We start from the raw sequence: 144,179 nt of genomic DNA on the forward strand, positions 1-144,179 counted from the left end.
GGCCTCTAAATCCTCACAGGTAAAATCAGCATAATAATTGCATCTACTACCTGGATTGTTGTCATGATTAAAAAGTTAACATATGTAAAATCTTTAAAAAGTGTTTGTGTCACAGTGACTACTTAGTACATTTAACTTTTATCATTATTTCCAGGCCCTGAATTACTGTGCCATATGCTTGTCCCCCAACAAAGCACATACAGATAATTGTTTATTTGCTTGACTGTGTTTCTTGCTAGATTGTAAACACCATAAGATTAGGTACCATACTGTACTTATCATACCTGCAATACTTGCACAATTTCAGATCTGCTATAGCCATGTCATAGTTATGGAGTAGGGGAGAGGAGAAGGAGGAAGGAAAGAAACAAAGAAAGCAACAAGAAAAAGAATGAAAATGGTTTCTCCCCTTAAGAAACTCATATTTTATTAGGAGAACAGATGTGCATGCGGCTGATTAAAGTACACTTGCAATGTTTTGTTGAGGAGTAAGTAACAGATGAAGACTAGGGATAGCTATCTAAAGATGGGGAGACTCGTAGCGGTTTGGGGGACTATGGATGGGAGGGTATTCCGGTTAGAGGAAGCAACATAAACATAGAAATGGAGGCGTTAAAAGACATAGAATCTGCAGGGGAAAATGAGTTCACTTTGGCTTCAATATTATGTTCATAGGGAAAATTGAATACCATACAAAGCTGTGGTGGTAAATTAGATCCAGACTTCACAGGACTCGGTATGTCATAACCTTTGTTTACATGAGATGAACTCAGTTTTGTTTTTGTTTTTGGATTTCTTTTTTTGTTCAAACACTTATTTATTTTACATTTCATGTGCCTTGTAGTTACTTTGAAAAAAATAAAAAAATTGAAGTATTTTCTTTAATTCTGCTAGCTTTTGGTACATTTGTATGGTAACTATTTTTGTTAAAAGTAAGTATATGTAACATGTTTTATCACTCTGTCATTGGAAATTTGAGCCAGTCGCTGTGCTACGAGGCCCTCTAAATAATTAAGACATAACTAGAGGGCTGTGATTCAGTAAATCATGGTGCTAGCCCAGGGATTGGAAAGGGCCTCGGGTTTCTAACCCCCAGCCCGCTAATGAATCCCCTCTACAACATCGCCACCAAGTGGCCATAGAACCCCTACGGGAGGCGCTGGACTGGGTTAGAGAATGCTTTGCTCTGCAAGTAAAACCATAGTGAGTTAGACTTTAAAGGTAATCAACAAAAAGTAGTGTGTTTAATTTAAAACGCGTGTCAGTATTTATCATTAAGGTCCCCAATTCTTAGGGAAAATCCATTTCTTTTTTTAACAGAACTTGAGGAATAGAATTGAAACAGATATTTCCTAACCTTAACAATATTCATTTTTAAATGTTTCTTTCCACACATAGTCTTCTGGACAGAGGATAAGTAAAAGAAGCCAAGGGTTCATGAATATGAACAGAGATACAGCAAAAAGAAAGCAGGAAAAAAGAGAAAAGAAATGGACAACACACTAAAAATGGCTTAGTGGGCTGCTATTTGCCTTAGGTTTTTATTTTTATTTAAAGGATGAACACAACATTACTTTAAAAACATTTATTAGTATTACAGGTAGTGTTAGATCAGCTAGTGTTTCCATCAACCCATGCAGTAAACACTTGGAAGTATAAACATATAACACCTGGCAACATATAAGCAGAATTTGAAATGAGTGGAAAGGAATGATGACAAATAACGAGGTATGGGCCGCTTGTTCCTAAATATACAGAGTTGGCTTATTTTGCCAACTCAATGTTCGGGACGTAATTTTATTAAGTTGATGCTACAGATACTTATCGTTCTCATAAAGCAACTACAATAACAAAAACAAAAGTAAATAAAATAGCCAACACTGAGCCAAAACCAAACTTTCTTTTTGTGAAGAAGAAAATATAAATTATTTACCCTATGAGAACAACAGGTAACAGTATTTATTCCCCATCTCAGTAAGGACAGAATTATTTGTGGGTAAAAAAATAATGTTACCTCTGGAAATTTGCAGCTATAGATATGTATTTTCTAAATTAGTTTCACTGTTACAGGGCAAATCATCAAACCATCAGCAGTATAAAATGTGGCACCAAGATATTTCATGTCCAGACACTATTGCCAAAATTCTACTCTTTCATCCCTCTTAATATATTTGTTCCTTTATATATTTTTTATACTGTGCTTTGTTCCAGAGTGACACACACACAAATACACACATGTATACATACATAATACACACACTTAAAAAATTGAGTGTATAGTTGAGTGACTTAGGTTGAAGAGAAAATAAAAAAAAGAAAATTATAAAACCAGGCCCAATAAGCCATACCAGGTGGTCCAGTGAAGTCGCTAAAAGTGATGACCATTAGATGAGACTAAAAATAGGCTCTAAAACCTTTCTTCTCAGACTCACAGGACCATAATTATCATCATTTCAAAACTGTTCATCACACTGACTGTGTTTCCACTCTTTGTGACCACCATTCGATGTCATTAGAGTCTTTGTTTGTCAAGATGATTGGATGTTGCTCTTGGGTGTCCCTGCTGATGAGGAATGTCAGTATAGCTTTTAGGACTGGGTGTAGGAGGGTGGCCTAAAATGATTGACTCATTTTACTCTTTGGTACTATGTAAAGAACGCATATCCTGAAATTGGCTTCCCTCCTAGAACCCACACTTTATGTGTCTGAAGGTATTGCAAACAGAGTAATTGCACAAAATTCAGCTCAGAACCCCAAGCTTTTACCAATGGGCCTGAAAACATTTCTTCTTCCTTTGCTGGAGATGGGATCTTTGTTTTTATATCTGTTAGGCTTTACTCCTTTTTTTTTTTTTTTTTAGACGAAGTCTCGCTCTTGTCCCCCAGGCTCTTGTCTCGAGTGCAATGGTGCAATCTTGGCTCACTGCAACCTCCACCTCCCAGGTTCAAGCCTTTATTCTTAATATTGCTACATAACTAAAAAGAGGTTTTTTTCTTTTTTTTTTTTTTTCCTTTTTTGGAGAAGGAGTAGGGAAAATGCTCTAACAATAGAACCAATGTCTCAACAATTTCAGGAATAAATTCTTAATATGCAATTTCAACTCATTTGACTAAATGGAAAGATATTTTCAATGTACCTTGTGATCAAATACAACTGAAAATTTGATAAAAATTTAACTAAAAACAAAACTGTAACTTCATCCATGTGGCTTTGATCACAGCACCTCATCCAAATATACACCCTACAAAAAAATCCATTTCTGTCTATTAAATAGTAACAGCCAACTATACAATATTCACAACCATATAGCACATAATGTTATGGCAGCCACTGTTCCAAGAGTTTACAGAAAGTAATCTATTTACCTTTGCAAAAATCCTAGGTAGGAACTACCTATGGTAGGAATTATCACTGTGTGACAAATAAGGAAACTGAGCCACTGAGAGATTAAATAACTTGCCTAGAATCACACAGCTAGTGAGCGGCAGAGCCAGGATTCACCCTGCATTCTGAGTCCAGAGCCCATGATCTCATCCATTAGATATTCTGCGTCTCAGAGAGGTGTAAAGTTTTTATGTTAACATATCTTTCAGTACCATATTAGGTTACGTATTTTATCCTCAGTTTTTGATCTGACTAGGCAATTACAAACTTCTTTGGATATTAGTTAATCTGAAACTTTAGGTGTGTAAATATAGTTACTTAAATTCTCAAGCATCTTTGATATGCTTAGGTAGGCTGATCAAACAATAAACCAGAATTAATTCTAGGTGTGACATGGGAAGCCATTTTAACACTCTGTGGCTAGGTTTCTTCATTTGTAAAATTTGGGTTTTCATATAATATGCTTCCCAACCATAAATGGAAACTAAGCATGAATGTGATTACATAAGCCAAGATAATTAAACTCCTTTAAGAAACACTGTTATATAAAGTAGTATTTGAATTGTAGACCATCTCCCTAAGGATTCTGCCTCACTTATAACCCAACTGTACGAGTACATGGACCATGGGCATAGGAACCTCTGGGATGCTTACAAAACATATGGTTATGGAATCTCTACTTTGCCCTACTCTATCAAAATCTTTGGAAGTTTGGCAACAGTATATGTGTTTTATGAATTCCTAGGTGATTCTTACATTCTAGAATTTAGTTATCACTGCTCCTGAACAAGTCTTTGCTTCTCCAAACTACTAACACATTCAAATAACCTGGGAGCTTCAAAGAAGTTGAACCAAATGAATCCAAATCTTGGGTGGGCATGGAGCCTGAGAATATGATATTGTTAAAGCTCATCAGCTGCCTCATGCCACCTATGCACTCAGACCTACAAACCACTGCCTGCCTTTGAGTTCATAGAAAGCCATAGAAGGGAAGTACATTCTTTCTGATTTCAATAATCTAGAAATGATATTGCATTGTTAATGATAAAAATGGTTATCTTTGCCAGGCTATTCTTTTCAACTTGTGAAAATATTAATGTTGAAATACATGTTCTGCCTCGACTGTCACAAAAGTAACTGTCCAGGAAGCTCCTGTGTTGATTTCCTTTTTAGCATTATAATGGAATACTCATGGTCTAACAAGATCATGTAATGGTAGGCTTGATTACATGACTTTAGGGGTTGTTTATATTTGCGTTTGTGGAGTTTCCTGGCCTGACAACATATGAACATACTCGGTAATGAAATGCTTGTATAAACCCTAATCTTCAGGTCCCAGGTATGCTCTTGAGGCTTAAATACTATTCATGAGTGATGCTATACAGCCCGTTAAATCTCCTCACTCTTTCCATATGGAAACACTTTGCTTAAAACTGTTCTCTAGGGACAGAGAAAAAAGAGAGGAAATTATTTATCAAATATGTTGGGATTTTTACAAGGACATGCTATATACTGTATACTCAAGTGACGATTCTGAATGGACTGTGATGACCAAAGACTTTAATTTTGTGATTTAGACTGACATTAACATCTTAACTTCCCGATTCAACAAATGGTAGTTTAGCAGTGCAATAAGGCTAGACGTCACACTTAATGGTACTCTCAGAATATATTTTAGAGAAATGTATTTAGACCCTTTTATCCCTGAAAAATACTACTTTCTGCTCTTAACTTTGAAAATAAAAACAGTATGTCATAAGATAAATACAGAAATGCACAATGTAAATGAGTGAAGCTGAAGAACCAGTGGAACAGAGATGTCTCTGAGTCATTCTGGTTAGCAAAAGCAATGGATGCTTGAAAATAAAAACTGATGATTGATACAGAATAGTAAATATGGCATCACATGGAGAAATACTACTGCAGTTTCGGATAATTATCTTAGCTATAAAACTTTAAGAAACATGTCAGATCTCAAAATAATCCGAGGGAGGAAGGCTTTGCACACACTGAGGACAAATTAAATTTTCTTAGCCAACAGAAACTGGTCTGCTTTGGAGAAATCTGTGAAAGATGGATTCAGTGAGGAATGCTTTCATGAAGTTAGTATATCCTTTTAAATAGGAAAATCCTTGTAAATGATGGTGATGCTTCAAAAGCCAGACTGGAACCGAAGGGAGAGAATCCCATGAATTTGAAAGGTCCTGCTGATGGTGCTCACAAATAATGCTGTGGAGATGGTGACAGATAACAGTTTTATAGGTGAGGTGAAAATCCAGTGGTTGAGATTCTAACAGCGTATGTTTTATGTAACAACAGTAAAAACTAACTTTACAAACTGTATTGCACATTATATTTACTATTTATGCAAAATATGCAATATAGTAAACAAGAGAAAACAGATACATGCACGTTTAGGCAATAGCGTGTTGCCAAACACTTGATGTTCATTTTTCTCCATTTTAATTACATCACATTGCTCCATGCCAGAGGATATTTGGTACTTGCCCTTTGAACTAATAAATCAGTGATTCTTGTGATGATCAGGAATCTTATCTGCCTACCCCATTCTCAACTACCAAAATCTTTCCATAGTGATTATATTGGACTCATATTCCAATAGGACTACATTAGACACATAAACGTAACATCAATTTGGTCATTATATTTTAAAACTGTACAACTCAAAAAGTGCTGGTCCATGATGAAATAAGGAGCTTGCCCTAGAAAATAAATTAATGTGCTGTTTTCTTCATCAAAAAAAGTCTTTCCAAAAGAATGTCAGCTGAATCTAATAGTGTACTTTGTAATGAAATTGATTTACATTCTGAGGCAAGTTCCTTATTTCATCATGGATCAGTAACAAACAGTTCATGAATTTGGCAGCCATCTGAGAATTAAATTTTGAGTAGCACTGCTAAATGTGTTCATTTACATACATGAATGAATCTTTATATATGGGTTCAATAACGGCCCCCAAAAAGTTATGTTCCCATCCTAACCCTCAACCTGCAAATGTGACTTTATTAGGGGAAAAAATTTTTACAGGTGTAATTAAAATATCATTCAGGACATAGGCGTAGGCAAAGACTTCATGACTAAAACACCAAAAGCAATTGCAACAAAAGCCAAAATTGACAAATGGGATCTAATTAAACTAAAGAGCTTCTGCACAGCAAAATAAACTATCATCAGAGTGAACACACAACCTACAGAATGGGAGAAAAGTTTTGTAATCTATCCACCTGACAAAGGTCTAATATCCAGAATCTACAAGAAACTGAAACAAATTTACAAGAAAAACAACAACACCACCATCAAAAAGTGGGGAAAGGATATGAACAGACACTTCTCAAAAGAAGACATTTATGCAGCCAACAAACATATGAAAAAAAAGCTCATCATCACTGGTCATTAGGGTCATTAGAGAAATGCAAATCAAAGCCACAATGAGATACCATCTCACAGAAGTTAAAATGGCAATCATTAAAAAGTCTGGAAACAACAGATGGTGGAGAGGATGCGGAGAAATAGGAATGCTTTTACACTGTTGATGGGAGTGTAAATTAGTTCAACCATTGTGGAAGACAGTGTGGTGATTCCTTAAGGATCTAGAACCAGAAATACCATTTGACCCAGCAATCCCATTACTGGGTATATACCCAAAGGATTATAAATCATTCTACTATAAAGACACATGCACACATATGTTTATTGCAGCACTATTCACAATAGCAAAGACTTGGAACCAACCCAAATGCCCATCAATGATAGACTGGATAAAGAAAATGTAGTACATATACACCATGGAATACTATGCAGCCATAAAAAAGAATGAGTTCATATCCTTTGCAGGGACATGGATGAAGCTGGAAACCATCATCCTCAGCAAACTAACACAGGCATAGAAAACCAAACACCGCATGTTCTCACTCATAAGTGGGAATTGAACAATGAGAACACATGGAATCAGGGAGAGAACATCACACACCAGGGGGTGGGAGGAAGGGGAGGGAGAGCATTAGAACAAATACCTAATGCATGTGGGGCTTAAAACCTAGATGACGAGTTAATGGGTGCAACAAATCACCATGGCACATGTATATCTATGTAACAAACCTGCACGTTCAGCACATGTATCCCAGAACTTAAAGTAAAATTTAAAAAAAGAATTTAAAAATATGTATATTGAGATGACATCACTCTGGATTATCTGGATGGACCCAGAATCCAATGTCAAGTATTTTTATATGAGACAGAACAGGTGACACAGGGAGAAATTGGAGAATACCTTGTGAGGACAGAGGCAGATATTGGAGTTATGCGACCATAAGTCAAGGAACTCCTAGAGCCAGTAGAAGCTAGAAAAGGCAAGAAAGGATTCTCCTCTAGAGCCAGTCTCTAGTACTATACAAACATAAATGTCTATTGTTTAAACCACCCAGTTTGTGGTAAATTTTCACAGCAGCCTTGGGAAACTAATACAATATCCTAGGTTTTTATAGCTATAATAACTTCTAAAAATTAGCACACGCCTTTTCTGGAAATGTATATTTGGAGAATATTACATACATATACCTATTTCAAGGACAGTGATTCAGTAAGAATTGGAAAGTAATGGTTGCAATTCATATTTTAATCAAAAATAAGCAAGGGATTATCTCCCACTTGGCTCAAGCACATTTAATTGTCTTGAAAACACTAAAAATTAAATTAGCCTTTTATCACAGATATCTCTACCATATTTTTGTAAGTGGAAACAACTTTTTCTCTTTTTCAGAAATTTCCTGCCGTTAATTATAATAGTAAGGAATTGAGTAAGGAATTTGTGATATGTGTCCTGTATTTCAGAGTGTCACCCTTTTATTCTGATCTTTGCATACACATATACATACATTTAAATACATAGAAACACAATTTCAAATCCTGATATCACTAGGGGTAAAAGTTGAGAGTAAATTAATGTGTGAGCTAATAATTTATGTGTAAGAAATTCCCTCACTATCCTATCTCCAAGAGCAAATTAATTTGGAAAATAATTGAGAGAATACACTGTAATTAGCCCAAGCATTTTGTTTTGTTCTTTCTCTATAAAAGGAAACAAATAGTTTGAATTGCATCACAGTGAATCACAGTCTACAGCTCTGGATTTCTAATCCATCAGGAATAAAACCCTTTGGGGGTCTCTCACCAATATCACTTTCCCTTTCTCAAAGCATTTCTCCTACAATTCACTACATACAGTTGCACCTGCATGGTATATTCACATTCACTGTTGGAACTGCCAAAAAGTGACTTGCAGTTACCATGTTTCTGTTAAAATTAGCTGGACTCTTTCTGTCTGTGAAACATCTGCTTTGAGTGATACTGTAGCAGCTGTGATGATCTAATAGTAAACTAAGCACTTCAGTATTCAATTGTACAAAAGGGGCTTTGAGGAGAATGATAAATGACCTAAATTAGATGATGATTTTTAAGTACCTAATTTTAACCTTGCCCATAATGAATGCTTTTTTTTTCTCAAGCTTCTTTGCACCTGTCGCTCTTGGAAAGCGAGTAAAATGTGGCTGCTTGTTTGGTTCAAGTTGCTTTCTCAACAGATTGTTAAGCAGTGCCTGAAATGGTGGGACTGACCAGCATGCTATGCTTTTTCAGACCTCTCTTTTCTTTTGTTTCTTTCAATTTCCTATAGTCTTAAAGAGCAGAAACTTTCTCCAGAGATGCACATGTTCCACGGAAATAAATATTATATAAAACTATATATCCTAAAAAACTTTTTTCATATTTTAACATATTTTATTTTTAGACATCAGTATTTTCTTTACTCTGCAGGACTTTACCTACAGAAAAGATAGTATTTTGATTTCACTTTTTATTTACATGTCTATGTGGCTAGATAAATATGTGCACTACACAACATGGTTGTTGAGAAGGTATTTATGCAACCCTTTAAAATTATAACGGTAATTGATTTCTAGTCTCTTCAAAAGCAACTCCTTCCACCTCACCCATACTTTCCCTTTTGTATAGTCTAATTGGAAATAAAATATGAAATCATTTTTACCTTCTTGTAAATATTGTAATAAGATTATCCAGCTTAAAATCTAATTTCAAAACAATGTAGCATTTCCTTTGTTCCTCACAGTAGGTTCACTAAAGTACCCTTCTCCCATGACAGGTAAAGGAAACAAAATTCGGATAGTTTAACTGCATGAACAAGATAAAGTCTAAACTGATGCAAAGGTTTGGTTTGCTTTTTATTCATTTTGTTATATGTTGTTTCTACTGCATACAACTGAAACAGGAAAGGGAGTTCTTTCATCATAGTTTCAACCATTGATCATCATGCTGTTCCTTCTATGTGTGAAAAATGTAGGAGAGGCAAAACTTTATCCTCTTAGAGTCTCTGGTTAGGCCTGAGAATTAAATTGACACGAGAGAATAACAGGAAAAAAGCATACAAAATTTTAAATGTATATCAGAGCCCCATAAAAAAATGAAAGCCCAAAGAAGTGGCAAAATTTAAATTCTTATGTAGTAGATTGAACAAAGAGTGGCAATTATGGAAGACTAACTAAAATGTATGAAGAGGATAAAGGAAGATAAGAGTTACGTTAACAAGATCTATTTGTATGGATTCTTCTCAGCTGTGACTCCCCATCTGGTGATAAGAATGTTTCTTCTCTCCTGGTACAGGGAAGATAAAGTGTCCCTTTCATATCTGCTATTTTCCAAGAGTCTTTAGCTCAAAGTAATCCTCATGCCAGGTTAGCATATTTGGGGTGCATATTCTACCACCCTTCAAAAGGCATAAAGATATACCACCCTTTTATTTTTTAAATTAAATTACTTTTCCAAAATTACCAAAAATAATACTTCCACCTAAGAACTAGTAAACTAATGCAAAAGTATATGACGAAAGTTAATATATGCTCTCCCCAAACCTTTATCATTGCAATCTCTCTCCCTAATAGATCATTAATATGGTCTTTTCCCTACTCTAAAAGTATACATGTATATATACATATATATGTCCTTTTAGGAAAATGTATTAATACAATAGACATTACTTGTTAACTTGATTTTCTCTCTTAGCAATATATCATTGGCACAACTCAGGTGATACCTAAATAACTCAACCTAAAACATGCTCTGTTTAGATAACAGCCTGCATTTATAACAATGGTGAAGGACATCCTCTGGTCTTCTGGTCCCTTGACCCCTTCACTCTGAATGTATTCTTGTGCTTCATTCTATGTTATCAACCCAGGTCAGGACACCTAGAAGTCCCAGATATCTTCCAGGGAAAGAAACTTCTACAAATTACTTTACTTTTTCATATTTTCTTGCTTTTCATGATTACCCAGTCAAAAGTATATACAGATGCTCCTTAACTTATGATGGGGTTGTGTTCCAATAAACCCATTATAAGTTAAAAATATCATGAGTCAAAAATGTGTTTAATATGCCTAACATACTGAACATCAAAGCTTAGCCTAGCCTACCTTAAATATGCTCAGAACATTTACATTAACCTACTGTGGGTCAAAACCTTCTAATACACAGCCTATTTTATAATAAAATGTTGAATATCTCATATAATGTATTGAATACTGTACTAAAAGTGAAAAACAGAATGGTTGTATGAGTACTTCAAGTATGATTTCCCATTGCTTTTACACCATTGTGAAGTTGAAAATAAGTTGGAGATTGTACTTCTGCTTTACCTTGACTTCTGGCATTTAGAGGACACCTTGTCTTACAGGTTGACTCAGTTCTGAGTACTTGTCTCCTGCTTTCCTCTTCCCCTTCACAGGCTTTCTTTCCTCAGAGTCTATCTAGTGTGTTCGAAGTGTCTGTGCCCATGATGGAGCTGAAAGTTACCTTAGAGCATGGAGGGGCATGTTTTCAGGGCAGCCTTGTCTCAAGAGGGTAGTGTGATATAGACAGATGTGTAGCCATTTTCTCAAAGACTAGCCTATTAGAAGGAACAAACACACACATAGAGGAAGGGAATCATCAACTGTCCCAACCTGACAACACCTGAAGCCAGTTTGGGAACAAATGAAACAACTCCAGAAGAGTAGAAATAGCTATTTGGGCTCAAGTAGCCGCAGATAGATTGACAATTCTTTGATGAGGAATTAGCAGAAATAAGAAGACATCTATTTTGGTCTTTATTCCTGGATTCCTAACACACAGCTCCTAAAACCCTTGGAATGTCAGAAGTGGTAAGTGTCATTCTATAAGCTAATGAGATGACTGATGACTAGGGGCTCCTGAGTATTCTCAGAATGGGAGCTGCATGTCAGGGAAAGATTTGAGAGTTGGAACTTCTGGCTTAACCCCAACTTCCAGGAAGGGAGAGGTGCTAAAGTTTAAGTTAATAACCCATGGCCTATGACTTAATCCATCATGCCTAAATCCATCATGCCTATGTAATGAAGACTCTATAAAAACTCAAAAGGACAAAATTCAGGGCTTCTGAGTCACCCTGCATGTGGAAGTGCTTGAAGAGCGGTGCACCCAGAGAGGACATGGAGGTTCTTGTACCTTCTCCTACACCTTGACCTATGCTTCTCTTTCATCTGGCTGTTCTTGAGTTGTGTCATTTTATAATATATGGATATATGGATAAAAATAGTGAAGTATTTCCCTGAAATCTGTGAGTCATTCTAGAAAATGACTGAACTCCAGGAAAGGGGATTGGGAACCCAGATTTACAACCAAGTCAGACAGAGTTGTGGGTAACCTGGGGACCTACCACTTGTGATTGATATCTGTAATGCAATCCACTGCAAATGCAAGCCTGCAACTGACCCTTATACTTCAACTGCATAAGATTTAGAGGGTAAAAGAAAATGATGCAAATGTGCTCGCATTGTTTACTGTGATATCAGGAATAAATCTTTTAGCTCTGATCCAGGAGTCTCATGTCTTCTGCTAGTGTCCATTAAATAGTAATAAGCTAACTTATTAGCTTATAACTACAGGAAAGTCCCATATTCAACAACAATGATTTCTATAAACATATGCATACATACACAATCATATGTAAAACACATATAATCAATGATTATATTTTTAAGGTCTTGTTTTCTTGATTGCTTTTTATCTATCTTATGTTTTACCTCATCTAATGATAAAAGTACATAAAAAATGTATATTTAAAATGGCGTTTAATCAAATTGTCCTTGGATTTGGCTTTCAATATTTTATCGCTAGATTTTTTTAATCTACAATGGTCTATGAATCTATTATCTCTTTTGTGAGTGTATAATTTAATACTAAATAACAATCCATATTATCTTCCTCAACACTTTTTTGTCAAATTTTTTATCATTAATCTTTCCCCTCCAGAATTATTTTTGTTTGCATTCTCCTAGCATAATTTACTTTTATTTTAAAACTCCTCTTTTTACACTTACTTAAATGTGTTTCTTATAACAATTATTTTACTAGACTTTTAAAAATCAAGATTAATGGTCTCTATTTTTAGCATTCATGCTGAGTAAGTTATTTATATTATTACTTTATCATTTTTAAATTAATTTTATCCTAACTTCCCTCCTATTTTAATATCAATTTTTTTTTTTTACATTTTGTGGCTTGATTAAATTTATTTTTATTGCTTTTTCCCATGTTAGTTTGGAAATTTCTGCTAGCTTTTTATTTCTGCAAATGATTACATTTACATTTCCCATAATCATATCTAGAATGAAATTTTTCTAATAATTATTTGAAAATAAAATAAAAATACCTTTTCAATTAAGATTCTTTATTTACCTACTTCTTTCCAAACCTACTAGTAAAAAATCTTTATTTTCTTTCTCCATTTTGTCACCCTTCCCTCCCAAGTGTTCATCCTTAAAGGTTTAGCTAAGTCGATTCTCAATTCTAGGTTTTCGAGATTTATATTTAGAGTGTACTCTGATGTTTCAAAAATCTTTATCCTCAAAAGCAAAAAGTCTAGTCACATTATTATCATCCCTGTACATTTAACATTGACGATGAGAACACATGGACACATGGTGGGGAACAATACAAACCGGGTCCTGTGGAGGGTTGGGGGTTGGGAATAGGGAGAGGATCAGGAAGAATAGCTAATGGATGCTGGGCTTAATACCTGGGTCATGGGATGATCTATGCAGCAAACCACCATGGCATACGTTTACCTATGTAACAAAACTGCACATCCTGCACACGTATCCCGGAACTTAAAATTAAAGTTGGAAATTAAATAAATAAATAAATGTAACACTGACTATTCAAGTAAAATAGTCAAGGTTTACTATTGGCTACTAAATTTATGTTTGTTTAGAGTAATCCTTCAACTATTTTCCATAGATAAGGTGGTTTTTCTATTAATTTGTGCTCATCTTTCTTTTGCACTGTTTCATGAGTGATTTTTTTAAGCAAAAGCCAATATATTTAATGTTGAATCTGAAACTAGATTCTATGGCTTCCTGTGGCACTTTGAACTGCACCTCAGTTTCTTCATTTGTAAATTGGGGAAAATAAAATGAGCTATCTCAAAGAGTTAATATGTAGCACATGAAACACATTAAAAAATGCTTGCATATTTAAAACACATAGAATGTCAGCTTATCTTGACTAGGTATATAATTTTTTTAAGATAAATATTTTCTAACAGTAGTCTGCAGATATTGTACCATCATATAGTTTCCAAAGTCATAGAAGAGAATTATCATAATAAATTGATTCTTTTTTGAACTGTACTATTTCAAACACTCTATTTTTATCTAGAATTCAGGATTTAAGAAGGGCTGTGGGTTTTTAAAATTATTCTTACCTTGGGTTTGGAAAGTCCTTAAGCATTACAGATCTATGTCTCTAAGACAGATATGCCTTGTATTATTTAAATAGATGAATCACATACAATTTTTCTGTTTAAATTCAAATGTACTTGGTGTGTATTTTTAATTATTACTTTGTCATTCATTTTTAATCTAATTTCTAATTGACTGGAAAATACAATCTGTGTTACATTGATTGTTTTAATGTTAATATTTCTCTATAGATTAGTATGGAATATATATTATACATATTCTTTATATATTTATTAGGTCAAACTTATCTATTGTGCTTTAATGTCATCAAGGATTACTATTTAAAAATTTTTGATTACTAAATTTCTGATTTTCTTTATATTTAATGAATATATGATTTTTAGTCACAGATATATTTGGGATATATATTTTTTATTTTATTTTTATTTGGCACAGTAATTTTACATATTTATGACATAGTGAGATTTCAATACACATATACAATGTGCTATGATCAATTCAGGGTAATACCATATCCACCATCTCAAACATTTATCATTTTTTGTGCTTGGAACATTCAAAATCCTCTGTTAGATTTTTGAAAATACACAGTAAATTATTGTTAACTATATTCAGCCTATAGTCCTATAGAGCACTAGAAGTTATTCCTCCTATCTAGCTATAACTTTGTATCCATTAACAAACTTCTCCCTATTCACCCTTCCCCTCTACACTTCCTCATCTCTAATAGCCACAATTCTACTCTATACTTATATGAGCTAAACTGTTTTTAGCTTTCACCTATGAGCAAGAACATGCATTATTGATCAAGCTGGGTCTGACTTATTTCGCTTAACATAATGTGTTCCAGGCTCATTCATGATGCCACAAATAAAAGGGTTTCATTCTCTCCTGGTGTTGGGTGCACACATATTTATAATTGTTATATCTTCTTGCTGAATTGATATCTTTATATTTATAGAATGACCTTTTGTGTCTCTTTTTTACTAACTTAGTGTCTATTTTGTGTGATATAACTACTCATGTACACTTTTGGTTTTATTGGCATGAAATACAATTTTTCAACTCTTTGCTTTCAGCCAATGTGAGGTTTTACAGGTTTAGTGAGTTTGTAGTAAGTAGCATATAATATTGTGTTCTTTTTTAAATACATACAGCCAGTCTATAAATTTAATTAGGAAATTTAATTCATTTATATGCAAGGTTCCTATTGATAAATAAGAATTTTTAATCCTCTTATCTTTTTCATTGTTTTCTGATTGCTTTATATATCCATTTTCCTTTCTCCCTCTATTATCATTTATTTTTGTGGTTTGGTGGTCTTCTGTAGTAATCACATTTTATTCATTTTCCTTTCTCATTTGTGTATCTGCTCCACCAGTGACTTTTATATTCTTGATATTCTTTTGTATTTTCAGGATAAATATTATCCTTCACTTCCAGATGTAGGACTGCCCAAAGTATTTCTTGTAGGGCCAACCTAGTGTTAATAAATTTCCCCAGTTTTCGCTTGTCTGGAAAATACTTTATTTCTCCTTAATTTCTGAAGAATGAATAAATTCCTGGAAACAAACAACCTCCTACAACTGAACAGAAAGAAATTCAAACCCTAAACAGACCAATAACAAGTTTCAAAACTGAATCAGTAATAAAAAGCCCACCAATCAGAAAAATGCCAGGTCCAGATGGATTCACAGCCAAATGCTACAAGACATATAAAGAAGAGCTGGTATCGTTCCTACAGAAACTATTCCAAAAAACTGAGGAGGTGAGATTCATCCATAACTCTTTCTATGAGTCCAGCACCAGCCAGTTGTTAAACCCTGGCAAAGATATAACAAAAAAGAAAACTTCAGGCCAATATTCTTGATGAACATAGAGGCAAAAATCCTCAATAAAATACTAGCAAACTGAATCTTGCAGCCCATCAAAAGACTAATCCACTATGATCAAGAGGGTTTTATACCTGGGATGCAAGGTTGGTTCAACATACATAAATCAATAAATGTTATTCACTACATAAATGGAACTAAAAACAAAAACTACATGGTCATCTCAATAAATGCAGAAAAAGCTTTCAGTTAAATTCAACATGCTTTCATCTAAAAATCCTCAACAAACTAGGCATTGAAGAAACATACCTCAAAATAATAAAAAGCCATCTATAACAAAACCACAGCCAACAATCTGCTGAATGGGCAAAAGCTGGCATTCCCCTGGAGAACCAGAACAAGACAAGTATGTTGACTCATCTCTCCTATTCAACATAATACTGGAAGCCCTAGCCAGAGAAATTAGGTAAGAGAAAGAAATAAAAGACCTCCAGACAGAAAGAAAGGAAGTCAAACTATCTCCGTATGCAGATAATATGATTCCATACCTAGAAAACCCCAAAGTCTATACCCAAAATCTCCTAGATCTGACAGACAACTTCAGCAAAGTTTCAGTATACAAAATCAATGTACAAAAATCAGAAGTATTTTTATGTGCCAACATTTATCATTAAGATGGCTATACTGCACAAAGCCATTTGCAGATTCAATGCTATTCCTATCAAATTAAAACAACATTCTTCACAGAATTAGAAAAAAACTACTTTAAAATTCATATAGAACCAAAAAGACCCCATATAGCCAAGACAATCCTAAGCAAAAAGAACAAAGTTGGAAGCATCACGCCGCCCAACTTCAAACTGTACTACAAGTCTATAGTAACCAAAACAGCAAGGTACTAGTACAAAAACAAACACATAGTCCAATGGAACAGAATAGAGATCTCAGAAATAAGACTGCACATCTACAACCATTAGATCTTCAATAAACCTGACAAAAACAAACAATGAGGAAAGGATTCCCCATTTAATAAATGGCACTGGGAGAACTGGCTAGCCATATGCAGAAAATTGAAACTAGATCCCTTCCTTACACCTAATCCAAATGTATAAGGATGGCTTAAAGACTTAAATGTAAAACCCCAAGCTATCAAAACCCTTGAAGAAAATGTAGGCAATACCATTCATGACATAGGCATGGGCAAAGGTTTCATGACAAAAATGCCAAAACCTATTGCAACAAAAGCCAAAATTGACAAATGGGATCTAACTAAACTAAAGAGCTTCTGTGCAGCAAAACAAACTATCATCAGAGTGAGCTGACAAGCTACAGAATGGGAGAAAAATTTTGCAATCTATCCATCTGACAAAGGTCTAATATCCAGAATCTATAAGGAACTTCAATAAATTTACAAGAAAGAACCAATTAAAAAGTGAGCGAAGGACAGGAACAGACACTTCTCAAAAGAAGACATTTATGCAGCCAACAAACATATGAAAAAAAGCTCAACATCATTAATTATTAGAGAAATGCAAATCAAAACCACATTGAGATACCATCTCATGTCAGTCAGAATGGTGACTATTAAAAATTCAAGAAACAACAGACGCTGGCAATGCTGTGTGGAGAAGTAGAAATGCTTTTTTTTTTTTTTTTTTTTTAAATAATGCTTAAAATTTTAATCTTGTAAATATATTTCCCTTCTCAGTATGAAAATAATTCCGAGTATAATCTTTATTTACTTTCCCCTTTTTATTTTAGAAGAGTAAACATAGCTTTAAGAATTAAAAAAATCAGTTAATAATCTGACTTTTAAGTCAGCTGTAAAAATGTAAGTTTCTGGCTCTGCCACTTTTTAGTAGTGTGACTTTGGGCAAATTGCTCAAAAGCTCCAAATTCTTGTTTCTTTTTTTTTTTTTTTTTAATTTTTTTTTTTTTATTATACTTTAAGTTTTAGGGTACATGTGCACATTGTACAGGTTAGTTACATATGTATACATGTGCCAGGCTGGTGCGCTGTACCCACTAACGTGTCATCTAGCATTAGGTATATCTCCCAATGCTATCCCTCCCCCCTCCCCCGACCCCACCACAGTCCCCAGAGTGTGATATTCCCCTTCCTGTGTCCATGTGATCCCATTGTTCAGTTCCCACCTATGAGTGAGAATATGCAGTGTTTGGTTTTCTGTTCTTGCGATAGTTTACTGAGAATGATGATTTCCAATTTCATCCATGTCCCTACAAAGGACATGAACTCATCATTTTTTATGGCTGCATAGTATTCCATGGTGTATATGTGCCACATTTTCTTAATCCAGTCTATCATTGTTGGACATTTGGGTTGGTTCCAAGTCTTTGCTATTGTGAATAATGCCGCAATAAACATACGTGTGCATGTGTCTTTATAGCAGCATGATTTATAGTCATTTGGGTATATACCCAGTAATGGGATGGCTGGGTCAAATGGTATTTCCAGTTCTAGATCCCTGAGGAATCGCCACACTGACTTCCACAATGGTTGAACTAGTTTACAGTCCCACCAACAGTGTAAAAGTGTTCCTATTTCTCCACATCCTCTCCAGCACCTGTTGTTTCCTGACTTTTTAATGATTGCCATTCTAACTGGTGTGAGATGATATCTCATAGTGGTTTTGATTTGCATTTCTCTGATGGCCAGTGATGATGAGCATTTTTTCATGTGTTTTTTGGCTGCATAAATGTCTTCTTTTGAGAAGTGTCTGTTCATGTCCTTCGCCCACTTTTTGATGGGGTTGTTTGTTTTTTTCTTGTAAATTTGTTTGAGTTCATTGTAGATTCTGGATATTAGCCCTTTGTCAGATGAGTAGGTTCCAAAAATTTTCTCCCATGTTGTAGGTTGCCTGTTCACTCTGATGGTAGTTTCTTTTGCTGTGCAGAAGGTCTTTAGTTTAATTAGATCCCATTTGTCAATTTTGGCTTTTGTTGCCATTGCTTTTGGTGTTTTGGACATGAAGTCCTTGCCCACGCCTATGTCCTGAATGGTAATGCCTAGGTTTTCTTCTAGGGTTTTTATGGTTTTAGGTCTAACGTTTAAATCTTTAATCCATCTTGAATTGATTTTTGTATAAGGTGTAAGGAAGGGATCCAGTTTCAGCTTTCTACATATGGCTAGCCAGTTTTCCCAGCACCATTTATTAAATAGGGAATCCTTTCCCCATTGCTTGTTTTTCTCAGGTTTGTCAAAGATCAGATAGTTGTAGATATGCGGCATTATTTCTGAGGGCTCTGTTCTGTTCCATTGATCTATATCTCTGTTTTGGTACCAGTACCATGCTGTTTTGGTTACTGTAGCCTTGTAGTATAGTTTGAAGTCAGGTAGTGTGATGCCTCCAGCTTTGTTCTTTTGGCTTAGGATTGACTTGGCGATGCGGGCTCTTTTTTGATTCCATATGAACTTTAAAGTAGTTTTTTCCAATTCTGTGAAGAAAGTCATTGGTAGCTTGACGGGGATGGCATTGAATCTGTAAATTACCTTGGGCAGTATGGCCATTTTCACGATATTGATTCTTCCTACCCATGAGCATGGAATGTTCTTCCATTTGTTTGTGTCCTCTTTTATTTCCTTGAGCAGTGGTTTGTAGTTCTCCTTGAAGAGGTCCTTCACATCCCTTGTAAGTTGGATTCCTAGGTATTTTATTCTCTTTGAAGCAATTGTGAATGGGAGTTCACTCATGATTTGGCTCTCTGTTTGTCTGTTGTTGGTGTATAAGAATGCTTGTGATTTTTGTACATTGATTTTGTATCCTGAGACTTTGCTGAAGTTGCTTATCAGCTTAAGGAGATTTTGGGCTGAGACAATGGGGTTTTCTAGATATACAATCATGTCGTCTGCAAACAGGGACAATTTGACTTTCTCTTTTCCTAATTGAATACCCTTTATTTCCTTCTCCTGCCTGATTGCCCTGGCCAGAACTTCCAACACTATGTTGAATAGGAGTGGTGAGAGAGGGCATCCCTGTCTTGTGCCAGTTTTCAAAGGGAATGCTTCCAGTTTTTGCCCATTCAGTATGATATTGGCTGTGGGTTTGTCATAGATAGCTCTTATTATTTTGAGATACGTCCCATCAATACCTAATTTATTGAGAGTTTTTAGCATGAAGGGTTGTTGAATTTTGACATAGGCTTTTTCTGCATCTATTGAGATAATCATGTGGTTTTTGTATTTGGCTCTGTTTATATGCTGGATTACATTTACTGATTTGCGTATATTGAACCAGCCTTGCATCCCAGGGATGAAGCCCACTTGATCATGGTGGATAAGCTTTTTGATGTGCTGCTGGATTCGGTTTGCCAGTATTTATTGAGGATTTTTGCATCAATGTTCATCAAGGATATTGGTCTAAAATTCTCTTTTTTGGTTGTGTCTCTGCCCGGCTTTGGTATCAGAATGATGCTGGCCTCATAAAATGAGTTAGGGAGGATTCCCTCTTTTTCTATTGATTGGAATAGTTTCAGAAGGAATGGTACCAGTTCCTCCTTGTACCTCTGGTAGAATTCGGCTGTGAATCCATCTGGTCCTGGACTCTTTTTGGTTGGTAAACTATTGATTATTGCCACAATTTCAGAGCCTGTTATTGGTCTATTCAGAGATTCAACTTCTTCCTGGTTTAGTCTTGGGAGAGTGTATGTGTTGAGGAATTTATCCATTTCTTCTAGATTTTCTAGTTTATTTGTGTAGAGGTGTTTGTAGTATTCTCTGATGGTAGTTTGTATTTCTGTGGGATCGGTGGTGATATCCCCTTTATCATTTTTTATTGTGTCTATTTGATTCTTCTCTCTTTTTTTCTTTATTAGTCTGCTAGCGGTCTATCAATTTTGTTGATCCTTTCAAAAAACCAGCTCCTGGATTCATTGATTTTTTGAAGGGTTTTTTGTGTCTCTATTTCCTTCAGTTCTGCTCTGATTTTAGTTATTTCTTGCCTTCTGCTAGCTTTTGAATGTGTTTGCTCTTGCTTTTCTAGTTCTTTTAATTGTGATGTTAGGGTGTCAATTTTGGATCTTTCCTGCTTTCTCTTGTGGGCATTTAGTGCTATAAATTTCCCTCTACACACTGCTTTGAATGCGTCCCAGGGATTCTGGTATGTGGTGTCTTTGTTCTCTTTGGTTTCAAAGAACATCTTTATTTCTGCCTTCATTTCGTTATGTACCCAGTAGTCATTCAGGAGCAGGTTGTTCAGTTTCCATGTAGTTGAGCGGCTTTGAGTGAGATTCTTAATCCTGAGTTCTAGTTTGATTGCACTGTGGTCTGAGAGATAGTTTGTTATAATTTCTGTTCTTTTACATTTGCTGAGGAGAGCTTTACTTCCAACTATGTGGTCAATTTTGGAATAGGTGTGGTGTGGTGCTGAAAAAAATGTATATTCTGTTGATTTGGGGTGGAGAGTTCTGTAGATGTCTATTAGGTCCGCTTGGTGCAGAGCTGAGTTCAATTCCTGGGTATCCTTGTTGACTTTCTGTCTCATGGATCTGTCTAATGTTGACAGTGGGGTGTTAAAGTCTCCCATTATTAATGTGTGGGAGTCTAAGTCTCTTTGTAGGTCACTCAGGACTTGCTTTATGAATCTGGGTGCTCCTGTATTGGGTGCATAAATATTTAGGATAGTTAGCTCCTCTTGTTGAATTGATCCCTTTACCATTATGTAATGGCCTTCTTTGTCTCTTTTGATCTTTGTTGGTTTAAAGTCTGTTTTATCAGAGACTAGGATTGCAACCCCTGCCTTTTTTTGTTTTCCATTGGCTTGGTAGATCTTCCTCCATCCTTTTATTTTGAGCCTATGTGTGTCTCTGCACGTGAGATGGGTTTCCTGAATACAGCACACTGATGGGTCTTGACTCTTTATCCAACTTGCCAGTCTGTGTCTTTTAATTGCAGAATTTAGTCCATTTATATTTAAAGTTAATATTGTTATGTGTGAATTTGATCCTGTCATTATGATGTTAGCTGGTGATTTTGCTCGTTAGTTGATGCAGTTTATTCCTAGTCTCGATGGTCTTTACATTTTGGCATGATTTTGCAGCGGCTGGTACCGGTTGTTCCTTTCCATGTTTAGCGCTTCCTTCAGGAGCTCTTTTAGGGCAGGCCTGGTGGTGACAAAATCTCTCAGCATTTGCTTGTCTATAAAGTATTTTATTTCTCCTTCACTTATGAAGCTTAGTTTGGCTGGATATGAAATTCTGGGTTGAAAATTCTTTTCTTTAAGAATGTTGAATATTGGCCCACACTCTCTTCTGGCTTGTAGGGTTTCTGCCGAGAGATCCGCTGTTAGTCTGATGGGCTTTCCTTTGAGGGTAACCCGACCTTTCTCTCTGGCTGCCCTTAACATTTTTTCCTTCATTTCAACTTTGGTGAATCTGACAATTATGTGTCTTGGAGTTGCTCTTCCCGAGGAGTATCTTTGTGGCGTTTTCTGTATTTCCTGAATCTGAACGTTGGCCTGCCTTGCTAGATTGGGGAAGTTCTCCTGGATAATATCCTGCAGTGTTTTCCAACTTGGTTCCATTCTCCACATCACTTTCAGGTACACCAATCAGACGTAGATTTGGTCTTTTCACATAGTCCCATATTTCTTGGAGGCTTTGCTCATTTTCTTTTTATTCTTTTTTCTCTAAACTTCCCTTCTCGCTTCATTTCATTCATTTCATCTTCCATTGCTGATACCCTTTCTTCCAGTTGATCGCATCGGCTCCTGAGGCTTCTGCATTCTTCACGTAGTTCTCGAGCCTTGGTTTTCAGCTCCATCAGCTCCTTTAAGCACTTCTCTGTATTGGTTATTCTAGTTATACATTCTTCTAAATTTTTTTCAAAGTTTTCAACTTCTTTGCCTTTGGTTTGAATGTCCTCCCGTAGCTCAGAGTAATTTGATCGTCTGAAGCCTTCTTCTCTCAGCTCGTCAAAATCATTCTCCATCCAGCTTTGTTCCGTTGCTGGTGAGGAACTGCGTTCCTTTGGAGGAGGAGAGGCACTCTGCGTTTTAGAGTTTCCAGTTTTTCTGTTCTGGTTTTTCCCCATCTTTGTGGTTTTATCTACTTTTGGTCTTTGATGATGGTGATGTACAGATGGGTTTTCGGTGTGGATGTCCTTTCTGGTTGTTAGTTTTCCTTCTAACAGACAGGACCCTCAGCTGCAGGTCTGTTGGAATACCCTGCCGTGTGAGGTGTCAGTGTTCCCCTGCTGGGGGGTGCCTCCCAGTTAGGCTGCTCGGGGGTCAGGGGTCAGGGACCCACTTGAGGAGGCAGTCTGCCCGTTCTCATATCTCCAGCTGCGTGCTGGGAGAACCACTGCTCTCTTCAAAGCTGTCAGACAGGGACATTTAAGTCTGCAGAGGTTACTGCTGTCTTTTTGTTTGTCTGTGCCCTGCCCCCAGAGGTGGAGCCTACAGTGGCAGGCAGGCCTCCTTGAACTGTGGTGGGCTCCACCCAGTTCGAGCTTCCTGGCTGCTTTGTTTACCTAAGCAAGCCTGGGCAATGGCGGGCGCCCCTCCCCCAGCCTCGTTGCCACCTTGCAGTTTGTTCTCAGACTGCTGTGCTAGCAATCAGCGAGATTCCGTGGGCGTAGGACCCTCTGAGCCAGGTGTGGGATATAGTCTCGTGGTGCGCCGTTTTTTAAGCCGGTCTGAAAAGCGCAATATTCGGGTGGGAGTGACCCGATTTCCCAGGTGCGTCTGTCACCCCTTTCTTTGACTCGGAAAGGGAACTCCCTGACCCCTTGCGCTTCCCAGGTGAGGCAATGCCTCGCCCTGCTTCGGCTCATGCACGGTGCGTGCACACACTGGCCTGCGCCCACTGTCTGGCACTCCCTAGTGAGATGAACCCGGTACCTCAGATGGAAATGCAGAAATCACCCGTCTTCTGCGTCGCTCACGCTGGGAGCTGTAGACCGGAGCTGTTCCTATTCGGCCATCTTGGCTCCTCAAGTCCCGTAGAAATGCTTTTACACTGTTGGTGGGAATGTAAATTAGTACAACTATTGTGGAAGACAGTGTAGCAATTCCTCAAAGACCTAGAACCAGAAATACCATTTGACCCATCAATCTCATTACTGGCTATATACCCAAAGGAATATACATCATTATATTATAAAGATTCATGCACGTGTATATTCATTGCAGCAGTATTCATAATAGCAAAGACATGGAATCAACACAAATGCCCATCAATGATAGACTGAATAAAGAAAATGTGGTACATATACACCATTGAATACTATGCTGCCATAAAAAGGAATGAGATCGTGTACTTTGCAGGGACATGGATGGAGCTCAAAGCCCTTATCCTCATCAAACTAACGCAGGAACAGAAAACCAAACATCACATGTTCTCACTGATAAGTGGAAGCTGAACAAGGAGAACACATATACACAGGGAGGGGAACAACACATACTGGGCCCTGTCAGAGTGGGGGGATTGCAGGAGGAGAGAGAGCATCAGAATCAATAGCTAATGCAGGTGACGCTTAATACCTAAGTGATGGGTTGATAGGTGCAGCAAACCACGATGGCACACGTTTACCTGTGTAACAAACCTGTACATGCTACACATGTATCCCAGAACTTAAAAGAAAGTAAATGTCTAGTTGAGTCCAACAAGGACTATACTGAATTTCTAATTCAGAGGATGACCTGTTTTCCTGATTTCTTTATATTGTTTATATGTGTTCTCTTGTATCTCACTGAGTTTCCTTAATATTATTACTTTTAATTCAATTTCAGTCATTTTATTTATTTCCTTCTTTGGGGGTTCTGTTACTGGAGAATTTTTGTGTTCCTTTGGATGTGTCACATTTCCTTGCTTTATCATGTTTCTGTGTCCCTGCTTTGATATCTGCAAATTAAAAGTCACTTCTTTTAATTTTATGAAGTAGCTTTTATATGGAAAGACATTTTCCTGCAGATATATCTAGAGTGTCAGTTGGGTAGGGTGCTTTGGCTTTGGTTCAAGGTAGGCACAGTCGTGCATTCTCAATATGAGGGTTTTTTTTTTATTTTATTTTTTGGCTGTTGTCAACATCAGTGTTGCCTGCAAGTTCCCCAGTGGCTTAGACTGCAATTGTTTGTGGAGGCTGTGGGGTGGTCTTCCTTGCATGAGGATTCTGAGCAGGCCAGTCTTTCGGCCCTTAGGAAGCACATGCGGTTGCACGACAGCCCCATCACTGAAGTGAACAGTGGGTCTCAGGTGTACTGTTTTTCAGGCCCCAGGGTGGCACATGCAAACCAATCATGATGGCAGCAGGCCCCATTGAGAACTGATCCTTGAGTCCCTGGCTAGTACACACTGGCATGCAGTGGTTCCACCTCTGCAAAGGATGGGGTCAATAGCAGTAATCTGGGTATCATTTTGTCTCTCTGTGTCCTGGGAGAAGCCTCTCTGATGTGCTGGACTGTCCATTTCCTGGGGCATAGGGCGCTACCTGAGCTTGAGCGACAGAGACATGACTGCACTATGGGTCTAGCTGGTATTACAACACTGCAACCCTCTTGGTAGATGCCAGAGGATGTCAATGGGGCTTCAAAGATGTAGAGATGCAAGGGCTATTGTCCTGAGGGTAGGGTATAGTTTGACTGTGGCTGCATTCTCAGAAATGGCACCATGCTGCAGCAGTCTGAGTCTTCAGAGGTTGAGGGGGACCCAGCATGGATTCTCTGCCTGGCACAATGCAGCCAATGAAGTCTAGCAGCTCCCTGTGATAAGCTAAGGGCATATGAGGACTGAGTGGTTCTTCTGTGGTCAGAATCACAAGTATCTGGGATGGCAATGTGAACTGCTGGGGATCTTTTGCTTACCCCTGCCCCACAATGGGGACCCCTCTTTTCTCTGAGCTGATCCCTGCTGGCTGCCTTCCTTCTCTCTCCATGCTGCCATCTCAAGTTTCCATGCCTCAGAGGGTCTATGTCACTTTCTTGCTCAATTCCAGTGTTCTTTTCTTTCTCTTCTCTTCTCTTCTCTTCTCTTCTCTTCTCTTCTCTTCTCTTCTCTTTTCTTTTCTTTTTCTTTTTGGCAGCAGGGGGCTTGTGTGTGTGTGAAAAGGAACTTTACTAAGAAACCGAAAGGAAATGAAGTAGGACCACTGAAGCCAGAGGCTGGAGGAGGCCACAGGGATAGGGTCAGCAGCTGCTGTCCCTGCAGGAAACCCCTTCTCTGGCTTTGGGAGCCCCTCTATGCACTCCAGGGGCCTGAAGCCCCAAACAATCCTATGGCCTTGCCTCAGAGCACTTCCCTGTGCCTTGACTCTGCAGGGACGGGGGCTGTGGATGGACAGCAGGAGGGGTGAGTGGAGGGAAAGAGGGCCTGGGTGAGGCTTGGGGGACTGGGATGCAAGGCACTTGGACCTCAGGGCTGGAAGGGTCAGACCAAGTCTGGGGAGTTGGGTCGTGGGCTGGTGTTTGGCTGGAGTGTGTCCTGGACTGAGCACTGGGCATTGGGTCCTCCTTGTGTTCTGGTGATTGCAGTCAGAATGGGAGTGACCCCAAGACCTAGGGGCCTGGAATGAGCTCAGAGCGGCTAGCAGCCACCCCACCTCGATGACTCTGTGGAAGGGATGTTCTGTTTCACATTTGGTTATCTATTTGTTGTTTTAGCATTCTTTGTTGAGGCGGTGAGTGCTGGGTGCCTCTGATCAGTGACCTTCTTAGGAGTATTTTTCTACTTTTTACTTTTTTCATTATATAGTACCTTTTTCAGCATAAATGTTTTCCATTTTAAATTCTACTTCATTAGATATTGATATTCTAGTGCTAGCTTCATTCTTTTAGCATTCTCTTATTTTCTACATTTTCTGTACAGATTTTTGTTTTGGTGTCTCAATACAACCTTCCTATTAACTATTTATTTCTTTAACTAAGTCCAGTAAAACAACTATTCTATGGCTTTACTGCCTAACCTTTGTCTTTATTTATTTATTGCCTATCCTTCACAAAACTAACATTCCTCTACTCACTCTGGAACTTTAGTTTGAACAGTTATCTCCAGTAGTGTGCTTCTGTTTTAAATGTTTCTGTGAACGTAGACATGGATGTGCTTTTTTCTCTCTCCCTATGCATGAGCTTTCCAGTTTCTTGGTTTGACAATTCTTCATCTAGCCTAACATGGTCCCCAGTTCAGATCTAGGTCTAATATTGGTACCTTGAGGGTATTCATCTATAAAATAAGGCAGGTTCCCTCAAGAACCCTGATATGGCCTTGCCCAGATTCTGTTATGTGGCACCCTGTTTCTGTTTCCTCATGCCAGCCCTAGAAGTAGATCAATGGGGGCCACGACACTCTGTAGTGGTTCAGTTTGTTTTATCCTACCAGCCTGAGTACCGAAGCTCCTCAAGTCCTGGTTTCAGGAGCTGAGTGTGGCTTTATGGTGGGGTGTCTCCCACCATATCAGAGGAGCTTTTGTCCCTGTTAACAAAATAGGAATAGAATCTTGATAATCGATGGCCATTTATGCCCCAGGTCCAGGTACTTTTTGATTCCTGCTGCAGGTTTTCTTTTGTTCCTTTTTCACAGAAATGTTTATATTGTTTTAAAACATGACCATATTTTCAATATTAAAAAATTCCAGTAAAAATGGGTTTTTAAGCATTAAAAGTTACAAAGTTAAATAGGAGGGCTCAATTAACTGACATTCTACCTTTAAGGCATATATTTATAAATGTCTGTCATCCTTTCTTCCTTGCCCTTGAGTAGTCAATGAACCAAACCCAGTTTGAATATCTAAAAGATGCTTTGGTGTTATTTATTCTAATACCTTGCTGTCTTAAAGCATATCTTCATTCAGAATACAAATATATGACAACTTATGCCACATACTTTTTATTTTCTGCTTCAAAAGGTGTATTCTTACATACCATAGCATCTAGGAAAGATGATAGTAACCGCAGTTGTTTGTTATTAGGCAAAATAAAGATAGGCAGTTATCCAAAAGCTTTGTCACTATAGGCAGATTTGATCATTAAGATTAATGTATTTTGTAAAGAATACAATTTTATCACAGTGTTTAACCATCCAAGTCTTTAATAGGGAGAATATTAATGCTTACTATAGTAACAGAGGGGATGAATCTGAGCCAGGCCACAGTAGTCACTTCATCTACTTTCTTTTTACTTATCCATAGTCATTCTCTCCATTTTGAGTTACAGCCAATTTATTTTATAACTTATCAAAAAATAAAAGGGTTACCTACAAAGATTGGGTACTACCTCAAAAGTGAATCCAAATTTCTTGCCACTTAGAACCTCTATGAAGATTATGAAGCAAAATTATGCATTGAATCACTGTATTGAAACATCTCATGTAACCCATAAATATATACACCTACTATGTACCTACAAAAATTAAAATGAAAAGTTTAAAAATAAATAAAACCTTAAAATAATATCTGATCTTCAGCTATAAAAATTCATTTAGTAAGCTGAAATGTTACATTTTATCTTTAAAAATTTATTTCTGAAGTCACTGCATGAAAGTATTTTTCAGATAAAATAAGATATTGTTTTGAAGGACACAAGAAACTAGAATAATATTTGGCAAACAATAATTTATTAATTTATAACTTGTAAAGCATTATAGTAGAGTGTATTGAGGAGAGTCTTGCAACCAACACTGCCAGGTCATTTCCTGGTTCTCCCACTTAGCAGTATGACCCTGAGCAAGTTACTGACACACCATGAATAGAGCTCTCTGGGTGAGTGGCAGGCAGTTCCTAAACATTTTTTAAATTGAAATTATCCCAAAATATATATTTTTCAGAAATATATGGGACAAAATCCATTAACATAAAGAGTTACCTACAGTTGTTGGGGGAGGTGCGTGGTACATATGGAGAAACAGGAAAGAAAGCAAATAGAAGCTGGAATTCTCTGCATATACTATGTATGTCAATTTGACTTGGAACCTTAAACACATAAAAATTATATTTTTAAAAATCTATTTAAATATTAAAAGCAAAGTGAAACAAATGAATCAAATTGCATATCAAGTTAGTGGCATACTTGCACAGTGACTTTAAAACACAGGGATTTGACTGTAGCTATGCCCTAACAAGAAAAAGAACTTCAAAAAATATTAAACTACTCTCTGTAGTTTGTTTTTTCTGGTGGCGATGTTAGTTTTATTTTAAGTCTGTCTACTCTGTGTGCGTCTGTGTGTGTGTGTGTGTGCGTGTGCTGTGGGACAAACTGAATAAATAATTGTGTCAGTGTCATTGAGAACTAGAAAAGGGAGTATATAATTGTAAGATGGATGAGTTTAATAACATCTTTCTGGTCCTTAATTTGAATTAGAAGTATTACTAAGAACTCATAACATATTTTCTCTAAAAATATGCATATCTTGTAGCTCAGACCACTGAAAAGTCCATCTAGGCAAAATTTTTCCTAATAAGAATCATAATCCTTAAAGAGTTGTGTGATGCCAAATCTGAGTTAGGAAATGCCCACAGTGAGCATGCTATGTGTCACAGCAGAAAACAAGAAAGCCATCAAAACTGCGTTTCAAATGGATTTAAGAGCTAAACCTTATATTTTTCCTTTATAAAAATTGCAAAAAAATCTATTCTATAGAAAAGCACACTTTTCAATTAATAAAATTGCTTTCATAATATTTTAGTGTAAATCCATTTTTTTTCTAAATTAATCTTTATATTATTTTTTCAAATTACATGATATTTTTCCTCTAATGTTTAAAGGGTTTATCTCTAAAATATAACTATGTTTTATAATAATTTACACAAATTTAGGAATAGACTATGCATGTGTGTGTGTGTGTGTGTGTGTGTGTGTTATACACGAGAAGATAGGTCTCTGAGTAGTGTTTAGAAAAGCAATACAACAACATTGGCGAGGTGGAGCCAAGATGGCCAAATAGGAACAGCTCCAGTCCATAGTTCCCAGTGTGAGCGATGCAGAAGATGGCTGATTTCTGCATTTCCAACTGAGGCACCGGGTTCGTCTCACTGGGGAGTGTCAGACAGTGGGTGCAGGACAGTGGGTGCAGTGCACCGAGCATGAGCTGAAGCAGGGTGAGGCATCACCTCACCCGGGAAGCACAAGGGGTCAGGGAATTCCCTTTCCTAGTCAAAGAAAGGGGTGACAGACGGCACCTGGAAAATTGGGTCACTCCCACCCTAATACTGCGCTTTTCCAATGGTCTTAGCAAACAGCACACCAGGAGACTACATCCTGTGCCTAGCTTGGAGGATCCTATGCCCACAGAGCCTCTCTCATTGCTAGCACAGCAGTCTGAGATCAAACTGCAAGGTGGCAGCGAGGCTGGGGGAGGGGTTCCCGCCATTGCCTAGGCTTGAGTAGGCAAACAAATTTTTGCAATCTACTCATCTGACAAAGGGCTAATATCCAGAATCTACAATGAACTCAAACAAATTTATAAGAAAAAAAAAACCCATCAAAAATTGGGCAAAGGATATGAACAGACACTTCTCAAAAGAAGACATTTATGCATCCAAAAGACACATGAAAAAACATTCATCATCATTGGCCATCAGAGAATTGCAAATCAAAACCACAATGAGATACCATCTCACACCAGTTGGAATGGCGCTCATTAAAAAGTCAGGAAACAACAGGTGCTGGAGAGGATGTGGAGAAATAGGAATAATTTTACACTGTTGGTGGGACTGTAAACTAGTTCAACCATTGTGGAAGTCAGTGTGGCAATTCCTCAGGGATCTAGAACTAGAAATACCATTTGACCCAGCCATCCCATTACTGGGTATATACCCAAAGGATTATAAAACATGCTGCTATAAAGACACACGCACACCTATGTTTATTGTGGCACTATTCACAATACCAAAGACTTGGAACCAACCCAAATGTCCAACAATGATAGACTGGATTAAGAAAATGTGGCACATATACACCATGGAATACTATGCAGCCATAAAAACTGATGAGCTCATGTCCTTTTTAGGGACATGGATGAAGCTGGAAACCATCATTCTCAGCAAACTATGGCAAGGACAAAAAACCAAACACTGCATGTTCTCACTCATAGGTGGGAATTGAACAATGAGAACACACGGACACAGGAAGTGGAACATCACACACCAGGGCCTGTTGTGGCATGGGGGAGGGGGGAGGGATAACATTAGGAGATACGCCTAATGTTAAATGATGAGTTAATGGTGCAGCACACCAACATGGCACATATATAAATACATATGTAACAAACCTGCACGTTGTGCACATGTACCCTAAAACTTAAAGTATAATAAAAAACAAACAAACAAACAAACAAAAAACAGCTCCTGGATTCATTGATTTTTTGAAGGGTTTTTTGTATCTCTATTTCCCTCAGTTCTGCTCTGATCTTAGTTATTTATTGCTTTCTGCTAGCTTTTGAATGTGTTTGCTCTTGCTTCTCTAGTTCTTTTAATTATGATGTTAGGGTGTCAATTTTAGATCTTTCCTGCTTTCTCTTGTGGGCATTTAGTGCTATAAATTGGCCTCTACACACTGCTTTGAATGTGTCCCAGAGATTCTGGTATGTTGTGTCTTTGTTCTCATTGGTTTCAAAGAACATCTTTATTTCTGCCTTCATTTCGTTATCTACCCAGTAGTCATTTAGGAGCAGGTTGTTCAGTTTCCATGTAGTTGAGTGGTTTTGAGTGAGTTTCTTAATCCTGAGTTCTAGTTTGATTGCACTGTGGTCTGAGAGACAGTTTGTTATAATTTCTATTGTTTTACATTTGCTGAGGAGTGCTTTACTTCAAACTATGTGACCAATTTTGGAATAGGTGTGGTGCAGAAAATAATGTATATTCTGTTGATTTGGGGTGGAGAGTTCTGTAGATGTCTATTAGGTCCGCTTGCTGGAGAGCTGAGTTCAGTTCCTGGATATCCTTGTTAACTTTCTGTCTCATGGATCTGTCTAATGTTGACAGTGGGGTATTGAAGTCTCCCATTATTATTGTGTGGGAGTCTAAGTCTCTTTGTAGGTCTCCAAGGACTTGCTTTATGAATCTGGGTGCTCTTCTATTGGGTGCATATATATTTAGGATAGTTAGCTCTTCTTGTTGAATTGATCCCTTTACAATTATGTAATGGCCTTCTTTGTCTCTTTTGATCTTTGTTGGTTTAAAGTCTGTTTTATCAGAGACTAGGATTGCAACCCCTGCCTTTTTTTGTTTTCCATTTGCTTGGGAGATCTTCCTCCATCCCTTTATTTTGAGCCTCTGTGTGTCCCTGCATGTGAGATGGGTTTCCTGAATACAGCACACTGATGGGTCTTGACTCTTTATCCAATTTGCCAGTCTGTGTCTTTTAATTGGAGCATTTAGCCCATTTACATTTAAGGTGAATATTGTTATGTGTGAATTTGATCCTGTCATTATGATGTTAGCTGGTTATTTTGCTTGTTAGTTGATGCAGTTTCTTCCTAGCCTCAATGGTCTTTACAATTTGGCATGTTTTTGCAGTGGCTGGTAGTGGTTGTTCCTTTCCATGTTTAGTGCTTCCTTCAGGAGCTCTTGTAGGGCAGGCCTGGTGGTAACAAAATCTCTCAGCATTTGTTTGTCTGTAAAGGATTTTATTTCTCCTTCACTCATGAAGCTTAGTTTGGCTGGATATGAAATTCTGGGTTGAAAATTCTTTTCTTTGAGAATGTTGAATATTGGCCCCCACTCTCTTCTGGCTTTTAGAGTTTCCGCCAAGAGATCAGCTGTTAGTCTGATGGGCTTCCCTTTGTGGGTAACCCGACCTTTCTCTCTGGCTGCCCTTAACATTTTTTCCTTCATTTCAACTTTGGTGACTCTGACAGTTATGTGTCTTGGAGTTGCTCTTCTGGTGGAGTATCTTTGTGGCGTTCTCTGTATTTCCTGAATTTGAATGTTGGCCTGCCTTGCTAGATTGGGGAAGTTCTCCTAGATAATACCCTGCAGAGTGTTTTCCAACTTGGTTCCATTCTCCCTCTCACTTTCAGGTACACCACTCAGACGTAGATTTGGTCTTTTCACATAGTCCCATATTTCCTGGAGGCTCTGTTCATTTCTTTTTATTCTTTTTTCTCTAAACTTCTCTTCTCACTTCATTCAATTCATTTGATCTTCCATCACTGATACCCTTTCTACTGAGGCTTGTGCATTTGTCACGTATTTTTCATGCCATGGTTTTCAGCTCCGTCAGGTCTTTAAGGACTTCTCTGCATTGGTTATTCTAGTTAGCCATTCATCTAATCTTTTTTCAAGGTTTTTAACTTCTTTGCCGTGGGTTCGAACTTCCTCCTTTAGCTTGGAGTAGTTTGATTGTCTGAAGCCTTCTTCTCTCAACTCATCAAAGTCATTCTCCATCCAGCTTTGTTCCATTGCTGGTGAGGAGCTGCGTTCCTTTGGAGGAGGAGAGGTGCTCTGATTTTTAGAGTTTCCAGTTTTTCTGCTCTGTTTTTTTTTCCCATCTTTGTGGTTTTATCTACTTTTGGTCTTTGATGTTGGTGATGTACAGATGCGGTTTTGGTGTGGATGTCCTTTCTGTTTGTTAGTTTTCCTTCTAACAGTCAGGACCCTCAGAGGCAGGTCTGTTGGAGCTGCTGGAGGTCCTCTCCAGACCCTGTTTGCCTGTGTATCAGCATCAGAGGCTGCAAGTGGATATTGGTGAACATCGAATGTTGCTGCTTGTTCTTTCCTCTGGAAGTTTTGTCACAGAGGAGTACCGGCCATGTGAGGTATCAGTCTGCCCCTACTGGGGTGTGCCTCCCAGTTAGGCTTCTCAGGGGTCAGGGACCCACTTGAGGAGGCAGTCTGTCCGTTCTCAGATCTCCAGCTGCATCCTGGGAGAACCACTACTCTCTTCAAAGCTGTCAGACAGGGACATTTAAGTCTGCAGAGGTTTCTGCTGCTTTTCGTTTGGCCATGCCCTGTCCCCAGAGGTGGAGTCTACAGAGGCCAGCAGGCCTCCTTGAGCTGTGGTGGGGTCCACCCAGTTTGACCTTCCTGGCCACTTTGTTTAGCTACTCAAGCCTCAGCAATGGCAGGCGTCCCTCCCCCAGCCTCGCTGCTGCCTTGCAGTTTGATCTCAGACTGCTGTGCTACCAAAGAGCGAGACTCCACGGGCATAGGACACTCCAAGCCAGGCACAGGATATAATCTCCTGGTGTGCCATTTGCTAAGATCATCGGAAAAGCACAGCATTAGGGTGGGAGTGACCTGATTTTCCAGGTGCTGTCCATCACCCCTTTCCTTGGGTAGGGAAGGGAAGTCCCCGATCCCTTGAACTTCCAGATGAGGCGATGTCTCACTCTTCTTTGGCTCAGGCTCGGTGCATTGCACCCACTGTCCTGCACCCACTGTCTGACAATCCCCAGTGAGATGCACCCGGTACCTCAGTTGGAAATGCAGAAATCATTCGTCTTATGTGTTGTTCATGCTGGGAGCTGTAGACTGGAGCTGTCCCTGTTTGGCCCTAGGAGCTCATTTTTTGAAAAGATCAATGAAATTGATAGACTGCTAGCAAGACTAATGAAGAAAAGAGAGAAGAATCAAACAGATGCAATAAAAAATGATAAAGGGGATATCACCACCGATGCCACAGAAATACAAACTACCATCACAGAATACTATATACACCTCTACACAAATAAACTAGAAAATCTGGAAGAAATGGATAAATTCCTCGACACACACACCCTCCCAAGACTAAACCAGGAAGAAGTTGAATCTCTGAATAGACCAATAACAGGCTCTGAAATTGAGGCAATAATTAATAGCTTACCAACCAAAAAAAGTCCAGGACCAAATGGATTCACAGCTGAATTCGACCAGAGGTACAAGGAGGAGCTGGTACGATTTCTTCTGAAAATATTCCAATCAATAGAAAAAGAGGGAATCCTCCCTAACTCATTTTATGAGGCTAGCATCATCCTGATAACAAAGCCGGGCAGACAACACAAAAAAGATTTTAGACCAATATCCCTGATGAACATTGATGCAAAAATCCTCAATAAAATACTGGCAAACCGAATCCAGCAGCACACCAAAAAGCTTATCCACTATGATCAAGTGGGCTTCATCCCTGGCATGCAAGGCTGGTTCAACATACGCAAATCAATAAACATAATCCAGCATATAAACAGAACCAAAGACAAAAAACACATGATTATCACAATAGATGAAGAAAAGGCCTTTGACAAAATTCAACAGCCCTTCATGCTAAAAACTCTCAATAAATTAGGTATGAATGGGACGTATCTCAAAATAATAAGAGCTATTAATGACAAACCCACAGCCAATATCATACTGAATGGGCAAAAACTGGAAGCATTCCCTTGAAAACTGGCACAAGACAGGGGTGCCCTCTCTCACCACTCCTATTCAACATAGTGTTGGAAGTTCTGGCCAGGGCAATCAGGCAAGAGAAGGAAATAAAGGGTATTCAATTAGGAAAAGAGGAAGTCAAATTGTCCCTGTTTGCAGACGACATGATTGTATATCTAGAAAACCCCATTGTCTCAGTCCAAAATCTCCTTAAGCTGATAAGCAACTTCAGCAAAGTCTCAGGATACAAAATCAATGTGCAAAAATCACAAGCATTCTTATACACCAATAACAGACAAACAGAGAGCCAAATCATGAGTGAACTCCCATTCATAATTGCTTCAAAGAGAATAAAATACCTAGGAATCCAATTTACAAGGGATGCGAAGGACTTCTTCAAGGAGAACTACAAACCACTGCTCAATGAAATAAAAGAGGATACAAACAAATGGAAAAACATTCCATGCTCATGGGTAGGAAGAATCACTATCATGAAAATGGCCATACTGCCCAAGGTAATTTACAGATTCAATGCCATCCCCATCAAGTTACCAATGATTTCTTCACAGAATTGGAAAAAACTACTTTAAAGTTCATATGGAACCAAAAAAAGCCTGCATTGCCAGTTAATCCTAAGCCAAAAGAACAAAGCTGGAGGCATATCGCTACCTGACTTCAAACTGTACTACAAGTCTACAGTCACCAAAACAGCATGGTACTGGTACCAAAACAGAGATACAGACCAATGGAACAGAACAGAGCCCTCAGAAATAATGCCACATATCTACAACTATCTGATCTTTGACAAACCTGACAAAAACAAGAAATGGGGAAAGGATTCCCTGTTTAATAAATGGTGCTGGGAAAACTGGCTAGCCATATGTAGAAAGCTGAAACTGGATCCCTTCCTTACACCTTATACAAAAATTAATTCAAGATGTATTAAAGACTTAAATGTTAGACCTAACATTTAAGACCTAACATAAAAACCCTAGAAGAAAACCTAGGCAATACCATTCAGGACATAGGCATGTGCAAGGACTTCATGTCTATAACACCAAAAGCAATGGCAACAAAAGCCAAAATTGACAAATGGGATCTAATTAAAGTAAAGAGCTTCTGCACAGCAAAAGAAACTACCATCAGAGTGAACAGACAACCTACAGAATGGGAGAAAATTTTTGCAACCTACTCATCTGACAAAGGGCTAATATCCAGAATCTACAATGAACCCAAACAGATTTACAAGAAAAAAACAAACAACCCCATCAAAAAGTGGGCAAAGTATATGAACAGACACTTCTCAAAAGAAGACATTTATGCAGCCAAAAGACACGTGAAATAACGCTCATCATCACTGGCCTTCAGAGAAATGCAAATCAAAACCACAATGAGATACCATCTCACACCAGTTAGAATGGCGATCATTAAAAAGTCAGGAATCAACAAGTGCTGGAGAGGATGTGGAGAAATAGGAACACTTTTACACTGTTGGTGGGACTGTAAACTAGTTCAACCATTGTGGAAGTCAGTGTGGCAATTCCTCAGGGATCTAGAACTAGAAATACCATTTGACCCAGCCATCCCATTACTGGGTATATACCCAAAGGATTATAAATCACGCTGCTATAAAGACACATGAACAAGTATGTTTATTGCCACAGTATTCACAATAGCAAAGACTTGGAACCAACCCAAATGTCCAACAATGATAGACTGGATTAAGAAAATGTGGCACATATACACCATGGAATACTATGCAGCCATAAAAATGATGAGTTCATGTCCTTTGTAGGGACATGCATGAAGCTGGAAACCATCATTCTCAGCAAACTATGGCAAGGACAAAAAACCAAACACTGCATGTTCTCACTCCTAGGTGGGAATTGAATAATGAGAACACATGGACACAGGAAGGGGAACATCACACACTGGGGCTTGTTGTGGGGTGGGGGGAGGGGGAGGGATAGCATTAGGAGATATACTTAATGTTAAATGATGAGTTAATTGGTTCAGCACACCAACATGGCATATGTATACATATGTAACAAACCCGCACGTTGTGCACATGTACCCTAAAACTTAAATTATATTTAAAAAAGTAAAGCAATATAGTTGTGAAGCTAGTTGCAATACAGTTGGAAACCTAGTTGCAGTACCCATCTAGAGAAGGATCTACTCTCAACCTCTGAGATCTCAATGAGTGTAAGTGAGCAGGTGCATCTAAAAAATCAGCAGTGAGAGAAGTTGTGCATGTAAATAGACAAGCGGTATGGCTTCTATGAAAACCTTGTAGATTTAAAACCTTTATTTAGTGCTTGCTAAGGATGAGAACTGGTTAAAACTCTAGAGCCTTGCTCTATCAAGAAAAATTTTTTTCTGGAAAGGAGCATCTGACACTTTATATGCAGATAATATTTGTGACAAATATGACTAAACTACAAGATTTTGTTTTTCAATAAAAACATGCAGTTTAGTCTTTTAATGCAAAGCAGTGGTATAAACTTCAAACAACAATTCAGAGATGCAGGCAAAATAATATTTTAAGTATATGTAGCTAATTTGATCATCTTCAGAAGTTTTTGCCATGATTTACTAGAAAAACAAAATAAAACTTTTAATCCTATGTTTCAAATGTGGCTCAATCTTGTAATTGAAAAACTTCTAAAAGACATTGTTCAGTCTGATACAGAAAATAAATTTTCCACTGCTTAGTGTCTTTCTTACATAGCCTCACTCTGCCCTGCTTGTCTCCTCTAAATGGAAAATGGAGGTAGGAAGTAGAGGAAGTTTATTCATCCTCTTCGCAACAAGAGAATCAGGGACCTCTGTCTTCCCATCTCCTCCAGCAATCCCTGGTCCACCTCAGTTGCTCCTTGTGACTGATTCTGTAGCTGCTGTAATTCTGATCTGGTTATGTTCTTTGACAATGAAAGCCAGGTGACTTTCCTAGACACCAGCTGTTGCTGGTGCTATAGGGTCCTGGAACCTGGCTGTGACTTATGTCTCCCAGCTCACATGGTCTGTTGCAGGCACAGAGCCATTTCATACCAACATTGCAGACTTACTTGGAATACTATTTGCCAAAATATCTACAACTCTTTGTCTAAGACCTGAGGAATGAAAAGAGGCAGGGCACTGCTAAGCCTCAAAGTCTCCTGCTGTTATCAACAATGCACCATTGTGGTGGTAATCTCACACCTGAAGCTGATACAGGGTGTGGCTTTGAGATCATATCCTTTGAGTCCTTAAAACTGAGTAGGAAACCAAGCCCTCAACCTTCACATCACCCACACTTATCTAACAGTATTCTGGCATCTTGGATGGAGCAAAACTGGGACATACATGTGATCACTTTGCTTTTCTGCCTTTTAAAAATCTCTGTTGTGGGCAATGTCTTTCCTTGTTCCATCTGGCACTTGATGACATCATTCTTGAAGAAACCAAAAATGAAGGTCAGTCACTCTGTTTATTAGGAACAGAACCAAATAAAAACAAATGTCAGTCTATTGCTCTTGCATTCAAATTCTCTTTCGGTCAGATGCCTTAATCATGGACACCAGTCTCTTTAAACTCCGATAGAGACATAAAAAATGGGAGGGAGATCTCTTTAGATGGTACCTGTCTTAGTCAATTTTTTGCTGCTATAAAAAATATACTCCTGCTTAAACAGCAAACATTCATTTCTTACAGTTCTGGAGGCTGGGAATTCCAAGACCAAGGTGCCAGAAGATCTGGAGGTGTCTGGTGAGGACTTGTTTCCTGGTTTGCAGATGGTTGTCTTCTCACATGGCAGACAGCAGAGAGAGATAAAACAAGCTCTGTTTGTTTCTTTTTATAAAGGCACTAATCCCATTTATGAGGGTTCCACCCAAGACCTAATCACCTCCTAAAGGCCCATACCATTATATTGGGGATGAGAGTATTAACACATGAACCTTTGGGGAAACAGAAACATTCAGTCCCATACCAGTATGCTAGCTTGAAAATCTCTTATCCAGTCTTATAACCCAGATTTGAATATGAAAATCACATTTCACTAGGTTTTATTTTGTCTATTGTTTATTTTGTACTAAAGTTCTCTGCTCTGGCACATGGATACCTTGAGGGGACTAAAATAAGAGAAGGCAAAAAGAGGAAAGCACAGAAAACCATTACTCCTTTACTCTTTTTTATGATAATAGACAGTATTTTGGTAGCATTTGTTAGGTACAGCAAGGGGAGTGATGGTTCAGTATTTCATTATGATAATTTGGAGTTTCCATCTTTTTTTTTGCTACAGTGATTTATGAGTAGATTTTCAGACAATAAGAGGCTGTTGTTTGTCTCTTGCTTTTTTATTAGCACACAGCATTACAGTCCTTCAATGGCTAAAATGCTTTCCCCATAACTAAATATTTTATTTGGTTATATTAAAATTTTCTATTTAGCATATTGCAGGGAAATGACATAAATTAGAGAACTATGGAAATTTTAAAGCTCACAGAGATGCAAGACAATCAGATTTAAGCACTCTCCCACATATTTATCTGTTGTTAGGTAAACAGCACGTAAAAAGTTCAGCATTCTGGATTGTTAGCCAAGATTTTAAAAATGTAAACCTAGAAAATGTTAACAAACTTAAATGATCAGCTAACTATAATGAATTTGAGATTTCTTTTGATATTTTACTATAAATACAGACTACATGGAATGTATGATCGATGCAGTAAGATTAATTGAAAAAAGAATAAAGGAAAATTAATATAAAGTAATTAAAAGTAGTATTGACAAGAATGCACTTGTCTAATTTCTTTTAAGAATATCTCTGTGTTTGCCAATGGCAATGAAAAACAGATTTCAGTTTTCCTAGGTCAGAATGTAAACAAAGTATAATTCTATAAAATGTATGATCATTTATAATTGTGGATGGGTAAAAGATAATATTCTAGGAAGAGTTCCACTCATTCGAAAATGAAGAATTTCAGCAATTAAGTAACTACCGGTTAAGGACGATTGTACATCATAGGTTGATTGTAGCACATTTGCAATAAAAGGAATAACAAGTTATTTTCTATTTTCTTATAAAATATAGAAGAAATACTGTAACAGAACTCTTTGCAGCCTTTGCCAAAGCCACAATTCAAATCACAGACATGAGAAGGAATTGCTAATGAATTTATAGGGATTTTTAAAAATTCCTCTATAACTTTTAATAGAAAACAGCTAAAGTTTCTATTGAAAATGTATTACAATTTTACTTCCAGGCATTTATCTAGGTTATATATTGTATATTTTAATGTGTTCTCAATATAAACTATGTAATAACAACTAGCATTGAATTTGCAAACTCCATTGATTTGGTCAATAAAGCTATTTATTCATTTAGTAAATGACTATTTGCCATAAACAGTACTAAATGCTAGGCCTAGACCTCTGCCCTCAAAGAGTTTATGAAATAATGGCAGTGCCATGTAATGTGAACAGAGCAGTGATTCATTTAAACTAAAGATCTGCTTAAAATGTAGTCTTCAAAATCTGTTACGTAGGTAAGAAAATAATTTAGACTAGCTTAAAAGTTGGTCAAAACCAAATGGGCTACCAAAGCTTTTATAAAAAATAAAAATAAAAGCAAGTATTCAAGTGTGTTCCCTGAAAATCTCTAAGGTATCATATGCAACAGGCAACAGGTACAAAAGGCTCTCAGGAACATATACCACATACATTTCAATGAGATGCCATATTATATTATTTTATTCCCTGAAGGCATAAAATATTACATAAGAATACAAAAACAGCACCTGCCTTCTGCTAGAATCCTACAGGCAATACATTTGAGTCTGACAGACGAAAACTAAGGACAAGTGCAACGTCTCCAGAATATATAACCAACAGATGTGCTGTTTGCCAACCCTTCTATCCCATGAACCTATTCCTTGGCTGTTGAGGTCATCATCCTTTAAAAATAATCACTCATTAGGCATTTGCCTGGACATTAAAATTATGGTTATACAAATATTGAAGTGTTCTAAATTTTGAAAAGTTGATAAGCATCTGAAAACTTTTCATATATAACTGTGTATTCTCACAATAATGAGTTCTATAGATTTAAGGTGAGAAACTTTTTATTTCTGCTGTCACAGATGTGATGTCAGAAATATTTAATTCTTGAATATTCTTATTATTTAAATATCACTGATTGAGCCCAAAGCCCTAAATTTGTTGTGATAGCCCTAGTTTTCCATTTGCAGATCCATTTTTCTAAGAATGAAAAATTCTGATATAGTACTAGTGTGGCCTGAAATGACAGTACTGTTTGAAATTTCTCAGCTGGATAAACACTAAAAGGTTTGTTGATATTGCTATTCGGTTTTTAAATTTTTTGCCCGTGGTGATTCAAATAAATGAAAAACCAAAGAAAGGACAATTTATTAGGGTATCATAAGGATATCTAAAATGATGAGCTATTCTGTACTGACTGAAAAAATATTGTAATCAATTTGTATCAATAAATTCATACTGAAAAAAATTTCTTTCCTAATGTTACACGATGGCGTTTTGAACATGAACCTCTCTTGGAGAGACATAACTACTTCCAGATGCAACATACATCTGGTTAGGAAATGAAATGTTTCTACGTACATTTATCAAGACCAAGGCCTTCTATCAACTGGCTCCTGTATATATAAATATAAATATAGATAAATAAATACATATATATATATATATATATATTTTTTTTTTTTTTAACAGGGTCTCACTCTGTCACCAAGGCTGGAGTGCAGTGGTGCTCTCACCTTACTGTAGCCTCCACCTTCCAGGTTCAAGCAATTCTCATTCCTCAGCCTCCAGAAGAGCTGGGATTAAAAAGGCGAGAGCCACCACACCCAGCTATTTTTTGTATTTTTTAGTAGAAACAGGGTTTTGCCATGTTGGCCAGGCTGGCCTCAAACTCCTGACCTCAAGTGATCCTCCTGCCTTGGCCTCCCAAAGTGCTGGGATTATAGATGTGAGCCACAGTGCCCAGCTGGGCTCCTATATTTTTTCAAGATTGTCTCTCACTACCACCCAAAATGCCCATTGTCTTCTACTTACCATCTAATGAAGGGAATGAGTGCTTACTGGTTACTGCATGTGATTGGGGCGTGGTCTATGGCTGTTAGGTATGTTACCTTTGTGATGATTTGTCTGCCTTCATTTAGTCTTGGGAATAAATGCTAGACAATCAAATTAGCCTAAATTCATTCTGCCTACATGTTTCAGATGAGGGTTTTGCCTTGCATGAAACTTGTTGAGAAGTCCAATTTTCTGAAATTATCACACCCTTCAATTCTAGTATTTTCAGCTGTTTTAGAAGCATATGGCAGCAAGAACAGTAATTACCATTGGTATGCTAATGTAGGATAGGCTACATTAGTTTAGTCTCAGAAACGAGAAATAGCAACAATAATACTACCATTAAATGATTTGCATGACTATAATGTCAGATACTATGCTAATATAGTTAGACATATTTTATTTTTTATAATATATCTGAGCAATAGATATTATTATTTCCATTTTATGTATAAAGAAACTGAGACATAGGCCTGGCACCATGGCTAATACTTGTAATCCCAGCACTGTAGGAGGCCAAGGTAAGAGGATCACCTGAGACCAAGAGTTCGAGCCTCATCTGGGAGACATAATGAGATCCCCTCTCTACTAAAAATAAAACAAAAAAGTTAGCCAGGTGTGGTGGAGCATGCCTGTAACCCCAGCTACTCAGGAGGCTGAGGCGCCACTGCTCGCCAGCCTGAGCAACAGTATAAGACACTGTCTCAGAGAAAACAACAAAAAAGAAAAGAAACCAATACAATTGATTAAATATAATTTAATCCAGGATGTGCTGTTCAAGAAACAGATAAATCCAGATTCATGCTTTTAATAATTTATTAGACTGCTACCCTCTACTTTTTAACTTTCATCTCAAGAATGTTAAAATTGCTTTTCCTGTGCTTATTTAAAAGTTGTTAGTGTTGCCTTAACATTATTTTAATATTTTAGCAGGACTCTTTTCGTGTCTTTAGAATTATATTTCCATTTTTATTGTATGCATGTTAATTTTCTTCCTTATTTCTTTCTAATACCAGAATTCAACCATTTTGCGATTGCTGTGACCTACTAAATGTGTCAATTGATATATTTGATTTATAGTTGCTTTTATTTTTAATTGCGTTTATACTTAATGATTCAATTAATTTAGTTTTACCTTTTTTACAATTGCATTATGTTTCTTGGTGATTTGCATAACTATATTTAAAAATAAGCACACTAAAAAAAGCAAGGACTTTACCAATACATCTATTCTAGTCAGTCATTACACACTAAACTCCAGCAATCCAAGGTTAATCATTTTAAATGTATAAATTCTTTAGTAAAATGAAGCTACTGTTTGCTGAATGCTTCAGAATTTTAAGTATTTGTGTATATTGCTTACAATTATACAGCAATTAAGTATTAGCAACCTGTTTCCCAGATAAGGAAAATAATAATCATAAAATTTAAGTAACTCATCCAAGGTCATTTAGCCAGTATGAACCCAACCTGGAACTGAACCTAGATGAATGCGACTCTAAAATCGATGTCCTTTCCAATACATGGAACTGTCATACTGGTATCACAATAGAAAACCTTTTTTAAATAAAAAGATTCTAAGTCTCGCACTAAGAAGATGCAAAATCCCATGAAGCTGTAAGTCACTTACTAGAAATCATCTGATATGACTGATGTCTTCAACATAGCCTTGAATATAAAGAAAACTATAGTAAATGTTATCATATATCACAAAAAGTATGTAAAGAAATTATAATGCATGCAAGACTGCATTACTTTTCAGATGACAAGCAAAAGAAGTTTAAATGTAAATCCGCATTAGGAAAAAGTGACAGCCTCTTTGAAACTGACATTAGAAGTCCAAAGGCTGGCTAAGTCTGGCTCTCTGGATACCCTATTCTTCCCTTTGGTGTGTGGGACCATTTAAAGACCCAGGTCACTAAAAGTAAAAGCCTTCGAAAATGTCCTGAATTCTACAAACCACAAGGAAAACCTCAAGGTAGAATAAAAAATATTGAAAAAATTAATTTGGACATCCTATAGAAGTCAAACTGTTCTGACGTTGATGGTGTTATCCTGGAATGTATAAATAAATGTAAAATATGAAAATGCTGTTCATGGTTGACCAGATAAACTTGAGAGTGGAAGAAAAAATTTATGTTTTTTTATGCCTAAAGGAAAAATATTCTAAATACTCAATATTATTTATCTCTTTGTTTATAAGTATAAAAGGTGATTAGTAACTAGGATAATAAAGAAAAACAAATAGTTGACCAATTGAAAACATATATGCACACTCTACACCTTGGTTACAATGATGGATGAAAATCCAAAGCACAGACAATGCCAATCCTGATGACAATATGGAGCAACAGAAACTTATTTATTGTAAGTGGGAATGCAAAATGATAACTTAATGATGCTGAAAGATAGTTTGGCAGTTTTTAAGAAAACTAAACATACTCTTAACCTGTGATCCAGCAATCATGCTCCTTGTCATTTACCCAAATAAGTTAAAAACTTGGGTATACACAAAAACCTGCACAGAAATATTTACAGCTTTATTCACAATTGCCAAGAGTTGGAAGTGATCACAAATCTCCTTCAATATATTAATAAATAAATAAACTCTGTTACATCTATACAGTGGAATATTATTGAGAGCTAAAAATAAATGAAAAGCTATAAGCCACGAAAAGACAGAAGAGAAATCTTAAGTGTATATTATTCTATCAATAGACAAAAAACAAACCAAAAATTGAATCTCTGAGTTTAACTTCTAGTGGTGAGAGACAGTCAATAAAAGGTACATAGCTCAATAGAAAGTAAAAAATTATATGAATAAAAAGTAGGCATGGAATGCAAAAGAAATGAAATTGATTCCTTACATCATAGACTGTTATTTACCCAAATCTACATGATACAACCTACTACATACCTAGGTTATATGGTATAGCCTATTGCTTCTAGTCTACAAAACAATACAGCATGTTACTGTATAGAAGAGTTACAGTAAAAATATAATGTAAACGATTTTATTTTATTTTTTTTCTTTTATATATATATAATTTTTATTATACTTTAAGTTCTAGGGTACATGTGCACAACGTGCAGATTTGTTACATATGTGTACATGTGCCATGTTGGTGTGCTGCACCCATTAACTCATCATTTATATTAGGTATATCTCCTAATGTTATCCCTCCCCCATACCCCCACCCCACAAGAGGGGGTGTGTGATGTTCCCCTTCTTGTGTCCATGCGTTCTCATGGTTCAATTCCCACCTATGAGTGAGAACATGCGACGCTTGGTTTTTTCTCCTTGTGATAGTTTGCTGAGAATGATGGTTTCCAACTTCATCCATGTCCCTACAAAGGACATGAACTCATCATTTTTTATGGCTGCATAGTATTCCATGGTGTATATGTGCCACATTTTCTTAATCCAGTCTATCATTGTTGGACATGTGGCTTGGTTCCAAGTCTTTGCTATTGTGAATAGTGCCACAATAAACATACGTGTGCATGAGTCTTTATAGCAGCATGATTTATAATCCTTTGGGTATATACCCAGTAATGGGATGGCTGGGTCAAATGGTATTTCTAGTTCTACATCCCTGAGGAATTGCCACACTGACTTCCACAATGGTTGAACTAGTTTACAGTCCCACCAACAGTGCAAAAGTGTTCCTATTTCTCCACATCCTCTCCAGCACCTGTTGTTTCCTGACTTTTTAATGATTGCCATTCTAACTGGTGTGAGATGGTATCTCATTGTGGTTTTGATTTGCATTTCTCTGATGGCCAGTGATGACGAGCATTTTTTCCTGTGTCTGTTGGCTGCATAAATATCTTCTTCTGAGAAGTTTCTGTTCATATCCTTCGCCCGCTTGTTGATGCGGTTGTTTTTTCTTGTGAATTTGTTTGAGTTCTTTGTAGATTCTGGATATTAGCCTTTTGTCAGATGAGTAGATTGCAAAAGTGTTCTCCCATTCTGTAGGTTGCCTGTTCACTCTGATGGTAGTTTCTTTTGCTCTGCAGAAGCTCTTTAGTTTAATTAGATCTCATTTGTCAATTTTGGCTTTTGTTGCCATTGTTTTTGGTGTTTTAGACATGAAGACCTTGCCCATGCCAATGTCCTGAATGGTATTGTGTAAGTTTTCTTCTAGAGTTTTTATGGTTTTAGGTCTAACATTTAAGTCTTTAATCTATCTTGAGTTAATTTTTGTATAAGGTGTAAGGAAGGGATCCAGTTTCAGCTTTCTACATATGGCTAGCCAGTTTTCCTGGCACCATTTGTTAAATAGAGGATCATTTCCCCATTTCTTGTTTTTGTCAGGTTTGTCAAAGATCGGATGGTTGTAGATGTGTGGTATTATTTCTGAGGACTCTGTTCTGTTCCATTGGTCTGTATCTCTGTTTTGGTACCAGTACCATGCTGTTTTGGTTACTGTAGCCTTGTAGTATAGTTTGAAGTCAGGTAGCGATAGGCCTCCAGCTTTGTTCTTTTGGCTTAGGATTGAATTGGCAATGCAGGCTCTTTTTTGGTTCCATATGAACTTTAAAGTAGTTTTTTCCAGTTCTGTGAAAAAAGTCATTGGTAGCTTGATGGGGATGGCATTGAATCTATTAATTACCTTGGGCAGTATGGCCATTTTCATGATATTGATATTCCTATCCATGATCATGGAATGTTCTTCCATTTGTTTGTATCTTTTATTTCATTGAGCAGTGGTTTGTAGTTCTCCTTGAAGAGGTCCTTCACATCCCTTGTAAGTTGGATTCCTAGGTATTTTATACTCTTTGAAGCAACTGTGAATGGGAGTTCACTCGTGATTTGGCTCTCTGTTTGTCTGTTATTGGCGTATAAGAATGCTTGTGATTTTTTTCACATTGATTTTGTATCCTGAGACTTTGCTGAAGTTGCTTATCAGCTTAAGGAGATTTGGGGCTGAGACAACGGAGTTTTCTAGATATACAATCATGTCATCTGCAAACAGAGACAATTTGACTTCCTCTTTTCCTGATTGAATACCCTTTATTTCTTTCTGCTGCCTGATTTCCCTGGCCAGGACTTCCAACACTATGTTGAATAGGAGTGGTGAGAGAGGGCATCCCTGTCTTGTGCCAGTTTTCAAATGGAATGCTTCCTATTTTTGCCCATTCAGTATGATATTGCTTGTGGGTTTGTCATAAATAGCTCTTATTGTTTTGAAATATGTCCCATCAATACCTAATTTTTTGAGAGTTTTTAGCATGAAGGGCTGTTGAATTTTGTCAAAGGCCTTTTCTGCATCTATTGAGATAATCATGTGGTTTTTTTCTTTGGTTCTGTTTATATGCTGGATTATGTTTACTGATTTTCATATGTTGAACTAGCCTTCCATCCCAGGGATGAAGCCCACTGGACCATAGTGGTTAAGCTTTCTGATGTGCTGCTGGATTTGGTTTGCCAGTATTTTATTGAGGATTTTTGCATCTATGTTCATCAGCGATATTGCTCTAAAATTCTCTTTTTTTGTTGTGTCTCTGCCAGGCTTTGGTATCAGGATGATGCTGGCCTCATAAAATGAGTTAGGGAGGATTCCCTCTTTTTCTACTGATTGGAATAGTTTCAGAAGGAATGGTACCAGCTCCTCCTTGTACCTCTGGCAGAATTCAGCTGTGAATCCGTCTTGTCCTGGACTTTTTTTGATTGGTAGGCTATTAGTTATTGCCTCAATTTCAGAGCCTGTTATTGGTCTATTCAGAGATTCAACTTCTTCCTGGTTTAGTCTTGGGAGGGTGTATGTGTCAAGGAATTTATCCATTTCTTCTAGATTTTCTAGTTTATTTGCAAGAGGTGTTTATAGTATTCTCTGATGGTAGTTTGTATTTTTGTGGGATTGGTGGTGATATCCCCTTTATCATTTTTTATTGTGTCTTTTTGATTCTTCTCTCTTTTCTTTTGTATTAGTCTTGCTAGCGGTCTATCAATTTTGTTGATCTTTTCAAAAAACCAGCTCCTGGATTCATTGATTTTTTTGAAGGGTTTTTATGTCTCTATCTCCTTCAGTTCTGCTCTGATCTTAGTTATTTCTTGCTTTCTGCTAACTTTTGAATGCGTTTGCTCTTGCTTCTCTAGTTCTTTTAATTGTGATGTTAGAGTGTTAATTTTAGATCTTTCCTGCTTTCTATTGTGGTCCTTTAGTGCTATAAATTTCCCTCTACACACTGCTTTAAATGTGTTCCAGAGATTCTGGTATGTTGTGTCTTTGTTCTCATTGGTTTCAAAGAATATCTTTATTTCTGCCTTCATTTCATTATGTACCCAGTAGTCATTCAGGAGCAGGTTGTTCAGTTTCCATGTAGTTGAGCGGTTTTGAATGAGTTTCCTAATCCTGGATTCTAGTTTGATTGCACTTTGGTCTGAGGGACAGTTTGTTATAATTTCTGTTCTTTTGCATTTGCTGAGGAGTGCTTTATTTCCAATTATGTGGTTAATTTTGGAATAAGTGTGATGTGGTGCTGAAAACAATGTATATTCTGTTGATTTGGGGTGGAGAGTTCTGTAGATGTCTATTGGGTCCGCTTGGTGCAGAGCTGAGTTCAATTCTTGGGTATTCTTGTTAACTTTCTGTCTCATGGGTATCCCAAAGTAGCCTAACTGGAGGCACCCCCCAGTAGGGGAAGAATGACACCTCACACGGCCGGGTACTCCTCTGAGATGAAACTTCCAGAGGAACGATCAGACAGCAACAGTTGCTATTCAGTAATATTTGCTGTTCTGCAGCCTCCGATGCTGATCCCCAGGCAGACTGTCTGGAGCGGACCTCCAGGAAACTCCAACAGACCTGCAGCTGAGGGTCCTGACTGTTAGAAGGAAAACTAACAAACAGAAAGGACATCCACACCAAAATGCCATCTGTACTTCACCATTATCAAAGACGAAAGGTAGATAAAACCACAAAGATGGGGAAAAAACAGAGCAGAAAAACTGAAAATTCTAAAAATCAGAGCGCCTCTCATCCTCCAAAGGAATGCAGCTCCTCACCAGCAACGGAGCAAAGCTGGACAGAGAATGACTTTGACGAGTTGAGAGAAGAAGGCTTCAGATGATCAAACTTCTCCAAGCTAAAGGAGGAAGTGTGAACCCATCGCAAAGAAGTTAAAAACTTTGAAAAAAGATTAGAGAAATGGCTAACTAGAATAACCAATGAAGAGAAGGCCTTAAATGACCTGACGGAGCTGAAAACCATGGCATGAGAACTAGGCGATGAATGCACAAACTTCAGTAGCTGTCTCGATCATCTGGAAGAAACGGTATCAGTGACTGAAGATCAAATGAATGAAATGAAGCAAGAAAAAAAGTTTACAGAAAAAAGAATAAAAAGAAATGAACAAAGCCTCCAAGAAATATGGGACTATGTGAAAAGACCAAATCTACATCTGATTGGTGTACCTGAAAGTGATGGGGAGAATGGAACCAAGTTGGAAAACACTCTGCAGGATATTATCCAGGATAACTATCACAACCTAGCAAGGCAGGCCAACATTCAAATTCAGGAAATATAGAGAACGCCACAAAGATTCTCCTCCAGAAGAGCAACTCCAAGACACATAATTGTCAGATTCACCAAAGTTGAAATGAAGGAAAAAATGTTAAGGGCAGCCAGAGAGAAAAGTTGGGTTACCCACAAAGGGAAACCCATCAGACTAATAGCTGATCTCTCAGCAGAAACTCTACAAGCCAGAAGAGAGTGGGGGCCGATATTCGACATTCTTAAAGAAAAGAATTTTCAACCCAGAATTTCATATCCAGCCAAACTAAGCTTCAGAAGTGAAGGACAAATAAAATCCTTTACAGACAAATGCTGAGAGATTTTGTCCCCGCCAGGCCTGCTCTACAAGAGCTCCTGAAGAAAGCACTAAACATGGAAAGGAACAACAAGTACCAGCCACTGCAAAATGATGCCAAATTGTAAAGACCATCGAGGCTAGGAAGAAACTGCATCGACAAATGAGCAAAATAACCAGCTATCGTCATAATGACAGGATCAAATTCACACATAACAATATTCACCTTAAATGTAAATGGGCTAAATGCTCCAGTTAAAAGACACAGACTGGCAAATTGGACAAAGAGTCAGGACCCATTAGTGTTCTGTATTCAGGAAACCCATCTCACATGCAGAGACACACATAGGCTCAAAATGAAGGGATGGAGGAAGATCTACCAAGCAAATGGAAAACAAAAAAAAGGCAGGGGTTGCAGTCCTAGTCTCTGATAAAACAGACTTTAAACCAACAAAGATCAAAAGAGACAAAGAATGCCATTACATAATGGTAAAGGGATCAATTTGACAAGATGTGCTATCCTAAATATATATGCAACCAATACAGGAGCACCCAGATTCATAAAGCAAGTCCTTAGAGACCTACAAAGAGACTTAGACTCCCACACAATAATAATGGGAGAGTTTAACACCCCACTGTCAACATTAGACAGATCCATGAGACAGAAATATAAAAGATTTTAAAAGGTACCCTTGTATGGGGCACTTAACATGAATGGATCTTGCAGGAATGGAAATTGCTGTGCATGAATCAATGGGTGAGTGGAGAGAAAATGTGATGTCCTAAGATATTACTGTACATTACTATACACTTTACAAACACTGTATACTTATGCTATACTCAATTTAATCCTTTTTTGTTTCTTCAATAATAAACTAACCTTAGCCTGATTTAAATTTATTACTTTATAAACATTTTAAATTTATTAACTTTTTGACTCCTGTAATAACACTTAACTCAAAACACAAACACATAGTACAGCTGTACAATTTTTTTTGTTTATATCCTTAGTCTATCAGGTATTTCATTTTTTTTAATTTTTCTTTACTTTGAAATATTTTGGCTAAAAACTAAGACACGAACACACACATTATCCTCGGCCCACACAGGGTCAGGATCACTCTATCACTGTCTTCTACCTCCATATGTTGTCCCACTGGAAGGTCTTCAGGGGCAATAACATGCATAGAGTTGTCATCTCACATCATATCAATGCCTTCTTCTGGAATATCTCCAGAAGGACTGGCCTGAGGCTGTTTTAAAGTTAACATTTTTTTTTTTACATAGGAGTACACTATAATGATAAAATATATAGTAAATACATAAACTAGTAACATAGTTCTTCATTACCATTATCAAGTTTTATGAACTGTATGTAACTGTATTGCTATAGTTTTGTATGACCGGCAGTACGGTAGGTTTATTTGGTTTATTTATGCCAGCATTACCACAAACACATGAGTAATGCTTTGTCACTGGGTAATTTATAAAGAAAAAGAAATTTAATTGACTTATGGTTCCACATGGCTGTGGAAGCCTCACAACTATGGCAGAAGGTGAAGCAGAGGCACATCTTACATGGCAACAGGCAAGAGAGCATGCACAGGGGAACTACACTTTATAAAACCATCAGATCTCATGAGATTTACTCACTCTCACGAGAACAGCATGAGAAAGACCCATGATTCAATTACCTCCTACTGGATCTGTACCATGACATGTGGGAATTATGTTTAATGACCTAGAATATGGTCTCTCTTGGTGTGTGTTCTATGTACACTTGAAACATTATGTATTCTGCTATTGTATGGAATTCTCTATAAATGTCACATAGGTCTAGTTTGTTATTGGCTGATAATTGCCAGTTTTGTTCCATTTGTCCCGTTTGTTCTCTGTTTTCTACTTCCTCTTTTTCTACTTTCCTTTGGATCAACTGACAATTTTTATATTACCACTTTATCTCCTTTATTGGCTTATTTGTGTTAACTTTTTGTTGTGTTATTTTAGTGGGTATATGTTAGAAATCTTTAACTTATCACAGTCTACCTTTGTGCAATTTACTATCATTTTAGTTATAGTATAAACTTGGCTTTTTAGTGGTGAGAAATCTGCTGTTGGACATCATTACCTTTGTTTCTCTGAATGTAATGTATCCTTTTTCTCTGGCTGCTTTTAAGATTTTCTGTTTGTCACTGATTTCAAACAATTTTATTATGATGTGCCTTGGTGAACTTTTCTTCATGTTGGCACACTTGAGCTTTGGTTCACTGAGCTTCTTGGATCTATGATTTTTCATGCATAACAAATTTGGAAATTTTTCTTCAAATAATTTTTCTCTCTCTCTTCTCTCTTCCTAGGACTTCAATTACATGTATACTGGTCCATTTGAAGTTGTCCCAGAGTTCACTGATGCTATGGTTTCTTTTTTTCACCCTTTTTCTGTGCCTCATTTTGTAAAGTTTCTGTAGTTATTTATTCAGGTTTAGTAATTTTTTTCCTGCCATTTTTTATCTGCTCTTAATCCCATAGAGTGTATTTTTCATCTCAGACCCTGTCATTTTCACCTTTTGAAGTTCTATTTGAGTCTTCTAAAAACACCTTCCATGTCTCTTACTAATATGTTCAATCTTTTTTCTGGTTTCTTGAATATGTGAAATATTGCCATAATGAATGTCTAAATATCCTTATCTACTAATTCTATTTTATTTCTGGATAGTTTGATTGATCATTCTATTCATTATGATTTATATTTTTCTTATTCTTTGCCTGCCTTGTAGCTTTTGATTGGATGTCAGATATTGTAAAATTTACCTTGTTGGGTGCTGATTATTTTTGTTTTCTTATATACAAATATTCTTATTTTCATCCTGAGACTCACATTACTTGCAGAGTTTTATCTCCTTGAGTGATACTTTCAAGTTTTGTTAGATAGGACCAGGAAAGTATTTTTTCCAAGTCTTATTTTGTTCCATTATGTATGCAAACAACAATGTTCCTTAAATTATGAATTCCCACTTTTTCTCATGATAACAGGAATTATTCTCAACCTTTTATTTCCTGGGTGTTATTTTACCCTAATTCTTTTAGAATTATGTTCTCTGGCCCTAAGTAGCATTCTCACTTACATATGCTGATCAGTACTCAACTGAACACTCAGGGGACACTCTAAAGATTTCCAGAGTTCTGCACTGTGAGGGTCCCTGGTTCAACAGCAAATATGGGCACTATTGCTAGTAGATAAGTAGAAATCGTGGCTGGAGATTATGAAACATCTCTTCTGACTGAGTTTTCTCATATAATTGGAAAGATGGTCATCAGCTGAAAGTATGAAATGAAAAGAGATGGGTAGTGTTAGATTTTGAGAAGAGAGGAATAAATAAGGAATGGGAGAGTGGTTGGAGAAGATATAATAATTGTTAGAATTAAGGGGCAAGAAATTTGAGGGTGGATACAAGGAAATGAATATAATTATTGGCTAAGAAGTATAAACTGGGAAGGAGAGAAATTAGGATGAGAAGAGAATAAAACAAAATGAAGATGTGGTAGAATCAGATGAAGGGGTTGAGGAGCAGGATCATTGAATTTACTAATTACAGTGAGTTAAAAGGACAAAAGTGGTTGCCAGAAGGATGCTTGACATTGAGATTTCTGATGATATCATCGATATTAATTCTGACAGGTCTAGGATACAATCCAAGGAATGAAAGTTTAGGTGAGATAAACATGAAGTTCAGGGAACTGAGAAGCCAATGTTTTGGAAGCGTCAGCCATGTGGACACCAAAATCACAAATATATGATTTCAGAGTGACAGAAAATCAGAAGCAAAAGCCTTCAAGATACAGGATACAATTGGATTGAAAGGGGAGATTATAACCCAGTGGTAGGTATATTATTGCAACAAAGAAGGTAATGGACACCATAACCTGATACATGAAATTCAAAATTAAAGAGTCTTAAGGAAGCAGGAGCAAGAACACTCTAGAAAAAACAATTCAGAGGAGGAGGATGCTCAAACCAGATTTAGGCTCATGGTATAGAAAGAGGACTATGGGAAAGCAGTATCCTCAAGGAAGACTTGAATTTATGTTAGAGCCAGAGGTAAAGGGAGCACTCAAAAAAAGGTTTAACGTATAGGAAGATTTCTCTTTTCCATGACTAATGTGCTATGTGTTCCAAAGGACTCAGTGGAAAGCTTTCAGAAGTTGGAGATGGCTAAGAGATAGAGAGAGAATTGAGATTGCACACAATCTTCAGTGAAATTAAATATAGAAGGGGAGAATGTCCTGGGAGTCTGGGGATTCTCATGGTCACTGGCATAATCAGGATAAAGGCATGTTGGTATTACTTCTGTTTGTCTCAAGTTAGAGAGAACAGGCAAGGCCATGATTCTTGTAGAAACATTTAAGAGTAGTTTAGGCCAGGAGCCTCCTGTCTTTTCTTGTAATAGGAAAAATAGTAACTAGAGAAGGGCCAATATTATATCTAAGAGGCTCCCCTTGACTCCCGTGGATGGATGGAGGCTTACAAGTCTGGAGAGGGGCTGTCTTAGTTCCTTTTCTGTTGCTGTTACAGAATATCACAGGTAGGGTCATTTATAAGGAAAAAAAGTTTATTTGGTTCCTGGTTCTGGGGTCTGGGAAGTCCAAGAGCATAGCAGTGGAATCTGGCATGGCAGGAAGGTGGAAAGCAAGAGGGCAAGAAAGTGCACATGGGAGAGAAAGCTTGCTTTTACACAAGTCACTCCTGCAAAAACTAACCCACTCCAGTGACAATGGCATTAATCCATTCATGAGGGCAGAACCCTCATGACCCAATTGCTTCCCAAAGGCTCCACTTCTCAACACTGCCACAGTGGCAGCCAAGCTTTTAACACATGAACTTTGGGGGAACAAATTCAAATCATAGCAGAGGCCTTCTAACGCTCAGTCCACAATGTTTCCTCTGGACCCCAGCAGGTAGGAATAATTTCTCTCCTAAGTGACTTCAATACCACTTTCTGAATATGTAATAGGTTACCTAAACGGTTCTTTCTCAAAGATGATCTCTTGTGCCCAAGTGGTAGAGCAAGAATTTCTTTCAGCTCCACTCAACTCCTATGAAATAATTAAAAGGTTTTTTTAATGTGCATTCTTTTTTCATTCTGTATCTTTTTCATGCTGATGCAATAACCCTATTGTCTTTTACACATGACTAAAAGAATGGCCTTCCAAACTGAATGATTATTCAAATGAAAAATTCTAAGCTGGCTGACATCCTTCCAAGATACACTACTGTCAGGTAGAATCAAACATCAAATAAGTGTATCATTTTACCCACCCACTAACCTCCTCATCTCTGCTAAATGGAATATAATACCGTGGATATCAATGAATGGCAAATGAATTTTAAACATATAATAACCTGAATATGAGAATGAGTATCAACACACATTAATTTAATTTAATGACAGTATTACCACTGACACATTTCTGTAGCACATTATAATTTACACTGTAATTTCATGTTTGATTCTCCCTCAATACTGTGCATATATTATTATTACTGCTTTGCAGATAAGAAAAGTGGCTTTCAAATAGGTTAAGGGCATAGAGGTGGGCTGTGTTGAAACCCAAGTTTTCTGAGCATATTGTGCTATTCATTTCAGAATAATTAATATATTGAAACAAGAGAATGAACTAGAGTCTGCATCTTCTGACTTCAAGCCACGAGTCCTTTAACCTACACCATCTCTGTATGCAACAGACAATTTGGAGCATTTGATTTTGATTAGGCACAGTTCATCCAAAGTGTAATACCTGAATTATTGTTTTTTTTTCTACTTAAGAGGGCCACCTTTATAATATGCATTTACTCATGCTCCCTTTCTTTCTCTTTCTCTGCTTTCTCTTTCTTTCTTTCTCATTTTCTTTCTCTTTTTCTCCTTCTCCTTCCCTTTCCCTTTCTCAATCTGTCTCTCTCTCTCCCCCACAAAATTACTATCTGCTCAGTTAATATCTTCCTTGTTATATTTATTTCTGCCAACTATATTCTGTTATTTTTATTTTAAATTATAAGCCATGAATGTGAAAAAACATGACTCTGCTTTTCAATGTCTTTAGAAATTAATTTAAAAATATCTGGAGTGATTAATTTGGTTTAGCACTCTGAAATCATGTTAGTCACATGTGTCTCAGAGGGTGAATATAATTTTTAAAATGATGACATGTAATTTGCATATAGACAGTATTTGGATACTAAATATATTTAATTGCATTCCATTAATATATTCCCATTTCACTTTACTTGCAGCAAGAAAATGATTATTCTTACACTGATTTGAACACACACACAAAACCTAGTCTCTTTTTAAACGTTGCATTCCTACAAATGGTGGAAAAATATATTTAAATATATCTTTCAATTAATTAGGTAAAAAGTAAAATTTTACAATAAAATATTCTGCCTTTATCTTGATGTAAGAGCTTCTTATATATGACTACTGTGTGCATTGAGAACACTGATGCCTCTATGAAATCTTAAGGAAAGAACCATAAAGAGGTATGTGGTAATAACCTGAAAAAAAAAGAACAAACACATTAAACAGAAGTGCCACATCATGGGTTTTTCTTTTCATAAAATTGTACAAAAAATTTATTTGCACTTAATTAATGGGTAAGTTATTCATGAATAGGGATTTAAACTCACCCTCACTTGAATATTTTGGAAATAAATTAATATTAAAAAAACAGCTAAATTAGAAAAATATCTTAGTTATTGAGGAATTTCAGTTCCAAAAGGTAGGAAATAAATGCAAAAGTATACTGCTTCTTGATATTTTTAATTTTGTTTCAAATCTTAAAGAGAGTCATAGTCCCATTAGAATATTTCTACAAGACCAGTGCTCTAACCCCTGAGCTATGAAGCCACTAGAATATTTATTAAATAATACAAATACATAGGATTTACACTTTCTCAAACATTCCATTTTCAGAGCAGTATCAGGAATCACAGGCATTACATTTCAACCTACTGGGAGAGTCTTACAGAGTCTTTACCAGCCTATCCACTTGGACATATTATTCATATAGAAAAAATATTAATCTTACTTCTTATTTGGGAATACTATCATTTTCCTAATGTTCTCCCAATTTCTTACCTAACACTTAACTTGGCCACCTTAAGATAAACTTAATAGAATGAGTTTCAATTCCCCTTGGGACAATAAGTTTATAATATATATATATATATATATGTAACCATCCACAAGGAGGGATATGATGTCTGCTGTTTAGCAACAAACCAAAGATGATAATAAAATCATTAACTCTGTCAATATAAATGCTAATAGAAAAGGGAAATTGGATCCATGCCTGGTATCACATTTTCTCTGATAGGAAATTAGAACAGAGAAATTGAATCTGACAAATCATAGCATTTAGAGACCAACATCAAAATTGTAGTCTGGAGTACACAATAAATGGCAGAATGCTTCTTAATTAAACTGTGCTTTTGTTAGGCCAGAATAAATACCTTTTCCCTGGCCAATAAAGTGAACCACAGACTCTCAGAGGGACCCTTAAAAAATATAGTACAAAATAAAAGCCATAATGTTAGCAAAAATCAAGTTGACAAGCCTGCACTAATTATCTTTAGTATTACAACACTGCTAATGGAGCTGCAGTTTGAAAGATAATAGAGGTGAACTCATTAGCAGTGCCTTGAACTAATGTTTGTATGGGAGCATTTATTGCCTGCTAGTCCTTATGTAGCTCAACATTTTACATTAGCATATTAAATAGGGCTCTAACTTGATTTGTGAGCATTTTTTCAACCTCTTGGTATAAATGACTTCATTTGGGGGAAAACAAATTTAAATCAACTGGAGAGTATATAAGTCTTCATTCAAGGGCAAAGATCAGGGAATTGTTAAGATAATTAAACTTTTGAGAAATAATTTGAAATTACATTCAAAGTTAGCCTTGAAACATTCCTATTAAGCTTTATTTATATAAACAAAAAAAGTCTATAATAATACGGGGACATGTTATAGCTTTTCTAGAGTTTTATTATGTTTAGGGAAATTTAACCATATTTTAGTAACACAATGGAAATAATTTCTATTGTTTTATAATAAGAAAAGTGTGGGACTTGTGTGTTTGGAAAATAACAATGGAATAATCAGTATGACCAGGTTTTTGCTGGTTACTTTTAGTTTAGTTTACTAGCTTATTTGAGTACAAGATTAAAAATCTGTGTAAATGCCCACAAGAAACCCTATCATCTTTGAATTTTCACTGACTGTAATCACACTCTAATGATGCTTTATTACACTAATATTTAATGTGTACTTCTCTCTATTTCATATAGTATAGAAGTTTTATGCTGTTCCTTTTCACTTGGCTCAAACTACAGTCTTAACTAAGTTATTAAATCGAGTTATGAGTTTTCTCTCTCTGAATTTAATTTCAATGCCATTTTTTCTATGGTAAATTTTTGTAAGAAATATTTAATTATAAAAAGCCTAAATGCTATCAAATGCCCTTTAAAGGAGAAACACATGTTCATGACCTTAATTTAGCATGATATTTCTCCAATTTTATGTATTTCTCACAAAGAAAATTAATATGTGTTTTTTACAAATAATATAATTCATACTACCTGGATATTAAAGGAAATTAGCTATAACAGTAAAATGTATTATGTGGCCTTAAAACTGTCATAAAATCCCATTGTTTAAATTAACCCACACCCATTTCAAACATATCATTTTCCCTGTAGACATTTTGTATATTTAAAAAATTGCTAACATATATCCATATCAACAAACAAAACAAATATTATGGGCCAGCCATGGTGGCTCACTCCTGTAATCCCAGCACTTTGGGAGGCCAAGGCAGGCAGATCACTTGAGCCTGTGAGTTCAAGACCAGCCTGGGCAACATGACAAAACCAGGTCTCTACAAAAGATTTTAAAAATTAGCCAGGAATGGTGGCATGCACCTGTAGTCCCAGCTACCTGGGAGGCTGAGATGGGAGGATCACCTGAGCCCCAGAGGTCAAGGCTGCAGTGAGGCGTGATTATGCCACTGCACTCCAGCCTGGGCAAGAGTGAGACCCTGTCTCAAACAAATATGCATATGTAAACCTATTTAAAGCTATGTTTTGGAGCACTACATGTGTATGTTTACATGTGTGTCAAGTTCTTAAGTATGCTGTACCTAGGCACATACATATACTTGAACTTAACAATTTTGTAGATGTGTAGTTATAAATTTAAGAACAAAATGGAATTAGTGTAGTCATATGTTGCTAAACAATGGAGATACATTCTGAGAAATACATCTTTATCCAATTTTCTTGTTATGTGAATGTCATGGAGTGTACTTACAAAAATCTAGGTGGTAAAGCCTATTACACACCTAGGCTATATGATATAGCCTATTGCTCTTAGGCTACCAACCCATACAGCATGTTTCTATACTGAATACTATAGACAATTGTAGCACAATGGTAAATATTTTAGTATCTAAAAATAGAAAAGGCACAGTAAAAATATGGTGTTATAATCTTATGGGACCACTGTCACACATGCTGTCTGTCATTGACCAAAACATTGTTACATGTGCATGGCTGTATATTTAAAGTTACACAAAGTTTGAATTGGAAGAACCAGAAAATGAAACAAGAAAAGTTACATAACCTCTCCCTAGTTGGCTAGTAAAATTCTAATAATCTTAAAATTGGTGTAGATTTTTAGGATGAGGATCTAGGAAAATTTTGACCTTGGAAGAATGCACTGAGTTATCCATCCCACTCCTATTACTTCTCACCTAGTAAGAAGTGATAGCAGCCAAGTGAATCTAGACCTGAACCAGACAAAATGGTCCCCTCAGACATATAACCTTGAAGAGCTCTGAAAAAGACAGCCTGTTTTTGTCTTGCTTGAGAGAATGTGTCTGCCTACTAGGAAGTTATTAGAGGTCTTAATAATATCTATACTAACTTCTTTCATATAAATCATCAAAAAAGCAATTTTAATTGATAAATATTTATCCTGTAAATAGGTTACTTTATCACAGATTTATTTAGTAGGTTCTAGGGTTGTTTTGGTTTTAATTCCTTCTCATATATTTCAAACTGCTTAGGTGACCTCCAATGCTCAGATGAATTAGAATTAGAAACTATAACCAAACATTAAGGAATATTGCTAATGTCACACACATACATACAAACGTTCCTCCAGCTTTTTCCAGAAAAAAAATAGAAGTGGAGTACCTCTATCCATGTCCACATCTAAGTACTTTGGTAAAAGTGAAACAGTAAGAATAAAAAACAGTAACTTATTTAAAAAATAAAACAAAAATAGAACTTAAATTTCTAGACTTTGCAAATAAAATATTTTACCAGCATTCCTAGAGTTCTACTTTTAATTTTCTCATGTGATTGAAGGAAAACAATGAAACTACCTAATGAGGTTGCTGCATAGATTAATGCAAAATAACTAAAGCATGGTGAAAATGTGGCACACTTTACAAATGCAAATGAACAACTGAGATGTCAGTAATTAATAATATATCTAAACAAGGTTTATTATTTTAGGAAATTAAATTAAATTGCCAGACACTTTCAGTACATTGCACAAGCAAAAGAATGTTTAAGTAATTTTTTGTCTAAAAATTTAATGATTACTGAAATAAAACATACATAGTAATCATTTAATGGTACCTAAGAAATATCATAGAGAGTTCCCAGAAAATATTTCATTTGGCTGGGAGGCCAGTACTTCTGGAGAGGCCAGTACTCTGAATGTCCCTGTGTTGTGTCTCATCATCGAAAGAATCTTTAAATCTTACAAGGCAAGGAATCTCAAATGTCACCCATTACAGGAGTCTTGCGTCTTTCAGAAATGAGCCTGCACGAGGATCATTGTCATGGAGACGCCTGGGGAAAGTATGACTCTGAAAAACAAACAAACAAAAAATGCAATGGTGGAAACAGGGAGGTGGCAACTGGGTCTTCAACTTCCTATGCTCTCTGCAACTAGCCACGGAACCACGCTAAACTAGGAGGTGGCCTGAACTTAGACTCCATGTTATGTGTTATCAAAGTCTGGGTATCATTCTGCCTTTTATAGCAAGCAGTGGCCTACATAATTTACTTTTTAAATGCTTTGCTGATATAGGTGTGTACTTTCACCTATATAAGAAAACAGCATCTGAACATCCAAAATAATCTATTCAGTGAAGTCTCAATAAAGGTTATTCATTCTGGCATTTTTGTTTTTCAACATATGCACTTCAACCAGCTCTGTGTATCTCTGTATGGACTGAGGAGACAAATAGCAATGAAATATATTAGGGACGATGTTTATAAAGAAATCTCATATAGCACGCTCTTCTGGTCACCTCTGGAAATATTGGCATATTTTGACATTGTCATTTTTAAAAATGCAAGAATTGGCTACAGTTGATTATCTTCTTTACATTTGAAAAGCGTATTGATCACTTGAACTAACTATTCAAGTTTCTTAATTGGACAATCAGGATCCGAAAGCTGGATAAATGTTAAACAGAAGAGCTTCTTCTTTATTGACTACTTCAAAGGCACTAATGAGATTATTTAGGGTAATTTTGTTCCTTCTACTGATTAAATATTCTGATTGTACAATATTGACATTCCTTGATGATAAAATGCAATTGGATTATCGAAACTCATTTTAATGACTTGGGATTCATTGTGTAATTTATTGCAGACATTCTTAATTATTTAAGGAATGATTTTTTTTTTCTATTTACTAAAAATTTTATTTTCTACAGAGTGCAGTCTGAACCACCTTGGCTTTTTTCTTAATGTCAAGACATTTAAACTTACACCATAGAAGCCACTGAATCTCAAACCTTTGGGACTTCTCTAAAAATACAATTCATAAAATTCCCTGAAAACTATGATTGGCTAATTTCATGGTCTTGATGACCAGGGAAAAATGATATATTATGAAGAAATTAGAGACCATGACATTGAGAACAGTCGTTTTCCTAGAATTTCTTTTTCTTCTTTTCCTTCTTCTATTCTTTTTTATCTTTTTTATAATCTATTGCACTCTTGATCGCACATGCATTTCAAAAGCATCCACATGTCTCATCTCATTTGATATCCCAATTTGAGTCAGGTGTTACTTCTCATATCTTATAAATAAAAGTATTGAATATCAGGTAATTTGATATTTGCTTTACATCAGAGTTAGTTGGTGGCAGATCTAGAATTAGCATGTATGGCTTTTTTTTCCTTTTCATATTGCTTCATGGTCTTGTCCAAATTCTTTTCATCTGAATATAAATTGATTAGAAAATTATTAGTGTGCTGACTTTTATATGCATAGCATATGTAGTATATTTATATGATACATTTAGAAGTACATATTATTCCCATCTCTAGTTGTTTTTTTCCACCTCTAGTGAATGTATGTTCATTATCACAGTCTTCTAATACCCAGAGTTTACTTTCAGATGTGATTTGAAACAAGTAGAGACAGAATTTTCATGTCACTTATTTTGAAAAGAGCTACCATTATAAATTCTAAATAAAGTCCTTCTCCAAGCAATAAATTGTCATTTATTTTCCTTGTTTCTAAGACAAGTATACCCTTAATATCAGGTAAAGAAGAAAAAATGAGGATTTGGCATAAGTCCTTGGTATCCCAGAGCCCAGCACATGTTCCCACAGCATAGGGTAGATGAAAAATTAGTTCATTTTTTAAAATTTCCTATGTGCTCCCTGGAAAGCTAAAGGAGCTATAGGAGTCCAGGGCTGCCCTAATTGCTTTCTATTCATTACTGTTTACTAGTTTATGAATATGCTTATTAAATACAGGTCCATTGAATTGCATAAATACTTTCATGGGTCTCACAATGGGGACCACTCACCCATTCACCACACTGAGTTCTTTCCAGAAGCAAACAAGTAGGTTAAAAGTGTTCCTAAAACACAGAAGCAGCAGTCTCTGAATCCAACTTCAGTATACAAAGACTTTGTAGTCAGTCATTTATCCCAAGTGGGATGAAAAGTAGCCTCAAAAAATGTATTAGTGTAATTCAGTCTCAAGTTGGGAATAAAATTGAAACAGAATAGTTCTCTTGACTCCTTCAAGAGACTTGTGAAAAGGTTGGCTCATTTATTCAGCCCTCAGCTCTCAACCCCACACGGGATGGGGAGCACACAGATTAGCCAGGGCAGAGGCCAGTATGAGTACTTCTGAGCACCCAACAGCAGTAGAACTCCCTGTGGGCCTGCAGCAGCATCTAGGGGTTGTCCCCAACCCCTCAAGCCCTAGAGGGTGTGTGTTACAGTGTGCTTTTTCAGTTTGGCCATCTGTGGATGGCTCAAGTGTAAGACAGCTCAGTGGAGGGTCAATGTGACAGCCTCTTGCACCTGCACCTGGGTCCTTGTCCAGTGTTCAGGAGGAATTAGTTTGCACGAATGAATTGAAGATGGTAAATACAGAGGATCTGGTTGCCAATTGAAGTGGTTCCCAGGAGGATGAGGAGGTAGAAAGGGGATGGAGTGGGAAGTTGGTCTTACTCTGGAGTTGGACCATCCCCAGCCAAACTCCTCTCCAAGGTCCCACCATCAAGCCATCCCTCTGAATTCAAGCTGCTTGTCTCCAATGTCCAGCTGCTTCTTCTCTTCTCTCCTTCTCTGCTACTCTGCCACTCTGCCAGTAGAGCCTGGGATTTTTATGAGTACAGGATGGGGGTTGGAGTGTTCCAGGGTGGTTTTGGAAAAAACAACATTCGGATGGGAAAACAGGAATGCATGTTCTCACTTAGGGCCATGGGTCCAGGCTTGAAGGTGGGACTTCGCCAGGGACCCCACCCTATTCTGCCTAGTACTTCCCTGCCTCTTGTCTAGATCAAAATTACTCAGGTAAGGTATTTTTCTATGGGGTCTGTCAATTAATATATGATTACCCAATATAAAGACAGGGAGGAACAAGATCACTTTTATTCCATAAACTTTACAAATTAAAGTTGCAAATATTGACAGAACTATTAAACCTATTTAACAATTTAAATGATAAGAGGACAAAACATAGATTCTCTCCTTAAGGGAAAATTTGAACCATCTTCTGGTTCCTCCTGACAAATGCATCATCTTAATATTACCTGAATTACAATTTCACTTGTTACAAATTCATTAATTTCTTATTGAAGCACGTGATTTGTGACTTTTGAGTACTTAGATGTTGAATATGTAAATGACCATACACTAACAGAAGGACTTCTGCATTTAATAAAAATTATCTTCAGCTGGGTGCGGTGGCTCACATCTGTAATCCCAGCACTTTGGGAGGCAAAGGCGGGCAGATTGCCTGAGGTCAAGAGTTTGAGACCAGCCTGGCCAACACGGTGAAACCATGTCTCTACTAAAAATACAAAAATTAGCTGGGCGTGGTGGCAGGCTACTCAGTTGCTGATTACATTAATCAGGTGCTGCAAACTTAGGAGATGAAAGACAAGTCTCAAATCCATCTCTCTGACTGATTAAGAGTACCTGTAATCTCAGCTACTCAGGTGACTGAGGCAGGAGAATAGTTTGAACCCAGGAGGGAAAGGTTTCAGTGAGCTGAGATCACGCCATTGCACTCCAGCTTGGGTGACAAGAATGATACTTCATCTCAAAAAAAATTATCTTTTTTATTTTTATGCAAAAGCCAAAATTATCTCATTGTGGAAAACTCATTTTATGATATTGCTTATATCTACTTGTATGTTATTAATGAAATAATACATCCATTCCTGTATTATGTTATTAATGAAATAATACATCCATTCTTGTATTATGTCATTCAACAAAAATTTTTGAGGGCCTAATCTATTCAGAGATTGCTTGGGATTAATTACTAATAAATCCAAATTTTATTTGAGAATAAAACAAAGATCCTTCCTCCCTTCATGGGTTATTCCTACAGAATAACAGATTTATGTGGGATAAAATTAATAAATCATATACTGTCAAAAAGATGGTGTAGTTAGATGTAGCCTCGTTGTTGCTAGAAAAGCACCTATTTAGCATAGATAGAAAATTTCTATTGGCGAGGATTGAAGAGTAGGTGTAGATAACGAGAGATGGCATAAAGACTCTTTCAGAAGCAACAAAACAAAGATTGCATAAATATGTTGTATCAATAATTTCAGGTCTTAAAAACCCCTGGAAATGTAGGAATCTTTGACAGAACTTCCTGGAATAGCAGAATTATCAACTTATGTGACCTACTTGTGTGTGTGTGTGTGTCTGTGTTTGTCATGTGTGATGACTTGACCATTCCAGCTGGTGCTATTACTGAACACCAGGGGTTTGGTCTAGGTCCTGCTGTTCACTGCACAGAATGCCAATCACTGAGACAATGTGTATTGCCAGGGAAGAAGGCATTAATCAGGTGCTGCAACTTAGGAGATGAAAGACCAGTCCCAAATCCATCTCTCTGACTGATTAAAATTATGATTTCTTATCCGGGGTCTTTGGCTGGGCTTTGAATATCAGCTTAAGGCCATTTGAGAGTTTACAAGAACATTACTATTTCCCCTGAAAGGTATGCCAGAGAGATTGGTTTAACCCAAATATGGTTAATCCACAGCTCAATATTATATAGTAGGGAAGGAATGTAACTACACGTGGGTAAACAGGAATTAGGGAGGAGCAAGTAAATCATGAGGGATGAAGGGTCTGGCTTCTCCTTGTCTGGATATAGTGGATCTGGTGAGTTTTAGTCCCTTGATACTACCTGGGAGGCCTGAGGATCAGTGGTCTGAGGAAGGAACTGAGATAAGACACATGCAAGTTGCAAGCTTTAAGACTGTAAAATCAGTTCTATAAGACAATTGGGTTGGTTTCAGCACCTCCTTTAAATTTATCAGTCCCTCAATCATGGTAAATCTGGTCATATCTATTTGACTGCTTCATGCTCAGAAGGGGCATCATGGAATAATATTGATGAATAAAAATGTCACCCCTGTAATTGAAAGTACTCCGAGGTGCCTGGTCGACATCTGGCTTGTTGAGCACTGTAACCTGGGTACTTTTATTATTGATTTTAGAACAACAATTTAAGCCACATTGACTAGTATGATTAATAACATAGATAACTTGAAATTAAAAATACCAAAGGATATAGACTGAATCCCCTGGGGAATCTAAGATAATAATCCTGAACACTACATCATGTTCCCTTTATGATTTCTTATCTAGGATCTTTGGCTGGGCTATGAATATTAACTTAAAAACAACTGAGAGTTCACAAAACCATGACTATTTCCCCTGGAGGGAACCCCAGAGAGACTGGTTTTACCCAAGTATGGCTAATCCACAGCCCAACATCAGCTAACTTGACAGATGAGTGGGTGGTCAGCAGCACATTAAACAGAGCTGACCTCTTGTGGATGCAGTTGGTCTTCAGCCTGGTGGGATATCCAGGTCTTCAGCAAGACTTTGTCCCCCAGTTTCAAAGAGTGAAGAGGCACATTGGTAGGAAACTAGAGCCTGCTGGAAACAAACTCAGAGAGAGTAGTTAATATATTTCCTAATTTTTTATGTATGATCTAGCTTCTGTTTCAAGAGAAGAAAAGGTCCTCTAGTGTCAGGGAGTTTAGGGATTTGGAGAAATGGTCTTCTGTACACATTTTAAATGGGCTCAAGCCAATCCACTTCTGAGGGCTACCTGTATCCTCAGCAGGGAATGGGACAAGACCTTTTCCCAGGTAAGATTTGTCTCTTGGCAACTGGGGTCCCTTGGCCACAAGTGGGCATGTTCAATTGGTGGAGGGCTTAGGATTGTATTTTGCCCCATACCATTTCTGGGTTGGTATGGCTACCTGCTACAGGTCCATCCTGTCATTTGTTGGGACCCTACAGCCAAGGGACTTAAATCAAAAGACTCATAGCCAATTACACATTCTAGACCAGACATGAATGGAGGTGGACAGACATTCATGAACCCTTAAAACCTTTTAAGTAACATAGATCCCAAAACTAAAAGCCACAGACTAAGGTTACAGAATTGCTTGTGATTCAAAGGAATTTCCTTTGCTATTTAAGAGGCCACTCCCTGGCCTGGGAGGCCTAGCTCTCCAGGCCCCGAAGCAGTGTTATGTCTTCGGCACTGGTATAGAATGATGAGCTGTTTTTAAGGTCTATGTAAGATTGTAAACAACCACTAAAAAATAACTTACATAACTAATTTTGTCCCTCAGAATTGGCCCTTACAGTCTCACACACCCACCTCTTCTATGAGCCTAGAGGAATTAAATGATTTTAATTTCTGGCCCTGTGTCACATGAAAGCAGTTCATTTTGATTGTCACCTTCTCCTGAGTCTGAAAAAGAGGCTTGGAATGCCAATATTCAAGATTTTTCTGGAGTCTGTACCTTTTTCAGACCCAGGAGTGAAGTCCTATAACTTAACTGCATGACATTTACACTGCAAAAGTCCTATCATTCTCTCTAACACATCTCAAATTAAAACACTGTCATTTGGTGTCTAGTAGTTGCTGCCTGCACACTTCGAAACACTGTATTAAAGTGGTAAGGTTATTTCTTACATATGTCCAATTGCTAGCATTCTAGTGACAGAACTGTGACCAAAAGCATCAAAACTATGATGGGTTATATACCAAACTCTATTGTTATTATCATTATTATTATTATTATTATTACTTTAGATAGGATCTGGCTCTGTAACCCAGGATGGAATACAGTGGCACAATCTAGGCTCACCGCACTGTCTGCCTCATGGGCTCAAGCCATCCTTGCACCCCATACTCTGGAGAAGCTGGGACTACAGGTGTGCATCACCACACCCAGCTAATTTTTGTATTTTTTGTAGAGATGGAGTTTTGCCATGTTGCCCAAGCTGGTCTTGAACTTCTGAGCTCAAGCAATCCACCCGCCTCAGCCACCCAAAGTGCTGGCATTACAGGCATGACCCACCACTCCCATCCTATTAAAGTAAGACAATTACATTTTCTTTTCATAAAAAATGGTAAATGCAAATACCAGTTTGGGAAATTCAGTATGAGGATAAATGGCCTACTTTTGCTTAAATACTACACAACAAAATGGGAACAGAGTAAGAAAAAGCACACAATACTTTCTTTACAGCTACTTAAAAGAGTATTATCCCAAAATTCCAAGATTGGTTTCCAGATATAGTATTGAAAACTTCTTAGTTTATTTTTACCACTAGAACCTTCAAACCAGTGCAACACTTGTACATATTTTGTTTACAAAAGTGCACACATGAAGGCCCATCTGTGATAAAAGACTCAGGATAAAAATCATTAGTAAGTCTAACTTTTTAAATTATGATTTAATCCAAGTGAATGTCACTTAATTTTAATAATGGTAGACACAACTAAAGTAGTTTGAAAGAAATTCCAGTCAATATAATTTTCTTAAGAACAAGGCCAATCGTTCCTGAAGATTAGAACCTTGTAGCCATATCATGTTTTTTTCCTCATTACCTAAAGGAAAAGATCCTTTCCTTTAAACTTTCATGGGTATATTAGAACTTTGTGCCCATATCACAGTTTTTCTCGTTACCTAAAAAGATTTTTTCCAATTAAATTTCAATTGAATTGAATTACCTTGGAAAAACACCATTTAAACATTTCTACTCTCATTTACATTTCAGAATAGCAAAATGAATAATGTACTATCTCTGTTTAAAATTTGTAAAAATGAGTGTTTAATTTTTTGGCCAGAAATCTCAAAGCTCTTATAGCTCTCTTAATTATCAGAGCTAAGTAATATCAATCCAATTTTAAATGACTGTTACGCTCTATCATTTTCGGAGGCTTGAAAGGTAGCTTAAGAATTTTACATAAATAGAGCAAATAATTAATTACTGGAAATGCATAGGAAACAAAATGACTATTCATAGAACCAAATACAAACATTCCATTAGAAAGTAAAAAAATTAATGGAGATATATATATATATATATATATATATATATATATATATATGTATGTATATGTAAAATTTAAAGAACAAACAGCAAATAAATGAAAATTAGAAGCACAAACAAACAGGAAACAAACCCAAAATATTCTCCTATTGAGTTTACCTTGGAGGCTACACTACTATCAAGAGCCTTTAAAAAAGCACAAGGTGAATATTTTGTTCCTGGTATACAAATTAATATCCTTAAGTCCACCAATACCACTATAGATTTTGTGCAATTATGAAATTCACTTCAGGCATCTGATCAGTAAGTACTTCACTGCTAGTACTATCTATGTGAAATAGCAGATAGAGTGTGAAACAAAGCAATGCAAGCACTTATATGAAATTTGGATCCACGTTAAATCTGGCTTCATGCATAACTGTATTAGAATTGCCAAATTGCCAGTTTTTTCTTTACAATATTTATTTTACTTTTATCAAGACTAAGTGCTTTAACTATGAACAATGGTAATTAGCAAATTTCTTTAATTTTCTAACAGCTTTTAAAGAATATTTTACTATTTAAACGTGTGCAATTTTCTATTTTCTCTGTATGTGCATGAAGATAGACACACAAAAACAGAAAAGAAAAAGTACATATGCCTTGCACACACCATCTATAACATGCTTGGACTTTCTGTTTTGTCCTAGGACAAAAATTTACCATACAAGTTTCTCATACACAATGATTCTCGTTTTTAAATAATCTTCTTTACAAAAAATACATCTGCATATTTATAATTTTCTTCACATCTCTTTCCCCTACTTACTGGTTCCTTTCTACCTTATTTCATAAATGACTTTTCCAAGTCCATTATTTGAGTTAATATTTAGATAACTTTTGAAGTAGACAAAATTAGTCTTTTTCTCAATAAGAACATATCTTTTTGGCACATTTTACATACCAAGTTATACATTAACTACAATTCTTGTTCTTAGTAACCTTAAATTTTCCATAAAAACCTAGGAAGCAAGAAATACTGAACTATCAGATATTAGCATTTTATATATAAGAGCATTCCACAATTTTGAAAATGACCCAGATATCCAAGGAGCATCAAAAATAATTTAAAAATTTTTAATTGCATTTATTCCATCTACATATCATTCATATTTAGCAGCTTATCTAGATTACATAAGAGAACTGACATATTAGACAAAGCTGGTCATCATTTCCTTGTTAACCATTTTATAACCTGTGAATATCAGATGTTCACCTAAGTAGGAACGTGAAATTTAACTACCTGGGTATTTTCACAGATAACACAGAAGATTCTGCTGTTTTCATTAAGCCAACAACATTAAATTAGTCTTACTTATCAAAAAAAGTCACACAAAGGTCATTTTGTTTTGGCTGGGTTTATAGTTTTATAACCTTCTATGCCAAGCCCTCACACTTCAAAATATCTAGCAGAGACAAACCTAAACCATGTATGTATACTGATGATTCTAAAAACATTCCTATTTTTATCTTACCAACAATTTTAATGTCTTGAAAATTGACTGGACTTATTTCCTGAATTTATGAGTGCTTTTTTATTTATAAGTTAATTTGGTAGTCACAACATATAATAAATGTATGTAAACAAAAATACATCTAAATATGTATACACCCAGAAAGATCCAGTAGCTTTTACCTTGGAACTCTAGCCATGAGATAGCAATACAAACTCACCAGATGATGAACATGCTCACGTGGCTAAACTTTGCCTCCATAGGTAATCCAAACAAAGCTGTGAACCAAAATTTTGGGTAAAGCAGTTTCCATGGCAGTTTGATTTTTAAAGGCCAAACCTCCCAAGACTCCAAAGAATACTCAGGCCAAACAACACCACAGAAGGGCATCTTGTGTTAATCAGGCCCAACTCTGTTTTGAACAGCACATAAAAGACAGGAGAAACAAAATTCTATCCACTTTCTCATTTGGCAGCAAAATAAGACCCATGGAGAGGCCATACTTCTCCAGATTGCAAAGAATACAAAGCCAAACAGTATTATAAAATATTATCAGTTTATCAAATTCTGAGTTATCTTGACTATATTGACATATAAACAATCACCAAAACACAATCCAACTGCTGCAGTAACCATCAAGCACCAAGAGGTTCCAAACTGAAACAGTTGGGCTGCTTTCCTCTCTCAATTGGTTGGGCTTGTTCAACCTGCAAATGGAGAATTTCCCAAATGGAGAATTTCCCAAATGGAGAGAAGCAGATCCTACTGTCTGGTACCCACAAGTGACATTCACCAGACCAGATGCAGATGACAAATTCCAAAGGCTGTTCTTGCTAGGCAATCAGGAACTTGGTTGGGGATGGGAGTGGCAGGATAAGAAAGAGATCAAAATCCACCTCCAGCCAAAAAAGGGTCAGGTAGCTGCTCAAGAGGGCTTCTCAATCTCCTGTCCCATGGCAGCCAAGCTACAAGCAACATGTTCCCAGTCAAGGAACCAAAATCTGTTACCAAAACACCAGGTATTTGGTCTAGGTGTGCTGCTCACCATACAGAAAGACAATCACTGAGACAACGAGTATTGCCAGGGAAGAAGGCATTAATCAGTTGCTGCAGCTTATGAGATAGGAGATCAGTCTCAAATCCATCTTCCTGACCAACAAAAATTGGGATTTATATAGTGGGAAGGAATGTAACTACAAGCAGGTAAACAAGAAATAGGAAAGAATAAGTAAATCATGAGGGATAAAGGGTCTGGCTTCTACTTGTCTGGATGTTGTGATCTGGTGAGTTTCAGTCCCTTGATATTATCTGGGAGGCCTGTGGGCCAGTTTCCTGAGGAAGGTACTCAGATAAGACAAATATTAGTTTAAAGCTTTAAGACTAGGAGGGTCAATTTCTATGTTTGTTTTAAAAGACTGTAAACATCAGTTCTCTAGGACAATTGGGTTGGTTTCACTATGAGGGTAGCCATTTGTTCAGAGTTCCTCAGAACTGGTCATGTACTCTCCCTCCTTGATAATGCTTGTGAGTAGAACTAATTGAGTCTAGGAACTTCTTTTGCACCATCCTCAAATCCAGACTCAGTCTTCTGGGACTCTGTGTATGAGACATTAAGTTAGTTCATCCTAAGTCAATGAAGGAAGATGCTTAGAGATACGTCTTCTCAACTAACTTGCATACGACTTCAGTTCACTCTCCTTTCCTTTTATTTCTGGACCTGAGGTATCTTCTTAGTCAGTATACTCCAAAATATAATCATTTTTATATTGGATATAATCTATTATAATCCAAGTGCTCCTCTATATCTCTTATGAGTCTTGTGGTCTAATTGCCTTTCATGTCCTTTAAAGAATTGGGTTCTGTTAAACTACAAATAAAAATTTATACAAACAGAATTCAAATGTGAGGTTTACCACTTTTGGTATCATAATGGACTCTTTAATATTAATAATCATTCTTGGGGTGGAATAGAGAAAGACAGAGAAAAAGTCCCAAGAATGAACAAACAATACTATTAAAAAAAGAAATGGTAAATTTTAATATAGCTGCAAAAAAAAAGTTATTTCTTTTTAAAGGTTTAGGAAAAAGCACATTGTATTGTGATCTACCTTCATAATTTTACTACAGTAAATGTGAAATGATATTTTCATGATTCTCCTCTTTTCAAGCACTTAGTAAAATGAATATATTTTGAATCTCAATTCAAAGGAAATCTTCACTAGTCCCATTGAGGCAATCTGGCTGATCAGCAACATTTGGTGCAAATAGTAATCAAGCTTAAAAATTATGCAAAACATTCTTCACTTCTCAAGAATTTCACTGAATTATTTAAAACTCAGTGGTGGAAACAAGCAGCAGCTGTGGTGTGAAGGGAGTGGGGATTTGCAACGAGGCACAAAGGATTGGAATGCTCAGTAAGTATAACTCATGTAGTTGCACATCCTTTCTCTAGCTAGACCCTGGTAAAATCATGCTGAAATCTAACTGTGCAACACACATCATTTACCCAAAAAGGATTTTTTTTTTTGTTTTCAAGTAAAAAGTGTTTGTCACAGTATCTTGCCATCTGCTTAAAACTTTCAAGCAATATTACATAACTCCATCTCATTTGTATGGGCTGTGTATTGACGTGATGTTAACTGCATAATGTGTTAATGGCTGAAATGTATAGCAATGGCATAGACCCAAATGGCACCAAAGCAAGAATCAGCATTATACTCTTCCCAAAAGATTGTCACTTTGTGGAAAACAGTGTATGATAAGTTAGACAACAAAAATAAAATAATAAAGAAGAAAGCAAAAACAAAAGCAAAAAACTTAAGGAGTTATTGTAAAGCTAAATATTACTTTCAGTTATATCGAGAATATAGTAGAGATGGCAGAGACTTGGCTGTCTTGACACATTCTTTGTTGCATAGCAATCAGTAACAAAATTCCATAAGATAAACACATGTAACTATAGTGATGTTTCTGCTTTTGCTTCTATCAAAATCCCAAGTTAGACAGAAAAAGATGAAGGTGAGTAGAAATGCATATTGACCTGTTTGCCACACTTATGTTACTCTATTGGCCTATGATCTTGAGAGCCACCTATCAATTATACTTTCAACAGGATGATAATAGGCTAATGTCTTTGCTATTTCTTCAGACCATCGCACACTCTCTCCAAAAGTAGATAACATTTCTATGATTCACATTTTTGTCTCAAGTTAGAAGATACGTTAAATCAACTGGGTGTATATTTATAAAAATTTTATTATACAGTCTTGGAACTTTGAGATAACCAGAAGAGTAAAACATGGACCCTCTCTAAAAAGAATTTAAAATCTTGTTTGTAAATATGTGTGATTTAGCAAACCAGACACCTGCAGCTATTGACCATTAAAGAATGCCCATGTTGCACATAAATTTAATGATAATAAACATTTCAAAATTTAAACTTTTGAGTAATATATATTAAAACTGATAGAAAGGAATATATTTTCCTTGTTGATATGTTAGGAAATGCATTCTTCTGTGAATAGGTATAAACATGTCCAAAAGGTGAGGATTCTTTTCAAGCCTCCTTATACATTGGGGACGAAGAGGAGATAAAAATAGTCAAGGTGGCCAGGCACGGTGGCTCATGCCTATAATCCCAGCACTTTGGGAGACAGAGGTGGGCAGATCACGAGGTCGGGAGATCGAGACCATCCTGGCTAACACAATGAAACCCCGACTCTACTAAAAATAGAAAAAAAAATTTAGCCGGGTGTGGTGGTGTGCACTTGTAGTCCCAGCTCCTCGGGAGGCTGAGGCAGGAGAATTGCTTGAACCTGGGAGGTGAAGGTTGCAGTAAGCCGAGATCGTGCCACTGCACTCCAGCCTGAGTGACAGAGTGAGACTTCATCTCAAAAAAAAAAAAAAACAAAATTCAAGGTTATGAGATTACTCCATTAATTTGAGAAGAAAAATTAAAAGACGTTTCTCCTGGCCTGAGTATGACTTGCCAAACAACTTCTTGCTTTGTGGATTCTCTCTCTTAATGGAGGAGACAAAAAAAAATGAGCAGTTGAGAGAATGAATAAGAAAGGAAATTATTATTGGAAAGAAAGTAGGCATCTTGGACATCTTAAATGGAAATAAAGAGAAGAAAGCGGGAAGACCTGGTTGCAAAGAGAGCTTCAGAGAGATCATAAGAATTGGTAAAGCTGAGCTCAACAGTAACTTACTTAGCTCTATCCCAAAGATAGTCAGTTAAATAAAGAGGCTCACAGGATGCATTTTCTCTCTCTTTCATGCTTTTCTTTTTCAAGGAAGCGCCTCTATTATATGTTGTCTCACAGAGCATGTGGTTAGTCATATTCCAAGTAATTTTGCTTGAAATAATATGGTTTTATTGAAAACACGAGCAGGAAACAAGAAGTGTTTATGTCTCAGATGAGGATTGTCATAAACATTTTGCACAATTTCACTGTATGACGTGTCTACTCTAAGTGTATGTGACATTCTAAATTGCCTGTGGGAAAGCATGAGACCAAAGAGAAATTAAAGTAATTCCTAAACTAGAGGGAAAGCCTAAGCCTTTACTCATTTTATTTTACATTGTGAATAAAATAGCTTGCTGTCTTTTAAACTTCTAAAGCCACAGTGATAGCGATATTTTTATTTTTTATCTTTATACACTTAAAGTGTGTTCTTTTTAACATTTCAAAAAGAAAGAGTTATAGAGGGCAGAGTTGTGGAAAAAGTATTTATATTGATATAGTATGCTAAAATTTGCAGATTACTTTTACACGCATAACATAGTTTAATAATTATAATCACCGTATAAGTTAGTATTAACGTCTTAGTTTTACTGATGATAACGGAAGAGATTAAATTATTTGCCCAAGGTATCCTAAATAAATACTGGCAAAGTCTGGATATAACCCAGCGCTTCTGACTCCATGTTTGATAGTTTTTCTACCACAATGTGTGCTATTTTGCTCCTTTCTGCCTTCGTTTCTCCACTCTCTTTTAAGCCATCAGTAACATCTGTTAACACTATTTTTCCCCCCTCTTTGCATGATTTGCCCTTTTTCATAGAGCAGACTCATAAGTAGCAGATTGTTTTAATGTTCTGACCCTTAGCCAACTCAAACATGATACTAGTAGAGTAAACCTACACCTTCATTGATTCCTTGATGTATTTTACATTAATAAGAATGCCAGAAGAGTCTCAGCAAAGCAGCTATCTGGCTAAATGAATTTAATTTTCCCTAAGGAAATAGACACAGTGAGATAGAACAAGCCTTAAAATCTTAGGCCACAGGGCTCATTAGACACATCCATACAAAACTGAAACTTTTCCTTATTTTTGTTCCTTTTTTTATTCTTCCTAAGTTCCCACATAGTACTTCTCTCCAGATTTTGCTTTTATAGGTTGCTTCTATTTTTCACCCTTTTTCTTCCCAGATACCCATTTTGCTCTGTTTTTAATCTGTTTCTAAAATATATTGTAGCTTTGCAAACTAATATATCACACTTTTTTATTGCATGGTCTCTTTTCCAGTCATTGATTCAGCAAATATTTGCTGTGTAGTCGAATTTGTGCTATGCATTAGTGACAAAAACACGTTATCTTTTAAAAGTTATTTCAAGTCACTTTCCCTAATTTAGAGAGAAATATAAATGCAAGTTGTTGTGCAGCTTGTTAATAGACAGTGTAAAAAGAGCTTCAGAAACAATGAGAGTGGCAGGAGGCAACCAAATGTCTGGTTAGATAGGGACGGGTCCCAGTGAAACCCCACCTCCAAGCTGAAGGCAGTTTAAAGCCTGAAAGCCAAGCCACAAGTTAAATCCTCAGACAGGCTTAAGAGCTTGTCTTCCTGTTTGGAGTGTTTTCCTCTGATTGGTCCTCATCCTTCACCTATTTTACACATACCTACCCTTTCCTAATTGGTTTTCTACATTGTCATGCCCACCTTTGAGTGGTGTCTTTGTCTTAAACTTTTTTTGCATACTCACATACCAATCAGCATGCACTCCCCATTCTAAGTTCATAAAAGGCCCCAGAACCCAACCACATGGGTGACTTTCCTGCCTTTGGGTAGGGAAACCAACTCCACATCCTCTCTCTGCTGAAAGCTGTTTTCATCACTCAATAAAATTCTTCTCTGCCTCCTCATCCTTCAATGTCCCCTGTATCCTCATTCTTCTTGGGTGCAATATAAGAGCTTAGGAACTGCCAAATGCAGGTTCAAACTATAACACAGGTGAGCTGGGGCACGCCAGCGTGACCAACTGAGGTCCTGGTGGGGTGTTGTGGCCAGGGGTCCCTGGCTTACAAAGTGACCAAGAAGAAAAATCCTACATCAACAGTAAAGGGAATTTATTAAAGGGAAGATGGATGTGGATGAGGTGTTACGAGGATTAGCATTTGAACTGACCATAAAGGTAGAATTGGGAGATTGCAAAAATGTGGCACTCCAGAGAGAGGCAGCACAATAAGTAAAGCCGGAGAACACAGAAGAGCATTATGATTTTAAACGATGACTGAACTATACATTTTTGGAAGTGACAGAAGACAAAGTCCAAAGGGTATGTAAGAGCCAGATTGCAAACATACTTTATGGCACATCAAGAAGCAAATCATTTATCAATGTGGATACAGTAACAAAGTAAAAAGGATCTACTTAAGGATTTTTTTAAAGGAAATAACATAATTAGCTATACATATTGAAAAGGTGGATTGGTGCCAGTGGAGAGGATGAATTGGTGAAGGGGAGAGCTAGGAGGCAGAAGAAAAAAGTTAGGAAGTAGTTATATCCAGTTATGTCATGATGAGAATTTTAACTATGGCAGAAGCTAAAGATAAGCATTAGATCACTTTCATTTTAAGGAAACTAAAGTGTGTGTAATATACTTGAAGAACACAGAAGACAATATTGTTGATTCTGACAGGGGAAAGGTTGGGTTCAAAGAAAAAGTCACAGGCTATAGGAAACTTATAATTCAGTAGGATTATCAAAGTGAATGACTGCCACTCTGAATGGCATTATATTGATGGAGGAGAAAATGTGGTGAAGTTGTTCTGAAGATGGAGATGTCATGTGTCACCTAGGATAATAATTGATAGGAAAGGTGACATTTGCAGGTGGTAAAACAACTGCGAGTCAGAAATTCTTGGTTTCTGGAGGAAAACCTCTCAGTGGAGAGAGATTGCATTCTCTTGTGCAAATTCTCAAACCCAAAGGGAAACTGACATTTTATCACTGTCTAAAAGACACACCAAGGCTAAAACATATTAGCTGATGCATTAGAGCTTAGTGGTATCAGCAGCTAAACTTCCAAGAGTTTGGAATCCTCAGAGTTCTCTCCTGAAGGGAGATGGCAGTTTGTACCTTCTTTCAGACAGGAACCACGGAATACACATTATTCATTTAAGGACGAGACCAAACATGGAGATTATAAAGACATTCAAGCAGATAATTCAAGATTCTTACCCTGCCCCCCCAAAAAAACTAGCTCTCAAGGGTCACTAAGAGAGAAATCTGTAAAATATCTTAAAGCATTTCAGGAGGTAGCTGCCAATGTAGAAGCTGAAAATGATATTGCTGGGATAATCATGTCAAAAAGTAGACTCCTGCAGAGAACTCACTGAGGCAAAAGCAAAACAGATGTGTTTGACAAGTTGGAAAATGGCAGCAAAAGAATAAAACATTAAATTTGTAAATTTATATAAAAATCAACTTCCCTAAGCGTTTTCCATTAAGTATTTCTGAGTAAAGTAAAAGAACTTCTTAGAAAGAAAAATGACATTGTATTTTTAAGGGCTTAGGACAAAAATAATTAAATAAATGAAACTAGTTTAAAATCATAGACTTTAGGTATTAAAACTTTCCTTAGCATCATTTAGTCTACCAATATGGAGAGTAGAAATATTACTAGAACCCATATATATGACCAGAAGAAAAAATTAAATGGAGCAGGGAAGAAAGCCGATATGTATTAAATAGCTACTATGGCCTGAACACTTTACTAGATGTTTTTACGTATGTTTTCTCATTTAATCTTCATAGAAGTCATGTAAAATAGAAATTATTCTCCCTATTACATAGGGAATGTGACTGAAGCTGAGAGAGGTTAAGTAAATGTATTTATTTATATAGCTATCTTGTTCCAGAAAAGATTTCAAGTGTATAAGAGTGATTAAAAATACTTACAGTATGGTAAAAACTACACCAATTTTAAAGTGGTCAGACGAATGCTAAAAATAATCATATCAAGCAAAAAATACATAAAACTACATTATTCAATAAATCTAAAAATGGTTTAGTTGAATACATCTCTGTGATAAGGACAAATAAATATGATGCTTCCCCTTTTTATGGCTCCAATCCTAACCAGAGAATTCTTTTTCAGAATTTCTAGAAAAGTTTCATTAACTATAGAAAATCCTCTAGTTCTTTGTTCAGTAAGTTCTTGTGGGCATCTAGGATTCAGTAAGAAAGTCAAAGCAGTACTTTCAGGTATGGCTACTACCTAATAGTACACATAAAGCTAGCTGCATTTTGTAAACCAGGTTTCAACAGGATTTGTGAGAAGAGTATGGTTGAAGGTTTGGTTGATGGGAAATTATATCTGGCTTTAGAGAAATACAAATTCTGCCTAGAATATGCAGGAAATATTAAGAAAAAAAATATTGCTAATTTTAGGAGTCATCTGTGTCCAATTCATGCATGGAAAAGAAATAATAGACTATGACTTAGGGAATGTTAAATAAGTTGTAAGACTGGATACACACCCCCCCCCCCACAAACACACGTATGTATAGCCATATAAAAAAGAGAGACTTACTCCTTGAATTTTATCTGAAATTGTACGTCAAAGGAAAGAGCTTCAATAGATCCACTCTGGGATTATGGGAGAAGAGTCTTAGATTAATAAAGTTAGGTGAGGGGTACCAGAATAAAATAAAACCGAGGGCATAGATGAGCTGAGTAAACCCGAGGCAAAAATATGTCTTTTTTAAGGGAGCCTGTAATGAATACTAGATTATGTTCCTGACTGGCTGCCTCCACAAATATTTAGCCAATAATTTCCTGGAGGGATCCTATATCAAGGGTGAAATTAAAAAAAAAAACTCTCCAGTGTATAATTTACAATATCTAGTATATATATATACACACATACACATACATATATACATATATACATATATAGTACATATATACATATATAGTACATACATATATATGTATATATATACTAGATATTGCAAATTATACACTATTATATATATATAGTATTGAAATACAAAGAAACAATACAATTAAATCAGACTTTGATAACAATAGAATCTTCAAATATTTGGAAATATGCAACACATTTCTAAAGCCAAAAGTCAAAGAAGAAATCACAACAGAAATTAGATTTTGCATTGAGTGATAATACAAATGCAACATATCAAAAATGATGAAAGGCCACTAAAGTAGGACATAGAGAAAAAAATTATACCTTAAAATTCTATATTAGAAAAGAAAAAAGGTTTAAAATCAATGTCTTAGGCTTCCATCTTAAGCGGCTAGTTTAAAAGAGATTAAAGTAACACAATGGTAATAAATAAAAATAACAGGGAAAAACAATAAAAGTGAAAATAGAGAGAAAAACCAACAAATCAAAAGGTGGTTGTTTGAAAAGATTAAATTTATAAACATCTAGGCAGATTAACCAAAAGAAAGAAAAAAAAACACAAATTGCCATTATCAAGTTAATAGAGGTGTCATTATCACAAACCTTAAAGACAATAAAAGGATAAGGGAATATTATGAAAATTTTTATGCCAATAAATTTACATTTTTATGTCAAAGAATTCAGCAAATCCTTTGAGATAGCAACTTACCATAAACAATGTAAAATCTTCCCTGAAAGAAAAATTCAGCAACAAATAGTTTCACTAGTCTATTCTACCAGACGTGTAATGAAGAAATAATACAAATTCTGAACTTTTTTTGGAAAATCTAAAAGGAAGTAATACTTCCTAACTTGTTTTATGAGGCAAACAATCTGACAAGGACAGTAAAGGAAAAAGAGAGACAATAGCCATAAAGAAATAGAGAAAAAAAATGCTTAGAAAAATACCAGGAAAGCAAATTCAAAAATTCATAAGAAAGAAAATTCACCCAAATCAAGTGAGGTTTGGCACAAGAAAGCAAGAATAGTTTAATTTTCAAAATGAGTCAATGTAACTAATCACACTAAAAACTAAAGGAGAAAAACTATATGATGATTTTAATATTAAATAAAATGCTAGGGGGAAAGAAGAAATTGTATATGAGGAAAATATTCCTACCATAATTCAGCAATTGATTGGAGCCTAAAAGATGACATTAAATATGGGAGTGAGAAGAAAGGGTGGTTTCACAATCTAAATAAAATATAACAAAAAAAAAATCTAGTAATGACTGAGGAGGTGGCAACTAAAACAATCATCCTCAATTGCTGTAAGAATTCAAATAAACACAAAGTCTGTGAAAACTGTCAGAATTAAAATAGAGTCATTTGTATTAAAAAATAATAATAGTAATAAATAACCCTGACTAATAGAGCTTGGAAGACTATAAAGAGAGGGCTCTCATGAACAAATGCTTGACTACAAGAATTATCACAAAAGACTGCAAAAACCAAAATCATGCACAAAGGCCATTATAACCTTACACAAAAATTACTTCTGTGAGAACATGTGCCCAACAAATGCTTGTCTAACCCCAGGCTGGTGCCATCCTTGCTATTGATTCCTTTTAGCCAAAGATAATTGTACTCAAAATATTTACATAAGCCTCATTTTTTTCTTTAAAACCTTGTCTTCCTTTACTTCTCTGAAAACACAGTTTACTATGGGATGTGTATTCCCATTGCAATAACCTATTCCTGAATAAACACAATTTTCTTCTAAAGAGCTTCTCTCTATTGTTATTTAGGTTGACATAAATGGTGCCCAGAGAATGATGTGAAACAAATCACTCTGGGAAGGAATCAGCGATTTTTAGAACTGATGTGCAATATTCTCTTGAGCTCTTTGAGCTCTCTGTTTCCACATTTCACCTCTTCTGCCCTGGTGAGTCTTCTTTCAGGCTGAGCCTCCTTATTTTTTGGTAGAGGCTTTTTTTAACTTTGAGATTTGTTTTAGTTGTAAGGCAAACTTAATAAAGAACCTTGTGTGGCAGGATATTTTTGGTGCCGCTTCACCAGCCAGAGACCTACACTACTGGTGACACCCCTGCCCAGGGCCTCACTCAGTTCCAGGCTTGCCACAGAAAGTACCCTGCTCACTCAGCCTGACAGGCTGCACTTGGTCTGTGCTCCAGCCCAGATCCTTCACTCAGCATAGGATCCACGCTCAGCCCGTGGCTTGGTGGGGTAAGCTGCAACCTGCTTCTGCCTTGGACGCTGGCATCTAGATAAGGGGAACAAAGTAGCATCCAAAAAACTTGGAGACATCAGCGACCCCAGAGCCCCAAAGGAGGTGTTACAGTGTGTTAACAGCTCTTTCAGTCCCACTGTCCACAGCCTGACACATGGGGGTGTGTGGCACCCAGCAGCTCCCTCTCCCATTCTTGGTGAGCAGGAAGGGAGTGCTACAGGGTTACAGCTCTGTTCACACTCACCATTTGGAGGGTCCCGAGTTCTTGTCCCACATCCAAGAAGAATGAGGTTATGCTGACAGCTGGCTGGTAAGCAAGGCAAAGAGTTTTATTGAATGATGAAACAACTGTCAGCAAAGAGGGGGACCTGAGTTGGGCAGCCCCCTGCCTAAAGTTGGGTAGTATTTCAAAGTGTGGCTGAGTCTGGGGTTTTTATAGACACAAAATGGGGTGTTCCAAGCCATAGGTAGCATTGAAAAAGGCAATATTCAATTGGTTAAAAAGCATTATTCAGAAAGAACCAATCAGGACAGAGCAAGCAAACAGGAATAGAACTTCTCACTCTGGATCACAGGCTTCATCCTGAACCAGCAGCCTAGTTTTCAAGCTTTGGGCTGTTTTTGGCTTGAAGGTGTGGTTTTACTGGGGACCTGTCCTTCTCTGCATAGGGATTTTGTCTGTCTCCTGCCACTATCAGTTTCCTTCCACCTGGATGATAAAATACTTTTTGACTTTTCTGGCAAGTCCTTTCTTGTATAAAAACAAGTGTCCTTATAACTTTAATACTCTGGTTACTACAGAATTACATTCTCTCTCTGATGAATGTCTTTTTTGGTGAATTTACTTTTGGTTCTTTCTGCATGCCTAATTTAATATTTTCTTTGTTCTGCATGCCTGGGTAAAAATTATGGCATTCTGATTTTGATTTGGTAGCACATGCCTATACAGGATTTGGCTTTTTTCCCTTGTTTGTTTCTGAAACTCTTCTGAGAGCAAAAATAAGCATTTTAAATGGTAGGTGCAGCTAAAAGACATTAAGACAGTCATCACCATTTAAAACACCAGCCCAAGCTCCTGACAGTCTGACAGGATTTGTAGGATTTTCTTTGCTTTTAGGAGATCAATAAAAAATGAAATGAGATTCTCAAACATTAAGGCATACCAGGTTTTCTGAGACTCCAGCTTGCTACAAAGCTTTTCCTTCATGTACATTTTGGATCAATGGCCATCACAGGGATCATTTGAGTTTCCCAAGCTTGTTTTTTCTTAGTATCAAATTAGGAAAGTACAACTGTACAGTTAACATGTAGAGTCTTATAAGTTCTCTATCTCTCTATTTTTTTCTGCCTAAGTTTAATCAGCTGACTTTTCTGGAGGTGTTGAGATAAAACTCACTGCTAATGGCATTCCAACCAAGGTTTTTTTTTTTTTTTTTTTTTTTTTTTTTTAAAGGCTTAAAAGGCTTTCAAATTAATGGCTTTATAAATGACAACAGCTCCATGGTAGCCAATAACTTAGGCCTAGGAGTCATCCCTTTTGATGTAAATTTAAGTTTGCTAGACTAACAATTAATTAGAGTGAGTTAATTAAAGGATTAATAGTCTAAAAAGAACTGAATAAATGTTTATAAGAGTTAGGCTCTCAGACCAAACAGGTCAAAATCTTGGACTCAGAGCAATAATATAAGGTATCCCTGTCCAACGTAAAAATTGCTTTGTCTGCAGGATTTTTAGGGGGAAAAACCCTAAAAACCTGCTACAGTGCTTCCTTGCCCATGTTGACTAGTCAAGCAAACCAAACTGACAAAAGATAGATTTATATAGATAGATGTATTATTAAGGCTACTTCGATATTTTGTTTTTTTTATATAATTCAGCCACTCCTACCTAAAATGTAAACATTGAAATTTTAACTCTAAATTCATCTGAAACTGAAAGAAAAAGGACAGAAAAAGTGAAAGAGGTTTTTTTTGTTGTTGTTGTTCTCTGTTTTTTGAGACAGGGTCTTGCTCTGTCACGCAGGGTGAAATGCAGTGGAACCATCATGACTCACTACAGCTTCAGCCTCCCAGACTCAAGTGATCCTCCCACCTCAGCTTGTTGAGTAGATGGGACTACAGATGCACATCACCATGCCCAGCTAACTTTTTATTTTTTGCAGAAGCAGGATCTCACCATATTTTCCAGGCTGGTATCTAACTTCTGGGCTCAAGTGATCTACCTAACTTGGCCTCCCAAAGTGCTGGATTATAGGCATGAACCACCATGACCTGATGAAAGAAATTTTTTTAAACCAAACTGTTTTACCCAAAATTTTAATCCAGAGCTTTCATTAGATGACATATCAGAGAAAATAAAGTTGAGCCATATAAACATGTCTCTTTTAGCCAGAAATATAATTTAGATTCAATACTCTTTTATAAACTGAGTTTTTATTACTATCTATCTCATTACTGAAGTCCTAAATTAAAGCAATAAGATCTTTGTGTGTGTATATATGTTGGATGTGTTGACACATAAGTACATATGTTATGTTGTATGATTTGTCTATATAGTAAATTTTGGCATAGTTGGCCAGAAATCCCTTAAAAAGTTCTATTCAGACTGGCTTAATTAGTGCTAATGTAAATTATATAGTAATTCTCCCAATTATCTTGTACTTCACATGACTTAAGTAAACCTTTAAGAAATAGCTTGTTTTTGGCCGGGCGCGGTGGCTCACGCCTGTAATCCCAGCACTTTGGGAGGCCGAGGCGGGTGGATCATGAGGTCAGGAGATCGAGACCATCCTGGCTAACAAGGTGAAACCCCGTCTCTACTAAAAATACAAAAAATTAGCCGGGCGCGGTGGCGGGCGCCTGTAGTCCCAGCTACTCGGGAGGCTGAGGCAGGAGAATGGCGTGAACCCGGGAAGCGGAGCTTGCAGTGAGCCGAGATCCCGCCACTGCAGTCCGCAGTCCGGCCTGGGCGACAGAGTGAGACTCCGTCTCAAAAAAAAAAAAAAAAAAAAAAAAAAAAAGAAATAGCTTGTTTTTAAAGTATTGGTAAAATAAAAATAGAAATGTTTACAAATTGTCAGCATATATTTTTGTCTGGAGTTAATGATGGAACAGTTTTATATTTGTCTCTGCTAAACTTTTTAAAGTTGTAAAACTGTGAACCCAACTTAAAAAGAGAACAATCTTTGTTCATGTAACACTTTGATTTAGTATTGATTTAATAAAAACAACCTATCTTCTGAGTTATTGGTAAAATACCCATATGTTTAACTTCAAGGTTCTTAACTTAAGTGAACACCTGATATTTATAGTCTATAAAAATGGTTAACAGAGAAATAACTTGAAATGATGACTAGTTAGCTCTAATATATCAGTTTTCATAAGTAATCTAAGGGTGATTGTTAAAATTAAACAAATTCAGTCAATTTAAATGGAATAAACATTTATAATAAAATTTTCATGTAATTTGAAATCTTGAAGTTATGTTAAATTAAATAATAGACACTCATTAAATGCCTGTGTCATTTTCAAGTAAGATTTTTAAAACTTAGGCTGAAGAGCTTTAACAGGTAAGTGTGCATGATAACAGAAAGCTGAAATCTGGCCCGATTTCGTTAGAAAAAGGATAACTTAAGATATTTTATTATTTCATAGATAAAATTGTGAAGAAGCAAACCAAAGCAGAAATATGTTTTTTGCTAATCTTTCTTCTAATTCTTTACGTTACTTAATTTAAATAATTTTAGACCTGTGTGGAGGTTATTGGTGAACCCCAAATGACAAAACTAGTCCTTAATATTTATCTGTAATAATACATGGTGATTAAATGCTCAATAAAGGTGTTGAATAAAAGAATAAAGTAATTACATTTATTAGAATCCTTTGGCGGTGAATTTATAATATTTTAATTTTAAAACCTTTAAGGTTAATTAAACAAACTACACTGACCAGTTTTGTATCCTTGAGAGAAAAAGATATGTTAAAAAAATATACATACACAAAAATACATAAGTGCATATGTATAAATAAATGTATATATGCTTTCTCTTCTGTCTTATTTTCCCTTGAATTTAAATTTATTTTTTTATGTATATATAATGGAAAATAAATGTACATTTGATTAAAGAAATACATGCTTATTATGAACTTATATGCTTCTTTTTTCCATTTTTATAAGATTTACTATGTTGTCTTTTATGTAAATTACAGATATAATATAAATTTGCATCATTAAGAACTTTTGATTGTATAATTTATGGCTGTAGTACAGAAAGAAATCTGCAAGTCAGTATTTACCCCACTTAAATGTGAGCTCCACATTCCTCCAACATTCACACATTCACATATACACAATATAATCTAAATTATAAAAAGCAAGATTTTCTATTTTGCTCAGCAGTTTTCTCAATGTCCAATACATTTTCTGAAACACAGTGTTACATAATAATTTGAGTTAATTAAAAAATAAAAAATAAGCATAGACTCTGTATATGTCATCAGAAAGCCAGGATCAGATAGGGTATAAACTTTGTTTTTTTGTTGGATGGAAGTCAGTGTTGTCCACAAAGGAGATGCAGCTTAAATGATGAATTTAAAAGAATTCTGAGCCAAGCACAGTGGTGTGTTCCTGTGGTCCCAACTACTCTGGAAAGAGATGCAAGAGTATCACTTGAGTCCAGGAGTCTGAGTAGTATAATGAATATAATGTGACCACACCTGTGAGTAGTCACTGCACTCAAGCCTGGGCAACATAGAAAAACCCCACCTCAAAAAAAAAAAAAAAAAATTGCTGAAAACGGTAAATGGCCAAATAACATAAGGCTGGGTTATCAAACAGTTGTGGATATAGGAGAGAGGAAAAATACTGGAAAGTCAGAAAGATAAAGAAAGAAAATTTTATTTGTTCTCCCAACATTATGTCATTCTAGTTTATTGCTGTATCTTTCATATTTGGGACTTCTAGGTTTGTTAAAGGGTTTCTATGCAGAAAAAAAATTTCTGTTTATGAAAGTGTTATACTTTTCTACTTATAAAAATAGGACAAAGTTCTACTAGGCATGTCCAAAAGAGCTTGCCAATAGACACACTTTATAGTGCTCTGCAATAGAACTTTGCAGTAGAACTTTCTGCAATAATGGACACATTTTTTATTATCCAGTATGGTAGTCAATAACTACATGTGGCTATTGAGCCCCTGAAATGTAGCTAGTAGGACAGAGGAAATAAAATCTTGATTTTATTTTAATTAAACTTAAATGTAAACCGACACACATGGCTAATGGTTACAAAATTGGAAAGAGTAGCTCTTGGTGATTAAAATGAGGCAAGTCTATTTTATTTGCAAAACACAGTCCAATACTACTATAAGGCAGAATCTGAAACATTTCTTCCAGCCAGCAACATCAGCGGACATTTAGTCTCTGGAATGAGTATAGATTTCAAAATGAATTAACAAGAAAGTGGCAACATAGCAATTAGTTGTGATAATACAGTAAGTTGACAGCGATGGATGGTAGATGTAATGTCTGGAAGATATGAAAAAAGCATTATTTTTATAGTAAAATATGTCAATACATAATTATTTTGTGCTGTGTATCAAAATAGTGATTCACAAATAATAAAATGTGATTTTAAACTAAATTTTCATGCTAATTTTAATAATTTATTTACTAAAGCTCCTTAATGATATTTGGAAAACTGATAATATCATGAGTTTACATAATCTTTTGCTTCTAAATGTAATTGTAAGACTTTGATTATTAAATGAAAAATATAATTGTTTATGTTCTTTTAGATTTCAACATTAAATTTTGGTTGCATTACTATGATTTTGATGACAATATCAAAAGTCTAAAGACTCCTCCTAGTTTAAAAGATCTACAAGAAATATTATTTAAAAACTGTATTCCTAATGTTTTCTTTTTTATTTTATTTTATTTTATTTTTCTATTATTATTATACTTTAATTTTTAGGGTACATGTGCACATTGTACAGGTTAGTTACATACGTATATATGTGCCATGCTGGTGCGCTGCACCCATTAACTCGTCATCTAGCATTAGGTATATCTCCCAAAGCTATCCCTCCCCCCTCCCCCCTCCCCCCACCCCACCACAGTCCCCAGAGTGTGATGTTCCCCTTCCTGTGTCCATGTGATCTCATTATTCAATTCCCACCTATGAGTGAGAATATGCGGTGTTTGGTTTTTTGTTCTTGAGATAGTTTACTGAGAATGATGGTTTCCAATTTCATCCATGTCCCTACAAAGGACATGAACTCATCATTTCTTATGGCTGCATAATATTCCATGGTGTATATGTGCCACATTTTCTTAATCCAGTCTATCATTGTTGGACATTTGGGTTGGTTCCAAGTTTTTGCTATTGTGAATAATGCTGCAAAAAACATACATGTGCATGTGTCTTTATACCAGCATGATTTATAGTCCTTTGGGTATATATCCAGTAATGGGATGGCTGGGTCAAATGGTATTTCTAGTTCTACATCCCTGAGGAATCGCCACACTGACTTTCACAATGGTTGAACTAGTTAACAGTCCCACCAACAGTGTAAAAGTGTTCCTATTTATCCACATCCTCTCCAGCACCTGTTGTTTCCTGACTTTTTAATGATTGCCATTCTAACTGGTGTGAGATGGTATCTCATTGTGGTTTGGATTTGCATTTCTCTGATGGCCAGTGATGGTGAGCACTTTTTCATGTGTTTTTCGGCTGCATAAATGTCTTCTTTTGAGAAGTGTCTGTTCATATCCTTCACCCACTTTTTGATGGGGTTGTTTGTTTTTTTCTTGTAAATTTGTTTGAGTTCATTGTAGATTCTGGATATTAGCCCTTTGTCAGATGAGTAGGTTGCAAAAATTTTCTCCCATGTTGTAGGTTGCCTGTTCACTCTGATGGTAGTTTCTTTTGCTGTGCAGAAGGTCTTTAGTTTAATTAGATCCCATTTGTCAATTTTGGCTTTTGTTGCCATTGCTTTTGGTGTTTTTGACATGAAGTCCTTGCCCATGCCTATGTCCTGAATGGTAATGCCTAGGTTTTCTTCTAGGGTTTTTATGGTTTTAGGTCTAACGTTTAAGTCTTTAATCCATCTTGAATTGATTTTTGTATAAGGTGTAAGGAAGGGATCAAGTTTCAGCTTTCTACATATGGCTAGCCAGTTTACCCAGCACCATTTATTAAATAGGGAATCCTTTCCCCATTGCTTGTTTTTCTCAGGTTTGTCAAAGATCAGATAGTTGTAGATATGTGGCGTTATTTCTGAGGGCTCTGTTCTGTTCCATTGATCTATATCTCTGTTTTGGTACCAGTACCATGCTGTTTTGGTTACTGTAGCCTTGTAGTATAGTTTGAAGTCAGGTAGTGTGATGCCTCCAGCTTTGTTCTTTTGGCTTAGGATTGACTTGGTGATGTGGGCTCCTTTTTGGTTCCATATGAACTTTAAAGTAGTTTTTTTCCAATTCTGTGAAGAAAAGCATTGGTAGCTTGATGGGGATGGCATTGAATCTGTAAATTACCTTGGGCAGTATGGCCATTTTCATGATATTGATTCTTCCTACCCATGAGCATGGAATGTTCTTCCATTTGTTTGTATCCTCTTTTATTTCCTTGAGCAGTGATTTGTAGTTCTCCTTGAGGAGGTCCTTCACATCCCTTGTAAGTTGGATTCCTAGGTATTTTATTCTCTTTGAAGCAATTGTGAATGGGAGTTCACTCATGATTTGGCTCTCTGTTTGTCTGTTGTTGGTGTATAAGAATGCTTGTGATTTTTGTACATTGATTTTGTTTCCTGAGACTTTGCTGAAGTTGCTTATCAGCTTAAGGAGATTTTGGGCTGAGACAATGGGGTTTTCTAGATATACAATCATATCATCTGCAAACAGGGACAATTTGACTTCCTCTTTTCCTAATTGAATACCCTTTGTTTCCTTCTCCTGCCTAATTGCCCTGGCTAGAACGTCCAACACTATGTTGAATAAGAGTGGTGAGAGAGGGCATCCCTGTCTTGTGCCAGTTTTCAAAGGGAATGCTTGCAGTTTTTGCCCATTCAGTATGATATTGGCTGTGGGTTTGTCATAGATAGCTCTTATTATTTTGAAATATGTCCCATCAATACCTAATTTATTGAGAGTTTTTAGCATGAAGGGTTGTTGAATTTTGTCAAAGGCCTTTTCTGCATCTATTGAGATAATCATGTGGTTTTTGTCTTTGGTACTGTTTATATGCTGGATTACACTTATTGATTTGCGTATATTGAACCAGCCATGCATCCCAGGGATGAAGCCCACTTGATCATGGTGGATAAGCTTTTTGATGTGCTGCTAGATTCGTTTTGCCCGTATTTTATTGAGGATTTTTGCATCAATGTTCATCAAGGATATTGGTCTAAAATTCTCTTTTTTGGTTGTGTCTCTGCCCGGCTTTGGTATCAGAATGATGCTGGCCTCATAAAATGAGTTAGGGAGGATTCCCTCTTTTTCTATTGATTGGAATAGTTTCAGAAGGAATGGTACCAGTTCCTCCTTGTACCTCTGGTAGAATTCGGCTGTGAATCCATCTGGTCCTGGACTCTTTTTGGTTGGTAAGCTATTGATTATTGCCACAATTTCAGATCCTGTTATTGGTCTATTCAGAGATTCAACTTCTTCCTGGTTTAGTCTTGGGAGAGTGTAGTGTCGAGGAATTTATCCATTTCTTCTAGATTTTCTAGTTTATTTGCGTAGAGGTGTTTGTAGTGTTCTCTGATGGTAGTTTGTATTTCTGTGGGATTGGTGGTGATATCCCCTTTATCATTTTTTATTGCGTCTATTTGATTCTTCTCTCATTTTTTCTTTATTAGTCTTGCTAGCGGTCTATTTTGTTGATCCTTTCAAAAAACCAGCTCCTGGATTCATTGATTTTTTGAAGGGTTTTTTGTGTCTCTATTTCCCTCACTTCTGCTCTGATTTTTAGTTATTTCTTGCCTTCTGCTAGCTCTTGAATGTGTTTGCTCTTGCTTTTCTAGTTCTTGTAATTGTGATGTTAGGGTGTCAATTTTAGATCTTTCCTGCTTTCTCTTGTGGGCATTTAGTGCTATAAATTGCCCTCTACACACTGCTTTGAATGCATCCCAGAGATTCTAGTATGTTGTGTCTTTGTTCTCGTTGGTTTCAAAGAACATCTTTATTTCTGCCTTCATTTTGTTATGTACCCAGTAGTCATTCAGGGGCAGGTTGTTCAGTTTCCATGTAGTTGAGCGGTTTTCAGTGAGATTCTTAATCCTGAGTTCTAGTTTGATTGCACTGTGGTCTGAGACATAGTTTGTTATAATTTCTGTTCTTTTACATTTGCTGAGGAGAGCTTTACTTCCAACTATGTGGTCAATTTTGGAATTGGTGTGGTGTGGTGTGGTGCTGAAAAAAATGTATATTTTGTTGATTTGGGGTGGAGAGTTCTGTAGATGTCTATTAAGTCCACTTGGTGCAGAGCTGAGTTCAATTCCTGGGTATCCTTGTTAACTTTCTGTCTCGTTGATCTGTCTAATGTTGACAGTGGGGTGTTAAAGTCTCCCATTATTAATGTGTGGGAGTCTAAGTCTCTTTGTAGGTCACTCAGGACTTGCTTTATGAATCTGGGTGCTCCTGTATTGGGTGCATATATATTTAGGATAGTTAGCTCTTCTTGTTGAATTGATCCCTTTACCATTATGTAATGGCCTTCTTTGTCTCTTTTGATCTTTGTTGGTTTAAAGTCTGTTTTTTCAGAGACTAGGATTGCAACTCCTGCCTTTTTTTGTTTTCCATTTGCTTGGTAGATCTTCCTCCATCCTTTTATTTTGAGCCTATGTGTGTCTCTGCACATGAGATGGGTTTCCTGAATACAGCACACTGATGGGTCTTGACTCTTTATCCAATTTGCCAGTCTGTGTCTTTTAATTGGAGCATTTAGTCCATTGACATTTAAAGTTAATATTGTTATGTGTGAATTTGATCCTGTCATTATGATGTTAGCTGATTATTTTGCCCGTTAGTTTATGCAGTTTCTTCCTTGTCTTGATGGTCTTTACATTTTGGCATGATTTTGCAGTGGCTGGTACCAGTTGTTCCTTTCCATGTTTAGCACTTCCTTCAGGAGCTCTTTTAGGGCAGGCCTGGTGTGACATAATTTCTCAGCATTTGCTTGTATGTAAAGTATTTTATTTCTCCTTCACTTCTGAAGCTTAGTTTGGCTGGATATGAAATTCTGGGTTGAAAATTCTTTTCTTTAAGAATGTTGAATATTGGCCCCCACTCTCTTCTGGCTTGTAGGGTTTCTTCCAAGAGATCTGCTGTTAGTCTGATGGGCTTCCCTTTGACAGTAACCCCACCTTTCTCTCTGGCTTCCCTTAATATTTTTTCCTTCATTTCAACTTTGGTGAATCTGACTATTATGTGTCTTGGAGTTGCTCTTCTCGAGGAGTATCTTTGTGGCGTTCTCTGTATTTCCTGAATCTGAATGTTGGCCTGCCTTGCTAGGTTGGGGAAGTTCTCCTGGATAATATCCTGCAGAGTGTTTTCCAACTTGGTTCCATTCTCCCCATCACTTTCAGGTACACCAATCAGACGTAGATTTGGTCTTTTCACATAGTCCCATATTTCTTGGAGGCTTTGCTCATTTCTTTTTATTCTTTTTTCTCTAAACTTCCCTTCTCGCTTCATTTCATTCATTTCATCTTCCATTGCTGATACCCTGTCTTCCAGTTGATCGCATCAGCTCCTGAGGCTTCTGCATTCTTCACGTAGTTCTCGAGCCTTGGTTTTCAGCTCCATCAGCTCCTTTAAGCACTTCTCTGTATTGGTTATTCTAGTTATACATTCGTCTAAATTTTTTTCAAAGTTTTCAACTTCTTTGCCTTTGGTTTGAATGTCCTCCCGTAGCTCAGAGTAATTTGATCGTCTGAAGCCTTCTTCTCTCAGCTTGTCAAAGTCTTTCTCCATCCAGCTTTGTTCTGTTGCTGGTGAGGAACTGCGTTCCTTTGGAGGAGGAGAGGCGCTATGCTTTTTGGAGCTTCCAGTTTTTCTGTTCTTTTTTTTCCCCATCTTTGTGGTTTTATCTACTTTTGGTCTTTGATGATGGTGATGTACAGATGGGTTTTTGGTGTGGATGTCCTTTCTGTTTGTTCATTTTCCTTCTAACAGACAGGACCCTCAGCTGCAGATCTGTTGGAATACCCTGCCGTGTGAGGTGTCAGTGTTCCCCTGCTGGGGGGTGCCTCCCAGTTAGGCTGCTCGGGGGTCAGGGGTCAAGGACCCACTTGAGGAGGCAGTCTGCCCCTTCTCAGATCTCCAGCTGCGTGCTGGGAGAACCACTGCTCTCTTCAAAGCTGTCAGACAGGGACATTTAAGTCTGCAGAGGTTACTGCTGTCTTTTTGTTTGTCTGTGCCCTGCCCCCAGTGGTGGAGCCTACAAAGGCAGGCAGGCCTCCTTGAGCTGTGGTGGGCTCCACCCAGTTCGAGCTTCCCTGCTGCTTTGTTTACCTAAGCAAGCCTGGGCAATGGCAGGCGCCCCTCCCCCAGCCTTGCTGCAGCCTTGCAGTTTGATCTCAGACTGCTGTGCTAGCAATCAGCGAGACTCCGTGGGCGTAGGACCCTCTGAGCCAGGTGCGGGATATAATCTCGTGGTGCGCCGTTTTTCAAGCCTGTCGGAAAAGCGCAGTATTCGGGTGGGAGTGACCCGATTTTCCAGGTGCGTCCGTCACCCCTTTCTTTGACTAGGAAAGGGAACTCCCTGACCCCTTGTGCTTCCCGAGTGAGGCAATGCCTCGCCCTGCTTCGGCTCATGCACGGTGCATGCACCCACTGACCTGTGCCCACTGTCTGGCACTCCCTAGTGAGATGAACCCGGTACCTCAGATGGAAATGCAGAAATCACCGTCTTCTGCATGGCTCACACTGGGAGCTGTAGACCAGAGGTGTTCCTATTCGGCCATCTTGGCTCCTCCCAGAAAAATCCTAATGTTTTCAACGTGAAATATGTATTTCTATTTTAGTCTGGGTAAGTAGCATTAGATTAAGAACATTCGTTTATTTTTTATAGATGCGTAAGTCTCAATTTTCCCATTCTTAAAATGATTTCTGGTACAGACTTTGGTGCAGTACCATATAATTGTACTATCACATCTCCTTTACTATGTAATACATACCCATCATATAAAGTAGTTATATACCAGATCATATGCTAAAATGATCCATGCTCATAAACCCAAGACTGTGAAATGGACACAAAAGGTTAAGCCAAATTGATGCTGCCTCCTGTTTACCTGCAAAGTCTTTCTTATGAATAAACCAATAGACTAAAATCTTTGATCTCAAAGAAGATAAAGCCATCTCCATGGTGATATCCCAGATTCCTCATTGTTACTATTAAATACTTTTTAATATTCAACTGTTGCTGCCAATCTTCATCAATTTGATTGTAACTTGTACATACTTTTAAAGCATTTTTTTTTTGCTATAAACAGCCAGAAATTAATACTAGTAAAATTTAAGGAACTCATATTGCAAACTCTCCCTCCCACCAAAAAAAAGAGTGTATCTCCCTATAAAATTCAATGTAGTACTGGGGGAAGAATTCATTGGAGGAAGGAATACCTGCACATTTCCTAAAGGTGTAAATAAAATAAAAGCATAATATGTAGGATGCTTGCTGTTTTTATATATTTCACTTACTACTTCAATCAACTTCAATGACTAGGTTAGTTTTAGGATAGGCAGGCCCAGGAGGGAATAATTCTATCCTGCCTCAGTATGACCTATTAGTTATGATAAGAACTGCTCTTTAGCATTGACATATTCCAGTGCTCTCATTCATCAAACTAGAATAATATATCTAAGAAAGATATGATAATCTTGGGGAAAAGGAGAGATCAGTGAACCACATTTTGAAACTAGTTTTAGATTACTACCTTTAGTATTTCTAAAAAGAAAATTACATTGCTGTCGTTTTAAATCCTTTGAAATAAATGTATTTTAAAAGTCATCAGGGAAAACCATTGTTACACGACAATGTTTCTTCTAGTTGTTGTTTGTTTTGTTTTCTTTCCCTAGCTAAGTTTTACTTTCTTCCCTGAGAAAAAGAGTAGGGAACAGCTGTATGATCTATGCAATAGTTGATGCAAAACTACATCGAATCCTCATGCTGTTTGCCATGTCTTTGTCTATTGATATCAGTAAAAGCAACATGACTTGGTTTCTCAAACATACAAGTGAGATCACTCTCCTCATGAGCAACATTCAACATGCTGGAAGACCAAGTAAGACTGCAGAGAAATGCTTCATAATTTGAGACAAACAAAATAGATTCTAAATATTGGTGCGTTCCCTTCATTTTATTGCAGAGACCTCGGTGCTACCTGTATTTTTTTCTAGATGGAGAATGTGTAAAAAGCTTTAAAGTACAAAGTTTTATAGTGATCTCCCTATTATTAAACAAGATTTTACTCTTCTTTCAAAAGCTGTATATAGAAGTCATATGCGTCTCTATCTCTAAAATTTTAAGTAAACCCTTTGGAGAGATTTAGAATGAATAAATGGGAGGAGAAAGAAAACAGATGTTTCTTTTTTTTTCCAAGATGGTGGATTGGAGGTGGTGTTAGCATGCCTCTCCCACTTAGAAAGACAAATAGTGTGTAGAGATTCACACTGTGAACTTTTTTCCAAGAAGCCATGCAAAAACTTAACTGGAAAACTGAAATAATCCACAGATTCTTAAAAAAAAAAAAAAAAAAAAAAAACCCAGGAGGCTGCAGTCTACACCATGAGCCTGACAAAAAAAGCTGTAAGTCCCCAAAGTGTGGGAGAAGGAAAGACTACCTCCAGGAAGTGCTCCCACTGAAAAACCTGGCAATGTAGGCCAAGGGGCAAGGCCTTAACCCTACCCAACCCTGGAAATGATTTAGGGAGTGGCAGGGTGTGGTGGAGAATGTAAAAGTAGGAGCAGCAGCAGGAAGATCCTGGCACTCATTTCCAGTCTCCAGCACAGATTGAGGGAAATCATAACTCACAGGGGACCTCGTGGAAATCTACCAACTAACTCAGGCAGTGGTCACATGTTGAAAGTAGCTCCCAACTGAAATTTGCAATGTAATCTTCAGGGGGGACAAACTCCCTTGGCTGAAACCAGGGGCTGTATGGAAAGTGGGCTACAGTCACAAGCACAAAGCTGGGCACCCTGGCTTTGTAGGATAGCTCGAAGAATGGTGCCTGAAAACTGCAGTTGCTGTCCCTGCTGGGGAGACTTATGGCCTGGGGCAGTTTTGGGTTCTGACCATAGTCTGCCTGGAAATTAGCTGCTGCTAGTGGAACGGCACAGATGAGAGGTCTGCCTTGCCAAATGCATGGGAACTGACTGGATCTAACTGCCACCTGCTAATCCCTACTCCCTGTGTGACCTCTTCTGTGCAGCAGAGGTCACTACATTCATCCCTGTAACATTATCCAGTGGCCAGAGAACTGTCCCCCAACCCCCACAGGGGCCATTGCTTGCCCCACACATGGAGAGCCAGAGCACAGATTTGCTGACCTAGCCCCTAAATGGCTTTACCCTATCCCCTCCTCCAGTAGCTTAACACAAAGGACAGAAGCTTTTGGGAGCTCTGTGGCCCCACCCATCACCTGAGAAACCAGAGTAGCTCCGCATGGTAACATAAGGCAAGCAGAAATCCCACCACTCTACCATAGCTGGTGCTCTTTTGCACGTGCCACCTCCTGGCTGGAGGCCAACTGACATTCCATTACAGCATCTGCAGGTAGAATAACTCTGTTCCCAGGACGGAGAAAATTTGTACATGACCTAAGCTATTACAATTAACTGCACCCCCCTGGCTAACCTGGAAATCCTGAGTCTGTCCACATGACCTGTTGATTACTTATACAACTGGCATTTGAGAAAGCCCACACACCAAGGCTATTTTATAACCAAGAAATCTTAATCTAATGAATGTCACTCCTCTGCCACCCCCATCAGAGCTGGTGCTGGCCCCTGCTGCCAGGAGCCTTGATGACAGTTGACATCATTGGATCCCTTACAGACAATGCCCAGCACCAGCCTGAAGTGTGGCAGCCACACTGGGCAGCTAGAACTGGAGAACAAACAGCATTCACAGTAGTCTGGCCCTCAGGGACTCTTAGTCTTAGGGGAAAAGGGAGTGACCACATCAAGGGAACACCCCTTGATGAACAAAAGAATTCAAATGACAGGCCTTGGGTCCCAGATCTTTCCACTAGTGGGAAGTTTGTTTCAGCAGAAGCCCAGTTGCTGTGCTGGGCTCCGTGGGAAAAGACTGCAGCTCTGTCTCAACAGTCAGGCAGCCTTGGTGCTTTTGACAGGTGCTGGAGAAGAGCACTTCTTTTTCCCGCTTGTCCACCACTGCAGACACAAATGGGGCTTCTAACACAAGAGTTCAGTGTGGGTGCACCTATAGGCAGTGTTTCTGGAACATTTCAGGGTAACTGCATCTCCACAAGAGGAGCGCCTTTCAGTTCAGGCTTGCACAAAAGGTAGAGTCACAGTTCCTCTCTACTTGAAACATCAACATTCCTGGAGATGGAAAGAGGTGCCTGTCTGATCTGAATAACCAGAACACTGGGTCAGGAGTATGACTGGGAAGTGGATCATTCCTGCTGGGCTGGCAGGAGAGCTGAGGTGGCTTCCACCCTTCCTCTTGATAAGACCTCTGCATTTCACTGAGACCTCCCCCAGCCACTTCTGTCAAAGCTGAGACCTCTGTCCACCGTTAAGTATTGCATTTACCCACCTGCTTTAGCCACCACTGATTTCTACCCAAGGACACCTCTCTTGCTGGCCTGAAGCCTAAACTATTCAACCCAGCAAATAAAATATTGGGAAACAAACAAACAAACAAACAAACACTACAGGGGAATGAGATAAGCTTCAAGAGACCTCTGCCACTCCAACCCCATAGAAGACAGTGAACTTGCTCACACACTGAGCACACTGCTACTAAAACCAGCATCTGAGAAAGCCATCGTACAAAGACTCTGTTTGTTTAACCAAGGAATTTATGCAGTCTTCACCCCTGAAAGCACCAAGAGCCAAATTAGGCTACAGTAAATTGTAAACATTAAAGTCACATCCTTAAGAGGAAGAAAAAAAAACTTCAAAAAAGAAAACTTAGTCAAATCAAAAATAAATTCAAAAATGATTAGAAGAAATAGACCCAAATAAGAAGAAAGTAGAAAAAATAATTCTGGTAAAATGACAAAACAGGGTTCCGTAATATCCTCAAGATATGACACTAGTTCTTCACCAATGAACTCAAACCATAATGAAATCTTTAAAATACCCGATAAAAAAAGTCAAAAGGTGGGTTATTAAGCTACTCCAGGCAATACCAGAGAAAAATAAAAACCAACCTAAAGAAATTATTAAAACAATTCAGGATATATATGAAACTTTTTCTAAAGAGATAGATATTTTAAAGAAAAGCCAATCAGAACTTCTGAAACTGAAAAACACACTTAGGGAATCACAAAAGGCAACGGAATTTTTTTTTTTTTTTTTTGAGACGGTGTCTCGCTCTGTGGCCCAGGCTGGAGTGCAGTGGCGTCATCTGGGCTCACTGCAAGCTCCTCCTCCCGGATTCACGCCATTCTCCTGCCTCAGCCTCCTGAGTAGCTGGGACTACAGGCGCCCGACACCACGCCCAGCTAATTTTTTGTATTTTTAGTAGACATGGGGTTTCACCGTGTTAGCCAGGATGGTCTTGATCTCCTGACCTCGTGTTCCTCCCTCCTTGGCCTCCCAAAGTGCTGGGATTACAGGCTCGAGCCACTGCACCCAGTCACAATGGAAAGTTTTAACAATAGACTAGAATAGGTAGAAGAAACAATTTCAGAGCTCTAAGGCAAGCCTTTCTAATTAACCCAATCAGACAAAAGTAAAGAAAAAGAATTATAAAAATGAACTACAAGCACGGGCCACCATTCCCAGCTACTTTTAGTAATTTTTGGTAGAGTTTCACTGTGTTGCCTAGGCAGGTCTCAAACTCCTTGGTTTGAGTGACCCTCCTACCTCTGCCTCCTGAAGTATTGGGATTACAGGGGTGAGCCACCATTCCAGGCTGAAGTTTTCATTGTATGTAAAAGGCCATTCTGTGAAAGAAGTGTGCCTGAATGGAGCACTCAATCTCCACCAAACTTTAAAGAGAAACTACAGGGATTGTGAAATTTTCCATTGTTGAAAGGAGCAGCACTGGAGATAGAAGAAAGGCATCACATTCAAAATGTCTTAGTGGCTCTGAATGTCTTTTGGATATATTTAAAAGCCAATATCCAAGATCTTGTGGAATTTTAGTAATTAACTAAAGGTCGCTCTTCTTTCAATTCAAATGACATAGCAGACATTATAATTAAATTTTGTTTAAATGAAATCATACTGATTTATATGGAATTTATTATTATGTATGTGGCAAAAGCCAGAAATAGTCTAGTAATTTTTCCTGAGAATATGCCCCATCAACTGCAGATAGAGTTTTTGCCAGCTTGAAGGGCAGCAGAGCATGCTTTGTTTGAAAGAGGCGAAATTGTTTTGTTTCCTGTGTAATGCCAGTGAATTAAGAAAAGCTCTCACAGCGATTACATATACCATTGATTTTCCACTGGAAGCTGGAACTTTGAAGGTGGCAGCTAATTTGGTCCATAGGGAACCAAAGGATAATGTAGATATTGCATGACAGCCTCCTGATGCTGGAAAAAAGGGAAAGAATAACCCAGTTTCTCTGTCTTCCTACCCTCAATTTTACCCCCAGTGCTGCCCATTGGCTAAACCTTTATGCTGACATAGTATAAATAACAATGCAGTACGTAGTTGAAGTGTTGTTTAAGAAATCAGACCAATGATGAAATAATAAATAATTCAGACACAAGAATTTTCTTTCTTCTCATGAGCAAGCTCTAACTGCTAAAATATTGGAGGAATATCATTTATTCTTTATTTAAGATATGGCACATTCCTCAGGTTTGCCAACAAATGAGAATGAATAACATTTTATATTATATGAATTATATTTATGAGAGGCTGTGAAATATTCTGAAATATTAATGGCATCATGTACATTCAATTCATTACACATTTTCAAATTGAAATATATTATTTACACTATGATAGCTATATATATATCTCCTATATGTGTTCCTTGCTATTTTTCTAAAGTGATAAAAATGCTTACTCTATTTTTCTATTTTTATTTATAATCTCTAGAGGAATAAACAGTTATGTATTATTGTCCTCATTTTTTACATTAAAACAAAACAAAATGAAGAGAATTTAAATCTGGTCAAAATGATATAGTCACTTGCTAATACAAGCCATATGGTATATTTCTTCCTGATTCAGTGTGCCTCTTAAATAAATTCATTTTCCCACATATAAAAAGTATTATTTATACCTACTCATTAGTTTTACACATATGCAGAACTATATGCATTGCTTGCATATTGCTCATAATTACTTATATCTAGAATTCCATTCCATTCATAAAGATTCTAAGCACATAAAGCATGAATCAGCAATGTAAATGATCATCTGTTTCATTATCAGCTTAAAGCACAAACCTCTGGCTAAAAAGGAAAATATATTTCTCTTAGATATTACAGGATACTACCTCTCATGAGAGTTGTCCTTCCACTGTGGAGATGTTAAGTAACAAATCATAATGAAATAACATTCATATAAACCCACAGAACTTGGAGAAGAAAAATCATACATTTAGAACAATTTCCTAAGCTGTTCTTCTCAAAAGTAGAATGTTAGACAATACAATAGCATTAGTTTACATGGTTTTTTTCAGTAGACATTCATTACTAGTCAGTAAGCTGGATATAAAAAAATTAGGTGATGAGGTAACAGTCTGGTAATAAACAACTAGTGGTAAAACTTCCTCATAAAGACAACAACAAAATACTGTGTGCATTATATGCACACACACACATACACACAGACACACAAAGTAGAGATGATGTTGAGATGTCTTCCTACAGGGAGGGGGGTGCAACGGGAAAGGGTTTATAAAAGAGGATGTGCTTGAGTTGAGCTTTAAATGTTGAAATGTGATCACCAGAAAAACATGCAAGAGAAGTGTAATCCAGGCAGGAAAAATAAGATATGCAATGCACAAAAGCAGGGAACAGAGGATGTGCTCAGGACAGTTGATGTGTGTGTATTCAGGGGGCAGGATAAATAATGAGGTAAGCAGTGGTCTGTCTCATCAAAGGGAAGCTGATGGACAATTTCCTGGAAAAATATATTGATGATTCTACTAGAGTATGATAGAATGTGCTAGCCTGGAAAAATTGTCTGCTCTCTAGGATATTCAATTCACTTAATAAGGCCTGAGGAGAAAGTTTTCAAGCCACAGCCTGTATCCAAAGAAATTTAGTTCATGAATTTAGAGCTTAAGAAAATAAATACTGGATGGGAGGTTTCTTCTTCAGTCCAGGCCTATCCAGGACCCCCAGTTTCATTTAGGTCTGTCTAGATGACTTGCAGATATAATTCTTTTGGATCTTAGAGATCTTCCTAAACTTAGGTTGAGTATTCCATGACAGCTGATGAATTTTACACAGTCCTAACCCAATCTTTTAGGCAGTCCTAAGTACTTCAAGACTGTACAGAAGGCTGTTCTCCCATCATCAAGTACATGATAAAATAATAATAATAACAATAAAATAAAATAAAATATTTTTTAAAAGAAGGCTGTGTAGTACATGTGAAGCCTGAATGCAACTGCTAGAAGAAGAAAGTGTTAGGTCTTCCCTTATCATGGTTAGTGGTTCAAATCAATTTGATTTAATTTCAGATAATTGTATTTGAGCCACTATTGTGTGTTAATACTGTACTGTAAGGGCTGTGTAGTGTACAAAGTTGAATAAGACACAGGTTCTACCCTCAAGTCTCATGACCCAAAATCAGATGGATGGTGATATTACAGTTGGAAAATAGTGGAACAGAGAATGCTTTTCCACTTTTTTGTTTTTTCTTTCTCTGTGTGTTCATGAAAACAACAACTTTTTGGGCGGGGTGGGGTGTGGTGAGACAGGATCTCACAGGAGTGCAGTGGTGTGACTATTGCTCATTGCTGCTTCAAACTTCTAGGCTCAAGTGATCCTCCCACTTCAGCCTCCCAAGTAGGTAGGACTACAAGTGCCAGCCACAGCATCCAGCTAATGTTTTGTTTTGTTTTGTTTTGTTTTGCTTTGTTTTGTTTAACTTTTATTTTTGTAGAGATGGGGTCTCACTATGTTGCTCAGGCTAGTCTCAAAATCCTGGCCTCAAGCTATTGTCCTAACTTGGCCTCCCAAAGTGCTGGGATTACAGGAGTGCTTGTACTACCATGCCCAGCTAAAAATAGTAATATTTATGAGGCAGAGGTTTACCAAAGTTACGGTGAATCAGAGCAATGGCTTATAGAGATAATTTCTACCATTGGCTGTGGTCTCTTCCAACTGTAAGTCTTTAGACAGTTTTAGAGTTTTCCAGCCATGGCATGTGAACTTGTAAGAATAACAAAAGAAAAAAAAATTCCATAAATAATACAACCTGCTGTACCAATTAATTATACTACATAGTAAGACATCCGACACTTAGTGATTTAAAGAAATAATCTTTTTTGTTTTTTGATTCAAAGTTCTTTGGGTCTGGCAGATAGTCATCTGATTTCCATTGGCCTCATTTATGTTCTTACAGTTGCTAATGGGTCAGGCACGCTCTAATCTAGGAAGGCCTTTGCAGATGTGTGCAGTGTGTGTATTATTGGCCAGGGTGATAGAAATGACCACATAGTATGTCTCTCATCCTCTTTGATCATAAAGTTCCAAGATAGTGAGGAGACCTAGGAAAATCCCAAGCCCTGGGCACAACATGACTTACTTACTCTGCATTCTATTGGCCAAAGAAAGACACATGGCCAGACCAGATTTAGGAAATGGGGAACCACATGCTGTGAAACTGCATTGCCAAGACCATGAACACAGGAACTAGTGAAGAATTGTGGCCATTTTTGCAAGCTACCATGACAAAGCATTAAAGAAATTTTTAAAACAGCACTGTAGATTTCTATTTTTTTCGTTACAGGTGCTTTATGGTGTTATGTGATTTTATATAATGAAACCTGAACTGGGTGGGGCATAATGACTCATGCCTACAATCCCAGCACTTTGGGAGGCTGAGTTAGGTGGAATGCTTGAGTCCAGGAGGTTTTGGTTGCAGTGAGCCATGATGGCGCTACTGCACTCCAGCCTGGTGACAGAGAAAGAGCCCGCATCAAAAAAAATTAAAAAAAAAAAAAAAAGGCAAATAAACAGAAAACCCTGAAATGACCTGTAATATGAGAAATAGGATCATTGTCTACCTGAGGTTAGATTAGCTAAGAGGATACCCAAAATATGTTACAAGACTAATTTAATCAAGGACAGAAACCAAACATTACTTCCACAAGCAATCCATGTGATTGTAGAGTTTCTACCAAAGTCTAAAAACACCAACTTAAAAACCTATTTTTTAAGTTCCCCTTTGTTTTTGAGACTGAAGATCTTGTGCTATAACATCAAGCATCTGGTGCTTAATCTCTACAAATAAGAAGTTTCCCTTTCTAATGTCCTGAGTGCAATTTCAATATGGTCAGTTGCCCTCTTGATAAATCTTTGTCCTATCTTTTCTGTATATTTTTGCCCAGTCTTACCATTGAGAGACCATGATATAGCTCTGGGGATGTGGCATTAATGTTGCCTGTTGCCGGGACATTGATACTAGCCTAAGAATAAAAGCCTGCATCGATAATCTGGTTCTTCATCCAGTGTATGAGACAGAAGTGTCTGGAATCCCTTGCACCTTTGTTAAAAGTCACACATTTTAAAACTCTATGCCTTCAGATTCCTGGAAGTGCTATAATAGTACACTAACTCTGGTAGGAGCCCCACTGGTGGCTGAAGTCCAGTTATGGAGATACAAGGCAGGGATGATGATTTTGAGCATATGTTACAGCCAGTGTGGGAAAAAGGCAGGGCTCCTGCTTCCCCTCTTGATCCTTCTGAGATGAAAATAACAAGATTTATTGCAAGTTTCATGGCCTTAAAAACAGGCCAGCAACCTCCATGTTTTCTTTTCCCAACAGAAAGTGTGAGCACACATTGTGTACATAGCTTGACCTAAGTAAAATAACTCAACCAATCCATGTTTACATTTCACTGCTGGTGTTCCAAACAATCAGGATGAGCCTAGTGGCCAGTCCTGGCAGACAGCATAGTGTTTGTCTTTCTTCCATTGGTGCCCTAGGTGTTAGCTTCCCTTCTGATTGGCATTAGTGTCTGCAGCTGTTCCTGCTGTCTGAAGCTAATGATTCCCTATCATGTGCCTCCCAGTAATGGTAGTGTTTTATTTCATCCATTCACTCGTTCAACAAACATTAGATGAAACCTACTATTCAATAAGATTTTTGTAAAAGCACTCCAAGATGACAAGAATATTTTATTTTTGTGGCTAACAGCAAATAGATAAAACCCAAATACACTGATTCTTCTTTCAAATCTCAGATCTTTTATTTTGAGACAGCAGAGTGCAGTGGAGGAAGTCCTAGAAGAACTTCTGTGAAAAACTCCTGTAACAAGTATGCTGAAGATTTTGACCCATGGACTGAGAACAAAATGCAACTTCAGTTTTGTCTCCCTCTTGTTGTAATTGTCTTGATCTGTAATGATTAAATGGCTTTTACTTTGACTGGTGCCTCCCAAATTGACTGTCCTTGCTGGCCTTGAGGGATGGTAAAATTCAACTGTTTTTCTTGTCCCTTTGATCTCTGCAGAGGTTCTCTGATAATCCCCCATCTCATAAAAAAAGGATAATGAGCCTCTATTCTAAGTGATGGCTGAATGCTGCATCTTCAGCTGCTGGGCATTCCACATTGCATCTTCTTCCTTCTGCTGATGCCCCCATGAGGTGGCCTTATGACACAGGATCCAAAGTCGTACGTTGACTCTTTGACTTTACATGGCCCACATCTGACCCACAGCAAATAGTGACATTTTCTGTGCCAACTTTGGATGTTTATGCAATCTCAGTGCAGCACTTTTTTGACACTATCACCAAGGTATGGGTATGGCCTATCAAGTGGTTCTCTTGAAGTCCTCTTCATGAAGCTTATGTTTAGAAGTTAGCATGCCCCAAACTTTCCCCTAAAGTTTGGAGGCACACATCAAATCAAGAGCTTTCTCCAGAGAAATTTCCTTACCAATCTCTTTTCCTTTCCACCGTCTCTGATATGTTTCTATGCACTTAACCTGGCAGAGGTGCAAGAGCCATGTTTTTGTGACATTTTCTTTGAATGTCAGCACATGGGGATGGGGGTGTCTGGCACATCCTCTGCTATCTGATAGTTTTTTGTGGTACCTCAGTTGAAACCTGAGGCAGGCACAGTCCCATGCTAACTTCCTATTAACACTCACTATATAACTTTGCAGAAACAATTTAATTTTCTGGATCTGTATTTCCTCCTTCATAAAACAAGAGAGTTAAAGCTCAATCTCTAGGGTCCCTTGCAGCTCTCAAATTTGGTGGTTTTTGCAGTTAAATTTCCATAGACAGTGTAACAAAATAGAAAACACATTGAGATAGTTGTCATGAGAGTTAATCCCAGCTATAATCCCATTGACAAATTGAACAACCTTAAGCAAGCAAGTCTCAATTTTTCTAGAACTCAGTTTTCTCATATGTAAAGGGATGAGGAATCACCAGATGACTTGTAAGGGTCTCTTCCAAAGCTAAATTATATTTCTTTATCATTTATTATTTCTGGATATGTCCTCAGTTACAAATATGTATTTTATCACACACAAAATAAGATCTAAAACAGGAAAAATATTGCAATTAAGCACAAAATGTAGCTGAGAAACCTCGGGTCTGGCAAAAGCATAATAGAAAATGCAAGATTTAATGCACTTCAATAGTTTGAAAGGCTTCATGTTATGAGAACCAGTGGGCAGTTTTAGTATCTGAAAACTTGGTTGCTGATTCAGTTTTAGCCTCTTCCTCAGCTGTATGAGCACCGAAAAATCACAAAATCTTTTGAACTTTATTGAAATAATAAGTATTTAATGGAATTGATTTAAGGACCACATGACATAAATTTGAAAGTAATTTTTAAATGGAAAGAATAAAACAAATATGGGTTATTATACTTAAATACATTAAATGCTGTAGAAAGAAAATAATCATTTTTTCTACTTATAAAGAATGATGATGAGAGAGTAATGCATTGATTATCACCAGTATCTGCAAGGTGATTGCAGAATATCTTGTAATATAACTGGAAGCAAGAGGGGCATGAAAACCATTGGCTGGAAGGTGAAGTAGACTCTGGTTGCTAGTGAGGGATACATTCCAAGACCTTTGTGATTCTGCTAACTAGAAATATTTGTCCAGGCTCTTGGTTTTCTCTCAAATCGCATTTCAGTCAAGCCACATGTTTCCTGTGAATATCCTCATGTGAGTAATTGGAGCATAGAATAAAACATTCCAGTCATACTTTATTTTGTTTCCACAGAGAGTGGAGTATGCTTGTTCGTATCACTGTTCCAAGTCTTTGCAAAAATATGCATTTTGCTTTTTAATGTACCTAAAACTTCTGTTATCTAAATAAGAACTATCAATCAGGGGAGGAGCCAAGATGGCCGAATAGGAGCAGGTTCTACAGCTCCCAGCGTGAGCGACGCAGAAGACGGGTGATTTCTGCATTTCCATCTGAGGTACCGGGTTCATCTCACTAGGGAGTGCCAGACAGTGGGCGCAGGCCAGTGGGTGCGCGCACCATGTGCGAGCTGAAGCAGGGCCAGGCATTGCCTCACCTGGGAAGCGCAAGGGGTCAGGGAGTTCCCTTTCCGAGTCAAAGAAAGGGGTGACAGACGCACCTGGAAATCAGGTCACTCCCACCCAAATATTGCGCTTTTCAGACCGGCTTAAAAAACAGCGCATCACGAGACTATATCCCACACCTGGCTCAGAGGGTCCTACACCCACGGAATCTCACTCATTGCTAGCACAGCAGTCCGAGATCAAACTGCAAGGCAGCAGCGAGGCTGGGGGAGGGGCGCCCGCCATTGCCCAGGCTTGCTTAGGTAAACAAAGCAACCAGGAAGCTCGAACTGGGTGGAGCCCACCACAGCTCAAGGAGGCCTGCCTGCCACTGTAGGCTCCACCACTGGGGGCAGGGCACAGACAAACAAAAAGACAGCAGTAACCTCTGCAGACTTAAATGTCCCTGTCTGACAGCTTTGAAGAGAGCAGTGGTTCTCCCAGCACGCAGTTGGAGATCTGAGAACCGGCAGACTGCCTCCTCAAGTGGGTCCCTGACCCCTGACCCCCGAGCAGCCTAACTGGGAGGCACCCCCCAGCAGGGAAACACTGACATCTCACACGGCAGGGTATTCCAACAGACCTGCAGCTGAGGGTCCTGTCTGTTAGAAGGAAAATGAACAAACAGAAAGGACATCCACACCAAAAACCCATCTGTACATCACCATCATCAAAGACCAAAAGTAGATAAAACCACAAAGACGGGGAAAAAACAGAACAGAAAAAATGGAAACTCTAAAACGCAGAGCGTCTCTCCTCCTCCAAAGGAACGCAGTTCCTCACCAGCAACGGAACAAAGCTGGATGGAGAATGACTTTGACGAGCTGAGAGAAGAAGGCTTCAGACGATCAAATTACTCTGAGCTATGGGAGGACATTCAAACCAAAGGCAAAGAAGTTGAAAACTTTGAAAAAAATTTAGACGAATGTATAACTAGAATAACCAATACAGAGAAGTGCTTAAAGGAGCTGATGGAGCTGAAAACCAAGGCTCGAGAACTACGTGAAGAATGCAGAAGCCTCAGGAGCCGATGTGATCAACTGGAAGAAAGGGTATCAGCAATGGAAGATGAAATGAATGAAATGAAGCGAGAAGGGAAGTTTAGAGAAAAAAGAATAAAAAGAAATGAGCAAAGCCTCCAGGAAATATGGGACTATGTGAAAAGACCAAATGTACGTCTGATTGGTGTACCTGAAAGTGATGGGGAGAATGGAACCAAGTTGGAAAACACTCTGCAGGATATTATCCAGGAGAACTTCCCCAATCTAGCAAGGCAGGCCAACGTTCAGATTCAGGAAATACAGAGAACGCCACAAAGATACTCCTCGAGAAGAGCAACTCCAAGACACATAATTGTCAGATTCACCAAAGTTGAAATGAGGAAAAAATGTTAAGGGCAGCCAGAAAGTAAGGTCGACTTACCCTCAAAGGGAAGCCCATCAGACTAACAGCGGATCTCTCGGCAGAAACCCTACAAGCCAGAAGAGAGTGTGGGCCAATATTCAACATTCTTAAAGAAAAGAATTCTCAACCCAGAATTTCATATCCAGCCAAACTAAGCTTCATAAGTGAAGGAGAAATAAAATACTTTACAGACAAGCAAATGCTGAGAAATTTTGTCACCACCAGGCCTGCCCTAAAAGAGCTCCTGAAGGAAGCGCTAAACATGGAAAGGAACAACTGGTACCAGCCGCTGCAAAATCATGCCAAAATGTAAAGACCATCGAGACTAGGAAGAAACTGCATCAACTAACGAGCAAAATCACCAACTAACATCATGACAGGATCAAATTCACACATAAAAATATTAACTTTAAATGTCAATGGACTAAATTCTCCAATTAAAAGACACAGACTGGCAAATTGGATAAAGAGTCAAGATCCATCAGTGTGCTGTATTCAGGAAACCCATCTCACGTGCAGAGACACACATAGGCTCAAAATAAAAGGATGGAGGAAGATCTACCAAGCAAATGGAAAACAAAAAAAGGCAGGAGTTGCAATCCTAGTCTCTGAAAAAACAGACTTTAAACCAACAAAGATCAAAAGAGACAAAGAAGGCCATTACATAATGGTAAAGGGATCAATTCAACAAGAAGAGCTAACTATCCTAAATATATATGCACCCAATACAGGAGCACCCAGATTCATAAAGCAAGTCCTGAGTGACCTACAAAGAGACTTAGACTCCCACACATTAATAATGGGAGACTTTAACACCCCACTGTCAACATTAGACAGATCAACGAGACAGAAAGTCAACAAGGATACCCAGGAATTGAACTCAGCTCTGTACCAAGTGGACCTAACAGACATCTACAGAACTCTCCACCCCAATTCAACAGAATATACATTTTTTTCAGCACCACACCACACCTATTCCAAAATTGACCACATAGTTGGAAGTAAAGCTCTCCTCAGCAAATGTAAAAGAACAGAAATTATAACAAACTATCTCTCAGACCACAGTGCAATCAAACTAGAACTCAGGATTAAGAATCCCACTCAAAGCCGCTCAACTACATGGAAACTGAACAACCTGCTCCTGAATGACTACTGGGTACATAACGAAATGAAGGCAGAAATAAAGATGTTCTTTGAAACCAACAAGAACAAAGACACAACATACCAGAATCTCTGAGACGCATTCAAAGCAGTGTGTAGAGGGCAATTTATAGCACTAAATGCCCACAAGAGAAAGCAGGAAAGATCCAAAATTGACACCCTAACATCACAATTAAAAGAACTAGAAAAGCAAGAGCAAACACATTCAAAAGCTAGCAGAAGGCAAGAAATAACTAAAATCAGAGCAGAACTGAAGGAAATAGAGGCACAAAAACCCTTCAAAAAATCAATGAATCCAGGAGCTGGTTTTTTGAAAGAATCAACAAAATTGATAGACCGCTAGCAAGACTAATAAAGAAAAAAAGAGAGAAGAATCAAATAGATGCAATAAAAAATGATAAAGGGGATATCACCACCGATCCCACAGAAATACAAACTACCATCAGAGAATACTACAAACACCTCTACACAAATAAACTAGAAAATCTAGAAGAAATGGATAAATTCCTCGACACATACACTCTCCCAAGACTAAACCAGGAAGAAGTAGAATCTCTGAATAGACCAATAACAGGATCTGAAATTGTGGCAATAATCAATAGTTTACCAACCAAAAAGAGTCCAGGACCAGATGGATTCACAGCCGAATTCTACCAGAGGTACAAGGAGGAACTGGTACCATTCCTTCTGAAGCTATTCCAATCAATAGAAAAAGAGGGAATCCTCCCTAACTCATTTTATGAGGCCAGCATCATTCTGATACCAAAGCCGGGCAGAGACACAACCAAAAAAGATAATTTTAGACCAATATCCTTGATGAACATTGATGCAAAAATCCTCAATAAAATACTGGCAAACTGAATCCAGAAGCACACCAAAAAGCTTATCCACCATGATCAAGTGGGCTTCATCCCTGGGATGCAAGGTTGGTTCAATATACGCAAATCAATAAATGTAATCCAGCATATAAACAGAGCCAAAGACAAAAACCACATGACAATCTCAATAGATGCAGAAAAAGCCTTTGACAAAATTCAAAAACCCTTCATGCTAAAAACTCTCAATAAATTAGGTATTGATGGGACGTATTTCAAAATAATAAGAGCTATCTATGACAAACCCACAGCCAATATCATACTGAATGGGCAAAAACTGGAAGCATTCCCTTTGAAAACTGGCACAAGACAGGGTTGCCCTCTCTCACCACTCCTATTCAACATAGTGTTGGAAGTTCTGGCCAGGGCAATTAGGCAGGAGAAGGAAATAAAGGGTATTCAATTAGGAAAAGAGGAAGTCAAATTGTCCCTGTTTGCAGATGACATGATTGTATATCTAGAAAACCCCATTGTCTCAGCCCAAAATCTCCTTAAGCTGATAAGCAACTTCAGCAAAGTCTCAGGATACAAAATCAATGTACAAAAATCACAAGCATTCTTATACACCAACAACAGACAAACAGAGAGCCAAATCATGAGTGAACTCCCATTCACAATTGCTTCAAAGAGAATAAAATACCTAGGAATCCAACTTACAAGGGATGTGAAGGACCTCTTCAAGGAGAACTACAAACCACTGCTCAAGGAAATAAAAGAGGATACAAACAAATGGAAGAACATTCCATGCTCATGGGTAGGAAGAATCAATATCATGAAAATGACCATACTGCCCAAGGTAATTTACAGATTCAATGCCATCCCCATCAAGCTACCAATGACTTTCTTCACAGAATTGGAAAAAACTACTTTAAAGTTCATATGGAACCAAAAAAGAGCCCGCATTGCCAAGTAAATCCTAAGCCAAAAGAACAAAGCTGGAGTCATCACGCTACCTGACTTCAAACTATACTACAAGGCTACAATAACCAAAACAGCATGGTACTGGTACCAAACCAGAGTTATAAATCAATGGAACAGAATAGAGCCCTCAGAAATAACGCCGCATACCTACAACTTTCTGATCTTTGACAAACCTGAGAAAAACAAGCAATGGGGAAAGGATTCCCTATTTAATAAATGGTGCTGGGAAAACTGGCTAGCCATATGTAGGAAGCTGAAACTGGATCCCTTCCTTACACCTTATACAAAAATCAATTCAAGATTGATTAAAGATTTAAACGTTAGACCTAAAACCATAAAAACCCTAGAAGAAAACCTAGACATTACCATTCAGGACATAGGCATGGGCAAGGACTTCATGTCCAAAACACCAAAAGCAATGGCAACAGAAGCCAAAATTGACAAACGGGATCTAATTAAACTAAAGAGCTTCTGCACAGCAAAAGAAGCTACCATCAGAGTGAACAGGCAACCTACAAGATGCGAGAAAATTTTTGCAACCTACTCATCTGACAAAGGGCTAATATCCAGAATCTACAATGAACTCAAACAAATTTACAGGAAAAAAACAAACAACCCCATCAAAAAGTGGGCGAAGGACATGAACAGACACTTCTCAAAAGAAGACATTTATGTAGCCAAAAAACACATGAAAAAATGCTCATCGTCACTGGCCATCAGAGAAATGCAAATCAAAACCACTATGAGATACCATCTCACACCAGTTAGAATGGCAATCATTAAAAAGTCAGGAAACAACAGGTGCTGGAGAGGATGTGGAGAAATAGGAACACTTTGACACTGTTAGTGGGACTGTAAACTAGTTCAAGCATTGTGGAAGTCAGTGTGGCGATTCCTCAGGGATGTAGAACTAGAAATACCATTTGACCCAGCCATCCCATTACTGGGTATATACCCAAATGACTATAAATCATGCTGCTATAAAGACACATGCACACGTATGTTTATTGCGGCATTATTCACAATAGCAAAGACTTGGAACCAACCCAAATGTCCAACAATGATAGACTGGATTAAGAAAATGTGGCACATATACACCATGGAATATCTATGCAGCCATAAAAAATGATGAGTTCATGTCCTTTGTAGGGACATGGATGAAATTGGAAATCATCATTCTCAGTAAACTATCGCAAGAACAGAAAACCAAACACTGCATATTCTCACTCATAGGTGGGAACTGAACAATGAGATCACATGGACACAGGAAGGGGAATATCACACTCTGGGGACTGTGGTGGGGTGGGGGGAGGGGGGAGGGATAGCACTGGGAGATATACCTAATGCTAGATGATGAGTTAGTGGGTGCAGTGCACCAGCATGGCACATGTATACATATGTAACTAACCTGCACAATGTGCACATGTACCCTAAAACTTAAAGTATAAAAAAAAAAAAAAAAAGAACTATCAATCATTTAGACTACTGGAGATTTGCTTGATTTTCAACCTCAACACTAGGCTTTCTTTGTAGTGGTAATTTAAAAGAACAGTTTCTTTTTTAATCATTAATTTAAAAAAATATATCTTTAGTATGTAGCTCAAATTCATAGTTTTTCAAAATGATCTAATATATCCTAAAATCCTTGAAACCCTGACCATTATATCCAGAATGCCAAGGTTCTATCAGCATACCTAGCATTCCTACCAGAAATACATTTCTCTATTAATTTAATTTTCCTTTTTTTTCCTATTCAGACTACTTCATATCTCTCTCCTCAAAACCCCAACATCCCTGCTTTCTCTCATTAGTGGATAATATCACCTTTTAATTAATTGAGAAAATGAAAATAATAAGACAAGAATTCATGTTCCCAACACTAATTACTCATCTAATGACTTTCATGCAGTCACCAGCTCCTGCCTGTATCATTATTTTCTTTCTGCAGAATCACTCTCATCAGGAAGAAAGCAGCCTCCATTATTTCCCATGTTAGAAATCCTTCTTTGGACCACATATTTCTCTTCCTTTACTGGCTCATTTGTCTGTTAAGTTTCTAAACTAGTTGCAAGTACTTAGTGTACTTCTTCCCCTCCCACACTCTCCTGAACCCCAACATTCTTATCCCAGTTAACAATGACCTCCATCTTGCAAAATCAGTTAAATGTGTTTATGTGCTCATATTTCTCAAATGATTCACTGTTATATTTTCACAGTTGATTGTTACTTCTTCAAAACTTCTCTCTAGGCTTCTGGGAAATCATACTTTCCTGGTTTGTTTTCTGACATATTAAGTGTTCCTTCCCAGTCTTGTGTGTTAACTCTTTTTTTCCAACTTAAATGTTAGAATGGCCAAGAACTTGGTCTTATAGTTTTCTGTACTTACACATACTCCCTAGGTTGTGTCTTATACTTTTTCTCTTCTCTATACATATCTCACCCACTACTGTAGTTTTAAATATAATGTAAATATAGATGACTGGTAAAATCATATCTTAAGTCCCTATCTCTACACCAAGGTCCACACATATATCTAGCTGTTACTTAATGATTTTAATTTAAAATTTAAAATAGACACCTCAAGTTTAGCAGCAAAAACAAGGTTCTTTTTTACCTCCGTCTTAAGCCATTTCTTCCGTGCTTTTCCCAGTAAATGGCCCTAAGACAATATAAGAAAGAGACTTGGTCCTGGCAGACAAGAGACATGGTAACCAAAATCCCAATGGGCCTAACATGTCTGGACATATTCCCTCCCTTACCTTCTTGTCTCCCTGAAGAAACTGACCCACTTCACATAACAGAGGGTGGGGACCTTCCTAATTTAGCAGACCAGACCAAATTCCTAGCCATAAAAGGAAGAACTTAGCCATTTATCTCCTTTATTTATGTCTTCCAAGGTTGCTGAACCAGGACTCTAACATTCCTGATAAGAATCTGACCAGATACAGCTGGCTGGTGACAAGATGGACTCCTGTAGTTTTCAAAGACTTTTTCCTCATTAAAATCTCGATATAATACTAAAATCTCTTCCCAGAGTAGGGCTTACCTGCCATTTTGTGTACATGGGATGCCTGTTAGTATGTGAGGCCTCAACGTGCAGGCACAGGAAAAGCCCCACCCAGTCGTACCTGCGTTTTACGTTTTTCTGTCTCAGTTTCCTTGAAGTGACAGGAGCCAAGAGCCAAGGCACTCAGGGAGCTAGCATCAAGATCTCTTTCCTGTATGCTGTCCCTTCGTGCTATCTGAGACACAAGGATATTAAAACCTCACTGGAGAAAAACTTCTATTTGGCCTGGTGTTAATTTCTAGTTATCTAAGAGCCAAAGAAAGACCTTGAGCTCTAGGGTATGATAATAACACCCCAACCTATGCAAGTGCTCACACCAAAATCCAAGGAGTCATCTGTGATTCCTCTCTTTCCCTAAATCCCACATCCAACTCATCAGTAAGTCAAACTGGCTTCATATTGAGAGTATAACTTGCTCATTTCTCTCTGTCTGAACTCTATAGCATCTTAGTCCAGTTTACTCTTTCTCTTACTTGAACTTTGGCAATTGCCTCCTAGCTGGTATCCCTGTTTCTCCCCTTATCCATGTTCAACTCATTTTCCATTCAGCATGTCTGATAGCATAACTCTTCTTAAGACCTGCTGATACCTTGCCATTGTTTTTAAAATAAAATCTGTCTAAAAGAAACACAATTATTTCTTACATGAAACAAATGTGTATTTTTTGTGAAAGACTAGTGATTAAAGATAAAAATATGTATCTCATGCTATGTGTATGTATATGTATGTGTATGCATGTGTATACAGCACATGCATGTACAACACATCCATATACGTACATATCCATAGAAAGTGATTGGGTAATTGAAAAAAGTCAATGATCAAGTAAGAAAATTTAGTTGATCTTCTGGTAATAAGTAATCATTTTTAATCAAAAATCAGTTGAGACATATAACACAAAAGAATGCAAAACTGTAAAATTTTAAGGTAATCTGAGACTTCTATGAAATTATGTGACTGGAATTAATTATTTCAGGTTAAGTGCCCAGATTCTAGGAAAGGGACTTTCCCTTACCTCCCCCATTAAAGGGAATTAGATGGGAAATACACACACACACACACACACACGCACACACTGAACTCCTAGGCTTAAGCAGTTCTCCTGCCTCAGCCTCCAGAGTAGGTGGGGCTGCAGGCATGCACCACCACCTCCAGATCTTAATGGTTTTATTTTGAATCAACAATCAGCCCCAGATCAAGACTCTTCATGTTATACAGCAGGGGAGTGGAAAGGACACTTTAATTATATTACAAAGCTTTCAAAAGACAATAAAATTCTTTAATTACTTATTATGTGTATGACACTTATAAACTATTGTCAAATTTATCAAAACAATCAAAACTTTCAGAAATTATAAGCTGTGAGAACCATTACTCCCAAACAATCTGTGCTTTTTCTTCATAGCTATTCCTAGATCCTGGTGAGCCTAAGTCCTTTGTAATCTTCCTGAGTATGAGAATAACAGTACATTATTTAGAGTTAATAAAGAAATCTCACCTTCCCAGGCATTTCATTTTGAAATCAGGATTGCACCCCAGTGTTTGTTTCATGACCACCAAATACACCAAACACTGGAAAATATTTCTGTACTACATCTCACACTGGGCTGTGGGCCCAAGACTTCCTATCATAAATGTTTCCACTGGCCTCTATAAGAAGGAAATGACTTTAACTTAAACTTTAACTAGCAAGAAAATGTTCAGAAACTGCTTAGACTCTCTCTCTCTTATGCTGGATAAAGCAAGCAAAACCCACCACATCTCTATATGGATAAATCTCTCACCTTAAATTTTGCCATTGACTACTGAAGTAACGAGAAATGTTTCTCTTCTGACTAGCCTTCCCCATCTCAGATTCCTCATCCTCATGGGGACTGGGCCAACCCACCAGGAAGAAAAACCACTCTCACTCTTCTTGGTGCACAGAGTCATGGTGGAAGCACTGTGGGAAAGCAATCAAGACAGCAGAGTGAATTAATTTTCCACTGTCAGAATAAAGCTTCATAACTCACGGATGTGAAGAATTGACAAGGAAACCTGCAGTCACATCAGTTTGTACTCATCAGAGTCTCCTTATCCCTGGAAATAATATAAACTTCAAATCCAATCACAATCTGGCTCATTTCCTGTTGCTCAAAGAAACGTCTGTTCGCAACATTTTCATTTTAATGGCTTTAACATAAACGTCCACCTCACCATCATAAACTCATCCATTCAGATTTGGAAGATAGACTCTGTAACAATGGTGAAATAATCTAGAAGGATATTTTTATAGTGTAAGAGGAAGCCTTGTGTGTGTGAGTGAGGGATGTGTGTGTGTGTGACAGACAGAGAGAAAATGGAAAAGGAAGGCAATGAAAGGAAAGGGAAAAGCAGGGAAGAGAAGCCTTCTACAAAACAAAAGAGTTTAGCATAGAAGAAAATTTTCTAGCTCTCCAAATGAAGACAGCAATAAATAAACTTCAAATCAATAAATCCAAGGGTAACTTTGTGCCCCAAGGTTGATGTTAGCTCTATATCATTCTTTCAATATCACTCTATGACTCCTATCAGTAGTCAAGACATTCAGAAAAGAATGGAAGCAAATTTCCTGACTAAGAAACTCTCTCCCAGCTAGTGAATGTGCTGGCTTAAATAACTAATTGCCTAGAAGAAACATGTAGAATACAGAATGATATTCTACATGGTTTTACTTGATGATCAATGATGAGAGTATTAGTCCATTCTCATGCTGCTATAAGGACATACACAGGACTGGGTAATTTATAAAGGAAAGAGGCTTAATTAAGTCACAGTTCTACAGGGCTGGGAAGGCCTCAGGAAACTTATTATACAATCATAGCAGAAGGAGAAGCAAACATGTCCTTCTTCACAAGGCAGCAGGAAAGAGAAGAATAAGAGCTGATCAAAAGAGGAAGCCCCTTATAAAACTATCAGATCTAGTGAGAACTTACTATCAAGAGAATAGCATGGGGAAAACCACCCCCATGATTCAATTACCTCCCACTAGGTCCCTCCCATAACACGTGGAGATTATGGGAACTAAATTTGAAGGTGAGATTTGGGTGGGGACACAGTCAAACCATATCAGTGAGCTATTGATTTTTTTTGTTTGTTTTTACTATATTTTTCTTGTGACTAAAGAAAAGTATTAGTAAAATTAATGGCAGAATGCTTGCATAAAATATGCAGTGCTAAGTTTTGATAAAGATGATGTTTTGGGCTGGGCGCGGTGGCTCACGCCTGTAATCCCAGCACTTTGGGAGGCCGAGGCGGGCGGATCACAAGGTCAGGAGATCGAGACCATCCTGGCTAACACGGTGAAACCCCGTCTCTACTAAAAAATACAAAAAATTAGCCAGGCATGGTAGCGGGCGCCTGTAGTCCCAGCTACTCAGGAGGCTGAGGCAGGAGAATGGCGTGAACCCGGGAGGCGGAGCTTGCAGTGAGCCGAGATCGCGCCACTGCACTCCAGCCTGGGCGACAGAGCGAGACTCCGTCTCAAAAAAAAAAAAAAAAAAAAAAAAAGATGATGTTTTGAAATGCCCATGATTTTGATTAGGGTTCAGGAATACTCAAGAATATAAAGTTCAAATCATTTACTTTAATTATACAGTATAAATAGCTAAGGGTCTGGGAACAAATATTATTGTCATGTTTTACTTTCCATGAAGCCTAGTAAATTATTCATTTGGGATTACATTTAAAGTGAATGGATTGTAATTCTTCTATTTATGAGGTAGTAATCACATAGGTATAAGCATATTTTAGTGTAGCTTTTTTTTAACTCAACTACCTCCATCTGTACCATGGTGTGCAAGCTGTACTTTTTCTAAATTGCTTACTCTGAGATAGCCAAAATAATATGCATAGTGTATCTATAGTTGGTGCTTTCTAAAAAAAGGCAAATATAATCATTTAGAAGATATTTTTGCAGGGATAAAGGATTGAAAGTGTGCGGCAAGCAAGTGGCAACACTGTTCACTGAGTTATCATGGCTATGTGCACATGTTACCTGAATCTTCCAAATGAACAGACAACCTGATCAGTTCATTGAGCTGCTTCTTGAGATCACACAGTTAATTCTCAATAATTCAGGTTTCATAGATTATCATAATAATATTGGCATATGTTAGTGTGACAAATGCAAATCATCTGTTTATTCAGATTCTGTACAGGATTCAGCTACAATATGAGCCTAAGCTAAATTTGATGTACCTTTGAGAATAAAATATTTTAAGAAACTTAAGTTTATTTCAGGTTGATTTTATCCCAGCCTTTCCTTTCAACAGAAATGCACTCTAGACATATACTTTACAATTTTGTTTGATCTTTGTTGGACGCGCAGTAGTAAAATACAATATGGAAAGGAGAAAAAAATAAACATTTTCATAAAGTCATGCTGACATTACAACAATTTTATAGAAACACAGGCACGTTGGTATGTAAGCTCCAATTTGGAAAAGTTGAGTGAACTTGAAGATGGATGAATCCTGTTCCCAATTGCACCTTAAAAGTTGTCACTAAACAAAAAACAGATGTTTTGTTTCGGCTCCATTCAAAACACTTACAAATTCTTTATAAATAAAGTTTGTTTGAGGATCCTGAAGAAAACAATCATGTTTTAGTTAAATCCTACATATTTGTGTGATTTTTATTAATGTTAACAAGGCCATATATAAGAAGCACATATGAATTATAAGAGGAGCAACATAGGTATATGTGAGAAGAGAATGTCGAGGGACGTTACAGGTCTCAGAATCAAGTTAATCTTAACTTTTTTAAGTCATAAAACCTTTCCAGCTAATGCCCTTCCTCCATCTTTTGCTCAACACTGTTAAAAAGTGTGGGGAAACAGCTGCCTTGTATGGTTTTAAAGGTAACAGAATTACTAGTATCTCACAAACTGTGAAGAGATGTGTAGTAATGTGTAAGCAACGTCTTGATTGGTTAATCCTTTTTTGGATAGATTCAGCCTCCTTTAAAAGCGAGCTTGAAAGGAAAGTTGAGGCCATATAGATTTCATCAGGTTGTTAGATACACATTAATACATCCCTCATGCAAAGAGTAAACTTTGCATTAAGGAACACAAACATTAGCTGTCCCATATTTCGATGTAACAATTTCTTCCCTACACACTCATAGCTCAACAAAAGTTCATAATTATCCACAACAATGAGATTGTAGAGTGAACCACATTTTTAAGGGCCTAAGTGCCTGTGGAACTGTCATTTTAAGTTTTGGAAACAGTTTGATGAAAAGAAAAACTAAATAAAAATTTCTGAGCACTTTCAAATAGAAACAAAAATCATACTACTTTAGAATTCCCCAATGAAACCAATTTGGTACCTAGTGGAGTAACATTTACACATATTTATACACAGTTAACTTCTCATCCTATTTACTTGCACTTTGGGGGACAGGAGAGGGGAGAGGGTGTGGGAAGCTATTGCTTTATTTATCTTAACACCTATTTGCCAAGGATACCAGGCAACAGAATTAATACAAAGAGAAAGTAAATCTACCAGGGCCCCACCCTGGTGATTTAAGGGCAGTAAAGTCATTATTCAAGGCTAATTATGAATGTATGTGATTTTTGTCTCATGTCTTTACTTTAGAATCTAACTTTCTCATCAAATGTAAACTCATTGTATTATGTATTTTTCTTAAAGTGTTCAGATAGAGTTCTTACTGCTTACATTTAACCTCTCATCTCAGCTGACAGAAATTATTTCTGACGAATTGCTTTCTGTCAGACTTAGGGAACAGCAACTCCTTAAGCAAAGTCTCAAGTTAAAGAAGCCCCTCATGTTTTAAGTTTGTAACGGAATGTTTTAACTATGGAAACTCCTTTGTCAGACTCTTGGAGAGCCTTTGTTCCCTCAGTTTTTGGGATTCACATTGAATATAAAAGAAAATAAGTCTAATTTTCCATTTCAAGAGATGCAGGGAGTGCAATCTCCCAATATGCAGCAGGGGTGGAGGGAAAAAATTCCGCTCAAATTCCTTCATCTGCTGTTGTTCACCTTGGTTTTCCTTATGCATGTATATTTATTTGCTGACCAAGGAAAAATGTTCCATTGCTTTCATTTCCAAAATGCTTACCATTCTGAGGCTGTATGAAGAGGAATCTTACACAAGATTTAGGACAAAATGTAGAGCATTATATTACTAGTGCAGTCAGAAAATACTTTAGAATCTAATATTAGGCGTCTTTAATTTAAACCCATCAAATATATTCACCTGTAGGGAACTTTTACTCCTTATTTTTTATATGTGATTTCTAGAATCCCATCCTCCATTCCTCTGCTTTGTATCTGCTCCTTCAAACCTTAACATCTTTCCTGATCTCCTACACAAGATATTTTTGCTAAATCTTTGTATCACTCTTGACTTCTCCAGCCATTTTCTGAGGTCTAATGAGCCAGAGAAGAGAGAGGAGAGAGAACGATACTCCCATAACCACTGTGGTCTATCAAGATTTGGGACTATTAAAAAAGAATAAGATCATGTCCTTTGAGCAACATGGATGCATCTTGGGGCCACTATCCTAAGCCAATTAACACAGGAACAGAAAACCAAATACCACATGTTCTCATTTATAAGTGGGAGCTAAGCATTTGGGTGCACATGGACATAAACATGGGAACAATAGACACTGGGGACTACTAGACAAGGGAAGGATGGGATAGGGCATGGACTGAAAAACTACTTATTGTGTACCTATGCTCACTACCTGGATGACAGGATCATTTATACCCTAAACCTCAGCATCACACAATATACCCTTGTAATAAACCTGCATGTGTACTCCCTGAATCTAAAATAAAAGTTGAAATTATTTTAAAAAGAAGATTTGGGGCCAGGCACAGTGGCCCATGCCTGTAATCCTAACACTTTGAAGGCCAAGGTGGGTGGACCACCTGAGATCAGGAGTTCGAGACCAGCCTGGACAACATAGTGAAACAACATCTCTACTAAAAATAAAAAATTATCCGGGTGTGGTGGTGGGTACCTGTAATTCCAGCTACTCAGGAGGCTGAGGCAGGAGACTCGCTTGAACACGGGAGGCGGAGGTTGCAGTGAGCCAAGATCACACCATTGGACTCCAGCCTGGGCAACAAGAGTAAGACAACATCTCAAAAAAAATAATTAATTAATTAAATAATTAATTAAGATTTGGGTCTAAACAGAGATTTTCTTTTCCTAAGTATAATTCAGATGTCTGCAGGGGCTAAACAAAAAACATAAATTCATGGATTAGACATCAGTGAACTTGTGTTTCCCATTTTTTAGGAAAATCCAAAATTCCATAATGTTCTTTGAAATCTCACAGTGTATAAATATTGGAAATCAACCTTTTAAATATTATAAAACACTGTACAAAGCAAATATAATACATTTCCAAGTTATCGCTAGCCTATAGGATACTGTTTAAGGGAGAAAAGCTGTTCACTGTTATCATGAGTTATGTGCACGTTAGATGATTTTTCCTAATGAACACAAGACAACCTACTTTAATTATTACTTTAATTATATATGACAGTATAGATGGCTAACAGGTTTCAAGACCTCTCTCATAAATATACAATTTTATCCTCCTAGTTATGCTATTTATAGACCTCTGTTTCTAATCCTCCAGAAGGAAGATGCATTAGGCTCTCAGCATTTGCTCTATACAGAGTTTTTGACTAGAAAATCAATTTAAAGTAGAAATGTAAAAGGGAAATACATTTAATTTGTCTTTCCCTAAATCCTCCAATCTTCTGGGTTCATTTCTATAAATTTCTAAATTAAATAAGTCAGATCTATGTTCCATATACTGAGGGACACTCTGAATTCTAAGATTTTTTCATGATTCCCCCAGGAGATTACAGTCCTTTGAAATACAACTGCTGACAGCTGCTGTACTCCTTTTGATCACTACTCCCCACACAAAGCCTTATCCTTTATTCTCCAAAGAACCGATAATGCAAGACCATTGCATGTAATACTCAATGTTTAAGATTAAATGAGAAAGGACTCAGTATGTTCAAAATAGGAAAGAAGTCTAAAAGATTATTAGACATTATTTTTCTTAGGATTCTTCTACCGTCCATGCCCCTATCCCCTGTCTGACATCATTTCTTGGCTTACTTGCATACTGTCTCTAAGCAGATATGTCTACCATCTTTTTTACTAATCCAGTTGCAGGTATCCTATCCAGTTTTTCTTTCTCTCTGTTTCTTTGCTTTGTTTTGTCTGTTTCGTAATTTGCTTGCCTTCTATTAAAAGAAGCCAATATTGTATTAAATTCAACAACCTTCACTTACTAAGTGCATAAGTGTCCAAATTATTTAATTCTTAACTTATTAAATGGAGATAAAATATCTATTAACAGAGCTGTGGTTGTGAAGATTAGATATACAATGTGGACAAAACATCTCATATAGTGTCCAACACATGGAGCATACTCAAGAAATTGTCTTTCCCCCACACTACGCTTTGCCTGCTTCTCTGCAACCTTTAATCCTCATTTCTTCTCCCTACATTTCTGTTTAGTCCAAAGTGAAGCAATTTCCTCTTGGTCACCTCTGGTCACCAATGATGTAAATTCTATCATATTTTGCTTCCAAGCTTTATTTTAAAGTTGAAGACACACTTCTGATGTCAATAAATGGCTTCCTGACTATTTCCTGAATAAGAATTACACCTTTCTGAGAATAATGCTGTAATTAAGTCTGTGGAGTTTCCCTCTTTCCATCCAGGATTAACCAACTTTCCTGGGGTTAACTCCTGAAACCCTGCAAACCCTAAGCAGCTATTAGCTCTTTTTGTAATAATTTATTCTTCCTATAATCCATTGCAGTTCTTTCATTCCTCCAAACGTTTCTACCTCACTTCTCATCTCAGACCCTGGCCTTTATTGCAAGTTAGAAGATAATTACTTTGGCTGGTTTTCCTTCTCTCCAGTTTACCACTTCTGATGTTACCATTTAAAACTTTCATTATTTTACATGTAAAAGAATGTACATGTAACTATTTTAATCACTATTCTCCACACAAGGCTTGTTATGGTTTGGCTGTGTCCTCACCCAAATCTCATCTTGAATTGTAGCTCCCACAATTCTCATGTGTTGTGGGAGAGACCAGTGGGAGATAATTGATCGTGGGGGCAGCTTCCCCCATACTATTCTCGCAGTAGTGAATAAGCCTCATGAGATGCAATCTGATGGTTTTATAAGGGGAAACCCCTTTCACTTGGTTCTCATTCTCTCTTGCTTTCCGCCACGTAAGATATACCTTTCACTTTCCAACATGATTGTGAGGCCTCCCCAGCCACGTGGAACTGTGAGCCTGTTAAACCTCTTTTTCTTTATAAATTACCCAGTCTCGGGTATGTCTTTATCAGCAGTGTGAAAATGGACTCATACAAGGGCTTTTCCTTTATTCTCCAAACAACAGATAATGCAAGGCCATTGCATGTAACAGATATTCGATGTTTAAGATTAAATGAGGGAGAACTCAGTATATCCAAAATAGGAAAGAGGTCTAAAAAGAATGTTAGACATTAATTTTCTTAAGATTCTTCTATGTCCCTGCACCCTATCTGACATCATTTCTTGGCTCACTCACATGCTGTCTGTAAGCAGATATGTCACCATCTTTTTTACTAATCCAGTTCCAGGTATCCAGTTCCAGGTTTTCTGTGACAAAACCCATAGCGAATAGTATCTACAATAATTTAAGAAAGATGTTTTTGCCATGAGAATACTTTAATAATTTTGTTTCCCATGACAAACAAAATCCCCACAAAAACTCAACAAGGCCAAAATAGTACAAGGTTTTAAACAACTGGATTTTTTTGGTAATAATTCAAATGAGCTGGACTTTTGAAGCTCAGCAGCATGCACCTGCAGATTAAAGAAACACGATGATGTCATTGTTTAATGTAGCTAAATAACTAAATGCCGTGATACTCACTCTGTTTGGGAGTAAACGTGAAACAGTTGTTGCTTTGGATTTTTTAACTGGATCATGATGCTGTACATAGGAGTGTTTTGTAAGGAAGAGGAATGTAAAGTCTCTGGTATAGAAACACAGACTAGAATGATATAGATTTAAATATTAAATTATCCCAGTTTCCAGATATTAATAAATTTGGCACTGAGAATCACTATGGAATCCCAAATTCATGTGAGATGTCAACAGATCATGAATACAACATCACCACATGACTCCTCTGGAATGTTTTCAAGATTGATCATACACTTTTCTGTCCTTAGTATATTACAGATGGGCAGAATATGTGAAACCCAATTTTCTCTACCAGATTTAAGAAGTAACTGGTACTCAGGATTTCTGACTTTCCCACACATAGGAGAGTTGCCCTATAGCTTGATGCTGTGACTGTTCCTAAGAGGATATTGACCTAGAGTTCCATGTAAGTCAAGAGAGACCTTTGCAGAAGGGTGTTAAGGAAAAACAGTTTAAAAAAATATTTTTTCTTCCAGCTGCTGAAATTGTATAAAATTCAATAATCCCCATTAAAGAAAACAGCTCTTCCAAACTGCTGTTCATCAGTGAAGGTTAATATTAGTAACGATAATCTTTCTTACCATTTACTATACTTCGACTTGGCGAGTGAACACAGGCTAAGAAGGGAATGGCCACAATGGTTTACTTCCCTATGTACCTCAGAAAATACAAGCTTTTTGAAATACAAAATGTAACATTTGAATTTGGAAGTAAAATAAACAACAAAAAAGCAGAACTATAAAGTATTATATAATATAAAAGGAAAGGACAGTGCTGGCCCAGATGCCCAAAATATTCTCCTTCTTTCTACCTGAACTGTCACTTCCATTTGTGCACTTTATAAAATTCCACTTTATTTGCACTAATGAACATTTCATTTCCAATAGATGAGTCTTTAATAGCTTCTCTTTAGAACACATGCACATGCTAAGTTTAGGGCTGGCTTGGACATTGCTTTCATTTATAATAGATAAAAGTTAGTATAAAAGTAACCAGAAGGTTTTGGTCAACTGTAAGTATTACATGAACTAAAATTTTCAAAAAAGTTTGTTAAAAATTTAAGTAGTCTTTAATTAAAACAGCAATATCAGAAAAATACCTTTTTGTTATCTGCAAAGAAGGCCACACTTGAATATTAAATTAAGTTGTAATCATCATGAGTTTATGTCTTGCAGTTCTAATGATTTTCAAAAATTATTTTCTATTTTACATTCATCTTAAACATGTTTCTTGCTAAACACATCTTCCTACACACCCTAACAACATTTTTCATCATCTATTCTGGAGGTTTCAACCTGGAGTGCCCCAGAGGCCTAGGTATTAAGTTCTACTGTATGAAATTGCCATTTTTCTAGTTCAAACATGGTCAAACATCAACAATTTTCTATGGGTAGAGTGGTTAGGATATGTAATAAATTAGGTAAGTTATTTTTATTATTTTTTAATTTCAAAGGTTAAACATTGGCTATCTCATGGTGATCAAAAGCTATGAATGACAATTAATTATATAATTTTATTTAATATATTATATTTTATTTAATATAAATTGGAAATAGAAAAATCCACTAAAGGCTGTTATAAACTTGGAAACTTTGCATAGCAGCTTTAAAATTTGTCATAATAAAAGTCCAAACCACTTAGATATTTAAAAATAGAACTTTATTTTCTTCTTACTGAATTGAACATAATTCTCAAAGGCCCATTTCTTTCAGCAGGAGGAAACAATTTAGATAATAAACTTATTTATTTCCTGTTTACATAAAAGTTTCTTTCTGAACAACTAATCAATTTCAGAGTTCTTTCCTTCCCTATTTTCCTTTTCTTGAGAGGCAATCTAAGCTTGTTGATTAATTTCTCCATCCTTCTCTCCTTCTCTCATCTGAGAAAATGCAGAGAACACCAGACAGTCTTGTCCTGCTGTCCCTTCTCTCTGCTCAGCTCCCACATCCTCTCTTTAGATACCAGCCAGGCCTCTTGTCTCCACAGACTCTACTATGGAGTCCTTCATCCCTCACTGTGACAATTCCTTGACAAGCATAGCATTTCCAATTCTTTGCTGCTTTCATCCCATACTTGACTTGATTTGATCTCTTTCAAATCCAGCAGAAAAATTTAAATGGTGAGTGGAGACAGGGGATTTATCTCTGGACCTTTTCTGGCTAGACATACACTGCTGACATTTTCTCTATTGCAACAGTCTCATGTTGGCATAGGACAATCCGCAACAATGGATTTCCCCATAGTTCCAGACAAGTTCTGGGGCAAATATCACTGATTGAGATAATAGTTGTAAATAATATGATTAATAATATAATTATTGCCATAGTACTCTCATTTATATATTTTCTTTCATGTGTTTTTATAACCCTGTTAGTTATTTCAAGGGTAGAATTAATATATGTTTAATATGACTAGACACTATGACTTATAATTTATTTCACTGATGCTCACAACGACACTACCAAAATACAGAACTGCACCATTTTATTCATGAGAAGACTAAGGTTCCATAATGATGTGATTATTCAAGTTTACTTTATGTTAAATATTGAAGCTAAAATTTAATCTAGAGCTTTCTTAGTCTTTCCTATTGCATCACATATTTTATATAAACTATGTCTAATATACATATATATTGCATCATTTAAATAAATTTTAAAACTATTGGAAAAATAACAAATAATACTCTGAAATGATAAGTATACATTTCCAAATTTCAAACCATTGGGTAAACACACATGTATATTAAAAAGAAACATTGAAACTCCCTCTAATAACTTTTTCATCACAGGACACAATTTATGGCTCTCTGCCATTTAATAATGAGAGTTTCCTGTGATATTACTGGCATTGGGTATAATAACTCATGCTCCAAAACCAATTTATATAGAAAACATTCAATACAAAGATGATTGAGTTCCTGTGTTTCTCTTTTGTCATTTGGCAGCAATTTCTGTGAAACTCAGGAAAGATAGAGTGAAAAATGATGGTAGCTATTTCTTCAAGATATGTGGAAAAGACCAAGAGTATTGAAAGCATGTGTCAGTTAGAATCCTTCATTTTAGATTACACTCATGGAAGGCAGTGACAGAAATCCCTAAGAAGATATCTATCTCTAAGGATTAATAGAGTTTTATGTGAGGATTATTCTTGGTCAAAAAAAAATGTTGTTTTTCTTCTTTCAGTTGCTTATTTGACAACCACTGTGACCACAAACAACATTGGACATTCGAATCTGTTTTTCCAAAGTGTGTGAATGTTGGACTGAGCTTTGGTAATTTTAAACTTATTTTGAAGGCTCAATAGAATCTGTAACCTCTATTCACCAACACTAAAACAATGTATCAGTTACCTCTATCATTGGATATAAAAGTTTTGTGGATGCAATAATTGTAAGGTGATTGGCAATGTCATTTGTAGAACTGACAATTTTGATTTCTTTTAGTATCTTTCATAACCCTTTGAAGGTAAGAGCATAACATCATGTCTTTTCATTCATGCTTAGAACATTCTGAAGTGTTTTTTACTTCAATAATCAACATTGTGGTTATCTCCCCAACAATCATTCCAAACATTCTCCATCATGAAGCAGCAGCATGACTTGGGTGGTATTGGGTAGACTTTGAGTGGTCCACATACTTCAGGGTAATCCCAAACTCCTTATTATACCTAGTGTCACAACAATCTATACAGCAAACGGCTATAGCAAACTAGGACCTATCCAATTAATACATGGCTTTTTCCCAGCTGCTGAGATTAGTTCAAGATTAACCAAATGATCACAAAAGTTGGCATTTATGAAGATAATTCAGAACTGGATGCCCATCCCCTCCTAATGATGTGCTTTGTGGATGTGCCATCAGTTTTCCACCCTGAGGGACACCAGTTTGAAAATAAAACTGAAATACAGAGTAGGCCAGAGACTGGATCAAACTATGTACAGACGTGTTATTTCTCTGAAACTTTTAAACTATATGCATAAATCCTTTTATAATTTAAGCATTTTCAGATAGATTTTGTATAACAAATTAAATAGTCACAATTAATTCTCTCCTGAAATACAAAGTATAGTCAGAACAAATATCTGTAACCAAAATTATCGTCATACCTTATGACTTTCAGTTTAGTTATATATTTTAGACTATTTGCTGAGTGATTAAAATGAATAAGTATATTTTTATTAATTTGCTGAAAAAGTTGAAAGCAAAGAATACTGTATTTTAAGCCACATACTTAGCTGATTAGCCCCTCATGTCCTCCTTCTCTGTAGTCAAATAATCTGAAGATGAGAATGGAATCATAACGATCATCTGGTTTAGCAATCTGTCTGTCTGCACCTTAAATTCTATTCTTACTGGTCATTAACCAACCCTTCATCACTTCCAGTAACAGGAAACTCACACCTCCTGAGACAGCCTCTAGCCTCTCCTAACCTCATTCAAAATTTGTTGGTGAGCTTTATTTTTACTCATATTAGAATGCTGGGTACTACTTTACTGAAAATCCTGTAAACTTTAATGATATTTTCCTCTCTATCTGGATAATAATTTTTCACATCTCTATCACTTCAAGCAAAGCATCCTATTCTAGTTGCCTTTAAAATTCCTGCTGCTTTTATGTAAGGTTATTAGTTCTATTTCTTTTTAATCAATCCACTTCAAGCTGTTACATTTTTCTAACATCAATTATGATTGCTGAATTAAGTAAAGGAGTTGTGCTTTTCTGTACTGAACAGCCAAAAATTACTAAAACTGGCTGTGTCATAGACGGCCAGTAACAAGTTGCCAATTGCCTAACAAGATAGTTAACTTTTCTTCCTTGCTGAAAGAACTCCTTCTTTGTACAATATGGTGGGCATGAATCGCAAAAAAATGACATTTCTCTATGTCCTTTATATGTATGAGTGATAGAAGTGGTCATGAGACACAGTGCTGGCCAAAGAGAAATAAGAGGTTTTTCAGTGTAACATTCATGAAAGGAATGGCTTCAAATAGTATGTGTCTTTTGCTCTGTGTCCTTTGCCTTGAACAGAAAATTAGAAGAAACATGAGACATGTTGGAATTATAAAACATCACCCATAGATAGCCTATCTTTGAGCTTATTATTATGTGAGAAATATAAAAGCCTTAATTTTTGAGCAAATACTTTCCAATAACAGCTGAATAGTAGTAATAACCTCTTGTCATCAAAATAAATTTGTGTCCTTAGCAAATAGACAACAGTGTAAAATTATAAAAATACTGTAAAGTTAGCAAAGATGTGGAATGCTTAAGCATTTAAAAATTACATTGATCCCTTTTTATGAATGTGCCCTTCCATCTCCAGGGAGTTGTCCAAGTAAGCCTTGGATGGTAATTTAATTATGATATGGTTTCTTTCATACTCAGATCTTGCAATAAATAAAAAAAGATATAGACATCTTATGTTTCTATCTATCAGTTGTTTTGAGACACTTAACTAAGTTGCTATTTACACTAAAGGAAAATATATATGTGCGTATATGTATGGACTATTTGTTTATACCATACATATACATACACACACACACACAGACAGGAGATACAGCAGGGAATAAACAAGAACATAGGCATGAAAAATATGAAAAAGTCCTGAGAGTAGATTAAAAATAAAATATTAGGAAAATTAGAGAAGTTTTAGCCTTGGGATTAAAGTATTTACAATGACCCAAATATCCATCACCAAGGGACTAGGAATATTTAAATGTCAGTAGTAATTTGAAGAGAAACACATACACTATTCCACTTGCTTTTGTTTCTACAAACTTTGATTTTAGCTAATTTACCTACGACTTCAATTCACTCATGTATTTGATTTTATGGTATACTAACAGTAAGTAATAATCATTCTCATCACTCTGATCATCATCATCACTATCATCACCACCACCACCAAGGCTTGTGAAAATTATTATACCATACTCAAAGTGATTTAATTGGAGAAATACTATTATTCTTATTTTATAGATTGGGGAAATGTGAATCAAATATAGTAAATATTTTAGGCCATGTAATGTAGTTAGTGGCAAATGTAGAAGGACAAAATGTAGAAGGACAAAGACCTAGTGGTAGACTTTAGTCAGGCTCACTGCCTCGGCATATCAAAGTAGTCATATTTCGAGAGCCAAATTTAAAGAATAAGACTGATACTATCACTAATGGCATGTCCATCACAAATGCATACCTGAAAAAATTATGTTATCACAGTCTAATATTGGGTTTCAATTGCTGACCACGGAGTAATTGTCTCACTTGAATCTTAGTGTGCTCCCTCTCATACACAAAGACTTTCCTACCACCCGAAATGCAATATGTACTGTTACTGTTCTCTTCAAGGGAGAAGTGACCCAGAATGATAATAGGTCAGGGGCACAAAGTGTACTACATATGAACATAACAAGAATTTGTTGACCTAGTTGGTGTTTCTGATTGTTTGCCCAGTTTCTGTGTCATTGATGCCTTCTCTAATGTTTGATTTTTGATCTTCCATTTACTTTGGGACTATTTATTTTGTTTTTGTTTGTCCCCATCTTTTTAGCATGGGACCTTATATCACTAGCTTAATGTCTTTCTTTTTTTCTTATATAAACATTGTTAATTCTCAATTTTCTCTAAATACGCCTTCTGTTGCATCCAACAAAGTTTGATATACTGTATTTTCACTTTCATGTAGTTAGAAATATTTCCTAATTTTCCTTCTTATTTATTTTTGACACACAAGTTATGAATTAGTAAGTTGATCAGTTCCCCAATATTTGTAAACTTTCATGCTGTCTTATTGTTAATGACTTCTAATTTAGCATAATTGTTGTCAGAGAGTATGAGTTAAATTGTTTTATTTTGCTGTCACTTTTTAAAAGACCCAACATTTTCTATTTTGGTGAAGATTTCATGTGCGTTTAAAAATAGTGTACATGTGTAATTTTTAAAGGTGTCAAGAATTGTGAAGGAGCTGAGATTTTATCCAACTTTCAAGCTAACAAGCACGCTACAGGTTTGTGGATGCTGACTGAAGGCAAGAGACTCTTCTGTCAGAGACAAAGTTTAATTTATTACTCACAGCAAAAGCAGTAGCCAGAGTATTGATCCTGGGTGTGTCTGTAAGGGTATTGCCAAAGGAGATTAACATTTGAGTCAGTGGGCTGGGGAAGGCAGATCCGCCCTTAATCTTGTGGGCACGATCGAATCAGCTTCCAGCAACTATAAAGCAGGCAGACAAACATGAAAAGGCAAGACTGGCCTAGCCTCCCAGAGCACATCTTTCTTCCGTGCTTGATGCTTTCTGCCCTTGGACATCAGACTCCAATTTCTTCAGTTTTGAGATTCAGACTGGCTCTCCTTTCTCCTCAAGCTTGCCTATTTTTTTAGGTTTGGAAAGTTCTCACTTATGATCTCTTTGAGTAAATTTTCTCTCTCTCTCTCTGCTTCCTCCTTAAGGCCACTGACTCTTAGATTTGCCCTTTTGAGGCTATTTTCTAGATCTTGTAGGTGTGCTTCATTCATTCTTATTTTTCTATTGTGGGACCTTGTGATTGTGTAAGTTAATACTTAGTAAACTCCCACATATACATATAACTTTTAAATCATATATATACACACACACACACACACACACACACACACACAGAACTAATTAGATATAGATATATATCCAATAGCCAATATATCTTCTAGATAACCCCAATTAATACAGCTGGCTTTAAGTGTAACCCAGCACAATCCTAACAGTAGTGACCACAGGAATGCTTGCATCACTTATTCTCCAACTCCAGGCAGCTCAACATAGAAAGACTCCATTTGTTTGAGGGAAACTAAAGAAAGAGAACAAGAGACTCTTCCCAGTAATCCAGAGAATTCTTCTGGATCTTACCCAAGACCACCAAGGTGGTACCTCTACAGGTCTATAAGAGTCACAGCATTACTGAGCTTGGGGTGCCCCCAATACACTTATAGACCAAAGACTTAGTTTACAACACTCAATTCTCTTTGAATACTTGGAAATCATCCTCAAGAAACACAGATACCAACAAGCCCAGACTGAACTCAAGATTAGAATAAATACCTACTCTACAATGACAATACATTAACAAACAACCACTAGTGTCAAGACCATACAGAAAAACATGACCTCACCAATAACACACCAGCGACAAGACCATACAGAAAAACATGACCTCACCAATAACGCACCAGCAACCAATTACAGAGTGACAGAAATATGTGACCTTTCAAACAGAGTATTGAAAATAACTGTTTTAAAGTAGCTCAACAAAATTCAAGATAACACAGAGAAGAAATTTAGAGTCCTATCAGGTAAATTTATATAAGTATAGCTATTCCTGCTCTTTTTTTGGTTTCTACTTACATGAAATACCTTTTTCCATCCGTTTGTTTTCAGTCTTTGTCTTCATAAGTGAAGTGTGTTTCTTATAGACAACAGATCATTTTTTTAAAAATCCATTTTGTCTCTGTTTTTCTTTTGATTGGAGTGTTTAGTCTATTTACATTTAATATTATTATTGAAAAGTAAGGACTTACTCCTGCCATTTTGCAAATTTAACAAAGAGGTTTAAATGATTAAAAAGAATCAAGCAAAAAATTCCGGAGATAAAAAATTCACTTGACAAACTGAAAAATGTACTGAAGTCTTGAACAGCAGAATTGATCAAGCAGAAGAAATAATTAGTGAGCTTGAAGACAGGCTATTTGAAAATACACACTCAGAGGAGACAAAAGAAAAATAAGAATGAATGAAGCACACCTACAAGATCTAGAAAATAGCCTCAAAAGGGCAAATCTAAGAGTCACTGGCCTTAAGGAGGAAGCAGAGAGAGAGAGAGATCAGGGTAGAAAATTTACTCAAAGAGATCATAAGTGAGAACTTTCCAAACCTAAAAAAAAAAATCAGTTTTAAAGCACAAAAAGGTTATAGAACACCAAACAGTTTTAACCCAAATAAAACTGTCTTAAGACACATAATAATCAAATTCCTAAAGTTTAAGGATAAATAAAGGACCCTAAATGCAGAAGAGAAGGGAAAAAAAATTACACAGAAAGGATCTGGCAGCAGATGCCTCAGTAGAAATCTTACTGGCCAAGATAGTGGCATGAAATATTTCAAGTCCTGAGGAAAAAAACAAAACAAACAAACAAACAAACAAAAACCTTTCATCCTAGAATAGTATATCCAGAGAAAATATCCTTCAAACATGAAGAAGAAATAAAAACTTTCGGCCGGGCGCGGTGGCTCACGCCTGTAATCCCAGCACTTTGGGAGGCCGAGGCGGGTGGATCATGAGGTCAGGAGATCGAGACCATCCTGGCTAACAAGGTGAAACCCCGTCTCTACTAAAAATACAAAAAATTAGCCGGGCGCGGTGGCGGGCGCCTGTAGTCCCAGCTACTCGGGAGGCTGAGGCAGGAGAATGGCGTGAACCCGGGAAGCGGAGCTTGCAGTGAGCCGAGATTGCGCCACTGCAGTCCGCAGTCCGGCCTGGGCGACAGAGCGAGACTCCGTCTCAAAAAAAAAAAAAAAAAAAAAAAAAACTTTCCCAAACAAAAGCTAAGGAATTTCATCAACACCAGACCTATCCTACAAGAAATGCTCAAACGAGTTCTTCAATCTGGAAGAAAAGGATGTTAATGCGCAATAAGAAATCATCTGAGGAAAAAACTTACTAGTAACAGTAAGTACACAGACAAATACAGAATATTATATCATTGTAATTGTGGTGTATAAACTATGCATATCTTCAGTGGAAAGAATAAAAGAAACCTGTCAAATATAATAGCTACAAATTTAAAAAATGGAAAGAATAATAAGACATGAAAGATATGACTACAAACAAAAAGTTAAAGAGCATGAGGGGTGAAGTTAAAGTGTAGAATTTTATTAGTTTTCTCTTTGCTTGTTTGTTTGTGCAATCAGAATTAAGTTGTCATCAGCTTAAAATAATGGGTTATAAGATGTTATATGCAAGTTTCATGGTAATCTTAAATCAGAAAACTTACAACTGATACACAAAAATATATAAAGTAAGAAATTAAAACATTCCACCAGAGAAAATCACTTGCACAAAAAGGAAGATAGAAAGGGAGAAAGAAGAAAGAGGAGACCAGAAAACAACAGCAAAATGGCACGAGTTAGTCCTTACTTTTCAATAATAATATTAAATGTAAATAGATCAAACACTACAATTAAAAGACAAACAGAGACCAAATGGATTTTTTAAAAAAATGATCTGTTGTCTATAAGAAACACATTTCACTTATGAAGACAAATACTGAAAATAAAGGGATGGAAAAAAGATATTTCATGTAAGTAGAAACCAAAAAAGAGCAGAAGTAGCTATACTTATATAAATAGATATCATGACAAAAAATATATAGGAAGAGACAAAGAAGGTCATTATATAATGCTAACGGGATCATTTTAGCAAGAGGATGTAACAATTATAAATATACATGGACCCAACAATGGATCATTCAGATATATAAAGCAAATATTATTAAAGCAAAAGAGAGAGATAGACCCCAATACAACAACAGCTGGAAACTTCAATACCCCACTTTAAGCAATGGACAGATCATCCAGACAAAATCAACAAAGAAACATCAGACCTAAACTCTTCTACTGACAAAATGATCCTAATAGATATTTACAGAACGTTTCATCCAATAGCTGAAGAATACACATTCTTCTTTTCAGTACATGAGTCATTCTAAGGGATAGATGGTATATTACTCCACAAAACAAGTCCTTAAATTTCAAAAAATATTGAACACATATCAAGTACCTTCTCTGACCACAGTGGAATAAAGCTAAAAATCAATAACAAGGGGAACTTTGGAAACTATCTAAACACAGGGAAACTAAACAATTTGCTCCTGAATTACCAGTGGATCAATGAAGAAATAAAAAACAAAATTTTTAAATTTATTGAAACAAAAAATAATGGAAACACAACATACCATAACCTATGGGATACAGCAAAAACATTACTAAGAAATAATAGAAAAACTTCAAATAAAAAACCTCACAATTTATCTTAATAAGAAAAGCAAGAGCAAACCAAACTCAAAATTAGTAGATGAAACGAAAAATAGAAAAGATCAACACAACAAAAAAAATGGATTTTTTGAGAAGATAAACAAAATTGAGAAAACCTTCACCAAACTAAGAAAAAAAGAAAGAATACCCAAATAAATAAAGTCAGAGATGAAAAGGAATACATTACAACTGATAGCACAGAAATTCAAGAATCATTAGAGATTATTATAAACAATCACATTTCAATACATTGGAAAACCTACAAGTAATGATAAAATTCCTTTATATATTTAACCCACCAAGACTGAACCATAAACAAATCCAACACATGAATAGACCAATAACAAATAATGACATTTAAGCCATAATAAAAAGTGTCCCAGCAAGGAAAGCCTGATGGTATAATTGCTGAGTTTTACCAAACATTCAAATAACTAATACCAATTCTACTCAAATTATTCCAAAAAAAAATAGAAGAGGGAATACTTCCAAACTCAGTCTACAAGGCCAGTATTTCCCTGACACCAAAACCAGATAAGGACCCATAAGGAGAGAGAGAGAGAGAGAGAGAGAGAGAGAGAGAGAGAGAGAGAAAGAAGAGAAGAGAAAAGGAAAAGAAAAAGAAAAAGGAAAGGAAAAGAAAAGAAAGAAAGAGAAAGAAAGAGAGAGAGGAAGGAAGGAAGGAGAAAGGAAAAATAAAAGAAAACTAGAGGCAATATCTCTGATGAACCTTAATGGAAAAATCCTCGATAAAATATTAGCAAATTGAATTTAACAACACATTAAAAAGATCGTTCACCATGACCAAGTGGGATTTATCCCAGGGACACAAGGGTAGTTCAACATATATAAATCAAACAATGTGATACATCACATGAAAAGATTGAAGGACAAAAACCATATGATCATTCCATTGGATGCAGAGAAATCATTTTATAAAATTCAACATCTATTAATGATAAAAAAACTCAAAAATCTGGGTATAGAATGAACATATCTCAATATAATAAAACCATGTACAATAGACCCATAGTTAGTATCATACTAAACAGGAAAAATACTGAAAGCCTTTTCTTGAAGTTGTAGAATAAGGATGCCCACTTTCACCACTGTTGTTCAGCATAGCCCTAGAAGTCCTAGTTATAGCAATTAGACAAGATGAAGAAATAAAAGGCCTCCGAGGTGGAAAGGAAGAAGTCAAATTATCTCTGTTTGTCAATAGTATAATCTTACATTTGGAAAAACCTAAAGACTTCACCAAAAAACTTTTAGAACTGATAAACAAATTCAGTAAAGTTGCAGGATACAAAATCAACATAAAAATTAGCAGCATTTCTATATGCCAAAAGTGTCTTAATTTCTGAAAAAGAAATTAAGACAGTAATTTGATTTATAATAACTATGGATGAAATAAAACACATTGGAATAAACAACCAAAACAATGAAACATCTCTATAATAAAAACTATAAAACATTGACAAGAGAAATTGCAGAATACATAAAACAATGGAAAGATATTTTATGTTGGTATAATTTGGCTCTGTGTCCCCACCCAAATCTCATGTTAAATTGTAATATCTAATGTTGGAAGTAGGGCCTTGTGGGAGGTGATTCAATAACTGAGGTTGTTCTTATGGTTTAGCACCATCCCCCTAGTGCTGTCTTCTGATAGATTTCTCCCAAGACATGCTTGTTTAAACGTGTATCATTTCTCCCCCTCTTTTTCCTCCTAATGCCATGAAAGACGTGCTTGCTTCCCCTTCACCTTTTGCCATAATTGTAAATTTCCTGAAGCCTCCTGATATTGTTTGGCTCTGTGTCCCCACCCAAATCTCATCTTGAATTGTACTTTGATAATTCCCATGTGTTGTGGGAGGGATCCGATATGAGATAATTGAATTATAGGGGTGGGTTCCCCACACTGTTCTCATGTTTGTGACTAAGTCTCACAAGATCTGATGGTTTTATCAGGGGCTTCTGCATTTGCTTCTTTCTCATTCTTTGCCACCACCACCTAAGAAGTGGCTTTCACCTTCTACCATGATCATGAGACCTCCCCAGGCACGTGGAACTGTGAGTCCATTAAACCTATTTTTCTCCCCAGTCTTGGGTATGTCTTTATCATCAATTTGAAAACAGACTAATACAGTAAATTTGTACCAGTAGAATGGGGTGCTGCTGAAAAAATACCCAATAATGTGGAAGCAACTTTGAAATTGGGTAATAGGCACAGGTTGGAACAGTTTGGAGGGCTCAGAAGAAGACAGGCAAATGTGGAAAAGGTTGAAACCTCCTAGAGACTTTTTGAATAGCTTTGTCCAAAATGCTGATAGTGATATGGGCAATAAAGTATAGGGTGAGGTGGTCTCAGACAGACTTGGGGAACTTGTTGGGAAGTGGAGCAAAGGTGATTCTGATTCTTGTTATGTCTCAGCAAAGAGACTGGTGGCATTTTGTCCCTGCCCTAGGGATTTGTGGAACTTTGAACTTGAGAGAGATGATTTAAGGTATCTGTTGAAAGAAATTTCTAAGCAGCAAAGCATTCAAGATGTTACTTGGGTGCTGTTAAAAGCATTCAGTTTTACAAGGGAAGCAGAGTGAAAAAGTTTGGAAAATTTGCAGCCTGACAATGTGATAGAAAAGAAAAACCCATTTTCTGAGGAGAAATTTAAACCAGCTGCAGAAATTTGCATACATAGCAAGGAGTCGAATGTTGACCCCCAAGAAATGGGGAAAATGTCTCCAGGGCATGTCAGAGGTCTTCAAAGCAACCCCTCCTATCACAGGCCCAGAGGCTTAGGAGGACAAAAATGGTTTCATGGGCAGGACCCAGGGCCCCCTGCTGGGGGGACTTGGTGGTCTGCATCCCAGCCACTCTAGCCATGGCTAAAGGGAGCCAAGGTTCAGCTCAGGCCATGGCTTCAGAGAGTGCAAGCCCCAAGCCTTGGTGGCTTCCATGTGGTGTTAAGCCTGCAGGTGCACAGAAGTCAAGAATTGAGGTTTGGGAACTTCTACCTACATTTCAGAGAATGTATGGAAATCCCTGGATGTCCAGGCAAAAGTTGGCTGCAGGAGCCGAGCCCTCATGGAGAACCTCTGCTAGGGCACTGCAGAAGGGAACTGTGGGGTTGAAGGTCCCACACAGAGTCCTTACTGGGGCATTACCTAGTGGAGCTGTGGGAAGAGAGCCACAGTCCTCCAGACCCAAGAATGATAGATCAACTGACAGCTTGCACCATGCAACTGGAAAAGCCACAGACACACAACACCAGCCCATGAAAGCAGCTTGGAGGCAGGCTGTGCCCTGCAAAGCCACAAGGGCAGAACTTTGTAAGACCATGGGAACCCACCTCCTGCATCAGTGTGTCCTGGATGTGAGACATGGAGTCAAAAGAAATCATTTTGGAACTTTAAGATTTGACTGCCCCACTGGATTTTGGACTTGCATGGGACCTGCAGCCCCTTTGTTTTGGCCAATTTCTCCCATTTGGAATGGCTGTATTTACTCAATGCCTGTACCCCCATTGTATCTAGGAAGTAACTAACTTGCTTTTGATTTTACAGGCTCATAGGCAGAAGGGACTTGCCTTGTCTCAGATAAGACTTTGTACTGTGGGCTTTCAAGTTAATGCTGAAATGAGTTAAGAGTTTGGGGGATTGTTGGGAAGGCAAGATTGGTTTTGAAATGTGAGGACATGAGATTTGGGAGGGGCCAGGGTGGAATTATATGGTTTTGCTCTCTATCCCCAGCCAAATTTCATCTTTAATTGTACTCCCATAATTCCCATGTATTGTGGGAGGGACCCATTGGGAAATAATTGAATATGGGGGCTGTTTCCCTCATACTGTTCTAGTGGTAGTAAATAAGTCTCACAAGATCTGATGGTTTTATAAGGGGTTTCTGCTTTTGCTTCTTTCTCATTCTCTCTTGCCACCACCATGCAGAAATGCCTTTCACCTTCCACCATGGTTGTGAGGTCTCTCCAGCTATGAGGACCTATGAGTACATTAAACCTATTTTTCTTCGTGGTCTCAGGTATGTCTTTATCAGCAGCATGAAAATGGACTAATACACCTTTCCAGAAGTAGAAGTCTGTACAGCCTGCAGAACAATGAGCTACTTAAACCTCTTTAACTTATAAATTACCCAGTTTCAGGTATTTCTTTATGGCTGTGGATGAACAGACTAATACAGAAAATTGGGGCATTGCCATAAAGAAACCTGATAATGTGGAAGTGACTTTGGAACCAGGTAATGGACAGAGGTTGGAACAGTTTTGAGGACTCAGAAGAAAACAGGAAGATGAAGGAAAATTTGAAACTTCCCAGAGACTTGTTGAATGGTTGTGACCATAATGTTGATAGTAATATAGATGGTGAAGTTCAAGCTGAGGTGGTCTCAAATAGAAATGAGAAACTTATTGGGAACTAATAAAGGTCACTCTTGCTATGCTTTAGCAAAGAGACTGGTGGCATTGTGACCCTGCTCTAGAGATCTGTGACACTTTCAACTTGAGAGAGATGATGTAGGATATATGGCAGAAGAAATTTCTAAGCAGCAAAGCATTGAAGGCATGGTCTGGCTGCTTCTAAAAGCCTATAATCATTTGCATAAGCAAAGAGAGTATCTAAAACTGGAACTTATATTTAAAAGGGAAGCAGAGCATCAAAGTTTGGAAAATTTGCCACCTGGCAATGTGGTAGAAAAGAAAATCTCCTACTGGACCACTGCCTAGTGGAGCTGTGAGAAGAGGGTCACCATCCTCCAGACCCCAGAATGGTAGATCCACAAGCAGCTTACACCATGCACTTGGAAAAGCTACATTTACTAAACATCACCCCATGAAAGCAGCCATGGGAGCTGTATCCTGCAGAGCTACAGAGGCAGAGCTGGCTGAAGTGTTAGTAACCTAGCCTTTGCATAAGTGTGGCCTGAATATGAGACATGTAGTCAAAGGAGATTATTTTGAAGCTTTGAGATTTAAAGACTGCCCTGCTGGATTTTGCACTTTCACTGGGCCTGTAGCCCCTTGGTTTTGGCTGATTTCTCCCTTTTTCAATGGCACTATTTACCCATTTGTGGATAACTAGGATAAATTTGTGGAATGGGACTATATATCCCTATTATGTGTTGGAATTAACTAGTTTTTTATTTTACAGGCTCCTAGGCGAAGGGACTTGCCTTGTCTCAGATGATGCTTTGGACTGAACTTTTCAGCTAATGCTGAAATGAGCTAAAACTCTGAGGACTGTTGAGAAGAGATGGTTGTAGTTTGCAACGTGAGAAGGACGTGAAATTTGGGAGGGGCCAGGGAAGAATGATATGGTTTGACTCTGTCCCTGCCCAAATCACATGTCAAATTATAATACCTAATGTTGGAGGTGGGGCCTTGTGGGAGGTGACTGGGTCATTGAGGTGGTTTCTAATGGTTTAGCACCATCCGCCTAGTGCTGTCTTTTGATAGAGTTCTCCCAAGATCTGCTTCTTTAAACTTGTGTAACACCTCCTTTCTCTCTCTCTTCCTTCTGTTCCCTGCATGTAAGATGTGCTTTCTTCCCCTTTACCTTCCACCATGATTGTAAGTTTCCTAGGCCTCCCCAGAAGCAGAAGCCCGTACAGCCTGCAGAATAATACATTATTTGAACCTCTTTTCTTTATAAATTAATCAGTTTCAGGTATTTGTTTACAACAGTGTGAGAACAGACTACTACACATGTTTATAAATTGAAAGAATTAATATTGTCAAAATGTCCATACTACCCAGAGCTATCTGCAAATTCACTGCAATCCCTATCAAAATACTAATGCCATTCTTCAAATAAATAGAAAAAAAAACTCTCAAATGTGTATGGTTTCTTCAACTTGAAGTATTAAACAAAGAAAAAAAACAGAGATAGGCAAATGTGTATGGCACCACAAAAGACCAAGGTTAGCTAAAACTATTCTAAGCAAAAAGAACAAACTGGAGGAATTATATCACTTGACTTTAAATTATACTACAGAAGTATAGTAATCAAAACAGCATGTTACTGGCATAAAAACAGACACCAACATAGACCAATGGAACAGAATAGAGAACACCAAAATAAGTTCATACATCTACAGTTAACTCATTTTCACCAAAGATGCCAAGAACATACATTGGAAAAAGGACAGTCTCTTCAATAAATGGTTCTGGGAAACTTGATACTCATGTACAGAAGAATGAAATTAGACACCTATCTCTTGCCATATACAAAAATCAAATCAAAATGTATTAAAGACTTTAAAACCTCAAACTATGAAACTACTGAAAGAAAACATTGAGGAAACTCTGCAGGACATTTGTCTCGGCAGTGGTTTCTTGAGGAATACCTCACAATCACTTGCATAAAGTAGAAAAAGCAAAAGTGGAAAAATAGGATCACATCAAGTTAAAAAGCTTCTGCACAGCAAAGGAAAAATCAACAAAGTAAAGAGACAATCCATAGACTGGGAGAAAATATGCAAACCATCCATCTGACAAAAGGTTTATGACAAAAATATATAAGAAGTTCAAACAACTGTATAGGAAAAAATCTAATAATCTGATTTAAAAATGGACAAAAGATCTGAATAGACATTTCTCAAAAGAAGACATACAAATAAGAAGCAGGTGTATGAAAGGTGCTCAACATCATTGATCATCCAAGAAGTACAAATCAAAACTACAACAAGATATTATCTCACCCCAGTTAAAGTGGCTTTTATCCAAAACATAGGCAATAACAAATGCTGGTGAGAACCTGGAGAAAGGGGAACCCTCGTACACTGTTGGTGGGAATGTGAATTAGTAAAGACACTATGGAGAACATTATGGAAGTTCCTCAAAACACTAAAAATAGAAATCCCATGTAATTCAGCAATACAACTACTGGATCTATACTTCAAAGAAAAGAAAACAGTATATGGAAGAGGTATCTGTACACAGAGGTATCTGTACATCTGTGTTTATTGTAGCTCTATTCACAATAGCCAGGATTTGGAATCAACCTAAGTATCCATCAACTGACAAATGGATAAAGAAAAAGTGGTAATTATACACAATGGAGTATTAGCCATAAGAAGAATGAGATCCTGTCATTTGGAACAACATGAATGTAACTGGAGGATATTGTATTAAGTAAAAAAAGCCAGTAACAGAAAGCTAAGCTTTGCATGTTCTCACTAAGTTGTGGGAGCTAAAAATTAAAACAATTGAACTCAGATAGAGAGTAGAATGATGGTAACCAGAGGCTGAGAAGAATAGTGCAGGGGGAAGTCTGGAAATGGGGAAGGTTAATAGGTACAAAAATATAGTTAGATACTATGAGTAAGATCTAATATGTGATAGTACGATAGAGTGACTACATTTAGCAATTATTTTCATTTTTATTTTTATTTTTGAGCCAGAGTTTCATTCTTTCACCGAGGCTGGAGTGAAGTCGCATGATATTGGCTCACTGCTATCTCCACCTCCCGGGTTCAAGTGATTCTCCTGCCTCAGCTTCCCGAGTAGCTGGGAATATAGGTGCTCACCACCATAGCTGGCTAATTTTTTTGTATTTGTAGTAGAAATGGGGTTTTGCCATGTTGACCAGGCTGGTCTCAAACTCCTGACCTCAGGTGACCCACCTGCCTCGGCCTCCCATAGTGCTAGGATTACAGCAATCAGCAATAATTTGTTGTACATTTTATAATAACTGAGGGAATACAATTGAAATATTCGTAGCACAAAGAAATGATGAATGCTTGAGGTGATGAATACCCCATTTACGGTGATATGATTATTACATATTGTATGCCTGTATCAAAATATCTCATGTACTCCGTAAACATAAACACCTATTAAGTACTCATAATTTATTTAATTTTAAAATAAATAAAAAAGAAGCCCAAGAAAAGTAAATAATATTATATTTTCATTTCACCTTCTTTTTTTACAGTTTATGTTACTGATTATTAAATTCTAGGTTGAAAGTGGCTGCTAAATGTTTTGTTTTTGTGTGCTTTTTGAGTAGTTTGCTTGTTTTCTTCTCAGCAAATTAATAATGTTCTCTAGTCTTCTGGCTTCCAGTGTTCTGGAAAAAAGTAAGCCATAATTTGTGTATTTATTCTCTTCTATTTAATGTCTCACTTTTCTGGTTGCTTTTATATACTCTTTTTAATTTTGATTTTTGGCCATTTTGCTATGATATAATTAGGTGTGGTTTCCTTTGTACTTATTCTGTTTGGAAGTCATTATGATTCCTGCTAGTGTGGGTTGATATATTTCATCAAGTCTGAAAAGCTCTTGGTTTTTATCTCTTCAAATATCTTTTCTTCATTATTTTCCCTCCCCTCTCTCTCTGGGATTCTACTTATAAATAAGTTAGGAATTGTAACACAAATCTCTTTTGTTTCACTCTTATTTTTCTTTTTGTTGAAATGCGAATATTTCCTATTGACATATCTTTAGGTACATTTATCCGTTCTTCTGTCCAATTGCCATTAACCCTATAAAATAAATTATTAATTTCTATATTATTATTTACATTTCTAATAATTCCATTTTCTTCTATAGCAGATTCTTCTTTCTTGCACCATTTCACTAGAGGTAAAAGCAGCTGTGTAGTTTCCTCTTATTAAATACTCATCACTGAAAGAGCATAATTCTTTTCAGTTTGAGATCTCTGATGGGTTTATAAAACTAGATTTTGTAGGTTACATAGATTGTTTGGGTTATTAG

At 37.0% G+C, this 144,179-nt stretch overlaps 2 annotated features.

Moving 5' to 3' along the window:
• Positions 106,995-107,594: an enhancer, noted in NCBI's record as "H3K27ac-H3K4me1 hESC enhancer chr3:90007237-90007836 (GRCh37/hg19 assembly coordinates)". NCBI's record gives its function as "activates a minimal SCP1, AML or CMV promoter by ChIP-STARR-seq in naive and primed H9 embryonic stem cells {active_cell/tissue: H9 hESC(naive and primed)}" and the evidence as "EXISTENCE:reporter gene assay evidence [ECO:0000049][PMID:30033119]".
• Positions 113,542-114,741: an enhancer, noted in NCBI's record as "MED14-independent group 3 enhancer chr3:90013784-90014983 (GRCh37/hg19 assembly coordinates)". NCBI's record gives its function as "activates an origin of replication core promoter dependent on BRD2, BRD4, P300/CBP and CDK7 cofactors, and independent of MED14, by STARR-seq in HCT116 cells {active_cell/tissue: HCT116}" and the evidence as "EXISTENCE:reporter gene assay evidence [ECO:0000049][PMID:35650434]".

The sequence above is a fragment of the Homo sapiens genome, chromosome 3 (genome assembly GCF_000001405.40).
Source record: "Homo sapiens chromosome 3, GRCh38.p14 Primary Assembly".
NCBI classification, from domain to species: Eukaryota; Metazoa; Chordata; class Mammalia; order Primates; family Hominidae; genus Homo; species Homo sapiens.